This window comes from Populus trichocarpa, chromosome 5 (genome assembly GCF_000002775.5).
Source record: "Populus trichocarpa isolate Nisqually-1 chromosome 5, P.trichocarpa_v4.1, whole genome shotgun sequence".
NCBI lineage: Eukaryota > Viridiplantae > Streptophyta > Magnoliopsida > Malpighiales > Salicaceae > Populus > Populus trichocarpa.
The window spans coordinates 23,340,184-23,479,581 of NC_037289.2; the positions used below are offsets into that span (position 1 = coordinate 23,340,184).

At 34.2% G+C, this 139,398-nt stretch overlaps 16 protein-coding genes, 3 non-coding genes and 2 pseudogenes across 32 annotated transcripts; 10 read left to right on the plus strand and 11 right to left on the minus strand.

Moving 5' to 3' along the window:
• Positions 1 to 346: 346 nt before the first annotated feature.
• On the minus strand, positions 347 to 3,844 carry LOC7477651 (1-acylglycerol-3-phosphate O-acyltransferase). Its single transcript, XM_002307662.4, has 9 exons — positions 3,578 to 3,844; positions 3,257 to 3,493; positions 2,917 to 2,963; positions 2,685 to 2,803; positions 2,434 to 2,594; positions 1,822 to 1,931; positions 1,650 to 1,749; positions 752 to 875; positions 347 to 662 (listed from the first exon to the last, which is right to left on the minus strand). The coding sequence occupies exons 1-9, from the start codon at positions 3,775 to 3,777 to the stop codon at positions 537 to 539; spliced, it is 1,224 nt and encodes a 407-aa protein (XP_002307698.3). The 5' UTR covers positions 3,778 to 3,844; the 3' UTR covers positions 347 to 536.
• A 2,417-nt stretch (positions 3,845 to 6,261) lies between these two features.
• LOC7493944 (V-type proton ATPase 16 kDa proteolipid subunit) lies at positions 6,262 to 8,342 on the minus strand. The gene is made up of 3 exons (XM_002307663.4): positions 8,128 to 8,342; positions 7,720 to 8,005; positions 6,262 to 6,531 (listed from the first exon to the last, which is right to left on the minus strand). Exons 1-3 carry the CDS (start codon positions 8,204 to 8,206, stop codon positions 6,399 to 6,401), a joined length of 498 nt encoding a protein of 165 aa, XP_002307699.1. The 5' UTR covers positions 8,207 to 8,342; the 3' UTR covers positions 6,262 to 6,398.
• An 816-nt stretch (positions 8,343 to 9,158) lies between these two features.
• On the minus strand, positions 9,159 to 19,464 carry LOC7493945 (lysine-specific histone demethylase 1 homolog 3). Of its 3 annotated transcripts, XR_002981944.2 has the most exons (11): positions 19,324 to 19,464; positions 17,030 to 19,105; positions 16,104 to 16,245; positions 13,659 to 15,956; positions 13,405 to 13,498; positions 12,789 to 13,237; positions 11,614 to 12,330; positions 11,389 to 11,463; positions 10,861 to 10,957; positions 9,843 to 9,879; positions 9,159 to 9,765 (listed from the first exon to the last, which is right to left on the minus strand). XR_002981944.2 is itself a non-coding variant. In XM_024601674.2 (10 exons), the coding sequence occupies exons 2-9, from the start codon at positions 18,991 to 18,993 to the stop codon at positions 10,892 to 10,894; spliced, it is 5,805 nt and encodes a 1,934-aa protein (XP_024457442.2). In that variant the 5' UTR covers positions 18,994 to 19,105; positions 19,324 to 19,464; the 3' UTR covers positions 10,227 to 10,698; positions 10,861 to 10,891. The 3 variants fall into 3 exon arrangements, 2 of the variants coding, with proteins under 2 accessions (XP_024457442.2, XP_002307701.4); XM_024601674.2 differs by lacking the exons at positions 9,159 to 9,765; positions 9,843 to 9,879 and adding an exon at positions 10,227 to 10,698; XM_002307665.4 differs by lacking the exons at positions 9,159 to 9,765; positions 9,843 to 9,879 and having other exon boundaries at positions 10,227 to 10,957.
• Positions 19,465 to 30,679: 11,215 nt separating this feature from the next.
• On the plus strand, positions 30,680 to 32,569 carry LOC18099683 (aldehyde oxidase GLOX). The gene has a single exon (XM_024601222.2). The coding sequence runs from the start codon at positions 30,752 to 30,754 to the stop codon at positions 32,399 to 32,401; it is 1,650 nt and encodes a 549-aa protein (XP_024456990.2). The 5' UTR covers positions 30,680 to 30,751; the 3' UTR covers positions 32,402 to 32,569.
• Positions 32,570 to 35,569: 3,000 nt separating this feature from the next.
• On the plus strand, positions 35,570 to 37,500 carry LOC18099684 (aldehyde oxidase GLOX). Its single transcript, XM_006383671.3, has one exon. It carries the CDS (start codon positions 35,701 to 35,703, stop codon positions 37,372 to 37,374), a length of 1,674 nt encoding a protein of 557 aa, XP_006383733.3. The 5' UTR covers positions 35,570 to 35,700; the 3' UTR covers positions 37,375 to 37,500.
• Positions 37,501 to 44,290: 6,790 nt separating this feature from the next.
• LOC7477652 (histone H3.3) lies at positions 44,291 to 45,309 on the minus strand. The gene is made up of 4 exons (XM_002307666.3): positions 45,142 to 45,309; positions 44,920 to 44,996; positions 44,738 to 44,828; positions 44,291 to 44,651 (listed from the first exon to the last, which is right to left on the minus strand). Exons 1-4 carry the CDS (start codon positions 45,211 to 45,213, stop codon positions 44,481 to 44,483), a joined length of 411 nt encoding a protein of 136 aa, XP_002307702.1. The 5' UTR covers positions 45,214 to 45,309; the 3' UTR covers positions 44,291 to 44,480.
• A 219-nt stretch (positions 45,310 to 45,528) lies between these two features.
• On the plus strand, positions 45,529 to 46,967 carry LOC7493948 (uncharacterized). Of its 2 annotated transcripts, XM_002306871.4 has the most exons (3): positions 45,561 to 45,765; positions 45,953 to 46,123; positions 46,646 to 46,967. In XM_002306871.4, exons 1-3 carry the CDS (start codon positions 45,670 to 45,672, stop codon positions 46,739 to 46,741), a joined length of 363 nt encoding a protein of 120 aa, XP_002306907.1. In that variant the 5' UTR covers positions 45,561 to 45,669; the 3' UTR covers positions 46,742 to 46,967. The 2 variants fall into 2 exon arrangements, with proteins under 2 accessions (XP_006383734.1, XP_002306907.1); XM_006383672.3 differs by lacking the exon at positions 46,646 to 46,967 and having other exon boundaries at positions 45,529 to 45,765; positions 45,953 to 46,292.
• Positions 46,968 to 49,617: 2,650 nt separating this feature from the next.
• LOC7477653 (protein BASIC PENTACYSTEINE6) lies at positions 49,618 to 52,925 on the plus strand. The gene is made up of 4 exons (XM_002306872.4): positions 49,618 to 49,753; positions 51,186 to 51,235; positions 51,359 to 51,531; positions 51,678 to 52,925. Exons 3-4 carry the CDS (start codon positions 51,463 to 51,465, stop codon positions 52,614 to 52,616), a joined length of 1,008 nt encoding a protein of 335 aa, XP_002306908.1. The 5' UTR covers positions 49,618 to 49,753; positions 51,186 to 51,235; positions 51,359 to 51,462; the 3' UTR covers positions 52,617 to 52,925.
• Positions 52,926 to 54,247: 1,322 nt separating this feature from the next.
• LOC112327671 (small nucleolar RNA R38) lies at positions 54,248 to 54,333 on the minus strand. The gene has a single exon (XR_002982095.1). It is a non-coding gene; the product is annotated as a small nucleolar RNA R38 (small nucleolar RNA).
• Positions 54,334 to 54,413: 80 nt separating this feature from the next.
• On the minus strand, positions 54,414 to 54,501 carry LOC112327685 (small nucleolar RNA snoR20a). Its single transcript, XR_002982109.1, has one exon. It is a non-coding gene; the product is annotated as a small nucleolar RNA snoR20a (small nucleolar RNA).
• A 62-nt stretch (positions 54,502 to 54,563) lies between these two features.
• On the minus strand, positions 54,564 to 54,641 carry LOC112327684 (small nucleolar RNA snoR64a). The gene has a single exon (XR_002982108.1). It is a non-coding gene; the product is annotated as a small nucleolar RNA snoR64a (small nucleolar RNA).
• Positions 54,642 to 57,842: 3,201 nt separating this feature from the next.
• LOC7477654 (uncharacterized) lies at positions 57,843 to 64,842 on the plus strand. Of its 3 annotated transcripts, XM_002306873.4 has the most exons (16): positions 57,844 to 58,367; positions 58,465 to 58,526; positions 58,620 to 58,687; positions 59,837 to 59,958; positions 60,265 to 60,370; positions 60,496 to 60,547; positions 61,129 to 61,246; positions 61,348 to 61,378; positions 61,479 to 61,502; positions 61,672 to 61,796; positions 62,335 to 62,416; positions 62,769 to 62,891; positions 63,023 to 63,076; positions 63,201 to 63,270; positions 63,865 to 63,898; positions 64,228 to 64,842. In XM_002306873.4, exons 1-16 carry the CDS (start codon positions 58,169 to 58,171, stop codon positions 64,575 to 64,577), a joined length of 1,620 nt encoding a protein of 539 aa, XP_002306909.3. In that variant the 5' UTR covers positions 57,844 to 58,168; the 3' UTR covers positions 64,578 to 64,842. The 3 variants fall into 3 exon arrangements, with proteins under 3 accessions (XP_024458175.2, XP_024458176.2, XP_002306909.3); XM_024602407.2 differs by lacking the exon at positions 63,865 to 63,898 and having other exon boundaries at positions 57,843 to 58,367; XM_024602408.2 differs by lacking the exon at positions 62,769 to 62,891 and having other exon boundaries at positions 57,843 to 58,367.
• Positions 64,843 to 65,865: 1,023 nt separating this feature from the next.
• Positions 65,866 to 66,432, minus strand: LOC112327623 (cytochrome P450 83B1-like; annotated as a pseudogene).
• Positions 66,433 to 67,845: 1,413 nt separating this feature from the next.
• LOC7477655 (cytochrome P450 83B1-like) lies at positions 67,846 to 70,018 on the minus strand (annotated as a pseudogene).
• A 12,171-nt stretch (positions 70,019 to 82,189) lies between these two features.
• Positions 82,190 to 87,323, plus strand: LOC7493949 (protein IQ-DOMAIN 32). Of its 2 annotated transcripts, none has more exons than XM_024601121.2 (6): positions 82,190 to 82,492; positions 83,251 to 83,622; positions 83,713 to 83,916; positions 84,463 to 84,543; positions 84,635 to 86,297; positions 86,885 to 87,323. In XM_024601121.2, exons 1-6 carry the CDS (start codon positions 82,412 to 82,414, stop codon positions 86,902 to 86,904), a joined length of 2,421 nt encoding a protein of 806 aa, XP_024456889.1. In that variant the 5' UTR covers positions 82,190 to 82,411; the 3' UTR covers positions 86,905 to 87,323. The 2 variants fall into 2 exon arrangements, with proteins under 2 accessions (XP_024456889.1, XP_024456890.1); XM_024601122.2 differs by having other exon boundaries at positions 84,466 to 84,543.
• A 2,138-nt stretch (positions 87,324 to 89,461) lies between these two features.
• Positions 89,462 to 94,517, plus strand: LOC7477656 (zinc finger CCCH domain-containing protein 6). Its single transcript, XM_024602003.2, has 4 exons — positions 89,462 to 89,806; positions 92,853 to 93,056; positions 93,143 to 93,267; positions 93,346 to 94,517. The coding sequence occupies exons 1-4, from the start codon at positions 89,747 to 89,749 to the stop codon at positions 94,277 to 94,279; spliced, it is 1,323 nt and encodes a 440-aa protein (XP_024457771.2). The 5' UTR covers positions 89,462 to 89,746; the 3' UTR covers positions 94,280 to 94,517.
• A 1,137-nt stretch (positions 94,518 to 95,654) lies between these two features.
• On the minus strand, positions 95,655 to 99,177 carry LOC7477657 (uncharacterized). The gene is made up of 7 exons (XM_002307668.4): positions 98,852 to 99,177; positions 97,977 to 98,591; positions 97,563 to 97,753; positions 97,094 to 97,332; positions 96,730 to 96,929; positions 96,065 to 96,190; positions 95,655 to 95,968 (listed from the first exon to the last, which is right to left on the minus strand). Exons 1-7 carry the CDS (start codon positions 99,005 to 99,007, stop codon positions 95,870 to 95,872), a joined length of 1,626 nt encoding a protein of 541 aa, XP_002307704.4. The 5' UTR covers positions 99,008 to 99,177; the 3' UTR covers positions 95,655 to 95,869.
• Positions 99,178 to 99,260: 83 nt separating this feature from the next.
• Positions 99,261 to 101,477, plus strand: LOC18099685 (uncharacterized). Of its 2 annotated transcripts, none has more exons than XM_024600599.2 (3): positions 99,261 to 99,545; positions 99,638 to 99,703; positions 100,081 to 100,417. In XM_024600599.2, exons 1-3 carry the CDS (start codon positions 99,498 to 99,500, stop codon positions 100,126 to 100,128), a joined length of 162 nt encoding a protein of 53 aa, XP_024456367.1. In that variant the 5' UTR covers positions 99,261 to 99,497; the 3' UTR covers positions 100,129 to 100,417. The 2 variants fall into 2 exon arrangements, with proteins under 2 accessions (XP_024456367.1, XP_006383738.1); XM_006383676.3 differs by lacking the exon at positions 100,081 to 100,417 and adding an exon at positions 101,219 to 101,477 and having other exon boundaries at positions 99,276 to 99,545.
• Positions 101,478 to 102,466: 989 nt separating this feature from the next.
• LOC7477658 (probable methyltransferase At1g29790) lies at positions 102,467 to 104,164 on the plus strand. The gene has a single exon (XM_002306877.4). The coding sequence runs from the start codon at positions 102,557 to 102,559 to the stop codon at positions 103,817 to 103,819; it is 1,263 nt and encodes a 420-aa protein (XP_002306913.1). The 5' UTR covers positions 102,467 to 102,556; the 3' UTR covers positions 103,820 to 104,164.
• A 2,095-nt stretch (positions 104,165 to 106,259) lies between these two features.
• On the minus strand, positions 106,260 to 112,656 carry LOC7477660 (auxin response factor 5). The gene is made up of 14 exons (XM_024601345.2): positions 111,711 to 112,656; positions 111,392 to 111,504; positions 110,818 to 110,916; positions 110,639 to 110,695; positions 110,395 to 110,547; positions 110,220 to 110,304; positions 110,045 to 110,135; positions 109,600 to 109,764; positions 109,382 to 109,504; positions 109,050 to 109,125; positions 108,781 to 108,916; positions 107,397 to 108,691; positions 106,978 to 107,168; positions 106,260 to 106,853 (listed from the first exon to the last, which is right to left on the minus strand). Exons 1-14 carry the CDS (start codon positions 111,814 to 111,816, stop codon positions 106,709 to 106,711), a joined length of 2,835 nt encoding a protein of 944 aa, XP_024457113.2. The 5' UTR covers positions 111,817 to 112,656; the 3' UTR covers positions 106,260 to 106,708.
• A 6,077-nt stretch (positions 112,657 to 118,733) lies between these two features.
• On the plus strand, positions 118,734 to 121,760 carry LOC7493952 (uncharacterized). 7 transcript variants are annotated; one of them, XR_002981734.2, is made up of 8 exons: positions 118,734 to 118,971; positions 119,053 to 119,204; positions 119,410 to 119,519; positions 119,619 to 119,704; positions 120,839 to 120,940; positions 121,057 to 121,157; positions 121,274 to 121,375; positions 121,462 to 121,493. XR_002981734.2 is itself a non-coding variant. In XM_052452712.1 (6 exons), exons 1-6 carry the CDS (start codon positions 118,862 to 118,864, stop codon positions 121,151 to 121,153), a joined length of 657 nt encoding a protein of 218 aa, XP_052308672.1. In that variant the 5' UTR covers positions 118,734 to 118,861; the 3' UTR covers positions 121,154 to 121,267. The 7 variants fall into 7 exon arrangements, 5 of the variants coding, with proteins under 5 accessions (XP_052308672.1, XP_052308673.1, XP_024456455.1 ...); XR_002981736.2 differs by lacking the exon at positions 120,839 to 120,940 and having other exon boundaries at positions 118,735 to 118,971; positions 121,462 to 121,487; XM_052452712.1 differs by lacking the exons at positions 121,274 to 121,375; positions 121,462 to 121,493 and having other exon boundaries at positions 121,057 to 121,267.
• The last annotated feature ends 17,638 nt before the right edge of the window (positions 121,761 to 139,398 follow it).

The window sequence follows — 139,398 nt, forward strand, 5'->3', positions numbered from 1 at the left end:
ATTTATTCTATTTTTGCCATTCCAAATGTATATCAATCATGGTTTAAAAATTAGAATTTAAAATCTGATTCTAGTTTAAATTAAACAAAATATTTACTTCACAAATTAGTTAAATCTAGTTCAAATCCAGCTGCGTAAAAAACAAATCTCAAATAAGATTTTATAAAATATGATATCAACCAAGCCCTTTATCCGCACGTAATTAATTATCACACTATGAAATTGCCAAAATGAAATGCACCCTATAGTGCATCCCTTTCATAAACAAACATTTTCCTATTTTCAGTATGATTAATGTAGAAACTTTCTCCACGGGTCGAGGAAACCACGAACTGTTTGATGACCATTTTTGAAAGTTTCAACTTCCGGAGCTCATATTCAATAAATACAGCTGTATCCAGCACAACTCAAGTACATTAGATGTACATGTACATGAAAAATGAATGTTTTATTAATACATCCTAGTATAAATTTGTGACGGGGCTATAAAATAAATGAATCATACACAAATAATTAAAGATTTATGGTAACATTTCCTACGCAAGCGTGAGACCTTCAGGGAGATGTTCAGTTTCAAGATTAGGTGAAATGTACATCCGACAAGCATAAAACACAGCTGAATGGAACGCAGTTGGGTTGTCTATGAATACAAAGTGCCCGCCCTGTCATTTGGCAAAAGAAAATAAAATTCAATAAGCTGATTCCAATTTTGATTACCGAATATTTCAAACTGATTGAGAAAAAGCGAGACCTGTGGAACCCGAATGATCTCGCATGGAACCTTCATATGCTGGCGAGCTTGTTGGGCACCTTCGTAGCTCATCCAATCTTCGAAGCCATATATGAAAGTGGTTGGCACTTTCCATTCTGATGCACTGCATACAAAATGTTAGAGGATTTAGTAACTTCTTCAAAGGGACTTCATCCGGTACTTTATACATGTTAAAAGAACAAATACAAGCATTATATTTCATGATGCAGATATCATTTATGGTAATTGTGTTTAGTTCATTTAAGATGATCATTCTAAATCAAAGGGTGTTTAGAGCTGGAAAATAGATGTCAGCCATAATAGGGTTTTCACAAGGACTGCTAGCTAACATTCACAGCTAGGTTTTAGATTTATTCGGGATGGCATTGATTTTTCATTTGCAAAAAGGAAGAGAAGGCATTTCTGAATCAAACCCATTGCCACCCTCTAACTCATTGGGACTTCCTTCTCCGTGTGCGTGTGTTCCAACATTCTTTTGGTCAACCAAAAGCAGATGCATGCCATTCTAAAATAACTTTTTAGTCTCAGCATAACAGGCTTTTCTAAGAAGCTCCTTCAATCCACTCTACACAAGCAAGCAATCTGATATTCCACGCAGAACTTTCTAGGCCATTATATAGACCCCCAACAATCAAACAACCTAATTAACATAACAAATTCTAGCAACAGCATAAAACCCATCTATGCATCTAAGACGACCGTAACTCACAAGATCAACTTTTCAACCACAGACATAGATACAGCAATAGGTTCTAGTTTTAACACATTCAGGCAGCAAACATTTGGGCAAAGAGATGCTGTCAACTTTGATTCACACAAGGTATTTTGACACACTAGAGGAAAGACAAAAGATCAAAATAAGTTGGGTTAATCAGACCTCTGTAAAAGGGGCTTCCGTGCATATGCTCCAAAAGAAAATATAAATTTCAAGCATAGCTCTCCACTAGCTTTGGCTGCTAAAGTATGATACACATAATCTGCAATTAAAAGAGCAAGCGTCAGATACCTCCTGATGAATGCACACAAGCCTAGATGATATCCCACACTACCTGTTAGCAATTTGGACTCCTCCTCAGCCAATACTACTCCGGTTGAATATGCACCAAATCTAGCAGTTGTGTAGCGACGTACCAGACCAGGACCCCAAGGACCCAACCCTCTGGATGAAAGGTTTAATCAGGACTGTCAGAAACAGAAAGGTAAAGGAAGCTTGACAGCATCAACTATACTGGTACTATGTATAAAGTGCTCCAGTGGGTGAATGGAGGAATCCAGATGCCACTTATGGAAAATATAATAAAAGGAGCTAGAGAAGGACACTAAGCCTTCTCTATAGAAGGTACACTTCATAATAAAATCCTGTTTTAAGTCATTTATTGAGAATCTTCTTGGTTCTACGTGCTTAAAGACCTCAAACCAAAACTATTTGATTGAAAACAAAACAAAATGTTGATCCCAGTTCCAGTTTTTGGAACATGGGCTTTGTTGATGCTGCCACAGACCAACTATGTGAAGAAGAATAATTTAATGACGTAGGCTATGCATTGGCAAAGGCATGTGAATGATTATGACATGGCAATCTAAAATGATTGAAAGGAGACCTAAATTTTTAAGTTTTGAAGAGATGTTGAAGCACACCCAGACAAGGGAAAGGGACATACCTGACAACCTTCTGAGGAGTAAAATTAGACTCCCACAAATGATTCAAAATGGCTCCTTTCCAAGTTGCCCTAAATTGGGCGAGCCACTCAGACTTGGAATCTGATTCTGATGAAAATCCAGCAGATCCCACTAAAATCAACTGCTTAACATGCTCGGGATGCTATAACACAAATGTGCAACAACCATCAGAAATGAAGAAAGTGCCATCATATAGTCCTCAAAATACTAACAATCATGGCAAAACAATCACCTTGAGTGCATATTTAGCCGCAACATACCCTCCAAATGAATGCCCAAGCAATATGAAGTTACTGAGGTTCTTTGCTTTTCGCCATTCCTCAAAGGAGTCAATAAACCACGCCTCAGTTTCTACATTACCAAACTTAACATACATAATTTGTTTCAAGGCAAAAAAAACACACAAAGCATTTTCCAAAGTACTTGACGAATAAATCCTCTGAAGAAATGTAAAGCTAACCTACCTTCAGTGCTTTTGCAGGTAAAGTCAGGTCTACTTGATCCACCCCAACTATAAACAAAATTAACCCCAAAAAAAGAAAAAAATAAGTTTAGCAGAAGACAATTAAGATTTATTCAATGGTGACGCATTAATGATTTATATGACTATATATTGCTTAGCAGAGAGCCGGAGAATTCACTGACCGTAGAAATGTAATTATTACTCACAATTAAGTAACCAAATTTGAGCCCTTTACAATATATGCCATTCAAATTAGGATTGAAAAAACCGTGTGTGACTGAAATTTTAAAAGCTAAAGGATTAATACTGTATTAATTAAAAGATAATACAAGCATAATTACCCAAGCTGATCAATAGCAATGATCTTGAAACGACTAGCAAGAGCATCAAAATTCCTGAAGAAGAAACCTTGAGAAGCACCATATCCATGGACCATTACAAGCGTAGGAGAGTCCTCTTTGCTTTGAAAAGTCACCGTATTGATAAACCTAGGCTCATCACTCTTAGATCGAAACCACCGAGTCTTTGACCCTGGTGGACCCGAACCAATATTCACTTGCTCTACCACGTACGGAGTCCTAAAATTCCCAAAATACACAACAAATTAGGGCTTCGCTTTGCTCAATCACGATGAAAGAGAGAAGAATTAAGGAATCACTCACTTCACTAGAGAGAAAAGGCGTTTTTCGGCGCCGATGACGTGATCGGTGGAAGTGGGGATCCAGCGAAGAATAGAGGGCCATGTAGATCTTGTTTTTGCCCGTGATGATGATGTTGCGGTGGAAGCGGAAGCAGAGGATCCTTGCTCTTCGCCCATGGTAGATACTATTGAGCTTGAGACGCGTGAACGAAACAGGTTCATAAAATCATATAGAAATAACCATACAAATTAGAGAACGGAAAATGTTTCAAATTTGATAAGACAAACCTGGCTGGAGTTATTTATAGATAACGGTGACTGCCTTCTAGATTGTGCTCCACGCGATATAAACGGTCGTTAAAAGACGGCGGTGGCTTGGTGGGTGGTCAAAAAGTACATGCGTAAATAGAGATTTCTAGAAGGGAGGTTTCGCTGCTACTTCCACTGTTAGTTAGTTTGGTAGTATGGTTTTTTAATGTGTTTATTTGTTTAAAAATATTTTAAAATAATATTTTTTAATTTTTAAAAATTTAATTTTAATATCACACATCAAATCAAAACAAACAAAAATCTGAATTTTTTAAGAAGAAGCTTAGCTACTTGCAAAAATAAATATACCTTTGGTAAAAAAAAATGATTAATAAGGTTTATAAAGGCCGGTTTGAGAATATTTAAAAAAAAAATTAATTTTTTTATTTAAAATTATTTTCTTATATTCTTATAAGAACATGAAAGCTGAATCGGTTTTGTAACAATGGTTGACCAGTTGGTTAAAGCAACCAATAAAGCTCGTAAATGAAACAGCCAATCATATGTTTCCGCGACACTAGATGGATATTTGGAGAGCTGTGAATGGAGATTAAGACTTATACTTGGTGGTCTTGATTGCATCTGATCACGCTCCTTTGTTATACAGTGATCAATGGTGACGGCGGTTAACGGGGGGATTTTATATTAGCTGCGTTAGCAGTGACGTAATGTAATATACCGTGTTCAAATTCCGAAATACTTCCCCCCCTCGTTTCAATACCAGGGGCACTCCCTATATCATGGAACCACGTGTATTTGAAAGATTATTTATGTTATACTAGTTTTTTTTACTTGTCTTTCTCTCTCATTTTGATTTTCATTTTTATGCTTTTTATTTAAGAACACATGTTACATTGGAGTTGCAACATGTATTTGTATCATATTTTTAAAAATATTTTTTATTTAAAAATATATAAAAATAATATTTTTTATTTTTAACATCAATACATCAAAACAATTTAAATATATATAAAAAATTAATTTTAAACATTAGAAAATTATAATTAAATTTGTGTGAATCATCATTTGGGTCATGTTTCCAAATATTATTTTAATGTGTGTTTGAGATTGTAGTGCAATGTGTGTTTTAAAATAATTTTTTATTTGAAAATATATCAAAATATTTTTTTAATTTTTTAATTTTTGACACCGGTACGTTAAAACCATTAAAATACATTAAAAAATTAATATAATGTTTTTTCAAGCTAGAATTACAAAATTTTTATCAAACACACCCTTAAAAATACATCAAATGATTTTTTTTTGGATTTTTTTTTTAATTCTTGACTCAAAACCACGAAAAGCACTACACTGCAAGGGACCAGTACTTTTTTAAACATGAAAATATAAGAATTTTTTTGGCATTATTATTAAATTTAAGAAAGCAGTCATCATGATTTTTTTACATCAGGATAATTTTTTCATTAACATTTTTTATCATGCATCTTAGCAAATATAAAGTTTTTAACTGAAATAATTATTTATGTTTTTAAAAAATATTTTATAATTATTACATTAAGTTTGTAAAAATATATCAAAATAATATGTTCATATTTTATATGTAATTAGAATCTAAAAAATCATAAATACGATGAAATATGTTTTCAAAAGTTTTAAGAATAAATAATAAAATAAATTTTCATGAATAATTTATTATTAGTATTATTATTTTAATATCACATGCATAATAATTGAAAGAAATATTATTAAAATTTAAATAAAAATTTATTAAAATATTTAAAAATCATGTTAAAACTAAAAAGTAAGGTAAAAAAATATTCTTCAAGGTGCCAAAAAAACAAAAAAAACATATGAAAGTAAGAAAAGGAAGAAAAGGATCGTGCCTAGTGTAAAGCCCACGGGAGCAAGCCACACATGCCTGGCCTTGCTCTATTTATTTATTTTCATTAAATGGACAAACGACATGTCATACATCTTTCTTTTTTTTTGGAAAAAAAAATCAACACAACTCAGAAAATACATGCACCCACCCCACCAGCGCTCAAACTTGCGACCCCAGCAGCTCTACACACGCAAACCATCTCAAACAGCGCTCAAGCATGTTGGTTTGGTTGTATTAATACAAAGGCGAAATCGAACTAAGCTCTCATTAATTTCTGGAAAGCAATTTCTAACTTCAAACGGTGACGGATCCAGACTTGATGAAATGGAGGGGGCCAAAATACCAGCGTATAGACTAGACTATTAATCCCGGCAGAAAAACATATTTCAAGGCAGTTACAGATGGATGGCAAGGTCAATCTGGATCCTTCACCACAGCGGGAGAGTGCAGGATCAGCAAACCAGGCAATATGGCATCCTTTCAACAAGAATTTGAAGTGACCATAACATACATCGATTAATTAAACAATGAGAATTTATCAAGGGAAGAGCCAATAACCAATTCTACATTTTTATCATATAAGCAATGGCACTGAAGTCAGACATGAATTTTTTTAGTACAAAACACTTTTTAAGTTAAACTAACAAAGATGAATCACAACAGCCATACAGACACCAAGCAGAGGGACTCTTTACTCAGCTCTCGATTGACCAGCTCGGGAGGAGAGAATGATGCCAACAATGAGACCGTAAAGGGCCAGTGCTTCAGCAAAGATGAGAATGAGGATCATACCAACAAAAAGCTTTGGTTGCTGGGCATTAGCTCTGCAAAGTACAGCCCGACATTAAAGTGAAACTTTCAATGAAAAACTGAAATCCAATAACTCATTGGGCAAAACCATAAAAGAGAACACTACCATCTGTATAGCATGTATCAACCTCAGAAATGGAAGGCTAATCAAGGCACCCAGCATCAAACAGACAGCGCAAAACAAACACAAGAAACAAGTACAGGTAAACAGCATACAGTATATCACAAACTTCATTGTTTAACCCAACAAAGCAGAGCAGACACTAGTAGTTATCTACACCAAAGAGGTGATGAAATTATTATAACCAAATACCTGTTTCTCACCGAACCTCCAAAAATCAAGACCCAACAGAAAACCTCAAACATTTAACCTTATATTTCCAAATATCTTCACAAATGCAAACAGGAAGGAATAGTAACAATAATAAACTAATTGCAAAACTCAACCTTGAACATTCTAGCAGAATAGAATTCTAAGCAATGTCTATTAAACTTTAGCTTTGGTTTATTTTAGTGACTGCAGTTACCATCTAATTTTCTATTGGAAGGCTTTTCATATATGATAACATTCAGGGTCCCTCCATTCATTAATTTTCATGGTCTCTATTTGTTATGTTTACACAAATTAGTTGATACGTCTGTTTATGGAAACTTAAAGCTGACAACCATTTCCTTTAAATTCTCTTGAAAACATTTGATTACTTCAAATTGAAACTAAATTAAAAACTTATTGAGTGCAAACTAGGTTCAAATTCCGGTCGAGTCCAAGTCAAAGCTCCCCCAGCTCAATCAACTCCAATGAGCATCATGAGGCAGTTGAGCCAATCTCAAACACTTGACGGAGGAGCTTATGAACTAAAATCAAACAAGCTTCTAGAGCTCAATTCCAAAACAACCCATGCTTGAGCAACTATTTCAATCCACGAAATTGAGCTCAAACAATCTATTGGCAGCTTTCTAGCAACCATATTACAAAACAAGTACAAAACAAAATATTGAAGACAAAACCATATCGCAACTAAAACAGGCATTGCATATCATATAGCAGCTTCAAATACCGCTCCTAAGCGAATGAAACACGAAACCTTTTATCCCGGTAGAATTAATCATAAGATACCTTTTTATAATTAAAAAAACATAACAAATCCAAAAGAAAAAATTGAGCAATTGGAATCAGTTATTAAGTCACTCAAGAGATTTACCTAACACCAGCATCACCAACGATGCCAATAGCCATACCAGCAGAGAGACCAGCGAGGCCACAGGCGAGACCAGAAGAAAGATGAGCATATCCATCGAACAGATAATAGGATTTTGCCTTCGGGTTAATACCAGTACTGATAATCACGGCAATAATCAGACCGTATATACCCAAAACTCCAGCCATAACGACCGGGACTATGGATTTCATCACGAGCTCTGGTCGCATCACACCCATTGATGCAACGCCAACTCCACTCTTCGCGGTACCGTAAGCAGCTCCCATGCCTGAACAACCACCCAATCAAAACACCAGATCCACGTAAGCATCATTGAAAATAACTAGAATCTTAATATTCATAGATCCAGATCAGAATTTGGTTCCAAAAAAAAACAGAGATCAAAATTACAGGAGAAAACGAGGGCGGCAGCAGCGCCAAGGAATCCGAAGAACGGCGCAGTTTCATCTCCACTGAATGTTGAAGACATTTTGTTTTTGGATTTTGACGAGTTTTGGAGAGGACAATTGAATCTAGAGCTCTTGTGTTAATTAATTAACTTATTTATTTATTTTCTAATAATAAGAGAAACTGGAGAGAGCTTCGTGGCGAAGGAAGTTATTGGGCTCAAAAGCCAGCCTGTATCAAGATACAGTAACTGTTTTGTATTTTATAAAATTTTGTATTTTTTATTTAAAATTAATTTTTTTTTAATTTTTTAAGATATTTTTAATATACTAATATAAAAAAATAAAAAATAAAAAAATATTATTTCATTCATTTTCAAATAAACAAAAATATAAATACTACATTGTAAAAACTAAAACACTGTCATGTCAGGCCAGACTTAGGTAGGCGTAAATTCAAATTAATAAGAAAAATATTTTTTTTTTTCTATTCAAATAAAAATTATTTATAATAAAAAAATAAAAACATATTCTCAAACTTGTTCTTGAAAAATAAAGATAATGAGTTAGAATTAGTAAGTAAATGTATTTTTTTTATTTTGATTCAAATTTAGAAATAATTTTTTGATTCAAGGCAAAGTATTTCTAACCAAATTTACTTGCAAAAAATCAAACCAAACATATCCCTAATTGACAGGTTGTTCCTTTGATTTTATTTTGAATGGAAGGGGCTTGGCGTATCGGCTTGCTTTCTTGGAGGTCACCAGGTGAAATTTGAATCAAAGTCGACAACGCCCATGTCCTTGCTGCAAGACAAGAAACGAAAACAACATCCAGCCACTGAGAATAGAATCATGTAACCCATAACCCATAATCCAACCATCCCAGGACATTATATAAACAAGCAGACCGCGTTTGAAACTCCTATGTCAAATGTCATTCTCATAATTCATGGTTGTTTGACAAACAAATCGAAACCGTGTCGAGGACAGAATACAGATAACATAACAAAGGCATTTGACACAGATGAGAGTATGTAAGAATTTTTTATCATATCAAAACGACTTGTCAATGTATTATGAAAGTGTAATACAATACATCTACAGAAGGATAACACCCGTTGACGTAAAGGCAATTAAGATAAATCATAATTCAGTCAGAAGTGTGCAAAAAAATGACAACACAAGCAGTGGCCAGGCACCACTTAAGAGTATTTTATTTAAGCTGAAACTTGCCAGGTCGTTTCAGGTCCAAAAAGGAACCACAAGACGGTCACCGTCAAGTTATTATGCATTAGTAAAGCAGTGCTCCGGAGGAGAAAAATCCTGGAGAATTGTCATGCAAAAAAGGCCCTCTCTTTCCATAAAGAGATCAAAATGAAACAAAACAAATGTCAGCGCATTGCAGAATGTATTTACTCAATGAGCACTCCAATGTCATCAAAGAACTTTTCTTCTCTCCCTAATTCTAAAAGAGATCGGTGACATGATGGGAGACAATCAAAGCTAAAAAGCAATGTTATGTTCCATCGACTAACCAGGGGCAGAGTTTTCTTCATTACTGCCAGAGCAAACACAACTCGCTTTCTGGACATTAACCACATCTTCAGTAGTTCCATGCCACTGATATTTAGCACACAAGGCTGCCATGTTGCAGTGCATCCGGTTACTAAAAGTTCATTAAGAGAAATTAAATGACTTGTATATGAAATGGGCATACCTCGCATTGGCAAGACAACGACAATATGTTTCCCATCCTGGCAGCAACAGAAAATGTGAGCAGTAAGATAATAGCCAAAAGACAAGCAAGGATTAACTAGAGTAACTACTTTGAGATACATACAATGCGACAAAGTCTACACATTGGTGCAATTGTTGCCATTAAAAAAAAAGATGAACTCCACAGACGCTAAGTCAGCCAATTATTACAAAGACCTCTCACCATTTTGATTTTCAAATGCCATGCGTACACATCGCCGAGCTGGGATTTAAGGTAATGAAAGTAAACTCCATGCACATTGATGCTACGTCAATGCACATCAACAAATGCAAACACACCCACAGAGAGCAAATAGACAAAGCATAGCCTAGAAAGGCTGCCATAAACGCAGAACGTGTTCCTTGTATTAAAATTTCAGAGAGCAGAAAAATTAGTAACATTTTACTTGAAAAATCAGAGAAGCACTTTAGCACTTCTTGGAGTAAGAGAGAAATATTCTGTATGTTTGACAATTGTCAAGACTGAAACAATCCTAGACTGTACACATAGCAAACAACAAAATGTCAGGACTAAGTAGTGCCTCCTCTATGCCAATCCCTGAATTAAAAAGAAGTCAGGCATCAATTCTCAATGCCTCGGAATCATTGTTGACGTGACGAACCAATTGCAAGGAGCAATATGATTCAAAATATGCTGATGCTCGTGATCCTGGTAATCAGAGCTACAGCAATTGCCAAGCTCCTTTGGCCCTCTGAGCTGCACTCCAGTAGAATCTGAAGACATTTGCGAGAATACTTGGATATCGAACAATCTTCACTGGGGCCCTCCTGATTTCAACAGGAAAACTGTCCCCTTTCTGCTATGGCACTTTCTACATCATTAACAGCATATTGGCACTCCAAAATTAAGCATCTACACAGGTGCCGAGGCACAAACTCCATGGCTAACATCTTATACTGTGAACTCGTGAAGGAACAGAAATGAATGGACTTTCTGTAAATGTCACACAGAAGCATACTTGAAAACAGGCAAGTCAATTCTGGGGACCGTCAAGGTTCAACAGCTGGCTTCATTGCCATGTGGTTCTCAATCAATTTATCCACAAAGGCACGAATCTGCATATTAAAAGCATCCAAAGATTATTAAGTTTCAGAGAGGATGAAAATGGAAAATAACATCGAGATCATAGAATGAAAAAACATACTCATGGAAAGATGTTACCCACAAGAAAAGTTTTTTCTAAGAGGTAATAACATAAAAGAAGAATCAAAAGAAGTTATCTGCTTCATGCTAATGAAAAGATGGGTGATGAAGGACGGATAGATAACTGATGCAAATTTTCAAGTAAATTGGGCAGTATATGATGTATAAATGATAATTAGGAACTATACTATTGCTGCCAAACCAAAAAACAAGTCCCGATGTATTAAAAGTTTGGCAAAGGAATGTTTCTTGAGCAAGCAAGGAATCTTCTCAGAAGGAACGGAAATGTCTACATTGAAGGAGGGAAGGCTTGATGTCAATACTATGCTATTGGGGTACACACCTTATTCTTGCGCTTGGAATCAAGAAACTCAGAAACTGCCATGGCTTTTTCTATATCTGTAGCCTTCTCCATGACCTGATGACAAATAGTATATATGTAAGACAGTGACAGAACAGATAGTTGCAACATCCTGGATAACCAAATTGTACATATTTATAGCCCAAGAACAATTAATTAGAAACAAAATATAGAATAAAGGAGGAGCTGGAGGAAAAATGTACAAACCTTAGTTGATATTTTCTTCATTATTGATTTGTACCCCTCCTTGTCAATTTTCCTAGCCTTATAAACAGGCATGAGCAATGATGAAACAAAATCAACAACAGCCTGTTTAATACGATCAGCACCTCGAGAATGATGTTTTGATGGCTCGTTGTTTACAGTGACCTGTGAGATGGAGCTCTCATTTGCTCGTCCATCATGCTTCCAGGTAGGTGGTCTAGAACTTGTGTTTGAATCCTCTTCATCTTTTATATGCATGGCCCGATGGAAAAAATCTGAATCAGCTGCCGCTGCCTGACATTGCCATCTCTCAATGGCATGATAGCCCTTTATCCCTGCACTACCAGCAGTATCCACCCATGCTTTTGTAAAAAGGCTACTGTCCACCGCTGTACTTTCTCCAGACTGCTCTCTAAAACTCATATGTGAAGCAATCTCATTTGAATGGCTCCGCTGAGATAGGTTATCACCCGACATTCTTGAACTATCAAAGTTAGCATAGGCAGCAGAGAAATCAACAGACCAGTCCCTAACCCTGCAATTTCTTGAGTCAGTTTCTGATATACAGTCTTGTTTTCCCAGAACACCACCAGACCACTTTCTTCTGAGATCATATTCATCCATCTGTGCATATTGTTCCCGTCTAGCAAATTTGTGAAATGAGGGTATCTTAGGCAGCTGCACCAATGTGCTAAACTTGGCTTCTGATGATGCATATGCCTGCAATGTGCTAACGCTATTTAATTTCTTCATAAAGGTAATCACAACTGGATGAGAAAAGAAAGCAGCCTTAAAGTAAAAGGAAAGAGCTAGTCCATGTACAATCAAGATGAAAAACTAGTGGTATCCTTGCACACATGTTCGTCATTTTTTACAGTGGATTTCACACTATTAACATGCACCAAATTACCATCCATATATCAGAGGAAGGGGTAAAAGAAAAGAAAAAAAACAAAATGCAGTAGCATTTTTCTTCCACCAACCCACAAAATCATGTAAAAAGATTTTCAAAACTTCAAGCTAAAATCCACACAAGGTTTGTTTTGTTAAAAACAGTAACCAGGCAGCGGATGTTCGTATATATTTCCAAGTAGACAGAATTGATTTACAAAATTTCATGGGAATGAGGAAACTTCAGAAGAGAATCGCACTTCATGCGATGAATATGGGAAACAAACCTGGGCAGCTACATGGGCAGCAGCACGAGCTGCCTCCTCTGCAGCTAAGGCAGCCTGTTCTTCTTCAGAGATGGCAATTGTGTTACCCTCCTCTACCTCAATACCCAGTCTGCTTGAGCATTTCAGAGTTTCTGGCTTGCTCTTTGCTTTTTCCATGTTAGAGTTTGATGGCAAGGGGCCTCTAGTCGATGTAGAAACCTGCAGATTGCCACTATTCTCCAAAGCACCATGATGAGCGTGCAAAGGTGGCTTTCGTGAGGTTGAATTGTTGAAAGATTTCCTCTTTGAAGACTCCAATGCAGTTGCATGCCTTGATAACTTTACCCCACCATTTGAAGCTTTTTCCCTGCGGAAGACTTCAAGCCACACACTAACCAGCTGACTTGCTATGGCACGTATATCACGGCTTGTGTGCACACACACTTTTTCTTTCACTGTTTTCCCTATGCCTGTTCAAACAAATTAAATTTCAACAATTAAAAATGGTTTAATACTTTGAATACACGACTTCTGATGTCTGATCACTTCTATAAGCCCCATCAAACATCTCTATAAGTAAACACTTTGTATTCAATGAGCAGACATGCTCAAGTTGCATGTAGATCAGAAAATATACCTGACAAACGCACAGCAAGTAAATCAGTTGAAACAAGCACAAGAAGACGAACACAGTGACGCAAGAGTTGAGTCCCATCCTTCCCCATTGAGTCCTGCAATAAATCGAATAGATCCATATGGTTAGAATTTTTTGGTCTGCATATGATCATCATTAAATGACACTAGCAGCTTGAGAATTTTGAAATAATTTGTAAAACCCCAGTGGTCTAGATTCCTAACAGGGTGGGATGCTGTGAAATAAAAAAAACATACCAGAATCCATGAGTTGAGCATAGCAAGCCCTTTCCTGGTCCCAGCAAAGGACTTCAAAGTTCCAACAGGAAGATTCAACAATTTTTTGGCCAGATGCAAACGTCCTGCGATGGTTTTTGCACTGAAGAACATGTCTCGTAGTAAAGCTTCCCTGGTTAAAAGCCTGGCCCGATCTAGAGAATTCTTATACAATACATTGGACAGCTCAACTGCCTCAAGTCTCTTTGTTATGTCTCTAACTTCATCGCGTTCAACCTCTGAGTGTCTCTGTGCCCCCTCCATTGCCTCTACTTCTGTCGTAAAATCAGTTCCCATACTCAATATGTCAATTATACGCACTGCCTCCCGGAGTCCACTCATCATAGCACCACCAACCGTGTCTGGATGCTCCTTGCAGGTGGCTTCACCCGCAAAAAATACACAGTTCTCAACAGGCCTGCCTAATATATCATAGTCTTCTCCAGATGATCCAATGGCAACATAGGAGTAAGCACCATAGCTGAAAGGATCCCTGCCCCAATCAGTCACCACTGATGCAACTGGATCAGGTACCAAAGCCTCCCCAAAAAGTTTACGAAGAACCATTAGTGCATGACTTACATGATCAGACGAGCTCATTCTTTGGCCATCAATAGCTGCCTTACCAGCCACTAGGGCTATAAGAACAGGAGCCCCAACAGTTTTCTTGACATTCCAGAACATAAAACAATGACCCCTCCGATCAGTTTCCTCAGCAGTCGCACCAAAGTAATCCATTGAATCATCCCAGAAAACATCTGGAAATTCAAGGACTACTTTATTAAGAACTCCAAAACCAAGTCGCTGAATGGAAGAACGTTTCCATTGCGGTAATGGAGGGGAAAACTTGATGGCTTCTGCTTTCAGGCACCCAAGAGGCACGGTAATCAGCACAGCATCTCCCAAAAACTCGCTACCATTCGAGGTGCAGACTTTGACTTTGCTACGATGACTCACGCTTGCTCTAGCATCTTTGATGCCATATGAAATATCTGTGACTACATGGTTCAAGTGAATGGGGAGTCGTTCCCCAAGAGACTCGACAACATTACTGTAACCCCCTTTAATCATACAATGAGCTCCTCCAAATCCTCCATAAACATCATCTTGATTCCAGTAGGGAAGAGAAACTTCCTTGAGAGAAGCAGCACAACCATACTCCAAATGAGCAAAATGCCAATCCATAACCCTCCTCTCAAGAGGACTCAGAATCTCCTCTTTGGAATTCTCAGGAGCTCCACCATCAACACTACAAGTTTTGGAATCATATAAAGCATCCACTGCATTTCCTGATTCAGTTTCATCGAAAAAGGCTCCAGGGTGTACCATGCGACGTGTCTTGAGGGCATAGTTTAAACCATCCTCCAGAGACATTTTCATAGCATGTTGCCCTTTCTGAGCAATAACCAAGACCATGTCATCAAGAAGGCTGTTGTACTCTGCTTCCAATTCTTCATCCAGATCTGTAGGAACCTTTTCTCCAGTCACAATATCATAAAGAGGACAGTCACTATTTAGCACAGTCAGCTCAAGGCCCAACTGAGCACAAATCAATGAGGAAGGGTCTGGTCTTCTTTCAGTAGTCACATCAGCCTCAACTCCAGTTATAATACTAGCCCCAAGATCTACAGGGACTGAAAGAGATGAGTGATCTGTATAAACACGACCACCAATTCTACTCCGAGCCTCGAGTATAGTGACAGAAAAACCCTGACGTTGCAAGTGACGTGCAGCAGTTAAGCCAGCAGGACCAGCTCCAATGACAATTATTTTCTTTCTGTCTTGGGAATCACACAGCAATTTATGACTTCCTCCCATTTCAGCACAAGAGTTAGATTTAACACTCTGCAAGCCATTCCTTAACTCTGGATTTATTACAGGGGCCGTCCTGCTATCCAGCATTGTGCAAGATGGATCAGTACTCAAAGCATCCAAACTGGCCAGCCCATTAGATAACTTTGTATTGCTAACACTATTTTGCTTAATATCTTCAGCTGGCCATTCTTCACATTCCTTGACATTGGGTAAATCAACAAGCTTCCCACTTTTCAAAGCTTTCAATGCCAGGTCTTGGTTATCCATTGGAACTCTGTCCTTTGGCTCCAAGGAATTTTGAGAACTTTTAACCTGACCAAGGATAAAGGAGACCCCATCTTCTAAATCGGCTACTGAAGCTCCAGGATTTCCCTCAAAAGTTTTTTCTTCGACAAGTTTATAATTGTGATTGGCACTAGGTTCTGCACTCTCTTTCTCAGAAGCAATTCCAGCATTTATATAGCCCTGTCAGCATATTATGAGCATTTAGATGCCAGACATGATGTAACTGGAACCAAAATATTGGACTGTTTATTTATTTATATTTTTTGATGAGGAGGCATCAGCTGTGAACGTGCATGAAAGAACAAAATCAAAAGTAACACAACTTACACTCTGATCAAGAAATTCATAGATTTGCCTTATTAAAGAAGCACGGGGAGATTCATTCTGGGAAGGAGTCTCAGTGATGCCACAGTCTGCAAGAGGCAATATACGGCTAACGTCTTTGCTCCAAAGACCCAATATCCGATTCCTGCAATGCACAAAGGCAATCAAGTAAGCAATGGGAAAGGGGGCGCAGTCCATGGTCTATTATGGTAACCATAAACCATCCCAAGAACATATTCTTTGGGGAGAACAAGAAACTAGGAGGATGACTAATTCTAGTCTCTGCACGGGAAGACTATAAAGAGACAAAATAGTAAGATACAATAACAACAGCATTGCTGCTCTTACAAGCTATCCTATAAAAAATGCAAACTGAAACGAGATCAACATAATATCTATTTCGTGGAAATAGGAGGCTAGCAATTAGACAGCCTATAATCACAATATGCTTTCTTAACAGAAGTCACCTTCCATTGGATATATTCACTATCCATAAAATAATATATGGTCCTTCAAACATACTATTGTATAGAGCAAGAAATAGCAACAAGTGAAAGATGGACAGATAGTTAGCTACTTGGATATCCATGCGATTCCAACACATAAAAAGGCACAACAGACCAAGATTCCAAGATCTTTTGCTCTGGCTGGAATGATACTTGCCAGTTGATTCAGAAGAGGTGGCGGGTAGCTATTAGATGTGGATACAAAAACAACAGTATAAAGCATACATAGCAATATCCAATGCCGCTAAACATAAAGAACCGTTGGTGTTCTGTCAACTTGATAACACCGACAAATAACAAAAGAAAACAGCTCTTCTGAACTGCAACAAGAAAAAAAAGAAGGAAAAAAGGTAAAAAGAAATTACCGGAACTGTACTGCGTGCCATGCACAGCCAGATGTAAGGAAAAAAAAAAAAAACTAACCTGCACTCCAAATATTCTTGAAGCCCACCTTTGCGCTTTAAGACCTCCTTAAACTTGATCTTTTCAACTGGACCTGCTGCACGTGCTTTCAATCCAGCTGAAACTGCTGCGATCCCGCCATTTTCAGCCTCAGCACTATTTGAAGAAGAATCAGACTTCTCTCTGGTTCTAAAAGATCGGTCACTTTCAACAACCTGGTAATTTTCCAGAAATTGTTGCTCATTTATCAAAGTCTCCCAATCAGCATCCCCTTCATAAGCCATGTCTCCAAGTCTACGCTTTTTGGGCTTCCGCATAGCACGATGTACAGCTGCTAAGTGACCATCTTTGATGTCAGAATCTGGCACTGATACAGCATCTTCTGGATAACTTTCATTTTCTTCTGGAGTTAAAGATCGAGGAGATGGTCCATTGGCCTCTTCATTGATGGAAAGATAATCCAAGGAGTTCCCATTGTGGTTCATGCACAAAGAAAATGTACATTTGTGGACTTCTCTGGATGTTACAGTAAAAGGTGATAACCTAACATCAGATATTTCGACATTTTCCTTTTTTGGAACTGAAGCAAGATCCTGCAGATCATTTTGACTATGAGGGCTAGAGGAGGCTGAGACTTCTCTTCCGCCTGAAGATATTGAAATTTGAGGTTCTGCATTTGAAATGCATGCGGCTGAAACACCCTTAGATTGTTGTTCTAATGTGTTCCTCGTGCTTACTTTACCCACAGAACAAAGCTTTAACCCATTCTTTAAAGTTTGAGCTTCCAAGCCATCATTATTGCCTGGAGCGGAATGACTTTCATTCCAAATTCTATATGGACTACAAGGTTTCCCCATAGGTTCCCCTTTAAAATCTGAGATGCATGGGTCCTGCGTTTCTTCATCTTCAATCACCCCATGTTGAGATCCCAATGCTGGAGATGCGGGTGCAGCAACCTCAGCAGTAACTTCTGAAGATTTACCATGTCTCTTGTCATTGGATTTCATACTTTCATCCTTGCTCACAGAGAGCCCTTTGATTCTATCAGAGTTTTCTTCTATGCAATAGGAAGTTTCACCAAACCCATTATCAAGCCTCTGGTTTTTTGTATTCAAAATTTGTCTAGAGGTAGAATCTAACAAACTCGAATTGGCAACTATATGGGAACTGTCTCCACCTTCCAGATCTTTGCAGACCACACTTGAGACAGGACTGGATCTGAATGTACTTAAATCCACATCCTTGGAACCCCCAGAACCAAATCCAGTTTCAGGGCTTAATCTGGCCTCCAAACACTGAACCCTATTAATTTGCTTTGAACTCGAATTTGCACAAGACTTCCTCACCGAACCCGATTGCTTCTTCTGATAAAAAGCTGATATTGAATCTTCCAGCTTATCCAAAGACTGACTTGAACTCTCACCAGGCAACAAACTTTCCTCTTCTTGGTTCTCTAACAGAGCACCCTGAGATCCCAAACCCTCTGAATCATCATCAACCGCAGCATCACCCCCAGTTCTCACTCTCTTCCAACCACTCCCCACTTTACTCGCTCTCTCCTTACGCTTGTTTTGTACTTTTTTCTCCACATTTCCATCCAATAACTCATCACCTTCATTTTGAATGGCACTTACAGATCCCAAACCCTTCTTAGGAGCTTTCAACTTCTTCTTAAAACTCGCAAGTGTATCATCCATTCCTCCCAAGTCCTCATCCTCGGTCACCAATTTATCTTCCCTAACTTCAATCTTCTCCAAAACCACCTTAACCTTTTTAGGGTTTCTAGGTCTCTTCAACCTGAACAAAGACCCAATAGGCTCATTATCATCTGAATCGATACCAAACTCAATTTGCTTCCCCAACAATTCCTTCTGCTCCTCCATTCCTTTGTTAACCCTAGGTTTCAACAAATTCTTTGACAAACCCTTCTGTGACCCTAACTTAGCTTCCAAATCCTTACAATTCGACAAATCATCACTTTCCATTTCTCTATTATCAAAAAATCAAAGCTCATTTTTCCCTCAATTAACAAACTAATGCCATCATTAACCAACCAAAACAACACAAAATAACAATCCAGGCACAACCTATCAAAACCTAAATATATAAAAAACAAAAAATTAGAAACAGAATCATCTCTTTCTAATGCAAGTAATTATCCATAGCTTTGCTTTAGTTTAAGCAAAGAATCTAACGATATTAACAGGAAAAAAAAAGTGAAGGATTCTGAAGCGAGTGAATAGACAGTGCTGCGTGTGGAGAGTGGGAAAAAAAATAAAGAGAGGTGCGGGAGAGACGGGAGAAGGGAATCAGACCTGAGAGAGTACTGGAGCTTTGACAAGGAAATGGAGGTAGCGGTCATGGATTTGTCGAGGGAGAGCGAGAGCAGCCCGTTAGCGTTTGATTTTTTTTATTTTAATTTGATTTTTGTTTTCTGGAATCAGAAGGCTTGAAGCGTAGGAGACTTTTTTTTTTTTTAGTTTTAAAAGTATTTTAAAAAAAACTGAAACTTTTTTTTTATTTTTTTAAATTAATTTTTTTTAATTATTTTAATATAAAAAAAATATTTAAAAATAAATGTACCACCAAATCAAACAGCTCTAAATACTTATTATATTGTGCTTAACGGGTGTGTTTGTTTTAGCTTTTGTAGTTAAGGTTGTTGTAGAATATAACCCATTTATGCACAAAACTTAACCACAAAAGCTAATTTTTTTTATTTTTTGTGGTTTTTTTAGTGGATCTCACACCCAACCTCAACCTCCACCTCAAATACAAACACACACTAAAGTTAAGGAAAATAAATATAATGAATGTCTTGGGTTTTTTGTTTTATTTATTTATTTATTTATTTATTTATTTTAGAACCAAGACTATTGTCTTTTTTTACTACTAATAGTGTTGTCTATTTTTTAAAAAACAATTCCTAGCATTTTTTTTAATTTCCCTAGTGTTCGAAGCTTTTTTATCCTTTTCTTTTACTCGTAAATAAATATTATTACTCTTTCACTTTAACACTATAAAAAATGAAGGGGTTGGGCTATCGGGTTGAAAATTGTTGAGATTAGAAAGTGTTTTAGCTTTATCTCTGAAATTATGATTATTTTTTAAATGATTTTTAAATGAAAATATATTAATTTAATATTTTCATTTTTAAAAAAATTATTTTTAATATTAAAAAATAAATGAAAAAATCTTTAAAAAATAATTTAAAATAAAAAAATATTTTAAAAAAATATGACTGCACCACATAAACAAACACGTTGCATACTTCTAATTACTACAACATCTTGGGACACTATTGCAATTCTAGCATTTTTGTTTTTTTCTTTTTAAATTCATCAACTTAAATATATTGCTTCCAAAATTTGTTCTCTGATTTGAAACAATGTTTATGTGTATATTACAGTTAGCAAGTGCATACGAGGATTTACATAACAAAAAAAAAAAACAAAAAACAAAATAGAGATAAACAAGGAATCAATGTTGTGCTTCGACATAAATTTATAACAATTCAGGCATAATATTTTATTTGATGATGAAAAATATTTTTTAATTAATTTATAAATTAATTAGAATTAATATATTTATAAATGATTTTATTCAAAAACTCACTCCAAATACAATTAAAATATAATTTCAAGCAAGTAATAAATAGATGCATGGCGGAATATTCATGCCTAAAAAATTACAATTCAGTTAATTTAATTATAAAAAAGTTTAAAACATACATGCATGCATGCATGGGGTACTTGTTATAACGTGTTCCAAACTTTATGACTTATGAACCACGTATCATCAACTAATTATAATTTTTATGATAAAAAAACATTATAACTTATCAATTATTATATTTATTCTTCCACGTAACAAATGAACGTTGTGTTTATGATATAAGTTATGAGTTTTTTTATTTATTTAAAACATGCTAATAATATTTTAATATTCATATTTTATGTTAAAATAAAGAAATTACCTCGGCTCGCAACGCCAATCTATTAACTTACCAATTACCACGTGTCCATATTTATTTTTCTACGTAATAAATAAGACAATGACATCTTGACCCTATTTGTTTGCTAGAAAGTAGTTTTTTTTTGGAATGTGAATTCCAGGAAAGTATTTTTTGATGTTTGGTAGTGTAATGGAAAATAAGTTGGAAAATATCCTGCAGTGTTTGGTTATGTTATGAAAAATGAGCTGGAAAATAACTTATTAATGTTTTATTTTTTTCAAATTTATTAAAATAATGAGGAACAAATCTTACAAATTAAAAAGTTGAATGTGAATGAAATTGAAAAAAAATATAATTTCATAAATTATCTCAGATAAAATAAATAATAATCAAAATAATAGAGATCAAATAAAAAATAAAAAAATTGAAAGATAAAGAAATTAAAATAATAATAATTAACATTTCATAAATTATTTCAAATAAAATAAGTAACAATTAAAAGAATGAAAACCAAATTTGATAGATAAAAAATTTCAATAAAAAAATGACAAGGAAAAAGCAAATAGCAATTATAAAAATAAAGACCAAGGTTAATATAAAAATTAAATTTTAAGAGATGAAATTAAAAAATAAATATTCAAAACAAAATATATATAGCAATCAAAAGTTTGAGGATCAAATTTGATATAATCAGCAAATAATGACATTTCTAAATTTTTCACAACTTCGAGAAAAGTGTTTTCCGCCCAAATTTTCCAGGAAAACACTTTCCTGAAAACCAAGTCAAATTTTTCTTTGACTGGAAAGTGTTTTTCGTTGACCAACTTTTCTAATGGCAAACAAACACATAAAAGTTTGGAAAGTGATTTTCTGGAAACCACTTTCCAGAAAACAAACACAGCCAAAAGGAAAAACACTTTCTTGGAAACCAAGTCAAATTTTTCTTTGGCTGGAAAATATTTTTCATTGACCACATTTTCTAATGACAAATAAACACAGAAAAGTTTGGAAAGTGGTTTCCCGGAAACTACTTTCCGAGAAACAAACATGGCCTTATTGAGAGCGTTGATTCCATGAGCCACTGGCCCAAATATAAAGGATAGTTCTTGGATCTGGATTCGATATACCATCCGATTCAGGTAGTGCTTAACTCATACCCACCTCAGCCCATTCATCGTCAAAATGGCCACGATGTGGACCACCCGGTCCAACACGTCCAAGCGCATGACCGACCCTCTGTCCAGGCGACGTGCCTTTTCTTACACAGACGGCATGTTGTTTGTATCGAGTTCCTCGTCGGTGGTTAATAATCTGAAAATTAGTTCAAGATGAACGACACCACGCTTCGGTGTCTCGGTCAATATGTCTTACCTCACCTGGATACCTGTCTCGAGCAACAGACAACCTGATTGGGACAATTGCTTTTGGTGGTATCTGGCAAAGAATTCCTTGGAGGAGTGACGTAGGCATACGATCTCTCTCAGAGCTTGGACTTCGGATCAAGGCATCAAACTTCAAAGATTAATCTTTTGTCGGCAGCTCAAATGAATTGGCATGGCAATTCAGTGGAACACATGCGGAACAAGAAAAAAAAAGGAATATGCGTGAGAATGTGTAGCATATTAATTATATATACATATTTTAAGATTGTTTTGTTTTTCATTTTATTTACATTTTTGAATTATTTCAATCAATAAACAACAAATAAATATTAATTGATCAAGTGTTTTGAACTAATAAGAAGATAATTCAAATGGTTAGTACATTTATGTACATATTTTTAAAATTAAATACTAGATCAAATAAGGTTTGAATCAAATGTCTTGATTTCATGAACGTTGGATATTATTCATGTTTACATACAACAAGAATGATATAAATATAAATAATTATATCAATTAACACAATGTTTTGACTATATTATCGTTACAAAACATCATTACAAGAAACAATATTTTTATTTTTATTTTTAAATAAACAAACTATTAAAATTAGATCATCATATGCATTGCTAAATTACAGTACAGCAAACTATGAAATCTAGAAGAAAAAAAGGGTACAATTATGCAGTTGTATAGTTCAAATTGAATTGAGGTAGAATTTGATTATGATATTAACACTAGACGAGAATTTGAATATTTAGAAATATTATATGAGTTTTTTTTTGCGTTATAACCTGTTTTTTAAAATATTTTTTATTTGAAAAGATATCAAATTAAATTTTATATATTTTTAAATAATTTTAATATGTTAATATAAAAAATAATAATAAAATTTTAAAATATATATTTTTAATTAAAAAATAATTTTAAAAAACATATTGTATCACACTCAATATTCCACCCACCCAATAAACAATCATCATGCTAGCATAGCATATTAAAAAGAATAACTTTGGAGAAAAAACAAATAGAAAGTGATGCATCAACATTTATTATTTTTGTTTAGATACATGATTCAAAAAATAATCAAATAAAAAAGTAATAATTCATCATTTATGAGTTCAGAGGAGTGCTAACCTGATTTATATGTGGGTTTAGTTTGGGTTCAACAGATCGTTGAGCCCACACTCGTTTCATGCTATACATATTTTATTATAATAAATAAAAAATATTTTAGTATGAGAAATTAAATTTTTTTTATTGATGCTTTAACCTTTTTTTTTTATAAAAATATAGCGTGACTATAAAAATAAAAGGGATATCCTTCAAAAGATGGTTAAGTTTTTCTTCATAAAAAATAACATATTTATTTTAGGTTTTTTTTATTTTAAATAATAACCGTTTTTTCTCTCAAATGATACCTATTTAATTATTAAAAAAAATTCTAAATACATAAAATAAAATATTTTATAGATATCAAATTGAACAAAACTGAAAATAGTCAAAGACAACCAATCTGGCTGTTCTTGCATGGGCGAGGTCTTATCTCAGAGCTCGTCTAGGCCCATTTGGTAGTGACCAGCCATGCACCAGCTAGTTTAAAATTCGGGCCAGAAAATGAAATCCCCTTTTTTTATATATCTTTTATTCCAATGTTCACAATGTTTTCTGCTGTGGAAAAAGTCAATACCATAGAGCAGGAATGCCAATCTATTTCTAATTCAATGGATACCTGTACATGGATAAATTTTCTTAGACAATTATCTTACTTACTTGATAAATAATAATGAATAAGGTGTATATATTATTTAACCCACTTAAATCTAAATCAATATATATATATATATATATATAGTAGAAAAATAGATATTTATATGCATACTGAAATCTAACAAAGATTACCCCCCCCCGTGCTTTCCTATTGAAATAATTTTATTTTATGACAATTATAATGTAAAGAGGGAAACGATTTGCACATTTTTCATAAGAAAAATAACAATTTATACATTATTTTTATTTTTAATAACCCATGCCAGACTTAGATGATTGCTTGGATATGTCGAGACTGAACTTCAAGAAATACTATCCTGTTTTCCTTTCAGTTGGCTAAAAGATTTGGAAAAAGAAAAAAAAACACAAAAAAAACTTTACTATTAACAATGTTGAGGCAATGTATTAGATGTAGCCCTGCCTGTTGTTTTAGTCAAGATGCAAGATTTCGGAATTTATCTTTGCCGTGCATGGGAATCTAATTACGAGGATTGGAAGGGTTTAAAAGTACTGCCTGCTGCATTCTATTTTCCGATGGCTTTCTAATTTTTACATGGCCTTGATGGACCGTTGTTAATCGAGAACCATTTGTTTCTTTTTACGTCTTAGTGTTTGAGAGCTACAGCACACCATACAATTAACTTCAAGTGGTTTGGTTACTGCTTTGGGTTAAGGAGGTTTCACCCTTTCTTGATTTTTTAATTCAAATATTATTTTTTTCTAAGAACAGAAAAAATAAATATATATTCAATCACAGTCCTCATAATTAATACTTGATTTAGTTTTGACTTTGATTTCTCATGGCCATTCGCAACACGATACTCAAATTCAAAGAAGAAACCCCACGGCAAAAGATTATGAAGAACCGATATCAATTAGGTATTTGTCTTAGATCAACAATTAAAGCATTGTTGATCCTTGGATGGAAATGTTTTCAACAACGTATAGTCGTTTTCTAGCAAGAAGTTGAAAGTTATTGGCCTCTCCAAATTAAGAAGCTAGCTAAATCTTTAGACACCGATCTTGAAAGGAAAGGCGAAGGATGTGTTTATTTTGGTTTGTTAATTAATCTTAGGATAAACGATTTAATATAATATCATTATATATAAATCAACAAGTCTTCAATATATTATTATATTTTTAGTTGCGTCTATTTTTTCTTTACATAGTATTCAATTCTATAATATGTTCTTCAATTAAGTTTTTCTATTCAAATTGATAAAATTTTATTTTTCGTTTCCAAATTTCCCTTGAGTTACATAAACATATATATAACAAAATTACTTAAATTTTTTGAAGAAATAAAAAGTTTCAAAATTACTCATCAAATATTAAGATCTTAAAAGATTCATGTTTTCACTTTTTTTTTTAAAAAAAGATTACATTCTTGTACAACTCAAATGCATTTTCATAATGAGAATATAATTAGATGAAAAAACTTGGTAAAATAATATATTGGAGATCGAATTTGATACCATACAAAAACAGAATAAACACAATTAAAAATATAAAAACACATTAAAAACCTTAATTTTCAATTATATAAGATCGAATAAATTGATTTATTTATCCTTAATCTTATATTAAAAAAAAAATCTATCATTTGCCTAATGTACGTATTTGTCAACTCATGCTTAGACTGTTTTAAGAGGATCAAGTGTCCTGCACGTTTTCAAAGAATTAGGGTATTTGTCAATGCATGCTTTGGCTGCTTTAATTAAGAGGATCAAACGTCCACACCTTCAAAGAATTAGGTGATTAAGGGGGGCAAACTGAGTTGGTGAAGAGATAATTCATTGGTTTAGAGCTTAAATATAAAAGATGGTTGCTCAAGTAATCCTGCAACCCCATCGATCCAAGCTAAGGTCGGCATTGAATTTGATTCCAAGGCCTACTTGATAAACTGAGAGCGATGTGAGAAGAAAAATAATCTGAGACTGACGTCGTGCAAAGAACAAGTAATGGATTTTTTTTGTTAATTAGACTAGAAATGATTGAGCTGGAAATGAAGCCATGCCAGTACATATAGTCGTTAAGGAGTTCGTCAGAATACAGAAGTTAGCGAAGTATTTCTGGAATTTGCATTGATAAATAATATTCAGAGATATTGGACCACACAGAGTCAGTTGCGTTTGCAGGAAGGGAAGCTGGTGGACATCGAAGAGGAAATCAAACGTGGAGAAAAATATATTAATGCATGGGGCCCTAATTAAAACCAAATCATGATTCCATGCACGCCACAAACTTTTTTTTCTTTTTAATCTCTTGATAAAGTCAAGATCATGTAAACCTGCGGGTTAAGGCTCGATCTTGTGTTGGGAGAGCTCGAGGAATTTCCGAGCAGTCGTGTTAAAAAAAACAAAGTTTGGATCTGCAACTGCAAGATACATGGATCAGAAAAGGAGATGCCATACTTAAAAGCATCAGGTAAATATAAGTGGAGGCGCTTGTGTTCTTTACAGTTTGTCAACACACTCAAAAGCAGAAACTACGCCCTTTTAAAACATAGCTTTTTTTCCATTTTTTTCACTTGAAAAGGTCCTTATTTGGTCAATTTTTTTTTTCTTATTTCCTTATCTTTCATTATTTTCAAAATAAATAAAAAGAGATCTTTTGCTTTCTATTTCAGAAAAGAATTAGTTAACATATTTTATTGAAGAAATAATTATAAAAACGAAAGTTGAAAAGTAGGAATTGTTGTCGAGAAAATGTTTCTGAAAATAAATAGTGGAATATGACACATTAATCAAGTCAAAAGGGGCTAAAAAAAAACAATAAAGTCCATTCCTTAACGTATACCATGACTTGATAGACAAGTGCATGCCTTCTAAAATCAAAATTTACTCCATGCTTGATGTTGATCGTCGATCGAGCTCCAAAAGGTTAATAGATGCCCATGCATGCTCGTGTTTCGCCTAGCTTAGCTCACTTGCATTGCATAAATGGGTCGAGAAACTAACCAGAGACAACCCATCACTCGAAAGGATAAAAAAAACAATGTACTTGTGGCCTGTGGGGTAATTTCCGTGCACGCAAATAAAAAGGCTTCTTTCTTTTTGATATATTCGTTCCAAATTTGGAAAAAAACATTGAGCCTTTTAACAGCTGTACAAATTTGGAGAGATATCGTACTAGGTGTATGTATGATAAATATTGTTTTTTAAATTATTTTTTTTATAAATATATTAAAATAATATTTTTTTATTTTTAAAATTATTTTTTTAATATTAATCAAAATAATATAAAAATACTAAAACAACAATAATTTAAAACTAAAAAATTAAAAAACCTTAAAAAATTCATTTGAATCACACTAACAAACAATCTCTAAAACAAAAGTGAATGATTCCTGTCCTTATCACTTTGAAAGGTCACGGGGAAAAGATTCCTAGCAAATATTATTAGAATCATAAAAAAAAAAGACTATTTTATCTTGTCCTTTGAAGGAAAGATATATAGGGATTGACTCACCGAGTGCTAAATGTTATCCGATTTGATTGAGTCTGAGTTCTTATCCAACTTGATTAATTTAATTGAGTAGCAGTTTTATCTAACTTGATCAAGGTAAAAATATTTTTATTTTTTTAAAATTTATATAGCTATTATAATCCCTGTAAAACAAACCTAATCATATCATCTTTAAGATTTAGTTTATAAAAAACAAAAAAATAAATTTCTTTGATTTTCTTATTATGAATAATTACAAATCCTATAAAAATCAACCTTAAGTTTCTAATTTTACATTATAATTGAAGTTTAATTTATAATTATAAATACATGATAATGATAATTAATTAATTATTATTAATTAAGAATATGTAAATTTCTTTTTGATAAAAAGTCTGAAAGAATATATATATAAAATTAAAATGTTAATGTCCCTTAGCCTCGTATAATATCTATTCAAGTACGTACCATGTATTGGTTAATGTATTCTTTTCAAATTACATAATATAAATAAATTTAACAAGTATTAGATATAAAATTTAACATCATTTACATGATTTTTAAACATAAAAGAAAACTCGAATGCTTTATATATATGTACTAACCACTAACAATTTACTAATTAGTATATATCACTAATGATATCTAATGATTTAATTCTATGTTCTTAAATCACGTCTACTATTAATATTTTAAATATGATTTAGAAAAATAAGATAATTAGTTTTTGCACAAATTTTTTAGAATAAGATTTTGTGAGTTATTACAAAAAAAATTATATATATATATATATATATATATATATATATATATATATATATATATATATATATATATATAAAGATCCAAAGCTGAGTTGATTACATGATGGGCACCTAATTATAGATGGAAAAGACCGATAATCCAGCATTACCCAGTTAAGTACGTTCAGGACTCAGGTGTGTTGGCGGAAAATCCTCCCCGACGTGATCGATCCGACGTTTGCTATGTTTAAGCGAAGGCAAAAGTAACACGTTACCCCTTGTTCTTCCTTAACCAACCTTTTCTGTTCCTTTCACCTTTCAGCGGAAGAAAATTATGCCCGGAAGCCCGATTACCTATCTAGAAAACATAGTTAGAGACCTTCGAAGCCCAGACTTCTGCCATTTGCCAACTGCTATGTATTGTTCCCTTTGCTTTTCGCGCTATTGTTCCAGGTGATCGATCAAGGATAAGACATTGAAATGGAATGGCCAATCGTCATCCAACTGAAAAGGGCTAGCTGGTTGTTCAGATATTACCGCAGATTGCAGAGCCCGAGTTTCTACCATTAATTTACCAGCAGATTTTATTCCGGGCGATGAAGAACAAGGCATTGAAATGAAATGACCAACAAATAACGTTGTATTTATTTTCCAAATGCAAAGGGCAAGCCCAGCTAGCAATCAGACTGTTAAAGAGACCGCGACGTCATTAGTTTAGTAGCTATACATTAAGTAATTAACACGTTTGGAATCAATTCTACAAGTTAATTCAATTCAATTATAACTATAGTTATAGTGTTTGATTTAAATTTAATTAATAAATAAATTGAATTTAAGTATTTAGAAGATATAAAATTTAATTTAATTCATTTTATTTTATTTCTTCAAAGATTTTTTTATAAAAAAAGGTTTGATGGATATTTTAAGAAAAAATAAATAGTTTTAACATTAAATTTTTTTAATTTAAAATTGTAAATAAAAAAGGTTTAAAACAATTTTAAAAATTAAATTATATTTAAAATTCAATTCTTAACCCCAAAAATTATTCTAAACATAAAAATTCATTAGAGGTACTCTCACGAATCCCTCTCAAATCTCAATCCGAACAACTAAGCACAGCTCATCGTTTTGTGCTCTTTAAAAATTTTAGAAATGCCAAACCTGTCTCCGATATTGAGAATGAAAAGACATGTGTACGTTTACGCTGAATCTTAACGCATTCTTTTTCATTTTGCTTGTCATTTTCAACAAAACCCCAAGTCCAGCTACAATTAGTGCCCATTTTTGCTGCAACTATGACTTTTCGGCATCCCCCCCTAGTTTTCTAGCCCTTTTCTTTAAAAAATATTGAAAAAGGTGACTCCTAAAGTTCTAAAAACTGCTTTGAAAGACATTTAAAAGCCAAAAATCAGAAGTATTTATAAATTTAAGTTTTAAAACTTTTGAATCTTGTATAGCGTAAAATAATTTTAACATCCATGTTTTATATATATATATATATATATATATAACCTTCATAACTAACCACAATTTTTCTAAACATCCAAAATCTTAGGGGGGATGGGAATGGAATGAATATAGCGTTTGGCCATTAATTCCAGCCATCGTTAGTGTGGATTGACTTGTCTTATCAAAATTTGTTTTTGATAATATTAAAAGATTGTTTTCAATCGTGGTTTGTTTTTTTTTTTTTTATTAAAAATTAATTTTTTTTATGTTTTGAATTGTTTTAATGGGCTGATCTAAAAAATAATTTTTAAAAAATAAAAAAATATTATTTTCATACATTTCAACACAAAAAACACTTTAAAAAACAATTACAACTACACTCTCTAGTTATTATTTTTTTAAAAAAATCATCATTAAAGTTTCAATAGGCAGTCAGATTCCTTCTTTCTTTTATTTTTCTCTCTCTTATTAAAACATGACACTCGAGAACTACGGTTTTTACCGAATTGTTTTGTTTCCTAATATCTTTTTTCACCTATGCTAGTTTTTCAAAAAAAACTTAATGTGTTGATTAAAAAAAATAAATAGAAAGACGAAACGTTTATTTTGAGATAAACAAAAATAAATAGCTAGACTATGAATTTAACATACATCTTATATTTTATTGTTAGCATTTAATATTATTGAAATTATCTAATTTTCCCCTTGGAATTCATTGTTTACTTTTCGATTTTGCATCGATAGTACAGCCAATAAGGAACTAAGGATTACACAATCCTTAATTTCACCTCCCAAACATCAAACTCATCACTTTCACTGGCCCGGATTTCCACAATCTTATCTCACGCGGTACAAAAGCTTGCGGTAACAACCAGTTCTCCTAGCAGCCAACTTATAATTTGTAGTATAAAAACACCCACAGCCCCGACCAAAAATCATAGCAAATCATCATCATAAAATAATAACAAAACAAAAACAAAACAAAAAAAACATAAAAATGCCTAGTTCGATACTTTTCTTTCTCTTCTTGCAACTGTTCTTTGCTATCCAACCATGTCACCGGGTAGTGACCTCTGCTGGTGGTGGTGGTAGGTGGCAACTCTTGCAGAAAAACATTGGCATAGTAGCTATGCATATGCAACTCCTCAACAATGACCGTGTAGTGATCTATGATAGAACTGATTTTGGCAGGTCGAATCTTTCATTACCAGGTGGAAAATGTCGGGATGATTCAAGTGAAATAGTTATCAAGCATGACTGCACTGCTCATTCTGTTGAGTATGATGTTTTGGCTAATAAATTCAGGCCACTTATGGTGCAAACCGATGTTTGGTGTTCTTCAGGAGCTGTTGTTCCTGATGGGAGTCTGATTCAAACCGGTGGTTTCAGTGATGGTGAACGTAAGGTCAGGACTTTCTATCCATGCAATGGTGATTGTGATTGGGTAGAAACTGGTGATGGTCTTAAGGCAAAAAGATGGTATGCCACTAATCATATACTGCCAGATGGGAAGCAAATCATTATTGGTGGTAGAAGGCAATTCAATTATGAATTTTATCCCAAAACTTCTTCCCCGGATGTCTACAGTTTGCCATTTCTATTGCAAACTAATGATCGTGGCAGTGAAAACAACTTATATCCATTTGTTTTTCTCAATAGTGATGGGAATTTATTCATTTTCGCCAATAATCGAGCCATATTGTTCGATTACAAGACTGGCAAGGTGGTGAAGACTTATCCAGCAATACCTGGAGGTGATCCAAGAAGCTATCCAAGTACAGGTTCTGCAGTGTTGCTTCCATTGAAGAACTTAGATGCTGCAACTATTGAAGCTGAGGTTTTGGTATGTGGAGGTGCACCAAAAGGGTCTTTTGAAAAGGTGGCAAAACGTAATTTTGTCAAAGCTTTGGACACTTGTGGCCGGATCAAGATAAACGACCCAAATCCACAATGGGTAATGGAAACTATGCCTTATGCTAGAGTAATGGGTGATATGACATTGCTTCCGAACGGCGTTGTTTTGATCATTAACGGGGCCGGAGCAGGTACTGCCGGGTGGGAAAATGGTCGAAATCCAGTCTTGAACCCGATCCTCTATTGGCCCAACGGTGCAGCAGGATCAAGGTTTGAGTCTCTAAATCCAAGTACAATCCCAAGAATGTACCATTCCACAGCAATTTTGCTTCGTGATGGCAGGGTTCTCGTTGGTGGTAGCAATCCCCATATTGGATATGAATTCAATGGGGTCTTATTTCCAACTGAATTGAGTTTAGAAGCATTCTCTCCACCATATTTGGATGCACAGAATAATTACTTGAGACCAACAATTGTCTCATCAACTGCTTCCAAAGGTAAATATATTGGTTACGGACAAAAACTGCTGGTAAGGTTCAAGGTCACGGGCAAATTAATGGCAGATAGGATTTCAGTGACGATGGTTGCTCCAGCATTCAACACACATTCCTATTCTATGAATCATAGGCTGCTGGTACTTGGGAACACGAAAGTGACTTCTGTGGGCACATCAACTTATGACATTCAGGTTACGACGCCCCATTCTGGATATCTTGCGCCCTCGGGTCATTACATCTTATACGTGGTTCATCAATATATTCCTAGTACAGGCATTTGGGTCAAAATTCTGTGATTGTTTATGTAAAGATATAGATTCATAAGTTTGTTTGGCATAACGGGCACGTGATTTGGTCTAGCATTTTTTTGTGCTTAAATTCGTAGGCAATTACGATAAGAATTGCAGCTGCTTCTATACATATGTGATTGATTTGCTGCAAGTATGTTACTATTTTGGCGCCTATCCCATTTTCTTATCTTGTGATTAACTATTTTTTAATTAATGGATTACACTTCAAATTATCATCCTCGGAGGAATGATTGAAGCGTGAGAGGAAAATATTCTCTATGGTACTGACATGGTAAGATGGTAACAGGCACCGATCATGGAAGTTAGTGGAAAAAGGATTTCCCGACCCGTGAAGGAATAGGAGTTTTTTTAAATATAACAAAAGGCCAAAATCTTGCTAAAAAAATAAATGGAAAAACATAACAGCTGATGGGTTGCGTTGCACGCAGAATACGATGTTTAAAATAATATAATTCAATATATTTATATATTTTTAGTTTAATTTATATTTTTAAATAATTCTTCTTCTTTATTGATGTCATTTTATTCTTAATAATTATGATATTAATCATTAATGAAGCTGATTAGTTATATCCAATTTAAATTTTAACAGGATCCCTTAACTTATTAGATTAATTAATAATTATGATAATTATCAAGATGATTAGTTTTAGTCAATTTAAAATTCAATAAGACTTCTTAGTAAGTTAGTTGTAGTGGATTTAAGTTTCATTAAGATTGCTTAACATGATAAGTTAAATAATAATTATGAAAAAAAGAGAGAATAAAATGATGTAAATCAGTTGTTTTGATAACTGAATCTTGAGAGACAATTTCTTCTAAAAAAAAAAGGTGATTAAAAAAACAGATAAATATTAAGAATAATAAATAAATAAAATAATTTTTATGTTTCAATATGTTATGTTTCCCTGTTAAATGGCGTTCCTAAGAGCAAAGCAATCCACGTGGGTTTTCCCATCAGCGGAACCCACCAATATCAAGTTCAATTCCGAGTTATTTTAATATCCTGTTTGTTTGTTTGTTGAAGAATAAATTTTTTTTAGAAAGTACATTTTAAAAAAATAAATTTTAAAAAAATAAATTATTTTTTTATTTTTTAATATTTAATAATATAATAAAAAATAAACAAAACTCAAGCAGAAAGCCTTTGAATTCTGAGTGGTGGGGGCGTCAAGCTATACTCGAAATTAGACTCGTGAAAGATACATGCATAAAGTTATGATGGGGGCGTCAAGCTAACATGCACATTCAGTGTACAGGAGTGGTTGAGCTTTTTTTTAAAAATAATATATTATAATAATATTTTTTAATTTTTAAAATTTATTTTTGATATCAGTTCATTAAATCCATTTAAAAACATACAAAATTAAAATTAAAAAAAACTTTTAATTTTTTAAAATATACATTTGAATGTCATACAATACTCTACTTAAACAAGGATTATCAATTTGAACTTATCAAAATTATATTATCCCAACGGTCCAAAGTACACACCATCATATTGGACCAGGAATATCCATAGAACCCAACAAAGCAATATGGAGTTCATTAAAATCTCATGAAGATTGAACCGTGAATGGATTGATACAACGAGAGCAGATTGTCCAACACCATACAAGAAATATAATGTTCGGTATTATGATGCGTTAATGTTGTTCTTGATTTGTTATGTTTTATGTTTATAGTTTTAATACTCAACTTTGTTATATATATATTAAGGGTTTTATTATACATGTATCAATTCATTGTTTATGGGCTTTATCCTAAAAAAATTAACCAAAAAGATAATGAAATTACTTTATGCATGCATGAGTACTTTGTTGAGTGCAAAATATTTTCAATCTGTTTTTTTTTAATAAACAAACTCTATAATTATTATTTTTCTTGAAATTTTAGTTATGTGGTGAGGGTTTTATGATATTAGATCAACCTATAATAATGAATTTTTAATGGATGTTTTTCTTGAAAGTTGATGAAAAGGTAATGAAACTTCTCAACTTATTATAATTTTATTACGTGTAAATATTTTTTAAAAAAAATTTACTATAAATTAATCATTTTTATTATCTAAAAATTAATTTAAAATAAATAAATAATCAATAGACATTACAATTAATTCTATTAAAGAGATAAAAACATGTCATATTAAAATTATATTTTTTTAATAATTATTTTTTTAACCGTGTTATTTCGTTAATATTTTTAATATATTGTGATAATAATATTTTTTTTTTTTTAAATCTAAATGGTGGCACTTATTCGTTCACCAAAATTTAGATGCAACGGACCAAATGGTGGCCTAATAATTGAAGAATTCAAACGCTAATTCCAACAAGGTACACCACAATAAATTTTAGGCGATGAACTGGTAAATTTGGGGGGGAATGCTTTTTACCAGACTAGTTATTAGAACGCGTTCGCTTTTCCAAACTTCTTATCATAAACACTGTGGACTGCACTCGCTCTTCTGACAGCCAAAAAAAAAAAAAAACACCATTAGAGCATCTCCAACCAAGATTGTCAAAATCATTTTACCATGTATAAATATGATAAAAAGATAATAAAACTCTTGAATATTTATTAAATAACAAATTGATCAAAAAAACTATATCATTTTACACCTACAAATGGAACATTATAATAGTTTTTTTAAGAAAATAAATTGTAATTTTATTATTATAATTCACAATAAACAAATATATATTTATATTGAAAATGTTATGTGTTGTAGCTTTATTTTTTAATAACAACTGTCCAAGAATACATGAATTGAAGCAAACTCATAAAAATAAATATCAAGTAATTTTTTATATTAGATTGTATTTGAAAACACGGTTAAAATTTTATTATTATTATTATTATTATTATTGGCTTAAATTATGGTAGAAGAATATATGACTTTATTTATTTTCATTAGATATTTATTTTAAGAAAAAAGATAACAAAAATAGAAGTCCTTATTGTAAGATTAAAAAAAAAATTTGAAGAAAGACAAACTAGTGAATTAAACATCTTGCGTATGAAATTATATTTTCCCTTGGAATTCATAGAGCCTATAAGGAATTAAACATATACTGTCCGTTCATCACCCGTGTTTGACAGCAAACTCATCGCTTTCACTGTCCAGATTGACTGAATCTTATCTCTCGAGGTTCAAAAGCTAGCGTGTTGAAACAACGCAGTTCTACTGGCAGACAACTTATAATTTATAGTATAGAGACACCCACAGCCCCACCAAATCCTCATCATAAAATAATAGGTAAAAAAAACATCAGAATCTATCAATGCATCGTTATACTTGGATACTCTTCTTTCTCTTCTTGCAACTGTTCTTTGCTGTCCAACCATGTCACCGGGTAGTGACCTCCGCAGCTGGTCGTGGCAGGTGGCAACTCTTGCAGAAAAACATTGGCATAGTAGCTATGCATATGCAACTCCTCAATAATGACCGTGTAGTAATCTATGATAGAACTGACTATGGCAAGTCGAATATTTCATTACCACATGGAAAATGTCGAAATGATTCATGGGAGTTGGTTATCAAATATGACTGCACCGCTCATTCTGTTGAGTATGATGTCTTGGCTAATAAATTCAGGCCACTTATGGTCCAAACTAATGTATGGTGTTCTTCAGGTGCTGTAGTCCCTGATGGGAGTCTGATTCAGACCGGTGGTTTCAATGATGGTCAACGTAAGGTCAGGACTTTCTATCCATGCAATGGTGATTGTGATTGGGTGGAAACTGGTGATGGTCTTAAGGCAAGAAGATGGTATGCCACTAATCATATACTGCCAGATGGGAAGCAAATCATTATTGGTGGTAGAAGGCAATTCAATTATGAATTTTATCCCAAAACTTCTTCCCCGGATGTCTACAGTTTGCCATTTCTATTGCAAACTAATGATCGTGGCAGTGAAAACAACTTATATCCATTTGTTTTTCTCAACAGTGATGGGAATTTATTCATTTTCGCCAATAATCGAGCCATATTGTTCGATTACAAGACGGGCAAGGTGGTGAAGACTTATCCAGCAATACCTGGAGGTGATCCAAGAAGCTATCCAAGTACAGGTTCTGCAGTGTTGCTTCCATTGAAGAACTTAGATGCTGCAACTATTGAAGCTGAGGTTTTGGTATGTGGAGGTGCACCAAAAGGGTCTTTTGAAATGGCGACAAAACGTAAATCGGCAGAACGTAAATTTCTCAAAGCTTTGGATACTTGTGGCCGGATCAAGATAAACGAACCAAGTCCTCAATGGGTAATGGAAACTATGCCCTGTGCTAGAGTAATGGGCGATATGACATTGCTTCCGAACGGCGTTGTCTTGATCATTAACGGAGCTGGAGATGGTACTGCCGGGTGGGAAAATGGGCGAAGTCCAGCCTTGAACCCCGTCCTCTATTGGCCCGACGGTGCAGCAGGTTCAAGGTTTGAGCCGCTAAATCCAAGTACCATCCCAAGAATGTACCATTCCGCAGCAATTTTGCTTCGTGATGGCAGGGTTCTTGTTGGTGGAAGCAATCCCCATAGTGGATATGAATTCACTAGGGTCTTATTTCCAACTGAATTGAGTTTAGAAGCATTCTCTCCACCATATTTGGATTCAAAAAATAAGTACTTGAGACCAAAAATTGTCTCATCAACCGCTTCCAAAGGTAAATATATTGGTTACGGACAAAAATTGTGGGTAAGGTTCAAGGTCATAGGAAAATTAAAAGCAGATATGGTGTCGGTGACAATGGTTGCACCAGCGTTCAACACACATTCCTTTTCTATGAATCATAGGCTGCTGGCACTTAGGAACGAGAAGGTGACCTATGTGCGCACATCAATTTATGACATTCAAGTCACGACGCCCAGTTCCGGATACCTTGCACCCTCAGGTTATTACATCTTATACGTGGTTCATCAATATATTCCTAGCATAGGCATTTGGGTCAAATTATATATCTAAACGTGTAGATTCATATGTTGCTTTGGCATAATTGTGCCAATACACAGGTTGGTTTATCATTTTTATTTATTTATTTTGTAGGCATTTACGAAAAGAATCGTAATAGCTTCTTCCCCTGTGATTAATTTGATGCGAGTATTTTTACTATTTTTGCACCTATCCCATTTTCTATCTTGTGATCTACTATTTTTTATTAATTAATGGATTACACATCGAATCGCCATCCTTCGAGGAAAGATTGAAGCGTGAAAGAAAAATATTCTTGATGGTATTGAGATGATAAGGTGATAACAGGCACCGATCATGGAAATTAAGTGGAAAAGGATTTTCTGACACGGGAAGGAATAGAGAGCCATTGAATTATGAGCGGTGGTCTGGGGAAGATTATATTACAAAGTTACGATGGACCGTGAATCTCACATGAGTATTCCACATTTAAATAGAGTTGACAATGGACCTGTGTAGAGTTTATGCACCCGAAGTAAGTTTGTCACCCTTGAATATATCGTATACTCATCACCAATCACGGTGACAAAATCTAAATACATGCATTAAAGGAGGGCATGCACCTTCACTGTGAATTAATTAGGTCATCGTCATCGACAATAAAAGTTGTTTCAACTTGTTCCCACAGAGATAAAATGTATTTCTTTCTATTAATGAGATAATGATCAACTCAAAAGGTTTGATCGATGTGCGCATAATTAAACGACCCCTTATTAGCCTTTTTGAGAGTTAAGAGCATCCATGCATGTTCATACTAGCCAAACCAACTCCTTAGCTATAATAGCTAATGGAATGAAAAAGAGGTGGAGGAGGGGGCTGCAGGTACGTCATACGTGGTTGCGGGAAAAGAAAGTGCTTGCAGCTGGTCAGTGGGGAAAGGAAAGGTGGAGGAGGGGGTTGATAGGTGGCTGGAATTGGGTCATGGTCCTTTCTCGCATTGGAGTGGTTTAAAGCATTTGTATACTTCAATTTCTCTAAAATTCTTTGATAAAGGTGGGGTTTGGTTTCTTTAGATTCCAGATGAATTAATAATTTGGTTTTGCTTTTTTTATTATTATTAAAGTGGGTGTTCAGGCTAGCTTGTGTATACCTCGACTAATCCCACGGGCTCTGAAATTAACGACCATATAAGTCTCTAATGATACTGAGATTTGTGGGACTCGAACTGGTGATTTTTAAGGAACAAATTTAGAATACGACTAGTTCATCTATACCCCTCAATGTTATAAAAAGAAAATCGACTAATTTGTTTTTTCTTGTTTTTTGTTGTTTTTTTTTAATTATTATTCCTAATGAAATATGGTGGTGATACACAGAGGAAATCAAAGTGTAAAGGTAAACTAATTCATGCATCTTTGTTTGATTTTGAAGCTCCTGAGGCTCTGGTTAATCCTTGCATTTTTTCTACCATCTTGAGCCACAAAAAAAGAAAAAAAAAACCAGTTTTATTCTTTTTCTCCAAGCTTTCTTTTTTTTCTTGTAGAGACCAAAACGGGTTCTTGCAAATGGTTGCCTGGTTCGTGGGGTTTCAAGAAACAATGCATTGGCTTTGACCTATGGCAACCTACGAAGAACTTAGGAAAGGACCAAATTGGTAACTACACTAGAACATATAGGTGTTTAACTATCCTTGAAACTGCAGCTGGCATTGAAACTCCTTGATGTGTAGTCATTCATCTTGGTGATGTCTTGAAATTCTTGCAGTCAAAATGTTAGATCCTTGGGACTGTTTTTATTATTATTATTATTATTGAGATGAAGATTCTTGCATTATTAAGCTAAAATTGAAGACAAAAATTATTGAGATTGACTCCATGTTACAATTCCACTGAACTGAACAGCAAATCTAGCTAAACAATAACAATTAGCCACATAATTGGCAGTTCTCTTTACACGGGCAGCTCTATATATAGTTGTTAGCACTTTGCATCAACAGTTGGCAATCTCTGATAACAAGCCCATACTCTGCAAGATTAGCTTATGCAGTAGTTGAATCAGCTACTACAGATTGTACATCCAGCTCAATAATTATATCGTGGTAACTTTGAGCGATTGAATATTCCAGCACTCGCTTGAACGCCATGGCTTCAGCCATCTTAGAATTACAAAACCTGTGTCCATTGCCATTTCCTCCCCAAAAATCTCAGCATCCAGAATTACACTTTACATGGCTAACATGTGGCTTCTCTCATCTTTGTTACCTCTGTTGTCGTGGACTGTTATTGGAGAAGGACATTTGAGCTGATTTCCAAGAATTCAAAAACTCAATAGCCCTCTTGACTACTTGATGAGCAGGCATTAACACATTATTCCAAACCCTCTCATTCCTCTGATTCCATATAGCCCAAAGAGTAGCTGCTACTTTTGAAATCAAGTCGTCATCCAGCAGATAGAACATAAGGTTGAAGAACCAGTCTTGGATCTCAAAGTCTGATGTTATGAAGATCCTTGGGATTGTTAAAGTTATCTAATTGTGCTTAAATTAACTTCGGTTCTTACTCATTCACGCTTTCTGCCATTACTCAAGCTATAAAATTAAGTTCAATTCAATGGGTTGCCAGAGTCATTGCATTTTCAAAGCTATGATTAAATCTAATGGACAAGGAAAGTAGTGAATAATTCACAACATTACAATAGTTTTAAACATGTCGGTTCATGAATTATGGAAAATCATGCCTAACATCAAAAGCTCGCTTTACATTCTTCCTTACATACTCTTGAGTTGCAACAAAAAAACTTTTAAATATTAGAAATATACCATTAGCAAGATAATATCTCATTGTATAGTTATGACAATTTAATAAATAGTTAACACATGTATCATGCTTTGCTGCTAGTTCAGAAAAGATGTAGGTAAACCCCCTTTTACTAGTTTTTTTTTTTAAAATGAGATCGTTTTAGAATATTGATTTTATTTAAAACCTTGGTAATCCAGAAAAACATTACATATGATCCAAAGATCATTCGAGGCCACGAAATCTACAATAATTGTTGGTTTGTGAACATGAACTAAATACATATCATGTCATGCATGCATTTAGACATTTTTATCATTTTCAATGCTTGCAATCAATGCTTCTCAACATTCTATGAAAACCACATTGATCACAAACGTTCAATATTCTAAGTAGTACTCATCCTTAAATACTATAACAATTGCCTTCACAAAATGTTTAAGATTTTTTATTGAGGTGCTTTAGATAATTTGCAAATATTCATCTATAAAATTAGTTGATAAAAATTAAATAAAAAGTAGAGAGCATTGGTACAGGTATTCTAGATTACACCATCCTCCTACCTATACCCTGGTCTCTTTCTATAACCGCCTCCTTCGAATGAGCTAGTTTTTCTAGACGGATCGGCTACTAGTTTCTATTCTCGACCATCCCTCTGTACGTCTCTTTGTTTTCGAAATCGGGAAATCAAGCCATCATAGAAGGAACCTACGCGCGGAAGGGAGCTATACAAGAAATGAAGTCGCCGCCGCGTGAATCCTTTAGCTTTTCAAGTTACAGCCCCATGCATTAAATTTCTGTTTGCAGTGATAAGGAAGGAGATGAATTGTCTTTATTAACAACGTTGATGTTGTTTCAAGATGCAACTTTCACAGCGTTGGCTTTGTTTGCACTGGCAGAAGAAGAATAGACAGACTTAACTGATCATACAGATGAGATTTGTTAAGGAATCGTGGAAAGGAAGAGACAAACCAGCCATTTTCTAATTTATTAGCCTTTAGTCATGGTTATAAGGCTTACATCAAAGTTAAAAGGGTCAACAAGAAATGAACAAATTTCTTTTTAAAAAATAATCAAAACATTATTGTTTTAATTTTTTTAAAAAAAAATCTTTGTGTTTTAATTAGGTTTTATCTTATATCTATCCGGGTTTTTTATTAAATCAAATTATATTTTATTTATTTTTATTTTCAATATAGATTAGTCTAAATTCCAGATAGAAAAGATCTTAGATCAATCAGATTCTACAACTTGGTCTTGGATCCCTTTACGTAATATTCTATACAAGAAATTAAAGAATAAAAAATTCTTTTCCGATTTATACTTAACACGCTTGAAGAAAATATGATGTTTTACCGTTACATGTTGGATTTTTTTATTTAGATGGTCTTTTCTTGGTTGAATTTAACTCGTTTCTCTTTTCTTCTCTTTCCACCTCCAAGAGCTGCAATGCAAACTTAGACTGGGATTGGTTATATTGGAAGGCTATAAATATGCCATTCAAGTGAGACTCTAAGGATAAACATTAATAATAAAAACAAATAAATGGCGTGTAGTCGATTTAACTGGTAAAATAAATCGATGTATTTTTTAATAGCTTAATTAACAACTTCGTATTGTAGCTCAAGTGATAAATGTACGGTCAACGTCAAGGGAACCAGTTCTATTCATGCTATCAGCAATATTTTCTTTAGGAAGACAGATGTCTTCCTTTGCTTACACAGCCCCTCTCAGGCTCTCACTCTTTTTTGGGACGAACTCCTCTGATTTCCCCCGAGAAATGACTGGCTAAGCTAACATAAGAATTCGGGGGCACAAGTCAGTTTGTTTTTTTTTTTTTTTTTCTTAAAAAGAAAAATTAATGGTCTAGGCTGTCAGGTCTGCTTTAAGCCCACATGCCTTGGGTTTTATTGTAATGGGCCCTTTAGGTTTATTGGACTTTTTTTAATTTAATTATTTAATGTTAAGTTTTTATTTAATTTTAACTTTTAGTATTTTTATTTTTATTTTTATTTTTGTCTCTTTTTATCATTTTTTTTTATTAATTTTATCCTTGAAATTTTTATTTAATTATATATTTCAGTATTGAGTTGATGGTAAATCGATTTTTATATTTTTTATCATATAAAAAAATAAAACAATTAATTGAACCAGTAAAATTCATAACTCAGATCACAAATTAATTAGGATAAACCCAACCTGTTTCTTTTTTTTTCTTTGGACGTGCTCAAAACTCAAGGACATGTCACGATTATTAATTTAAAACTCAAGCTAAACAAAAATTATGGCCGAAGTTTTCAAATTTGAGTAATACTAAATTTAATGACAATATCAAAAATATTTATATATTTGAAATACATTCTAGATAACGCGGGAAATAAATTAATTACCAAGAAAACTAGAACTCCTCTTGGTTTACTGTTCATCATTTTACTATTCACCTAGACATAAATCACTGTGAATTGGAGTAGTGTAATGATGGAATTGTCCTAACCAAAAAAACTTGTTAAGTATGCAGTTGAGGGTTTCTTCGTCTTTTCATTTTCTTTGAAACATTTCAAATACGTGCTGAAGCAGTTGGAGCAGTGTAATGGCTGAAACGTGTTGGGCACGCACAAGCGGGTGGGTGCCGCCCGCGCTATTTAGATGGCGTGTGCGGCCCCAGAACAAAATCGAGAGCCGCTTTAAGGGGCATCTTTCAATGTGCCTTGCCACCCAAGCATAGTAGCAAGGCGCGTGTGCTGAGAAGGCCCACAAAAAAGGTCTAGAAGGGGAGGTTTTCCCTCCCTCTTTGCCCTCTCTCCTCCTAAAAAATCTTGGTGCCCATTACAGGAAAAAAAACATGGGTCAAGCATGATTCAATAGCCAAAAAAAGTGGGTCAGGTATTGGGTTTAACATGCCCGCCAGACCCAAGTCTATCGAGTCTAGCACAGCCACCAAAATCCAAGATTTTTAGATCTTGTATTGTCGTCAGACACATGTCGCTTGAAACATTTTATATACTTCTATTTTTTTACATTTAAAAAAATATTAATACCAACCCAGTGCTTTTGCAAAGCACGGGTAATTATACTAGTTTTTAATCTAAAGAAGACTACAAAGGGACTGAATGGGGTTATTATTTGTCCAAAAGAGAGTTCAAAGGCGGCTACGCTGGAGGGTGAAGATAAGCATGCGTAGGTTGGCCGCTAGTGTTGCACGGGATATCATTTGGACCTCATTCTAAAAGTTTACGGGTGCGTCTGATTATAAAGGGTTTGCAGTGCAGTACAGACGATGTATTACTTTTGGCTGTGGTTTAATTTTTTTATTTAAAATTATTTTTTTATATTTTAAAAAACGAGTGTGGAAAGTTAAAACACCGCCTTCATCATCGAAATCATCCCCCTGTTTGGCTACTGGGCAAATAGATCGTCCTTCGAAAATCCAAATATAAAGAAAAGAAAGTTGGATCATAGTGGCCTAAACCACTAAAACGCCATCTAATGGACCTCCTAGGCCTTATACATCAAACATCTTAGATAAAAGTTCTCAATAGTTCACTAGGCCGTAGATTTAATTGACCTGGTTGAGCCTGCTGACGTTTATGGTCCTTCGGTCATAATATTCGCCTCCTAGGACTAAATTCAATAGGAAATTGCAAGATATGGTTAGGCTAGCTTGAACTGTATTCTTAGGTTACGTAAAGCAAAGCACTTCCATAAGTTGGAAAAGGTCACTTCTTTAAATCTATCTTTTGCGTTTTACCAGAAGCTTGCACTGGTTTAAGCTTTTTATTCTACAGGCTCGGCAATTGCCTGGATTGGGACACGATCCGCCTCTTAGAAAAAGGCCGCATCCCATTTCAGACTCCAGGAATAATAATCCTAATCGATACCTGGTGTTGAATATAATTTCCCAGCCCAATCTAATTCTGACACGCATTATCGTCTGATAAACGATCCTATCATGGAAGATGACATGATTCGTCACACCACGCTCCACAAGCAAATTGAATGATTTGGAAAAGGGGATTTTGCCTACTACCGACTCTTGGAATTTAGATGCTTTACAGGTTAAGGATGACGGAACATTAAGTCCTGTTCGGCATTGAGAGGCTGAGTAACCTCTAGCCATTCCTCATTCTTATCATCAAGAATTTTAATAGAATCAATGACACAGTAGCGCGGCCAACTATAATGAACAGCACCCCACAAAAATATATAATCAGAATTGAGAGCGAAACCACATAAAAATCCATCAACTATACCTCAATTAGGTTCACAGTAGTTCGACATCAAAAGCAAACAGTGAATTGAAACTATAAAACCTAAACTAATTGTATCAAATCCAATGAACTAAAATTAGTATACTAAGAACAGGGCTTAAGCACGTTCACCACGGATACGCCTAGCAAGCTGGATGTCCTTAGGCATGATGGTGACTCTCTTGGCATGAATAGCACACAAGTTGGTGTCCTCAAACAGACCCACGAGATAAGCCTCAGCAGCCTCCTGGAGTGCAAGGACAGCATGGCTCTGGAACCTCAAATCAGTCTGCCAAAAACAACAGACCCATAGGTATCAAACGCCAGATACAGAAATTCATACAATAAAAACAATCATAGAAGAAATTATTATACCTTGAAGTCTTGAGCAATTTCACGAACAAGTCGCTGGAAAGGTAACTTGCGGATCAAAAGCTCAGTGCTCTTTTGGTACTTCCGGATTTCACTATTGATTCAAAGAAAAAAAAAATTGCAATTAGGGTTTGAAAAAACACGATCAATTAAAAATAAATAACTGGAATTAGGGAAATCGTTACCGGAGAGCAACAGTTCCAGGGCGATAACGGTGAGGCTTCTTGACCCCACCGGTAGTAGGAGCAGATTTTCTTGCAGCCTACATCACACCAAATAATTACCATTAATTGAATAAAATAGTGTGACAAGAATTAGAATTAAATCTTGAAACCCTAAGTTTATACAGAAAATTAGTACATAAATTAATTAAGAACACGATAAGCCGAAACCCTAGAGATACGCACCTTGGTGGCGAGCTGCTTCCTTGGCGCCTTACCACCGGTTGATTTACGGGCAGTTTGCTTGGTACGAGCCATCTCCTTTCTTAAAATTAACCAAGAGATATTTTGATTTTTTTAACTTATGAAACAAAGACGTAGAGAGGACAGGCCTTATATAGTGGCAAAATGGGGATTATGTCGGTTTCTTGGAACTAACGTGAGATAAGAAGATTAAAAATCTAACAACGGCTGAGATTGCTTGATCTTTAAGCGTCAGGATCGCCAACGTCCAAGCACTAATTTTGATTGGATAGATTTTACAAACGAGGGTTCCCAGCGTGGACGAGTTGTGTTTCTTTTGTGAGGTAAAACCCTCCGAGTCGTAACTGCATCAACTCACTCGAGTCATCATCATAACGACGTGCTATATGGAAGAAATTCAAACGACTTGTTGCTTACCCTTTCTTCAAACGACATCGTTGCTTGCTTAGCCCGGCACCCTTTGCTAAATATGGCAGCCTCTCTGCTGTGTTGAATTCTTGCAGTTTGGCAATGGATGGCACCAAAAGAACAGGCTACGTGTGGGCAATATCTGCTGGATTAAATGCTGCTTTTGCTGCCATTGCTGCAAAATTCTTTTCATATCAGGTAATAAATCTTATAATTACTCTAATCTCTGATTAATCCCAGATGGATTTTAGATTTTATTCTCTCCCCTAAATCATAATCTGTCTATAACCCAATTCAGCAAAGAGTAGATAGTCTCTAAAAAATTTTCAATTGTTGTTCTTGTCTATAAATTGATTGGTGATTTTTTTTTTCCTGATCTTCACAGGTGATTAAATATGGTTTGGTTGTGTTATTTAATGTGACAATGTGGGGATGTTACGTTAACAGCCTTAAAGCTCTTTCATCCCTGCAAGCCACGGTGACAAACTTTGCTGCGAATTTCCTGTCTTCTGGTCTTGCTGGTTTCTTTTTGTTCAAGGAGACGCTATCAGTTCAGGTAAATCACTGGATGCTGTTCGTGCCAACGTTGGAAATTTTATTTTTTGTCTACTTTGCATCCATAAGTTCTGCTGTTGACATGACTCATTGTGAGTTAACCATGTTAGAAATATTGTCAACTGAAGAACAATGTAAGCATTCTCAAATATAGGAAGCAGTTTTTTCAAGTCCTGACCGTGTATTCTGTTGGATGCTATAAGCTATGCGTGGTTGTAGTTTATTCTGGTTGGCATCACTGCTTAAAATTGATGAACCCTTTAAAAAGACACCAGCTAACATATTGAAGGAAAATGATTTAGGCTTGAGTTCTCCACGGTTGTGACTGCAAGCTGATCCACACTAAAATTTGCTCATGTTTTCCTTCTACCTTTAGTGACTGATTCACCCCTGAGAATGATGTCAATATGATCGCAGAGATGTATGGTGGAACTTGAGATGTTTGTGGACAAAACAAAGCACCCTAGATTGGTTATTTTACTCGTTAACTTATCTGTCTCTGATAATCAAACCCGTCATGCAGTGGTTCGCAGGTGCCTTGCTCATTGTAATTGGTGTGGTCATACTCAGCAAGTCAAGTATAGAACGCAAGGAAAGCATTGATCAGAAGCTTGACTAGGGGTTATGCATGTCTGGATTCTTTTGATTCACTTTGGCTAAATGTTTCGATCGGTATTTAGATGGTTTTGTAGAATGGTTTTGTTCTCATTTATGAAAATTATCAGTGTAATCTCTGCGAATTTGAAGGACATTGTGGTTGTTGTGTGTAAATCAAATGGAGTCTGCTAGATCACGGACTGCATAAACTATAACAAGATTCAATGGCACATTCTTTTTCTTTTTTTTTGGATTAACGCGAGTGTCCGGACTTGTATGCACACAGCTCGATTAATCTTATGGGTTCTGAAATTAACGACCATGTAAGTCTCCAGTGGCTATTATATTAGCAATCAAGGGCTCGAACTTGAGATCACGGGGAGAACAAATTTCTTAATCCTAAACTCTTACCACTAGACTACTTACTAGATGGTTATGACACAATCTTTCATAAGCTGAGTTCTCTACCACACATACATTTATCATGGAAGTAGTTTTCAGTTAATTAGCACTTTGTTTTGCATGTTTTACTCTTAGTTTTCATGGAAGGTGTTTGAAAATGTCATTGTTGTTTTTCAAACTAGTTTTCAGTTAATTAGCATTTTGTTTTGCACGTTTTACTCGTTTTCATGAAAGGTGTTTGAAAATGTTATTGTTGTTTTTTAAAGTATTTTTTATTTTTAAATTGATTAAAATAATATTTTTAAAATAATTATTTTTAATATCGACATATTAAAACAATTTTAAAAAAAATTAATAAAAAACATTATTTTTTTTTAAATATGATTTTAATCGAGTTTCCAAACATTACTTTAACAGTGTTTAATGTTGTTGATAAAAAAGGGTGTTATACCAATTGCTTTGACAGATATTATAATAATATTTTATTAATTTTTAGAAGTATATTTGAATAATATTTTTATTTTTAAAAATTTATTTTTAACGTTATTCTACTAAAACTATTCAAATAATAATAATGATTTTAAATAAAAAATAAAATTTAAAAAAACTCCGAATAAAACATCTCGTAAGGCCCAAGCAGAGTCGAATGGACAGTTACTACTTGCTTGCATTATTCCCCTTAGCTTTTTTCACTTTATATTAACTTCTGGTTACAAATTAAGTAGCTGATTTCTTAGCAATTTCAGTGAAGGGTAGGGGGGTAATTATAGCTGGTTTGTTGCCCCACGGCCACCTCTCTTTTCCCTGCTTCAGGCAGGTGCTGTATACGTTTCTTGAGTTTAACGACAATAACTTGAGCAGCAAAGTTAGGATTTGTTAAGAGGCGTGGCTGTTTTATTTAATGTAATCATGAAGGGTGAACCAAAGAAACTTCATTCCCGTGTATAATAAAAAAAACTATCCAGCATACGTCCCTTGTAGACAGCCACCGAGTGAGAGAGAGAAATTACTAGCAACAGTTTTGAAATATATTAAAAATTTATATAATTATTAATTTTAGTATTTATAAAATTAATTAAAATATATATAAACTAACCCGAAATCACAAATCAGTGGGCAGGCCCGTCAACTTCCAGCTCATTACCATGCTCGGAAGATACTTGTTTATCAATAGTAAAGGAATTAAATTCTAACCATAATTTTCTAAGGGAAAAAAAATATCTAGCATAAAAAAATTAGAAATTTATCCTTAAGTGGCACTTCGGTTCTAACTAGTGATACTCAAGCTGTTATAAAACACGACTCTGTAATTTTATTAATATTAAACTCAACCTGAGTTAAGAATTTTTTTAAAAATTAATGTATAATTGATTCAATTCACTTCATCAACTTGGTGAAAACTAAATTTGAATTTTTTTAAAAGAAAAATTCAAGATAATGTTATTTTTTAAATAAATAAATAAATAAAATAATATTATTTTAATAAATAAGTTAATTTATAACCATGGCCTCGAGCTTTGGATCTAGAGGGTGTTTGGCAGTGTGGTAGTGGTTGCTTTTCAAATAGCTTTTTGTGCCGAAATACATGTCAATGATGTTTTTTCATTTTTTAAAAATTATTTTTGACATCAGCACATCAAAACGATCCAAAAAGTACAAACCGCACTCAATTTTAGCAAAAAAAAAAAATTAAAAATTTGGTGAAAAACAGGTTGAACCGCAAAGCCAAACAGTATCCTAGTATGTCTTGGATTAAGTTTAACAACTTCGATTCTTCACACCATGTGCATACAATCATGATCAATTCGATTCTCTACCATCAGCTTTTATATGTATATAACATTTATGCTTAGGTTGCATTGAAGATCTATTTATCCAGGTGCTTGTAAATAAATTTGAAAATAAATTTTCATCATTCAGTTGTATATGAAACTGGGGAAAAAATAAAATAAAAAAAACCGCAAACAAATTTCGAGCCCATTTGTTTTTGCCTTTTAAAAATGATTTTGAAAAAATTTAAATATATTTTTATTTGCTTCAAATTATTTTTTATTTGTTTTTGTTTTGATGTGTTGATTTTAAAATTAAATTTTAAAAAATAAAATAATATCATTTCAATACATTTCTAAACAAAAAAATATTTTTAACAATACAAAACGAGCTCTTCAAATGTCTCAAAACAGGGCATTGGGCCTCATCAAACATGAATCAGCGATCGTTCCACTTTGATAATAAAAAGTTATTTGAAAGTATGGTAACGGTTGCTTTTTTAAAAAAAATTTGTTCAGAAATATATTAAAATAATTTAAAAAATAATTTTTGACATCAACACATTAAAATAATTTAAAAAATAAAATAAAATATTTTTAAATTTTTTTAAAAACATTTTGCAACACAGGAAATCTGTAATTTTTTTTCCAAGAAAAATACCACTAGAATGTATAGAATAGAAAAAAGTACAAAAAAAATAAAAAAAATAAACGTATTAAGACAAGACAGACAGGTAAAAACTACGCACTCATTAAAAAAAATAGCAAAAAAATCTTCTCTTCTCCTACTGTTCCTTCCACGGATTTGACTTCTTCTTGCCCACTTAGGGTTTTCAGTCTCTCTTCCTGTATTGACTCTTCAAGTAAGCATAGATTCCCTTACATGTTTAGTTCCTCTCTCTGTTGTTTGCTTTCTTTACTATCCGATCAGTCTTTGTCGCTTTTGCCTGCCTTTTTTTTGTCACTGACATTTGTGGTTCTCGGTGCTTCAAGTGGATTATTGTTGCGTTTTTGTTGCTATTGCAGCTTGTTTCTGTGTTCATTTTGTTTGATTTTGGGTTTTGATCGAGTTTAAGTGTAAAGCTGTGCGTTTTTAAAAGGGCTTGGTGGGTTTTAATTTCTTGGATTTTTTTTGTGTTTAGTGTAGGAGTGATGGTTAGTGGAGATGGATTTAGTGGCATTTGATTTTAGATTTTTTGCTAAGGATTGATTCAATGTTTTGACCTGTTAGCTGCATATTAGCATTATGTAATTAGAATTATGTTTAGTGTTTGACCAGAGGCAAGATTGAATCTTTGGTTAGTTTCTGGAGATAATCAGGAGTCCAATTGCTAATTTGTGTTTGGAAACCCGGTCTTTAGTAATGAGCTTTAGTTTCAATGTTCTCTGTGAGTAGGTGCTTGTGATGATTTAGAATCATCTGGTAGGGTATTGGACATTTCTTCTGAATGCTTGTCACTTGGTCCTGTCTGTTTTCCATGATAAGCATTTGAATATGAGATAGCACCACATCCCCAGTCCTTGCTATTCAGAAGTAGGAAGAAACTATATTTTGGAATGCAAAGACCAGTGCCTGTGCTGGGTGGGGTTTGGATTTTAGCTTTGCCAATCATGGTCTGAATTGGGAATTATAACTTTTTGTTTGCTGTCTTTAGCTTGTGAATCCTTGCTTGTAGACATTTTATCACTTACTGGAGCACATTATGAAAGAACTTGGACCTATTAAGCATTATGCAACAATTCACATTGTGCATATAAAACATGGTGGCAAGCTTTTTTCCTTCAACAATTTTCAACAATACATGCACTGCACAAGAACTTGTTTGCTTCTTTCTGTTTTAATTCTCAGTATTGTTGTATATGTGTGCAATTATGCTTATAAGTATGCTTAAGTTGTTCTTGAATGTCACTGTTATGAACCACTATTTTACCCCTACTTGCATCCATGCTGTTGATAAGAACCACTTAAAAAAACGCTCTGGCCTCTCTCATTCCCTAACACGCCAACAACAGCATTTAATCAAACAAGTTTAAAATTAATATGTGTGTGTGTGTGTGTCATTGTGTAAGGCTGTAACCGTGAATGTATGACTTTCCAATTCTGCATTTGTAGCTGTTTTATAAGCACGCATATGTATCTGAATAAACTCTGCTGGTCTTGCCTATTCTTTTTATCTTTGGTATGCAATCAAGATTGAAGAATGCTGTTCTTATACTATTGTTAGAATTGTACCTTTATTGAAAGGTTGAATTTCTGTTCTGTTGATCTGGATCTATAATTTGTTTCTTATGCAGGAAACTTTTGTAAGGGAACGAGTTTTTACTTGTGATTTGAATTTCAGATGGTAATTGTGGCACTTTCCTTCTTATTCTCGATATTAGCATAAGAACTGTCTTGCCCCATTCTTTTTTCATGCAATATGCCCTATAAACAGTCTCTGAATTATTTTTCCTCCTTTGAGATACAGGATTTGTAGCCTGGATAAGTGTTCAATGCTCAATTGACTGAGCACTGCATGTACACTTGGGTTTTTATTTGTTATCTGCAATTATTGCCACCTGTGGAGCTGACATGGATGATGGTGTTCATCGTGAAAATGGCAGGCACAAAGCAGATCAATATAAAACAGCTCAGGGCCAGGTATCTTAAAGCACCTTTCTGCTGACAATGACAATTAAAAACTATATGATAACATTGGTTGAATTCAATCGTAGAGTATGTAGTTTCTGATATTTCCATACAATTGCCAGTTCTTACTATTGTTATTCTTTCTGCTGTCATTGCAGTGGCTGATGCAACCACAGCCATCCATGAAACAGATCATGGCCATCATGGCTGAAAGAGATGCTGCCATTCATGAGAGAAATATGGCCCTTTCAGAAAAGAAGGCGGCTGTTGCAGAGAGAGACATGGCATTCCTGCAGCGAGACTCAGCGATTGCTGAGCGAAATAATGCCCTACTGGAGCGAGACAATGCTATTGCAACTCTGCAATATCGAGAGAACTCCTTTGCAAGTGCTAACACATCCTCTAGTCCACCAGGATACCATAACTCGCGTGGGGTGAAGCACATGCATCACCAGCAGCAGCATATTCATCTGCCACACATGAATGAAGGTGCATATGGTACTAGGGAAATGCAGACAAGTGATGCTGTGCCAATATCACCGGTTGCTTCTGAGGCTGCAAAGCCACGTCGGGGTAAACGACCAAAGGATACTCAGTCAACCCCATCTAATAAAAAGACCTCAAAATCACCAATGAAGGTTAAGAGGGAGAGCGAGGACTTGAACAACATGTTTGGAAAGTCAAATGAGTGGAAGAATGGGGAGGATATGAATGGTGGAGGTGATGGTCTAAACAAACAGCTGGCAGCATCTAAGTCTGATTGGAAGGGTCAAGACCTGGGGTTGAACCAGGTTGCTTTTGATGAAACAACCATGCCAGCACCAGTGTGCTCCTGCACTGGATTCTTTAGGCAGTGCTATAAATGGGGAAATGGTGGATGGCAGTCTTCATGCTGCACAACTGCCTTGTCAATGTATCCTCTACCTGCAGTGCCCAACAAGCGGCATGCTCGTGTTGGTGGGCGAAAAATGAGTGGGAGTGCTTTTAGCAAACTGCTTAGCCGACTTGCAGCTGAAGGCCAGGATCTGTCAAATCCAGTTGATCTCAAGGATCATTGGGCCAAGCATGGAACTAATCGCTACATAACAATTAAATAGATGAAGAAATCTGCGAATCAATGGATAAACATGGAAACGTCATGTAGTGTTCCTTAGCTGTATGTATCCTCAATTTTTTTTTTATCTGCTGTGGGAAAATAATGATTAGATAACAGCCATAAAGTAGGTTATCATGCAAGTGAGACACACCGCATTTCTCTTTCCTACAGAGTCTTGTCGTGAAGTGGGGATGTATTTATGGCAGTTATCCTCGTAACTCTAGTTAAATGTCAAGGGTGTTTTGCAAAGTGGTGTTGTACTCTTATGAATACAAGTATTAAGTTATAATAGAATCTGTTATTTTAGGCATTCCAAATTTTTTGATATGGTATACGGTTGATTAACTGATCTTCTGAGATGTTTTTTTCATGATTCAATAGAACAGTGAGTTCTAGTAGTCATGGAATTCATTTTCTGCTCGGTTATCAGCTGGTGTAGTGTTATCTGCTACTACTGTTTTTGTCTGGGACATGTCACATCTATCTTTTTTTTCTTTTCTTTTTTGATAATGACGGTTGTTCCTTATGTATATCTTAATTAATTTTAAAATTAATAATCAAATAAATCTATCTTTAATAATCCTGAAATTTATTACACCCAAACTAGTGATTAAGTTACACTCTTGCATGTCACATTTTATTCCTGCGCGATGAGGTTGTTGCTTTACAGTAAGCAACTGGGATTCTTTGCAAGGAAAAGGCGTCGATTGTCAAATTATTTGTGGAGGTTTAGCATGGAGGATAGAAGGTTTATCATCATGGACAATTTAGACTACAGGCATCCATCCAAAAGGTCGAGACTTGAAACTCAAGATGCCTCGACTTCGGCAGACATCGTTATTGCAAACTTTTCAAAGGAAATTTTCAGATGTTGTTGCCATGTTCCATGAGCCAAATTAAGGGTTGGGATTTTTAAGCCTTAGGCTACATTTGTTTTTCATTGGTTTTTATGTTTATAATGAAACAAATACAATAAGATGTTGGGTAATAAACCAAACTATATTTTGTACTACAAAATTTATTAAAAATTTGAGTTTGAAACACAATTTTTACATGTTTTTTAACTGAATTTCATATCCTGTTTGTTTTTGTGTTTCGAAACACTTTTGAAAAAATTTAAATTTTTTTTATTTTTTTATTTACTTCAAATTGATATATTTTTAATATTTTCGTATCATTTTGATATACTAATATTAAAATTAATTTTTTAAAAAAAAATTATTTTAATACATTTTAAAATAAAAAAATATTTTAAAAAACAACAACAACCACAATTTATAAAACTATATTTTTTTAAAACTTAATTTTTTAAACTACAACAATAAAAAATACCTCAATCACAAAATCACAAATAGACTCTAAAAGATTTGGGCCCTCTTGATTTCAAACAGATTCCCCGCATAATACAAATTAAATTCATTAACCGTGTTCTTTGCAAGGCCAGCATTGGAAGGCAGGATTTATGGAAAAAGAAAGAAACACGATAACTAGCTCTTATTATTCTGCTAATTAATGTAAAACTAAAGCAATCATAAAATTAATCTTGCCCCGGCTAAGACTTGATTATTGTTAATCAAGTACAACTGGATCAAAACAACTTTATATGTATAAAGGCTTGAAATTAACTCTACAGTTTGTGTCAGAGTCAACGATAATCAGCACAGATGCATCAGCCAGGGATAACTGTAATTTTTTTATGTTTCTCATCATACACGAGACCTGTAGTGTCCAGAGTCCAATTTTTAGTTTTCAAACAAAATCGTGAAAATAGAGGGGGGAAAACTGTGAAAATATCCAAGCCTCAGACCGTCCTAGTTCATGAATTTCAACAATTATGCAAATTCATTGACTTGCTTTCAGTGAAACTCAAGTTTGTCATCATAGGCTGACAGCACAGTGAACCCACAAAAAATAAAAAATGAGATTTGCAGATAAAAGCAGAAAGAGAGCTTCAGATCTTCCTACTCGTGAATCTAAATCGTAAAAAAAACAAATAAGAGACTGAGCATTCAACAATTCAAATTGATTCGCTGTTTGCCTCTTCAGATTGGAGAAACGAAGAGATCTGTTGGAAACAAAACGTATAGGAAAATAGGAGGATGACGGCGTTTTTGTGCTAGGCTTTTAGGGTGTCATCGGTGTCCTTTTATAGAGGGTTTTGACGAGGGTTTTCCTCGACAAGGAATCAGGGGCATTATTTAAATAGAGCTGTAAATTTTATGTCGTTGCTTCTGATTGGATCCGAAGTTTTGTTCGGTAACTGGAAGCCCGTGGCTTTAATTTCATGGCCTTCTTTGGTGCCTGGATTGGGTCAAGCAAATGGGCTATTTATATGGTTACACACTTACACTGACGCTGTGTTTGGTTTGGGTGATGGAAATTTTTATTCGGTGGAATAGACACAAGGAGAAAGTGAAAATCATATTGGTTTTTAAAAAAAATATAAGAATTCTTTCTTATTAAAAATATATTTTTTTATTTTTTTCCTCCTATTTTACTTTTTTTTGTCTATTTTTTCTATATTGTAATTATCTAATTATTATAGAGGGGAGAGGAAAAATAACAACTAGACATGAAGCATTTCCTTCTAATATACTTTAAACTTGTCTTGTTTTTTTCTAGTTCTATAGGTTTAAAAGTAACTCGGATGATCTGTAAAAATATAATTTGACTGATTTTTTTTTAAGATGATATCTTTTTTTAGTATTAAGACAACAACATGTTTAATTGATTTGGATCAAATTTATGATTCGAGTTACAGACCTATAGTAACCTTATACAAAGCATATCAAAACAAATTATGAATTTTGTTCTCGGTCATCCGAATGTTAAAGGATAAAATTAAAAAAAATAATTAAAAAATAACCTAAAAAGACAATCCGGGTTAACTTGTCAAACTCACAATCCGGATCATAAGAACGAGATAACCCTGCAGAAAGCAAGTTGAGACAAATTACGAATTTTATTTCGTAGTCAACTTAATATTGAAGGACGATTATAAAAAAAATAGATCAATTAAAAAAAACATAAAAAACATCCCGGATCAATCCGCCAAACCTATGACTCGGGTCATGAGATCGAGATAACCTATTTGAAAGAAAATTTAAAATTGACTTAATTTAACCCGGGTTAACATGCAAAATCCATGAATCTTATCATAAGACTCATGTGATTTTATTGAGAATTAATCAAAATAAATTATGAAACTCGATTCTTAATCGACCTTGTCGGATTCAATACTAAACGATGAAATTTATAGAAATTTTAATAAAACAATGACATAAAAAGAAGTCAAGTAAGCTCAGGATAATCTGTTAAGCACTATTCTCATATAATGAGACCATATAATCTGATAAAAAAAATAAAAATAAATGATAAAGCCTAATTCCAAAATAAAACACAATATTAGATGATAAAATCAGGGAAAATAGTCAGTTAAAAAAACCAAGTCAACTAGGTTAACTCGCAAAACTCGTAACCTAGATTACCAGACCAGAGCAACCCAGTAAAAAGCAAATTTAACGTTGAAGGACCTGTGATCTAGGTTGTGAGACCAAGATAACCTATTAGAAAAAAAATGACTCGGTTTAACCGGGTTAAAAATACAAAAATCTACGACCTTGATTATAAGATCAAGATATCGCTATAGAAAGCATACTAAAAGAGATTACGAATCTCAATTCTCAACTGACCGAGGGATAAATTGAAAAAAAAAGTTAATTAAAAAAAGACAAAAAATAATATGAGTCAATTCAAGTTAACCCGTTAAACACTATTCTCAAGCCATGAGAAAATGACCTGATACAAAGCAAACAAAACAAATCAATCATGAAAACTTAATTATCAATCAACCAAATATTAAAAAATAATATCAATAAAAAAAGTTTTAAAAAAACTAGATCAATCGGGTTAACTTGTCAAATCCATGACTCATGTCATGAGATTGAGACAACTCAATAAAAATATAATATTAAATGATAAAATAAATAAAAACATTGATTTAAAAAAAACAAAGAAGAAACCAAAAAAAACCATAGTGCTTTAAAAAAACTCAGGTCAATCTGTCAAACTCACAATCTATTTCACGAGAATAAGATAACCCAATAAAAAATAAATTTAATATTAAATAATAATATATATTTTTTAAAACATTAATTAAAAAAATCAAAGAAGAAAAGAAAACAGAACACTATTTATTACAGGAATAAGGAGAGGTACCGTAAAACTCCATTCTCTTTAATTTTTTCTTATTAATTGTCAATGTCAATGTTAATTAATTGTTAATAGTTATCTAGATAAATGTCGAGAATGAAGGAAGGAAGGCGGGGAGAGAGAAAAATAAACAACTACAAGTGGACGAGAAAAAATTGCAGCAAGGAAATAAAATTACGAGTTCCCCTGCTTTATAAAACACAAGATAGTCATTTTTGACAAGCTGTTCACCAAATTCTTCTCCACGTGGGACAGCACACTTGATTTTCCATGTACAAGAAGAGGTCTTATCTCTGGAAAACAGGAAAAAAAAGTCTTCTATACTGAGCCTGTTGCGTGGCAAACGAAGATAAACATCATATACCTTTCGCGTGCAAAAATAAATATCTGCATGAAGATAAAATTTCATCGTTCTAAAGCTATAATTATTAAGATTTACTTTACAGAATACATAGATAGAGAAAGATTAAATTTGTGACCCATAAAAAATAAATAGAATATTTTCTTGTAATGTTTATCTTTCTATTTATTTATTCTTATAAAATAAATCTTAATAAAATATTATTAATTACAGCTTAATTACAATAAAATTTATAGCACAAAGAGGGCAGATTTAATATTATGATGTAGAATATGTTTTAAAAATATTTTTAATTAAAAACACATTGAAATTATAATTTTTTTTATATTAACATAACAAAATAATCAAATTAACTCATTATACTTTCAACCTTTAAATCATGGATTTACGGTTCAACTTATAAAATTAAATTGATTTTTTTTTATTAATATTAGTGTTCGGACCAGTTTATGTGTACTTTAACTAATCTTATAAATTTTAAAATTTATATAAATTTTTAGTTTCATTATATTAACAATCATACTACTTAAACTTGAGAATAAAGTATTATCCTCTTATTTTTATAATAAAAAGATAAAGGAAATTTTAAAATAGCGGGAATGAGAGGGAGAGGGAGAGAGAAGATACAAATTGTATAAAACAAAGAGAAACAAAATCCAACCGTCTCCTCCATACCATACTTTACTTCCTTTAATAATAAATAAAAAGTAGCTCTTCCTGGAAGAGCCAAACAATCCCTTTTTTATTCCTTTATTCTCTAATTTCTCACGCTTCCATTTTGAAAATTAGGGTTCTCTTACCTTGCTCTCCTTTCACAGTCAAATCTCTAAACCCTGACGCCCCCGATCTCTCCTACTAGCCGTTACTCCCTCTTTCCCGCCAATTTTACTTCATCTCAGCCGTTCACCACTCTCCATCTAAAACACTAACCGTTAGATCTGCGCCTTTTTTCTACCAGCTTCTTTTCAATCTCGCCGGAAATGTCGGCTGTTGAAGCGGAGAAGAAGGCTGCAGAGGAGACGAAGGTAGAAGAGAAAGGAGGGGAGCTGTTGTTCTGTGGCGCCACCTGTTGGAATGTTGTTGGTCGCAAGAAAGGTGCACAGGAAGGCAACTTGGTCTCCCCTAGTCGGCTACGTCCTCTTGTTGGTGTCGATATCCGCGTCGTTGCCTCAGGTTCCGGTGAGTTCCATTTCCCCAATTGCCTAGTTACACGTTTATAGCACATATAAATTGGCACTTCTGATTGGTTATTTTATTACGTCACCTTTTGGTGTAGCGTCGTGTCACTGTGTGGCATTGGATGTTGAGGGGCGTTGCTACACATGGGGACGCAATGAGGCACGGACTCAACTCATCTCTAAAGCTGTTTGGTAAATTTAGCTAGTCTATGTTAATATCAGTCAATTAATGGAGCTTAGCTTGTGTTTACAGAGGGGGCAACTAGGTCACGGAGACACGATTCAGCGCGATAGACCAACAGTCGTTTCTGAACTTTCCAAGTAAGTTGTTGGAGCCATTGCTATTATATTTGATTGGCTTATTGTAATACACATGTAGATAGGAGTGTTGTTTTGGATCTTTAGGTGGACTTCTAACCGGTATTGCATTTGAAGTAACTGGGGAAAGGATGAGCTTTGAAATTGATAAAGTTTGTATGGATTTCTTAGGTTTCCGTGTGATTAGGTGTTTGATCAGCATCAATAAAAGTATATTTAGGAGTTTTATGGTCACTGGCAGAGTTACCAGGCACTACAGAAGCAGATATGAGTTTTTGTTGGGAGTGAGATTGGAAAATTTCTGAGTTCTAACGAAAAGTTTAGGCTGAGTCCTCATTTCTTTGGTGTTGGGTGCGGTGTGTTCTGAAAATGTGACATCACCGAGCAGGAAGTGCTTCCAGACCTTGATCTGTAGCATTTCTTTGTCAAAATGATGACATGTAATATTCAAGGGAGCATGCAAATTGTTATGAGTGTATAGACTGGTCATATGCTTGTTTGTCATTTCTATGATGTGTTTGTACCTGGTTCACAATAAGAAATCTCTTAAGAATGTTTGTCAATGCAAAATACTTTTTACCATACTTAGGGAAATACCAGGATACACCTCTTTATGTAAAATTTACAGTTTAGAAGAAAGGCTTGAAGATTTGTGTGAACCTGTTATAGCATGAGGGAATGGTTAGTGCTATTTTGGAAGAGTTTTCTCAACTTTTATTTTTAACTCTATAGCAAGTTATCAAGATATTGACCAGCGGAAGATTTCACTGGAAAATTATCTCTGTCCCACTCATTTTCAAAATTCATTTTTGTGACTTCTGAATGAGGTTGTGTAATTGGGAATAGGTGATTATTGTGAGAAGAGTTGTTCTTTAAAGAAATTTGTCATTCTACCTTGCACCAATTCAGAACTTGTCTGAATGGAGTACCTTGCTCTAGTGACCTGGTTGGCAGTTTTGTGTCTTCCTGGATTTCCTTCTTTCTAATATATTTTTTTTCTCCTTTATAAAAAATGAATCAGGTCTGATGATTTGAAACTTGGTGATTATTGTGAGAGGAGTTTATCTAGAAAGAATCGTAGAAATTTCTGTTTTGCTAACTAAAGAAATGTTGATAAATATTTCTACTAACCCTTGTTGGTTTTCTCTGAAGGTATAAACTTATTAGAGCTGGAGCTGGTAGGAGCCATTCAGTAGTGGTTACTGAAGATGGTTTATCTCTTGCATTTGGCTGGAATAAACATGGGCAGCTGGGCTCTGGCTCAGCAAGAAATGGTAAATCCATCTTCTAGATCATGTTGAATGGAATTTCAAGGGTTTGATACTTTGGATAGGATGTTTGCATTTAAAAATCATTCTGATATTCTCATTGAAGGGTGTGAAATATTTTTTTCTTTTCTTGACTAGCTTTGGATTGTTGCATTTTCAAAAGGAGCTTAAAAAAGGAATGCTGTTAATATAAGTTGCATGTTTTTATTAAAAGATGTTAATTGGATGTAGAGTGTTTGTTGTATGTCTCCTGACGTGTCCAATTTCAGATATCAACCTTCTAGTTCATTCTTTTGCTCTACTTCTTTGTAGAAATTGAGTCATCTCCTGTTCGCTGTCTTGTGTCTGATGTCAAAACTACTGCTTGTGGCGCTGACTTCACAGTGTGGCTATCCTCTGTTGAAGGAGCTTCTATATTGTATGGTTTGTGGATGTGTTTGAGTTCTGTTTTTCTTGGTTGTACAGCTGAACAACTTCATGGCTAATTGTTATCATTTTACTCAGATTACTTACTGATTTGCACAATGTTCTTTTGGTATCTAGATCTGCAGGCCTTCCACAGTATGGTCAACTTGGACATGGAACGGACAAAGAGGTATGTTTGAAGCAGATCTTTCTTTTATTTTCTGAGCATTTCATTAATGTTGAATCATCCTAGATACACTGTCGCAGCTACATTCTGTGGCTTTGTGTGCTAAGCTCAACAGCAACAATAAAGTATAGAACAGATTTATATGGCCCCTTTTGTGTATGTTATTTGTACTGGCATCAGGCTTGGGTACCCAGGGAAGTAATAAAGGTGCATGGTACCATCTGATAGTGAATTTAGATGTCAAATCATCTGACTTGTTTGCATTGCCAATCACTTTCTACCATTGAATATCCTAAGCCTTTTCAAATCACTTTGCTGTGTCCAGTTTCTCGTATTCTGAGATGGCACCACAGCAGTCCAAGCATTGCAAATATATTTATTCTTGTCCTTTTACATTAAGAGGCACATCTGATTGATGTAGGTCGTTTTTGAGGCTTTTAAATGTTTTAGGAGTGTACAAAATATCTGGAATCTAGTTCATCTCTTTGTAAATTAAGTAACTTGTGCTTGTCAGGTAGCTACACTTTGTCATGTCATTACTTGTTTCCAGTTACAGATTTTAATGTGACTTTGGGTGCTTGCAGTACAATACAAAAGACAGCTCAGTCAGGCTGGCATATGAAGCCCAACCTCGCCCTAGAGCGATAGCTTCTCTTGCTGGGGAAACCATTGTGAAAGTTGCATGTGGAACAAATCATACAGGTTATTGTCTAACACATTCTCTCTCCTGCCTCTCAATTTTCATCACACCCTCGTTGACATGCTTTAGTTTGTTGATTGACCAATTCATTATGGGAATTCAGTGGCTGTGGATTCAAATGGTTATGTTTACACGTAAGTACGTTCCTGCTTGATCCACTTTATACACTTTGTTTTGTTCCCATGTATCTAAAATTCACTTATATTTGCAAATTGTTTCTGTTGGTATGTTTAGGTGGGGCTTCGGAGGTTATGGAAGGTTTGTACTCTGTGCTTGACATTGGTCTCTGTGAGTCATACTGTTGTGGACAACTGAAGCATTTTGGACTTAGATAAATTAAAGATTTTGAAATCTTGTACATGGTAACATGGTATCTTGCTTCTTTTCTATTTCAAAATTCATGTAATTCCATGATTTTGCCTTGTAGGCTTGGACATAGAGAGCAGAAGGATGAGTGGGTCCCTCGGCGCGTGGACATCTTCACAAAGCACAATGTTTTGCCTCCTGGTGCAGTTATTTCAGCTGGTTCTGTGAGTTCTGCTTGTACTGCAGGTATTATATGTTAGTGACTGGCATGTTATACTGATTTTTTGTTTTGAGGGATGCTAGAAACCATAGGTTGGACCAACTAGAGGACCCAACAATTTTATTTGTGGAACATAACGTACCTCAGACAAGTAGAAACAAAATTGTCAAAAAAGCCCTAAATTTCTTCTTTTCTTGGATTGCATCGCTTCCTGGTTATGATTGTTATTCAGACTAAATGCCATCCCAAAATATGGTGCTCACAAAGTTTCTCAAAGTTAGAAGATGGATTCATGTTCTAGGAAATGACAATGAGCATCACTGTTGAATGTAGATGCTTTTAAGATGACTTGATGCATTGTTTACATCATTCATCAATTAGATGGGAAGTTTTAGAATGGCTTCCAGATGATATCCAGGTTTATATATTATTCAGAGGACATGATTTACAATATAATTTTATACCCTATCAAGCTTTTCGAACTAGCCATTGGCTGGCTCTGGTTCAGCCTTGTTGTATCAGTAAATTTTCTTTCCAAATATATGACCCTGTTCCAATTTCCAGGAGGTGGACAGTTGTATATGTGGGGCAAAATAAAAAATACTGGTGATGACTGGATGTATCCTAAACCTCTCATGGATTTAAGGTTCTTCCTGATGCCATTTTTATATTACTGTCATCTTTTTCACTTTTGATTTAGCAGCGTTTAATTGTTTTGTTTTGTCATTGAAGCCCTACTTTCTCTTATGAATCCTTTTCTGCTATTATGTAAAGACATTGATGTTCTGTGTTCTAATTATGTTTGATTTAGCAATGCCTGCACAATAATATAATTATTGATACTAATGTTGGTTAACTTGTGAATCGCCTCTGTGTATTGGAATATTTGATATTAATGGCTTATACAAAGTTTGAGATTCCTTCATTTCTTCAATAAAATGGTTTTGATGTGCAAGTAAAAAATAAATATCCAATTTTTGGGGTCTTTTTGCATACAGTGGTTGGAATTTACGTTGCATGGATTCAGGAAACATGCATCATTTTGTTGGTGCTGATAACTCCTGCATAAGTTGGGGGTATGCTCTGAATGGAGAACTGGGATATGGCCCTAATGGTCAAAAGTATGTATTTTTTAACACTAGGCATTTCTGTGGTCCTTTATTTTATCTCTACTTTTCACTTCTTGTTTATTTCTGCACTTCAGGTCTTCTTTATCCTTACTTTTTACTTTTTGTTTATTTCTGCACTTCAGGTCTTCGGCAGTGCCCAAGAAGGTAGATATTCTGGAGGGCATGCATGTTATTGGGTGAGCAGCTACTAGTACTAGTATTATTGTTATTATATTTATTTAATTAAAATTTATGTATCGATAACAATATATGCTTCAATTGTTCGTTTGGACTTAACAATGAGAGCTTTTCCCTTTCTAGTGTTGCATGTGGCACGGGCCATTCCATGGTCATAGTTGACAGGACGAATGTTGGTGATGGACTTGATCAGGTAATAAGTTTAGAATTGGTCTTCCTGGGATTGCAAGCCAAGTGCACTTTCTGTGCCATTACGTTCAGTTGCTGGTTTCTTATTTTTTGTTTGATGGTGTTGTTTTGCTCATACTCATGTCATCAATAAAATAAAGCAACTATATGGTTGCAACAAAAATCTACTTATTGTTAACTTTTGATGTTTTCTCAAAAAAAAAAAAAATTTATTTGGTGGAAAGTGGAAACAGGATATATGTTTTGGAATTACACCCTGCTCATGTTGGTCGGCAATTTTCCTTTTAAGAAGATAACTCAGTTCATGTGATTGACACTGCAGGCTTATGTTCAAAATACTGAGGATCCATATTAAATCTTTCAAAATATGGATCCTCAGAATTGTCCATGGAATTCCCAGTCATGAATCCTTGGCAGTGACAAATGACTCGTTTTAAAGTCCCTCTGTATTTTGTTGGATATTACGTGGTTCTTTAGATATGGCATTATCAAAGTTGGTTTGTGGGTGTATATCTGTGTATACATGCGCGCGCGCGTGTGCTGTTTGATTTATGCTAATTACATGAATACTCATGTGTAACACTTGTGGTCTTAACAGCTTGATGTCTATGATGGCAAAGCTTCTGATGAAGGTATGCTAAATGTTAAATGTACAATTCATTGATTTATTTTCTCATTGGCAAATTCCTCTACCCCTTTCTCAAAATAAATAAATAATACCTTTGCATCTGCTAGGAGCAAACATGCATAAGTAGTTTTGGCAACCAGATTTCTGCCTTGTTTACCATGGGCTAAACATAGTTATGGGCAATTTCTACGTTGCCTCAGTGATTGAGACATCTTTGATCTCTTTGTTCTGATAAGCAAAAGGCTTATACCAGAAGACACCAATGAGGGTATGACTCATCTCATCAGTGATGAGAAGTTGAATTTGACCTGTTTATTTATTATTATTCTGCAGGTAGTGGGGAGCCTGGGAGTAAAGACCATGTTAAGCAAAGTGGGAAAAAGGGAGCTGCTAAAGCTACTGATAAGTCCAGAAAGAGGAAGTCAAAGGATGCATCAGAATCTGAAGAAGAGAATAGCAATGATGAAAGTGACGCCAGTGATGATCAAGTCAATGGCCAGACAGAAAAGAAGAGCATACGTGGTGGAAAGGTTTCTGGTACGGGTCAAAGTAGAGGTGGAAAAAAATCTTCATCCGCTGGAAAGAGTACTGGACGCGGGCAGGGCCGCCCTCCATCGGCAAATAAAAGCACAAATTCTTCTCTAGAAAAAACTGGTAAGAGAGGAAGGCCACGCAAGTCATAACTAACAATTCCCAGGTTCCAATAAGAAATTTTGTTCTCTCAATGTAGAGAATTGTACCATCGCATACGTTAACTGCTGTAATTTGCGTTCATTTTTAATTGCTTTATATTTTCAATCTTCAATTGCCTCCACATTTTTTCTGTTTTCTTCACGGAAACAATTTTTATGGGCCGGCTCTTGATGGCTTGGAGGCCTAGGAGAATTGTATGATTTCAGTGGCAGCTTGTATCAAATTTTTTATATAGAATGAAATTCCTCTTCATCAGATTGCTAGAGTTATTGATGTACTATATGGGAACTTCTAGCACTGATTTCTTTCAATTGGTCTCCATTTACATTTCTGGAAAGGCTGTTCAATGCAGTAATACTACAACTGCTAACCTTTTGGGTTTGTGCATTACTCTTTGTTTATCGCTGATTCCTCGAGGGCAGCCAAAAGAAGTGCTGTTAGCTCGCGTTAGTAACTTCTTGTCTGAACTTCCGAAAGACAATGTCCTGTCACACGAAGTCAGTATCCTGGGCAGTTAAATTCTCAATTCAAACAGAGCTTTTGCACATCTTTCCAGTGGGCCAAACTGGTTCTTTAAAAAATAATATTTCTTTATCAACGTACAGTCCATGTAATATTTTTTGTTCAATGCAGTTGTAGTATTACTGCATTGAACAGCCTTTCCAGAAATGTAAATGGAGACCAATTGAAAGAAATCAGTGCTAGAAGTTCCCATATAGTAATTGAAGATTACTATATTTTTATTTTTGTTCAAAGAAATCAGTGCTAGAAATCAGTTGCAGTTTCTGGAAAGGCTGTTTTTATTTTTTTAAAAAATATTATTTTGATATATTTTTGAGTAAAAAATATTTTGAAAAACAACTGCAACCACACTCCTAAATAGACTGAGATGAAACTCAAACCGCAATGCTCTCAATTGTTTTACCAAGAATCATTATGCATTAAAATCTGGGTCGATCATCGTATTGTAGTCCCTTTTTTTGTATTCCAGTTACTATAGCTAAACTGAAATTGAGCGAAGAGAAGTAAATATTCATCTTCGGTATTTCAAATTTTATAGTAGACTTTGGTCTTGGGCCTCTTGGCTGGTGTTTCGTACCGACCTATATTGCCCTTTTCGGAATTCTCTCTTGGGACTAGTAATGGCACTTTTGGTTGTAATCTCTGGGTGTCATTAACAAAAGATTTTAGATAAAGCAATTTACTGGAAGGGTGGCCTCTAGGGCTGGCTCCACCATAGTTTAAAACCTGGATTATGCTGTGCGTTCTTTATAATCAACAAGCTGATATTGAACAAAAGGAAATATCTAGCTATGAGCTATGATTCCTTTATGTAACATTTCCCATCACACAAATGCCTTAAGGCACAAGGCAGAGAGCATCCCTCATGCGAGGAACAAGACCGGGGAGCACATCATCAATGTCCCAGATGGCATTTCCCAGTCAAATTTATGAAGAAGATTGGCAAGTGAGAGCTCCACAGTGGCAAGTCCTATAAATATTCCAGGACAAATTCTTCGACCAGCGCCAAATGGTATTAGCTCAAAATCATTTCCTTTCAAGTCAGTAGAACTCAACTCACATGGATTCTTCCAAGCTTTTGGGTCTCTTCTAATAGCCCAAGCATTTACATAGACTAAGGTTTCGGCTGGTATTTCGTATCCATTTAGTAATGGTGCTGGTGGTTGCGATCTCATGTTCTCCTTAACCACAGCTTTAAGATAAGGCAATTGCTGGACATCATCTTCATTCGCAAACCCTTTCTTTCCCAGAAAAAATTCTAACTTCTTCTTCTTGAGCTTTTTTCATTGCCTCAGGATTCTTCACAGAAAGGCCATGGCCCATTCACAGTAACAGCAGATGTTTCTGTCCTGTTCCGCCAAGAAATATGTCCTGTAAGGATGCAAAACAAAATCAAACAATAATATCATGGACACCTGTAAATTTCTTTCAGAACTAAGAAGTACCGCTCCTTGATTCTGTCCCTATTTTATTAGCCCTTTTAACTTCAAAGTTCAAAGGTCAATTTAACATTATTTTTTTGCTAATCTTTCTTTGATTTTGTATTAGATACAAATTTAACAAAAAAATCTATAAAAAATAGAAAATTTAATCTTTCTAAAACTTAATTTTTGAAATGTTTAATCATTAAAACCAAAAAAATGGTTAAAATTAATTTTTATTGATTTTAAGTTCAAAATCGATGAAAACTTAAATTGAGGAAGCAATTTATACCTTATGTGTTTGTTTTTGTAGTTAAACATACTTTTTAAATGTTTTATGTTCGAAAAAGTATTAAATTAATAATTTTTAGTCTTTACTGATCGAGGCCAGCATGCTTTATCTGATATGAAAATGTGTATATATTGCCATACATCGTAGACGTACCAAAGTTATATTTGGCCCTGCAAGGATAAAGTTAGATGACGGCAGTAATCCTTAATCATATGCCAATTCTGTTATGGCAAAACATTTATATACTTGAAACCGATGCTAGATGAGAGGCTTACTCATATTTGTTTTTGTATTTTAAAAAATTGTTTTTTTTTAAATTAATATTTTTTTAGTATTTTCAAATCATTTTGATGCATTGATGTCAAAAATAAGTTTTTAAAAATAAAAATATATTATTTTAATGTATTTCTAGGTGAAAATTACTTTAAAAAACAACCGCAATCGTAATCATACTTTCAAACACTCCCTTAAATTGGCTAGGGGTCAATAAAAACATGATGGCTTATGAAAAGAATTTAGTCCAAACCACATATTAAATTTAGTGCCATATTGCATGATTGCTAAACCGATATAATTTAACTGGTCAACTCTTAATGAGTTAATTTTCATTTTAAATTGTTTTAGATATTGATTCGGTGAAACTTGATTAATTTGATGGGTTAATCCAGTTAAATTTAAGTAAAACTTAGGTTAACTCCAAGAAATAAATAAATTTTTTTGAAATAATACAATCAATCCAGATTTACCCTGTGACTGACTTAATGACTCAACAACTCGAGTTCTAAATCATATTAAACTAGAATTGAGTTTAATATCTGTGATAAATTTCAACCAAGTACGTGCACGCCTATTTCCGAAATACTGCAATACCATGACAGGAAGAGAGATTTCAGTGCCTTGGGCAAATCTGTGACCTGTTCCATTGTTGAGTTAAAATAATTTTATGTGTGGCCACATTCTGCATTTCGGCCAGGTTTACTGACCCTAATAATCTCTTGATTGCATTCCATGAAACTTACAACCTTATCAACGTACAGTCCATGTATTATTTATAAATTATAACTAGCTATACGAAGATATAATGGTGAAACCTAGTAACGGTATAATAGATGAAAAAAAGAAGCAGCAAGATACGAAGATATGCTGATCATGATCACATACTTTCAGCTAGGAGAAATTGGTGAAACTTAGTCTTTCAACAGTTGGCCTAGGATTCAAGTTGTAGCTAGCTATAACGGCGAGGGAAACTACCCCTGTTTGTGTGGATAAAACGAGACAGATTGATATGGCTCCGTATAGTACATTACAACATCAAACACTTGATATATGAAAATAGTTCCTAGCCATAAGGCATAAAGCGTTTTTCTTGTGCGTGCTGAGACCCGGCAGAACGTCCATGTCTATGTCTTCAGCTTTCAATCCTTGCGGCATTTCCCAGTCAAAGTTGTAAAGAAGATTAGCAAGTGCAAGCTCCACAGTCACAGCTCCCATATGTATCCCTGGACAGCCTCTTCGACCGGTACCAAATGGTATCAGTTCATAATCTTGTCCTTTAAAGTCTACCGACTTGCCAAAGAATCTTTCAGGATAGAACTCTTCTGGGATTTCCCACGCTTCAGGATCCCTTCCAATTGCCCACGCATTCACAAAAACTAGAGTTCTAGCTGGTATATCATACCCATCTATGTTGCAATTTTGTATTGTTTCTCGTGGGAGTAGCAATGGAGCCGCTGGATGCAATCTCCATGTCTCTTTCACCACTGCCTTCAGACATGGTAATCTTAAGAGATCGTCTTCTTTCACGAGTTTTCTGTCACCAACTAAATTTCTAACTTCTTCTTGGACTTTGTTCATCACTCTAGGTTCCTTCATTAGAGCTGTCATGGCCCACTCCAAGGTGCCTGCACTTGTGTCTGTACCAGCAACAAATTAATATGTTCTGCCAACAAAAAGATAAAGGTCTACATATATAAGAAGCGATGCATATCTTTTCCACGGAAGAAAACTAAAGAATCTCTAGTGAAAGCTATACATGACAAAAACAAAATGAATTGAGAAACTTATTGATGACCATTAGCACTGCTTTGATGTGATCCCGATTGAGATCAAATGCAAATGAGCGTTCCTTTTTCAGGCGAAGTAACACGTCAATGATGTCCTCTTTCTCAGGTTTGGTTCTCTTTGGATCCAGGTGCTCGTCAATTATTTCTTGGTAGAAAACATCAAATTCGCTGAAATTCTTTTCCAGGCGAGCCATCAATCCAGTGAGTTTATCAATCCATCCCATGAAAGGAAGATAATCCGAAACAAAAAGACTAGCCGCCATGGCCTGTGCTTCATTAAGAAGGTTATGAAATTTACTTCTTTCACTACCTTGATCCTCATAACTCTTCCCAAAGGCAACTCTACAAATTATGGAGCTTGTAAGGGCAGTCACTGCTTCACTCAAGTTGGCAGTCCTGGAAGCATCGGCTGCTTTCCTTATTTTTTGAATCATACAAGAAACCTCATTTTCACGAATGGAATGAAAAGATTGCACTCGTTTCAAGTTAAAGAGTCGAAGAACACAAATCTTCCTCATCTCCCTCCAATAATCACCATATGGTGTAAAAGCCAAGTCTAGGCCGTTATAAGACAATTTTTGCTGGCCATGTAAGGAAGGCCTACCAGAGAACTCCAGATAATGCTTTCCCATAACCTCTTTGGCCATTTTAGCTGAAGAAACTACCAGAGTTGGCACAAAACCTCGTCTCAAGGACATGAGCGGCCCGTATTTGTGCGAGAGTTGCCACAGGTAATGGTGAGGGGGTGATTTGTACTGTACAAATTGATGCAAGTTACCGATTAAAGGAAGTCCATAGGGACCAGGCGGAAGAAGAATTTTTCTTTTGGTTCTGTAAGTTTGGAGAAGAAACAAGACGAAGATAAAGAAAGCTCCAAGGAAGAAAAACATTGCCATCGTGGTCTATAGCTTTGTGGATGTAGCAGTTTATGGCTTTCCTTTCATTTATACATCAAGTTTTAAGAGAGAATCCATTTTTCTTATCTCCTCTTCTGCTATCTACTACCCGCTATACTAATCTATTGTCTTATTTCTATTCACGATGAGCTTAATTGTGAGGAAAAAGGCTGTCTGGCCGCTTCCTTAATTAGGTGTGTGTTGCATCATGCATGCACAAGTCGATCTCTAGCTAGTTGTCCAAGGAGTGCCACGTTTTGTTGATCTCAGCTCTTGCGGACACATGCTACCGATCGATACTTTGATCATTCTAGGATAATGGCTTCCGATTTTATCCATTCGATTTGCATTGCAAAAGGGATAGAGAAGAAGACTACCAAGTCTAAATTGATAAGAAAGATGATGGCCTGTAAATTGGCATGTAGGATAGCGACGAGGAAGACTGCGGTTGTGGGCGTGATAGATAAGCTCAATTTCAAGGTTTCCACAACAAGCTTGGCCAACTTTCGTTGCTCATGTCTACGCAGGGGTGGATGTGTTATATCAAAATGCTCCCCATTTACGAGAGAGGGTTAGATTTATTTACAAAATTTGTTTGCTGACCAAAAAGATGAATATATTCAAATATCTTCAGCAAGGCAGGGGAGATATCATGTCAGGGTGAAATTGCTTGAATTAAATTATGATATTTGATTTTACCATCCTAACGAGTACTCTTGAAAATTAGCCCATTGTGCGAAAGGAACAGATTACATAGAACATCTTTACATCCTAATTTTAGGTTTTTGTTAAAAAAATTCAAAGAATTACAAGGATCAAGAGTAACATACACAAAGCTTGTTTTCTATGTTATTATTTTTAATATTTTTATATTTTCTCTTTTTTGTTTTAGATTTTTTATGTTTTGATCTTAAACTCTATTTTTTTTTAACGTTTTAGTCACTAGATATTCAGAAAAAAAAAAGAAATTCATTAAAGAAAAAAAGAAATGATTTGATCAATAACATTCTAGTCATCAAAATATCGATCTTAATGCTAATAGATTTTTTTTAAAGTGAGTTCAATGAAGAAGAGTGTTGCACTTTGAATATGTTGAAAAAAATAGATTGAGAACCACCAAGTTTTTATTAATTTGGTTGGGTTTTCCTATGATTTTTTTATAGGTGTTTCTGGGTGAAAAATAAGTTAAAATTAAGGTTTTATAATCCAAAACTTAAGATTCTAGCAATCATCAGATGTGAATAAAAAAGATAAATAACCACAGGCGATAAGTCGTTTTCCCAAGTAAATGACATGTTTTCTTATCACTGTTTTAAGAAAAGAAAGAACTATGCATGTGCTCTTGGACTTTTATCTTTTTAGCCAAGCATGCGGGCTTGGTCTTCCAAGCCTAGCAGCTTGATACTTTTTTAATTAGGTTTCTAATTAATATCCATTTTTTATTTTTTTAATTATTTAATTTAATTATTTTTTAAATAGTAATAAATCTTTTGGAAGGTTTCTATAATTTCATAATACTTCTAATATATTATTGTGATTTATGTTTGATTTTTACTCTTCTTAGATTTAAGATAGATCATTTATTTATTTTTTCGAATCTATGAGAGCAAAAATCGTATTTAATTAGCAACCATAAAGAAAATATATAATATGAAAAGGATATTCAAAGTAAAGTATTTGCATTTGTATATTTATTTTACTTTTTACTGGAAAATCAGCTTCTCATTTTAAACACGTATATTATATTTTTATTTTTTAATTAACAAATTACATAATATCCAAATATGTTTTTAAAATCAACTTGCGGGGATATTGACTAGTGTAATTCCTGATTGAGGCCCAGTTGGGCCTAGCATTCACTAGACAGCTAAAGCCGCACTTTCATTTTAGTTTTTCTTTCTATGAAAACAAGATTCAAGCCTCCTTTCGTGTCGAGTGGGCCTGGGTGTCCCTTCATGTTTTACACACTTTGATTATACATTTGGCCCCTCGTTCGTCTGCCACTGAGAGACTTCAACGGTAAAATATATATTTTTTTAATTTCTAAAAGATTTATCTTTAATATTAGTAAAAGCACGGTTAGACCGTAAAAACAAATATATCCTTCATAAGTGAGCCTTGAGCCTTGTATGAATAACGGCAGATTTTTCATATTAAAACAAGTAAAATTGGCGGAAGAACATATGGGAACAGGGTTCCTTCAATAAAACTATGAAGTGAAAGAACAATTATGGGGAGAGAAGGGAGAAAAAAAAGGGCATTATACCATTGAAAAAGTGATATATTTTAGCAATTTTTTGCTTTTCAATTGCTCCTCACTGACTGATGAGCTATATAATAAGCCAATTGGTAGGTCTATTTTATCAGAAGAAAATATTCTAGATTGGTGATGCTGTGAAGCATCTCCATGGAAAATTATGCAGGGGGGACCATGCTCAAGTATGTTTGCTTGTAAAGTCGAGCCATGTGGAAAGCTGCGAGGAAGCATCCGTTGCTCTCGATTCCAGCCACCCTACCCCCATGCTTGTTGCCATGGATTAAAAACTTTATGACTCAATTATTAGGGGTAGGTTAATTAATCATGTTTTGAGTTTGTTTTTTTATTGGTTATGAGTTTAAGTTTTTTTAGATTTAGAAGGTTTGCATAGTCGTTAATTTCAAAATTTATAGAATTAGTTAAGGTATGCATAAATTAGCCCGAAAATCACCATTAATTATATATATAAAAAATAAACTTGACGACCCTATGCAATAGCAATACACCCAAATTGGACCCATTTTTCGCACACAATTACAACAAAACTTGTGTCCAAATCAGAAACAGACATGCCATGGGAGCTGGGACTGTGAAGAGGGGTCGCGGAAATCTTCGAGTCGCTGCTATTTAGGCCTAGCCCAGATAAGGCTGTGGGCCAGAAAATGTTTGAGTTAAAGATCATTGTGGTTATTATACGGAGTCGTCAAATTAAGGAAGGACTGGATGATTGATTATCATTCAATTTTCTCTCCATGTTTTCAATTTATCATTCATGGCTCGATTTTATGAAAGGGTCTAGAAATAATTTTTTAAAATAAACTAATTTAAATGTGGATAGTTCACCTCAAACCAATACAAAATAGAACATGTTGAATATGAAAACCCAGAAAAAACTGAATCTCTCGTTGGTTATTGTCTTAAAAATATATAAAATAAATATGTATTTATAATAATTTTGGAATGAATTTCAATATTTTTAAAATAGAAACAACATGTAGACACGTTCTATTTATACTAATTGTCTCCTCTCACACGATATCCAAATACTACGCCAAGGACACTCATTATTTTTTTCTAGGTTTTTTTTTTTTTTTTTTTTTCCCCGTAAGACATCTAAACACACTAAATGATGATTCATGGCTCTACAACAATGATGGATTCATGGCTCTAAAAAATTGCTTGTCAACGATGGTCTGCGGTTTTATAATGAAATTACACTATGTTTAATTATTGCCTGCAACAAGCCAATGCTCATTGATCGAGCAAGGGAAAGAAACATTTTATCTCATTATCATCATCCCTGTCAGGGTCTTACCATGTGAGGGGCTCCACAAGACAATCCTTTAAAGAAAGAAAGTCTGAATGGTGGGCGGTCATGTGCTGTTGTACCTAAATTGCCAGTTTGATTGCTGAAATAATTTTTCATTTAGGTGTGCGAAGGCAATCCTTTGCTTTAAATGGGATTCAAATCTCAACAGAAATCTTGGATTGTAGATGAAAATGGTGTTGTGCTATTAAAATATGGCCATTAATTTAGTAGGTGTGATTGCTTTCTTTCTTTATTGATCGAATGATAGGAGACCACACAACTTCTAAAGTCTAAACAACGTACACACCAATAATGCTATTAAACTTGATTTAGCATGGTGATCTAACCCCGGTTAGAGTTATTCATATGATAAATTAATTCGAGTTAATTTAAAATGATGTTGTTTTAATATTTTTTTTAAAAAAATTATAACAATAATATTGTTTTGAAAAATAAATAAAAACCAAACTGAATGTTACTCGATTTTGATCGAGTTACATGTTGTTTCGTAGGGTCAATTAGATTTGACCATTTTAACTCACACTCGATATAATATAAAACCCAACTAATATTAAGTCATGAATCAACAAGTCATTAGATTAAATCAATCAATAAGATTGTCTTTAATATCACTAATATATACAAGGCTATAAAAAAACCTTTTAACACCTGAAAATATTGAGATTGGTAGGTTTGACTACCTTGTCATGTATATCAAATGTTTGAACCCAAAGTTTTTATATGATCATGTTGTGGGCTTGTTTATGTTGTAGCTTAAAATAACAATGGTTATAGTTAGGGCCCACGATGTTATACTAATTATAATAAGTCATTAATCTTGTCACTCTTAATAATATTATAGGGAAAATGTATAAGATTAAGCTAAAATACTTCTTAAATAGTTTGTTTTTAATTAATATGAGAATTTATTAAGCATAAAAAACAATGAAAGGACAAATAAAGTTAGCGGATTGTTGCCAAAAGACAAAACTCTCATAATTACATGAAATTATAGCTAGTTGATAAGCTACTTTATTTTACATTCTATAAACATGGCTAATACTAAAATTTTCAGCTTCATTGATAATGTTTTCGCAATCCTATAAAATAATTTTATATTGTGTCGTCTTTATGCCCACGAGCTAGATCATTAACAACGATCTTGGCAACCACTTTAATTATGATTGACATTGTATTAAAAGATATGAGTTGTTGAATAATTCCTTTTAAAGCTAGTAGTTTTGTCATTTTTGCCTGAAAGACCCCCTTTTGTTTCTAGCACTCACGCTACCCTATACAACCATTTTGATGTTTTATAATAAATCTACCCCCCATGGCTTGTTCATGTTCAAAGATGGCAACATCCTGATTACACTTGAGGTACCATGTAACAGGTTTTTTCCGTCATGCACTCAGTTAGATCCTGCCTATTAAGAGTGGTTATATGTCTTTCAAGTTTTTTTTGGACATCTCTTCATCTATTCAAATTACCTAATCTATAATTCAACATTGCACTACTGGTACACCATTTGTCCCTCCAAATAATGTTATTCTATTGATTCTACACGGCTCGTACTGTTACCACCACTTTAGCCATCAAGTCTCCATTAAAAACCTGCACCAAATTGAAAACTAATCCTACAGATTATCCAGGTGAGAAATAGATACGTACAAGCCTAGCTCCTACCAGTACTAGACTGTAAATTGGCATTTGACTAACACATGTTTTATAGATTTTCCTTCATGCCCTCAAAACAAACATGATTCACCCGTCTGAATTCCTCCCTAGAAAAGTCTCACCTTCATGAGGATACTATCATGACTAGCCCTCCATATAAAATATTTCATCTAATTCCTTTAACTTCAAATCCTCTCACATAATGAGTTTAACCTATTATAGCAATGATTTTTAACTTAAACTTATTCTCCAATCCTTTCCCTCATCTCATTAGTCGGTTAAAGAAGTGCATAAATCTTTCAAGGATGCCCTTGTCAATAGACTTCTTTTATGAATACCTGGTCATATAAATACGTCTAATTCCCTTAACCAAGCATTCTCAAAACAAAATCGGGGGGTTATAATGGGGTTGAGGTCCAATAATTTTATACACAACAAGCATGATAGGGTTGTGGTATAATACTATGGTTTTCAAATTCATTAGCTTGCCATGTAAAAACTTTCAAAACCAAACCCCACAACAAAGAACTTTGTCTATCTTTTCCTGAACCTTAGTTGAGGTCCTTATGCCTCTTTCCTAGGTGTAAGGATAACCCTTAAGAGAAAGATCAATAAGCTTGCACCCTTGCACTACTTAATAGAAACCATCAATCAAAACCTATAGATGATCATGAGTTTCATGTTTGTCCTCAGCACCAAGCATGTCATTAAAGTCCCTTGTGTATACCCATGGTAAAGTCAGAAATCTCCTTCTATTTCTAATGAGCTCCCAAGAATTCATTCATCTATTCCCATTTAAATATCCGTAAAAGCCTATAATCCTCCATCCGTCAGCCTCTTTGTCGTTTACCTCCATATCAATGTGATTTTAAGAGTATCCTTATATCACTATAATGGTCTCATTAAAATTCCATGTCATAGCTACTCCTCCCTTTCTTCCTTGTCTGTCAATCGAAAAGCAGCCTTTAAAATTTATTTATTTTATAATAGACTTAATTCTATTAATAGTAACCATGGTTTCTCATTAAAAAAAAAAAACAACTTCTGGTCTCTTAGTAAAAATGAGCTCACGCACATCTTAAACTGCTCGAAGGTTACTAAGGCTGCATTTGTTTTTCACCAGCTTTTGCGTTTGCGGTGAAACAAACGCAGCAAGGTGTTTGGCAACAAACCAAACTGCGTTTTGTACTGCAAAGCTCACTAAAAAATTGAGTTTGAAACGCGGTTTTTATGAAGTAGTTTTTACATACTTTTTTAACTGAGTTTCGTAGAACCATGTTTGTTTTTGCATTTTAAAAGTGCATTTGAAAAATTTTGAATTTTTTTTCTTTGCTTCAAATTGATATATTTTTAGTGTTTTCAGATAAATTTGATGCGCTGATATCAAAAATAATTTTTTTAAAATAAAAAAAATATTATTTTGATGCATTTCCAAGTAAAAAGCACTTTGAAAAGCAATTGCAACCACACTTCCATCAAACATTTTATACATGTTTTTTGCTACATATAAACTTCAACCATAATTTTTACCAAACACGTATCTAAATTCAACTAACCACAACTAACTATACTTTTTTAAAACTTTTTTTTTTAAAACTATAACCATAAAAACTATTTAAAAAATAAACACACTCTAAGTCATTTACAGAAAGAGATGCAAGTGGCCATGTCTAAACCTCGTCATAATTGTGCAATTAATTCTTGTCTTTATTATATGATGGTTATTTGATTATGGCTTAAGAAACTAATGATTGTTAACTAATTCTTAATTAAAAAATATTATTTATTTTGACATCACATCTTGATTTTTAAAGTGTTTTTTTAATTGTTTTTTACTTGAATTAATATTTTTTAGATTTTTTTTCCATTTGGATCTGATAATGTAAAAATAAAAAATAAAATAATATTATTTTAATATATTTCTCAATTAAAAAAACTTTTAAAAATACAGCGCTAGCCGGATCCATAGAATCTTATTTTATAAGGTCCCCACACTGATAATTTGTCCTATGGTATCCCACTTGCAGCTGCTAGACATCGCATGCCATTGCAGATCATCATGGTGAGTGGGTTACCATGTGGTCGTACATGCCATCCAGGTAGTCTTCCACGTGGCGGGTGAAGACTAATCAGTTGCCAATATAGTTTGGTTACTTACCCGTTTAGAACCTTGGATGGCTTTGTGGCTCAAAATTATTTGTCCTTTTAATTAACTGTTGGATATGGTAGGTACTGTGGGACCAAGGAAAAAAAAAGTTCTTTGTAATCTATCTTTTTTTAATTCAAATTCAAACTAAAATGAAAAAAAATAAAATAACTGATGCACATTATTATGTTTGCTTTAGATCTTACTAATAATTGAGAAAATAATTAAATCTCGAATAATTTAGATACTTAAATAATTGATAATTTTAATATTTTAAATTTGAAGTTAGATGAATGAATTAATAATTTAAATATTTTTAATTTAAGATTTTAAATATTTTATGGCAAACCATCATTGACCAATTTTTTTAATAGTGTAATTTTGTAAAAACCGTAATGTTGGATATGGTAAATGTTTTTTTTTCTAACATAGTTTATAAATATCTTTTGGAAAACCATCATCGGCCAATTTTTTTAATAGCGTAATTTTGTAAAAAATATAGGTGAAAATCATGACTTTAAAAAAAATTATAGTTGAAAAATACAATATTTTAAACAAATGGTCCAAATAAATGGCTTACTTGTTTTTTTGGCAACACATATGATTCATTCTAGATATTGTTAATTAACTTTCTTGATTTTATTGAATTAATCTTCTCGAAATCTTTTTAATAATAATAATAATAAAAGTATCATTATTGAAACTTCAATTTACTTTTAAGACCTTATCTTTCATATTTTTTTCTTTTGTGCAAGTCTATTTTAAAAATTGATTTAAAATACTGCATTTCTTAACTGTAATTTTTACTGTATTATTTTCTAAAATATCTTTTACTTGTGCTTCATTACTAATTTTTATTTTAAAATGTGCTAGTTTTTTTTAAAAAAATCTTTCTCGTCAGTTATATATACACATCCCATCTAAGCGCACTGAAAATGATGTCAGACTGTAATGAGACAACTCGCACACAGTGAGACAATCCCGTTTCCTTGTTTCAAGGCACCGTTTTTAGATTCTAAAAATCTTAAAACCTTGTGTTGTTCTTATAACACAGGTGTCAATTTCTCAACAACGTTATTCATCTCACGAGTCACGACAACTTGCATTATTGACTAAGGAGTGGGTGGCCCCACCCTATTCGTACATTCTCTTCTGTCCATGGTGGTAAAGCTTGGCCAGGGATTAACCTACAGTAAAACTCCGGTTATTTGTTGATTCTAATTTTTTTTTAAAATAAAAACATTGTTTTGATAATTTTTTTTAAATAAGTTGAGGATTGAATTTTAATTGGTTCAACCTAAATTTTCAACAAAATTAACCTGGTTTTTTAAATTCAATTCAAGTTAATACAAATTTTAAATTAATTAAATTTTTAAACCGAATTTTATAACTATATTTATAGGATAATTTTTGCATTTACTAATAAAATTTTTGGCAACTGCCCATGCTCGTAGGCCGTAGCGTCCGAGAGGTGATATGCGCACTCCTCATCCTGATAATCACACTCATTGACTCTCTTTTTTCCTTCCAAATATTAATGATAACTACACCCTCGCATAAAATTATCCTCTCCATGTTTTCTTCTTCTTTTGTTTTATCCGAAGCTGTATTTTTGCTGGATTTCATCGAAAGTATTGTACTACAAGGATCAAGTCTTGGGGGAGGGGCAGCATGGGAAAGGAATCTTGCATTCTTAGTTACCAATGCACTGTCAACACCTAAACTCAGCAGATAATTGGATCATGATGAGCGAGTGGTGATTGGTTGAGTGATTTATTCTGGGTTGAGAGCGTGCCTGTAGTATTAGTTTGTTATTATCGTAAATTCTGATTTTTAAAATACTTTTTATATGAAAATAGTTTAAATTAATGTTTTTTTAAATATTTTTTTTATAATTGATGTGTTGATATAAATAATAAAAAATTATTATTTTCATATATTTTCAATTACAAATTACTTTTAAAAAATATCATTTATCATATTATTAAACACGTGTGGTGCATATATGTACCTATGCACCGATATAAGAGATGTCTAAAGACATTTAATTGTGCTATGCTACGATATACTTTCAGGTTATATATATTTGTAATACAACTTATAGTGATCATTTTTTATCTGGAGAGAAATTTTATTTTTTTTCAATAAAACTCATAGTTTAAACTAATAAAACACACTATGATCGAACATACTTCTGTACCAAGAAATCCGATGAAGCTTAAATTTCAGGGCACTGAATCTGACCTTTCTTAAAAAATAATTGTTGTATGGACGACAACTATTATTTGTAAAAAAACTTTGATACCAAAATTAGTTTAACATTTTCATGCAGTGATAATGAAAAAAGATTAAGTATGTTTGTTTTTGAAGTAATTTTTATAGTTGTGGTTTGAAAAAAAAAAATTTAAAAAATATTTTTAATTAAAGTTAGTTGAATTTAGATACGTATCTGGTAAAAATTGTACTCGAAGTTTATATATAGAAAAAACATGTATAAAAAGAAAATTAATAAGAAATATTTAGAAAATTTAGTTAAAAAAACATGTAAAAACTACTATGCAAAACCTACATTTTAAATTCAATTTTTTAATGTTTTCCGCTGAGTTTTATGCTATATCAAAGATGCTGCTGCGTTTGTTTCACCAATAATAGAAAAGCTATCAGAAAGGGAGAGATTTTTTGAATGTGGAAGCAGAGGTACAGAAGTTTCCTCAAAGAAGGAGATCGAAAGTTTCTTCCATACACAGGCTTCAATTAGAAAAAGAAGAAGAAGAAAGAGGAAAAACCAGGACAAGAATGGAATGGTCTTTGGTATGATGACACTTGTCCTAGCTAGAATCCCCTCCATCATGCTAAAACCTGCATTTTATATCCGTAAAAAAATAAAAAAATCTAGAAAAATCTTTCAACCTGAGATGACAGCCCTATTTATCTGTTACCTCTCCGAGTACGAGTAGAGTTGTCATGTACTGGTAACTTGTGATTGAAAAAAGAAAGCACCCTAAGGTAACAGTCCTTCTTCTCTGCTATCTCCCAAAGTAGAGTTGCTATATATTCAAGATATGTTGTTGAAAGAAAAGAGAAAAGAAAAGGAACTTAACTGGGTCGCGGCTCAACCAGGAGTCGACCATCGGCCCAACCAACTATCTCATCATCATCATCAAAATCAAATCAACATGCATAGCTACAGCCTACACTGGAATCTCCATCTCCTTCAAGCTGTGATTTCATGAATCCATTAACACTGGCATAAATCCATACAAAGAAAGATACTAAACCAAGTGATAGACTTAGGCCATGTTTGTTTCCTGGAATTCACTTTCCGGGAAACCACTTTCCAAACTTTTCTGTGTTTGTTTGCCATTAGAAAAGTTGATCAACGGAAAACACTTTTCGGTCAACGGAAAATACTTTTCAGTCAACGGAAAATTTGGTTTAGTTTCCAGGAAAGTGTTTTTCCTTTTGACTGTGTTTGTTTTCCGGAAAGTGGTTTCCGAGAAACCACTTTCCAAACTTTCCTGTGTTTGTTTGTCATTATAAAAGTTGGTCAACGGAAAACACTTTCCAGTCAAAGGAAAATTTGGCTTGGTTTTCAGAAAAGTGTTTTCCTGGAAAATTTGGGCAGAAAACACTTTCCGGAAGTTGTGAAAAATTTAGAAATGTCATTATTTGCTGATTATTTCAAATTTGATCCTCAAACTTTTGATTGCTATATATAATTTGTTTTGTATATTTATTTTTCAATTTCATCTCTTAAAATTTAATTTTTATATTAATTTTGGTCCTTATTCTTTTGATTGTTACTTATTTTATTTGAAATAATTTATGAAATGTTAATTATTATTATTTTAATTTATTCACCTTTTATTTGTTTTTAATTTTTTAGATTTGATCTCTATTATTTTGATTATTATTTATTTTATTTGAGATAATTTATGAAATTATTTTTTTTCAATTTCATTCTCATTCAACTTTTTAATTTGTAAGATTTGTTTCTCATTATTTTAATAAACTTGAGAAAAATAAAACATTAATAAGTTATTTTCCAGCTCATTTTTCATGACATAACCAAACACTAGAAAGTGTTTTCCAACTTATTTTTCATTACATTACCAAATATCGAAAAATACTTTTCTAAAATTTACTTTCTTCAAAATTCACTTTAAAAAAAAAAATTACTTTTCAACAAATACAACTTCCAAGTGCCTCCATTGTCACGAATCTGAAAATAATTAATGTAGATGTGACTGCGAGACAAAAGTCAAGGACAGCTAAGATTTCCCAGATCGGACTAAAACATGAAGTCTTATAAACCAAATACGACAAATGATTGTCGCTAAATACCCCGATGAAGTAAATAAAACGGCAACCTTCAAATTAACTACGGTCCAACTAACAAGAAAATTCTCTTGTAAATTTAAGTAACTTCTCGCGAGTCTCGTGATCGAACGGCTAGATAAATTGACTAGCATTTAAAAATTAGAAAAATGGATTAAGAAAAAAAATACTACTAAACAACATACTTCTAAAACCCAATTGGGTTGACCCGAGATAATACCTGTATTATTGACAAAAAGAGGTAGCCTAAATTAACTCTATTTATTTTTTAAAAATTAAAATAATATTATTTTAATCAAATTTTTTTTAAAGTAAATAGGTCAAGTGTTGAGTTTTGACTGGTTTATAAAGTAGTTGTTTACCGAGTTAATAAGATTTCTCTACTTCTTCAATCTTGGACTAATTTAGATATTAAATCAGTCGGTTTCAAGTTAATCCTCTGATCGAAGTTTTATAATTATATTAAGATAATGTTTGAGATTGTGATAAAAATTGCTTTTTAAAATATATATATTTTTTAATATTAGTGTATTAAAATAATTTAAAATTATAAAAAATTTAATTTAAAAAAAAAGCTTAAAAAGTAATTTTTAAACATAAAAATAAGAAATCTCTATATAAAAAAGAAAGCGTTAGTACCTGACAGCCTTTTTAACGCCTTTTCTCTCTCGAACGCACAGGGCAAAGAGAGCAAACGGACTCGACGATAAATTGGCGGATTTCAAAATAAGAACGAGTTAAATTTAAGGAAGATGTTGATGTCCGTGTTTCTCTCTGCTACAATTCCCAACAAGACACCTCGAATATAGGTGGGTTACAGGATAGTCTTAAAATAGAGAGAGAGAAAGAGTGGGCGAGCGAGTAAGTTTTTTTAGAGAGAGAAAACAAGAAAAAACATAAAAATGGGAAGATCCACTTCCTGTTTCAAAATAATCACCTGCGGCAGCGATTCTGCTGGGAGAGATGATCTTCAACTCCCTGAGGTATCTGACTGGTCAACCATGATCACTTTCTTTGTCCTTCTACTGTTTTGTTTCTATGTTCGGCTACTTCTTTTTTATACTTGCCACATGTTGTGAGTTTGAGTGGTGATTTTTGAGCTAAATTCGTGGATTTGTAGCTATGAGATGGTGGTTGTTGCTAATTTCGTTCTGTTTTTGTTTGGTGCTGAGAAATTGTTGGAAATAGTAAGTAGTGTGTGAACGTGTCAAAGATCCTAGAAACTTTGAATTTTCGTTCCATGAAGTTTGATGTGTAACGGTCATGAAATCTTAATTACCGTGTCTATTAAAATCATAGAATGTTGCAGAAATTTGTAGCCACTGTTTGTTCTTAATCACGATTATTAAATCTTTTATATTTGATTCAGTTAAGGTTTATTCAAGCTAATTTAATTTGTAACTAGTAAATGTAGTATGACATGGTGATTTTTGACTGATTCAAGTTTGAACTAGGATGGACACACGTAAGATCCATGGATATGGATGACTGAAATCATGGATGACTCAAGGAAATTCTGTGGATCATGGGTTGCAATTTGCAATTGCCGGTGTCGATCAGGCATTATAAGATTTTCCTTGGTTGAAAAATGCCTATTTTATATGAATTCTATTGGTTTCTAAGCCTACAAGGCTTTTTGAGAAGTGATTCACCATCAGGAGTTACAGATACAGGTTGGAGTAAAAGGAAGTCTGTCTTAATGTAGTATCAGTTAGATGATGTTATTTAAATTTCATTTCAGAGCAAGGGTTCAAGTGACAAGCGTGGATGGAGTTTCCGGAAGAAATCTGCCCGTCATCGAGTTCTCAGCAACACTATCATTTCAGAAACCACCCCTTCTTCGGTGGATAAGGAGAGTCCAGAATCCACAAATCTAAACTTCCAACAACCAGGTATTCCTCCTGCTCCAGAGAAAATTGCTGTGATACAATGCACTGATGAGAAACCACAGCTGTCTGAGAAACCACAGCTGTCAGAGAAGTCACAGTTATCTACTTCAACAGAACAGGAATTACCAGAGACCATTGTTGTAACCAAGGATGAAAATGAAGTTGATGACCATGTGGATGAGTCTGTTGTTATTGTCATACAGGCTGCTGTCAGGGGTTTTTTGGTAATTTTATTGTGGTTAAGGAAATGTTTGATAATGGAGCATGCTTGTTGGTAATTTTCTTATTCACACTTCTTCACAACTGTCTTCCAGGCTCAAAAAGAACTCCTCAAGCTTAAATATATTGTTAAGTTGCAAGCGGCTGTACGCGGTCACCTTGTCAGGCAGCATGCCATTGGAACCCTACGTTGTGTTCAGGCCATTGTTAAAATGCAAGCTCTTGTCCGTGCTCGTTGTGCTCGTTTGTGGGAAGAGCAGGTTGGTGGGAAGCATGGCAATCCTATATCCAAGACCTTGGTAATGCTACTCAACTCAAATAAGTTTGTTTTAAGAAAATGTCTCTGCTTTCACTAAGGTTTCTGCTTAAGGGTTCTCGTTCACAATAATCTGGCACAACCCCCTGGCCAAATGAAATAGCTAGGTCTTCAAAACTTTCTGCCTGATCCTAAATTTTGCATGCCAAATCAATGTTCTCACTCGGATAGTATTGCTTTGGTTCTAAAGACATCTTTGGAATATAATAGAAATCGTGAATTCTTCAAAGGCAAGTATGAAATGACATCCTAAACCAATGTTTCAAAGTGTTTACTTGGAGGTTAATGAGTTACCTTAGGATGTCCAGCAACTTTTCTTTTAAATTCTAGTTATTGTATTATTCCCACTATAAGTGATAGCTATCATAAAATCTACATGTAGGAGAAATTTCTGCCCTCCTGTCGTTAAGGAAGATCGACATATATTCTAATGCTTTTGGTAAAAAAATCTGTTTATACAATTCATGGACTGCAATTCTCTTCCTGAATCATCAGTCTCATACAATTATTCTTTCCCTTTTGCTTTCAGCAGAAGGAAAGCTCGGTAATCAAACCAACCACAACATACATTTCCATTGAGAAGCTGCTTAGAAATAGTTTCGCTCATCAGGTATGGAAAAATGGATTCCTTTTGCTGTGTATTTTGCAACTGTGTTTATGTCGCTTATCCAAAAATACTGACCTTTTGCTTTGAATTAAAGCTGATGGAGTCAACACCAAAGAGGAAGCCTATCCACATCAAGTGTGATTCTTCTAAACCTAACTCTGGTTGGGAATGGTTGGAGAGGTGGATGTCTGTTTCATCAGCAGAACCAACACCCAGACCAGATTTAATAACTGAACAACTAGAAATAGAGAAGAGTGAGAATGTTACCTCTCCAATGCAAACTAGAGCCCCACCTGAAGGATTCTGCGAGTTGGGAGATTCAAAATCTAATATGGAGGAAATTGTTTTGCCATCTGAAAGTGAAGAGAACATGATAAAATCTGATGTGTCTGACTTCAAGTTTCAGGTGTGCCATCCAAACTCCCCTTTAGCAGGAGATATTTTGGAGCAGCCTCAACCTGAGATGATCGGTAAATCTGACGCAGAAGAAACCTCAATAACTATAAATTCGCTTCCGAATCAAACTGTTGAATCTGAAGTGAATTATAAAACAGTGACTGATTCTCTTCCTTGTAAGCAAGAATTAGAAGGTGAACAACCTGATCAACCCAAACGATCTATGAAAAGGGAAGCGGCTGAACAATTGGATACTGAAGAAAAGGAGTTTGTGTATGGATCAATGAAGGCAAGCAATCCTGCTTTCATTGCTTCCCAGACAAAATTTGAGGGGCTGGGTTCAACAGCCAGTTTGAATAGATCATCTAGTTCTTCGCATGAAGATAGTGGAATTGAATCAAACACAGACATATCTGGGATAGATACTGAATCAAGGACAAAGGAGCTTGACATGACAGAAAACTCAGTCTCCCACATTTCAAGGGTGCAATATGGTGGCTCTGAATGTGGTACTGAACTTTCTGTTACTTCCACTCTTGATTCACCTGATGCATTTGAAGTTGGAGCTGCAGAACTCGAGCATGAAGCCAAAGTTTCAGAGGAAGAAACTTGTAATCCTAACAGAGCAAAAGACCAGGACATCAAAGACAAGGATTCATCCAAGGATCCAGTTTCTAATTTGTCTCACATGAATCAGCCTGAGAAACTTGAGGTCGTCAAAGGTGAATCAGCAAATACAATTGTTGTTGCTGATTCCACACAGGAGGAGATGAATCCAGAGAGAAGTGTATCCGATGTCCAGAGAGAGCTGAACTCTGAGACTGGTGGTCTAGCATATAGATCATCCCCAGAAGCTTCTCCCAGAAGTCTTTTAACTGTTCCAGACTCCCAAGGAACACCTTCAAGTCAGTTATCTGTGAAAGCTAAAAAGAGCAGAGCTGACAGAAGCAGTTCTAGCCAAAAACATAAGTCTTCATCAGCAAGTAAGAGATCTCCATCGAACCCAAATCATGATTCTGCTGCGAGAAGTAGTGTGGAACAATTGTCCAAAGATCAAAAGAATGGGAAGAGGCACAACTCATTTGGTTCTCCAAAACCTGACAGCACTGATCAAGAGCCAAGAGATAGCAGCAGCAGCAGTCCTTCTCTCCCTCGTTTCATGAAAGCCACAGAATCAGCAAGAGCCAAAGTGAATGCAATTAGCTCACCAAGATCCAGCCCAGATGTGCAGGACAGAGATTTCATCAAGAAGAGGCAGTCCTTACCTGGTGCAAATGGAAGGCATGGTTCTCCACGCATCCAGCGGTCAACGTCTCAAGCACAGCACGGTGCAAAGGGAAATGGTAGCCACGTTGTTCATGGTATGCTCTGACCTTTTTCTCACTCATTTATATTCTGTGTTGCACTGTGTTTGAAAAGGTTTTCATTTTCATTTAACAGATATTGCTCTTATTGGGGATTTTATTTAGTTTACTTTGATGCTGTCTTCTTTATCTGATGAGATCACTAGATATAGGATTTTGGAATCTCCAACTGCATTTTTTTTAAAAGACTTAAAAGGATATTGTTCAATTGTGTACTATTATTATTATTGGAGGATCTTCGCTGTTATTACCATAAATTGCTTGAGTCCATTCTGTATGGTGTAACACTGGTGGCCATCATGCATCATGAAACATAACAGTTTGTTGTTGGATGGTTCATTTTGGTACGCAATTCTTTCACCTCAAATACAGGTCTAGTATATTTTTGCCAATGAGGCTGTAGTGCCTAATTATTAAGTGAAATTAGTCAATGCCACTTGAGTTAACCATCATGGCATTTGCTGATGCGATGCTAATATGGTGGGGAATTTGGTAATCTGGGCATGCATTTGTCCTCGCCCCGGGACAATCATCTTGAAAATGATCATCACTGTGCTTAACTGCTCAAATTCTGCTTGTTACAGAGAAAAAGTGGCAGAGGTGAAAAAATGCAAATAATATTGTGCACGACACAGTACTTTACCTGCCATGGGAAACCTAGAGTTGATTGTTGGTCCACAAGACGGCTTGATATCATGTTTTATACTTCAATTTTTCTGCACTTGGATGTCGCCTTAGTTTTATGCAACACTTGGAGTTTGGTAGGAGAGGGGGTATATATATAGAACTGAGTAAGGATTTCTTGTATATTACTGGAACCCAAAAAAATTTATATATTATTTTCTCAAACTCTCCACTGTGGAGGTATGGTCGTGTGTTTTGTTCAACATTATTTTGTGTGATATTGTTGAGGCTTGTTAAGCATGTTGTGGATATGTATCTGGAGTTTGAGACATTAACAGTGAAGTCTGGGCTTTCCAAAGGCCCCCACTGGTTTTTTCAATAAATTCTTTATTTCTTTCAGTTTGAGACCTAGGTTAGAATATTTGTTAGTTCTCTCCATCATTACAAAAGGAGTCCTGCAGGTCTGCAAACCCCCTGACGGGAGGGACGCAGAGTCCTGACGGGAGGCATCAATTCACTTTCAAGACGTGCTTCTGAGTTCTGTCATTTTTGAGAGTTTTTTGTTTTTGCGGCAAGTGCTCTTTAAAATTTTTAAATTATTTATTTTTAATATTTTTTTTATGGTTTTGATGTTTTAATGCTAAAAATAAATTTAAAAAATATTTTAAAAAATAAATATTACTAACACAGAAGAGACAGAAAAGAGAATCGTCTGGCTCTCATGCGCAGATTGCATCGATAAGAATGTACATGCTTGCTCGATAACACTTTGCTGGGTGCCTGGGCAGATTTAACTTTATCAGAACACAAGCGTTTGAATTTATTTGTTTTTTGAAAATTAGCACTATTAATTAAAAAATTAAAAAAATTAGCAGAATAACACAGTTTATATTTATTGCAATTTTTAAAACATGATATTTAATGAATTTCATGATTATGAATGGATTCGGAATTTATTAAATATTGTGTTTTTTAATCATGATTGTCTAATTGGGAATTGTGTTATTTTATCAATATTTTTTACATGTTTTATTTAACCTAATCTTTTTTTTTTAATTTTCTGTGCTAACAAGTAAACGTATCCTTTGAATTCCCATCTTTCCTTTTTTGGTATCTGAGCTGAAATCCTTGAAAGCTAGGTGACATGAAACATGAGATTATTGGAGAAGTATGTTGATTTCTTAAATTTCTAGATTTAAGTTTTGGTACCAACACTGAGAAGAATTTACTACGTCTTTGATATTGGAATGTAAAATATTTTTTTGCTTGAAATTTTTTTTTAATTTTTTATATTAGTATATTAAAACCATTAAAAAATATTATTTTAATATTTTTTCGAGTCAAATGCTATTAAACACATGTAAAGACAAATAATGTCTTAAATTTCTTTGAATAATTATATATTTAAAACTACTTCTAAAAAAATCATTCTTAATTTATTAAATAATGAATATGTAAAAAATACCATGTTTATCCATAATAATAATAAAAAAATAACAGCCATCTTAGTAATTGGTCTCACATGAGACCTTTTTTGAGACCTATCATCAGCTGGTCCACGCGATCGGCTGAAGAGTTTTTGGTGAATTTAACATTATTATATATAAAAAAAAGAATAATAGTAGATTTTTTTTAAAATAATCATTAATTAGATGACTCTGTACAAATAGAAGGCCCAGATATTTCAAGTACGTCTGACCCAGCCCATGAATTAATAATGCCCTAAAAACAACAAAACCGAACCGTAGTACGTGGCCAAGTGTCTGAGAGACTCTCTCAACTATGCATGAGCTGACGCGACCACAGCTTAACCTTTCCTCAGCCAACTGTCCTTTCATCGTCCAACTCAAAAAGAAAAAAGAAAAGAAAAAAAGACTGGTCGGAAAATCTTAACACTTAAAACAAAATTAGTCAAAACAAACTCCAATCACGTTTAACTAACGTGCTCCTCACCTCCACTGGCCAGGTCCGTGTAAGTAAATTTCTCAAGCATTTCTGAGAGATTCAACAGCATCTCATGGTTTCGTCCTTTACTATTAAATAAGTAAAAAAAACTTACAAATTTAAATTAGATTAGACTAAATTTTCCTATCTACTTCTTTATTCTTTTTATATTTCTAAAAAATAAAAAAATAAATGAAATTAAAAATTAAAAATAAAATTAACTAGAAATTAAGTTATCAATTGATTTAAAATGACAATATTACATGAACCAAAGTTAATGAGTTTTATTCGAATAGATTCAATGACGAGAATTCTAATATTATATATTTTATTTTATTTTTTATTTATATAAAACTCATTTGTTTGTTTTTATACAATTAAAAAATATAAAAATTAAATAATAGTTTTTAAAATCATAATAAGTGATTTTGTTAGAGTACAATGATTAACCTATAATTTTCCAGGGCTAAAAAAGAAAAAAGAAGCTTGCTCAACTATATATATATATATAAAAAAAAAAACATCTCGATTCACGCGCTAAAACCAAAACACGCGTCACTCCTGCAAGCAACTTTACAAACTATAGATACAACAAGAGATAAAAAAAAAAATAGAAAACGGCGTAGAAACGGCAAAGCAAAAGAAAGAAAGAAAAAAAAACAGAGGATCTAGGGTTCCCTGGGATCTCTCTGCGCTCTCTTCTTCGATCGCTGATTATCGTGGAATGGGTAAGTAATTGACAAGGAGAGATATCGATGCAGCTGTAAATCTAGTTTTCTAGGTCTTTGAACTCGGAAGTGGAGTTTATACTCTAATCGAAAATTAATTTTATGGCGAGGGAAATTGGAAATTGAAAGAATCGAAGAATTTTTGTAAAAATGCGAGGGTTGAGGAAATCAAAAAGAGTTTGTTGGGCATCAGATGTTAATCTTTGTCAGGTAAAATTGCAGATTTTCGAAGAAGTTTATAAATTTTAACATAAAGATTTAATTTGTTGAATTCATTGACTAAACAAGAAAGCAAATTAGAATCATGATGAATTTGAATGCATGCAGTTGGAGAATAATCTTTTCTATTTTACTGGAAATAAATGTGTTTGTGTTTGCTCATTTAGCTTTGCTTCTGGTGTTGTCTGTGCTTGTCTCGCTTATTCTGATAGTGAAGAATCCGATTTTATGATGGATTTTCTGATTGCTTCATTGCATTTCCATGTTTTAGGAGGCAAATACTATTAACTGCATTACATGTAATTTGAAATCAGAAAATCAGAAGCTTCTTGTGTTAGGAAAAACACCAGTTGTTTTTATTTTTTGAATTTCCTTTTGAACTGAAAGTGAAAATCTGTGTGTTTTCTTATGTTCTTTTGCATAAAAATGATATCTTTAGTTTGAAAGGCATTAATGAATTTAGAAGAATGCAGTACTGAAAGTGCTTTTGTTTGTCTTTGAGGTTTCTTATAGTTTGTATGATAGATATGGGATATGATGAATTTAAGAATAAATAGAAGCTCTCTTGGAGAAAAATTAATTTTTTCCAATTTGATTTTTTTTTAATTACATTCGAGAAAGCAGTTTTATGAAAGCTACTTAAATGCGAGACTGAGATTTATGAAATTTCAGCTTTGAAGTATTTTTGAAAATTGGTGTTTCTTCATTGCATGTTCACATCCAAAGAATCTTGATAGAGATAACAACCATTTATAAATACATAAAAACTAAAGCAGTAGTAGAATGTAATTGCCTGAATATTTTAGCAAATTCAAAGATGCCATGAGTCATTTTGACAACTATAAACAAGAAAATAAGAATTGCATGTGTTTGCGGAGCTTGGACAGCACCAACTAAGTCTGGTAGAATAGCAAGAACATACAAGGGGGGGCATATGGTGTGGAAACACACATGGTCTCAAATATGCTTTCTTATAAGATCAAACCATCAAGTTTTAGCAAATTCCAGGAATAGCCATGTCTTTTTATGTTTTGATTTTTGATAATTTGAATGATGAATTTGAATGCCCATAGGCAAGGTACAGTCGTTAATCCAGCATGTAGCTTGAATTTGAAAAGCGACTATGTTGAATGATATTGTCATCTTCTAATTCTCATGACTTTGCACAAAGTGATTGCTAACCACAGTATGGTGGAAAATGTGTCATGTTTTGATTTAACTTCTAAAAATTATTGTTATCTCTGCTGGGTAAAGAATTTTTATGTTTTGAGTAATAAAAATGTTTTATCACCAGTTTTGTTTCCCCTTTAGTTCTTTACGCTTTAATTTTGGAAATACAGTTGCCTACAAACTCTTTGCTGCATATGTGGATGTATGATTTGTTGACCTACTTGTTGTTTTGGTAAAATCTACTTACACATTAAGTGCTCCTGGCTGCATCATTTAAAAGTGCTTCTAATTGATGCTGTTATTATGCTTTGGTGGTAACAATTTTGTGATGAGATTTCTGATAAAAGAGATCCTGTCACGAGGCAGAATATATGCACATGCATGTGTTCCTAGGATGATTGAGATAAGAGGGTTTTGCGTTTAGCTGGAACTTATGCCGAAAGTCTGCTTGTGTCTATGCCATAGTAGTTTAGTAAAGGTGCAACTTAGCAGTGTTTTCTTAACTGGTTTCCTTCTAAATTTGTTTTCATTTTCTCTTTCATCTGGAAGGGGGACTAACTCCAAGATTAGAGCTGCCTTTTAAGAAGGGAGTCAATTATGGTATCCTGATTGGTAAGTTCCACAGAACCACTGGAGAGGCATGCTAGAGGATTGGACTGGATCAGGGAACTGTGTTCTTGGCTGACAGCCAATAACCATGAACATTGTGCTCTTATAGATTGTGGCACATTATGCATCTCTAATCTCTGACTTGATTTAAGTTATCAACAGATTTTAATACACAGCATCCTTAGAGATTAGATCTATTTCCATAATTTGAGTGATCCCTGATCACTGATCCAGGAAGCAGTCTTCTCCATTATCACAAAGACAAAAGTTCAAACACAAATGTTGACAATGTAGGTTTTACCGGGTCTTTCAATGATGCTCCTTGGGGCTCATCGTTCTCTCCTCTGCTTTGATTCTGCCCTTTGTCCCTTTTTCTTTTTCCAAACCATTACTTTTCCAGAAAAGAATCAATCTGCTGAGCATTGTATCCTCTAATTTGACATAAAAATCTGAACCGATGGTTGCCTGGATTTGGATTCTCTGTATACCTAGTTCTGAAGGAATCAAAATGGGTTCAGGAACATAGACTCCTCTCCAAAATTGCCAAGAGATTCAGCAAATATTAAACCAATAGGTTTTTATCTCTACCTGCCAGAGGTAGAGACTTGAGCTGATTTCAGAAACGTTCATGTAAAGAGCAAGTTTGAAGTATATGCACCCTCTTAAACATAGCCACCGTGGTTGCAGCTCCCATTTGAAGCTTTTTAATCCATCTACCTAAAAATTGTCTATTCTTCTTGTCTCTTGCTGCTGAGTCATTGGCTGCTTATATGATTCACCCATATTTATAGTCTTCATATAGACTGACCATTTGCTGGTTGTTTAAAATGGTCCAGCATCATGCTTTCACCTCTAATGGTTGTTTAAAATGGTCTTCTAAATAATCAGTTTACCAATTATGGCCAGTTCAGGATGTGCGTAAAGGAATTGCATGAATGCGTGTTGTTCAACACGGAATTATTTTTCACCTGAAAAGATCTGATTTTTCTGTATAAACTAACACTTGCGTTGTCATTTCTGTGTATGAGCTCCCTTTGTTTCAATTGCTCCATGGAGTTTCTGAAGTATAAAAAGGATGCTGGTTTTCACTTAAGAAGATCTGAGTTCTGTATAAACTAATATTTCTTTTGTCATTTCTGTGTGTGAGTTCCCTTTTTCTCAATTGCTAGATGGACTTTCTGTTGTGTAACTGTAACAAAGGATTCAGACAGTAGCTATAAGGGCCCAGAAATTTGACTTCTGCTTCTCCCTTTACCAGGTAAGGTTGTTCCTGTCAGAGGAATCTCCTTCACTAGTTGGGTCGGGTGCTCAAGATCACCTCCAAGCAAAGTCGTCATGGCCATCTCATTCAGCTGGAACCGATGACTTTCAGCCCCCTGGCTTTGAAGGAGGCCATCCTGCTAGTCAATTGCAGATTAAGGTGTCAGAAATCCCTGTGATAAAATGGAGATGTCCGCCCAGGGTAAGTCACAGTTTTATAGTCTTTAATTGCCCATCCCTTTGGTTTTTAACATCAGTCATGGCATTGAAAGTTTTGAACAATCACAGCTTGTCTTGAACTTGACTTGGCAAGTGGTTTCTGGGGAGGAAAGTAAAGATATGGAGTTTCAAAATCAGAGAGAGATTAGGGTGCTTGAAGCAGTTTATCCTCGACCATCTGCCATTCCTCCAAAGTTTGCTACTTTTCTTTTTGCCTCTCTCACTCTCTTTCTGAGTTCTGCTTCTTGAACTGAAAAGTTGTCTATATGCAGCCCTGCTTTTTCTGTGGACCTGGAAAGCTCTCAGCATAATGATCATCAAATTCCTTTGATTCCTATTACCCCCATTGAAGATGAAGATGCAGCAGAGGAACCATCTGATGTAATGGGACCATCAATGGGTCCAATGAGTTCACAAGCCCAACTATTAGCTTCCGGAGTTCCATCTTCTCAAAGCAGCATTCCCAGCATTCCAAATGAGAAACCGACTGCTGGATTGCTCCCTGGTGTTGAACCTGGTGCAGTGGCTGCTGCATCTGCTGCCTTTGCTGCTGTCAAAAGCAACGAACAGGGAAGTTTGATAGACCATGACCTGCTCATTAAAATTCTCAGCAACCCGAAATTGGTTGAGAAGTTGGTTACTGATTATGGAGCTGTGGCCAACGCACAGAATATTCCCAAGCCCCCTTTGTCAGATCCTCAACCTCCTCATCTAACTTTGCCCAATCCTGCTCATATTCAAATGAAGAGAGCAGAATCCATTACACAAGCATCATTAACTGCGACTCCAAGTGGATCATTCTACACGCAGCCAAATGGAACAGGAATGGGGGTTCTTCCTAGTGCACGGGTTCTTCCACCAGGAGTTCCATCCTCACCTTCTATTGGAGCGACACAAACAAAGGACATGAGCTATTATAAGAACTTGATTCAGCAGCATGGAGGTGATAGACAAGAAACACCTCAGCAGTTTGGTGGCCGTTACAATCACCAAATAGGTACAAGCCAAGATTTAGTTAATTCCAAGTCGAGGGAATCAAAACACAAGATCATGAAGCCTTGTATTTACTTCAATACTCCAAGAGGATGCCGGAATGGAGCCAATTGTGCATACCAACATGATTCATCGTCCCAGAAAAAAGGCAGTAGCATAGCAGAGGTGCAGAGCGCAAAGAGAATGAAAATGGATAGGGAGATCAGTAGCTAGTGTAATGTTTTATTTAGCTTTCATTTGAAAAGGGAAGAAAAAGCTTAAGCTTATTACCGCTCTACTTTTTATACTTTTTTTTATTTCATTTTTGGGTTTATCTTGCAGCAAAGAGTTCCTCTCTAGCGTGGAACATTAAGATTAAATCTATGGGCTGAAACCATTGAGAAGTTGATGCGGGTTCTCTTGTATCTATCATGAGTATACATTGAAGTTGGTGGGGAGTTGATATGTTTGAGCATTGTGTGCTAGCCTTTTGAATGGCACGTGTAAATGAGTGTAGAACCTTGCCACTAGCACCTCATGTCAATGTAACTGCAAGAGGTTGCTTAGTAGTAAAAAACCAGTATCTTAGGTTTAATATTTTTTAATTTTTGTGGCTACCACAAGATCGAGGCTATGCATCTCTGAGGATCTACTTTGAGACGTCCCCATAAAAAATGGTAGGGATTTGAATTAAGAATTTAAGATTTTAAAGGGAGAAAATATTTTGCAGCACCAATCTTTGTCGTCAAAATCTAGTTCTCTGTGATCAAGGTCACACGTAGCAGAGTTCACCAGTTTTTTTTTTTTAAAAAAAATCTGGACACTAGTTGACAGTAAGAGTATTCTGATTGCTTTGGCATGTTGTAACGACCAAATTGTGTTATTTTTTTATATTAAAATATTTTTTAAGAATAATACTTGTATAAAAAAAATTTGAACGCCACATTTTGTCAATTGAATATATTCTGTAGTGACCAATTTAAATTATAAAATAATTCTTTTGATAATAAGAAATTTGTTTAAAATCCGTACTTGTACAGTTAATTTTATTTTTAATCAAATACTAATACTAATTTATCTAATCTTGATATTATTAATTAAAAAATGAAAAATAAAAACTCACATCCTATGTGACAACATCAACTTTTAGAAAACAGACACCATGTATGATGCCAAGGACTTTGTGATGGAGATATGACCTAATGGTAATTGTTTAGCAGCGATACTATTAAGAAATTTGGTAGTGACGGGTTAGTGTAGATTTTTTGTCTCGTTTCTTTTATTTTCTTAATTAGTTTGATTTTTAATTCAAAGCTAAATTTCCTTTTCTTTATATTCTTATAATAAGTTACATAGTTAATACATGATGAAATGAAATAAATAACCTTCTTCGATTCTATAAGTATTTAATTGAAGGCGAAACCAAACTTTTAGAAAAACATTTAGCTTTTCTAATATTTATTTGTAATGCTTGAGTTTAGTTTGACAATGGAGGTGCCGAGTGAATGTTTGGATCAGCGCATTAATAATAAAAATAATTTTATTAAGAACTTTTTCATGTCAAAAACGCATTGTTCCCTACTTTATTTTAATAATAATTTGACCTTGATTTATTGTGATAAAATTTCTATATAAATTAAATAAATCAACTTATGCACTTACACCAAATTTTTGTTTTTTAATACAAGCTTTTAAGATTGAATAGCACTATTTATTGACTGAAATAGAAATCAACAGCGTATCGCCGGCCATTAAGTTAGTTTAATTTCTATATGACTGCAACTATTTCAACTCCCATCGAAACATGCATGCTGTACAATTTATTCAGCGGTCTTCCCTTCGAACTCTGTTGGGGTCAGCCATCATATCCGTCATCATCTTCTCAGGTGAATCCTCCCAGCTTGCGAAAGTTTTCATGTCAACCTGCCAAAAGTACAGCGTTTTTTTTCGTATTTAGATTCAAGCATTGCACGTGAATATCAACACATGCCTCACTATGAACTTTGCATGGCAGGTTACCTTGCGTCTTTGTGCAGTGAAAAGATCCTCTCTCTTCTTATATGAAAATTGAATTTCCCTTGCTTTCCTCCCACCTAAACCCCAAACCTCCACCTCTAAAATCAAAGCTTCAGCTGGGAGAAACCCCTGCAATACAGATTTATAAAATAGAAAACAAAGTCATTCAAGCTTTCACAGTGAACATACACTAGCATGGATCTTCTAGTGTTCATATAACGTGAAGTGGCAAAATATATGCTATTGCCACAGAAAATTCAATCCATATATTGTCTAACAGGCAATCTCATATTGACAGCAACATTTCCACAAAGGTGACCAAGGAACAAGATCATAGGTTGCCTCCGGTGAGAAACAAATCTCAGAAAGTCAATGGTGAAAAAAACAAGTCAGAAGTTTAACAAAATTATTAATAAGTAATACTTACTGATGCATGCAACAAGATAAAGGCCAAGACAAATTATTAAAACAGAAATTAAGAAGGAACAAATGATTAGAAACCGCTAAGCGTGCACAGACTACGACCAGACAAAAATCAAGGAAGGTTTTCACTCATAATAATAGCTAACGTCATTACCCTCTACCAAATTAGATTCTTCAAAAACTAAGATTTGAGAACCAAAAGCTCACTATTAGCAGTAATGCGGTTAGCCATTACACATTAGTACCTGATTCGGGAAAAGTGAACCTTGCTGGTAAGTTTTGTCAACTGCATGATGGCGAACTGTAACTCTGGAAAAGTCTCCATCCATATAAACCCTCTCATTCCCAATGGTTCCTCCAAATGCAATGCCCACAGGCTTTGGACGTGCCTCATAAACTCTACCAGTAGGATGCAAGTGGCTGTAAACAAAGTTTTTCTCCTTCCCTGCCAATGGTTTCACAATTTGTCATAGAGGCCCCATAAAGGAAGCATTTCTCACGGATTTCAATTTGGCTCATCAACTTTCATAAAAGAAACGAGCAGCAAAAAACAAGCAAGAAACAATTTGTGACTCTCTCTCTCTCTGCTCACTCATTTGAATCACATACCAGAAGGTGAGTACATGTGGAAGACTGGACTTATAGCATATAGGGTTCCAGAGGTTCCATAGAACATATCCCTATTTTCGAAACCCTGGTGGGTGAGTGCACCTACAATCCATTTCCTACAATTGGTGCTATCCTCACTTGCATCTCCAGAAGTAGCAGAAATCAAAATCAGCATTGGACCAAGATAACCTTCGATGTTAGACCAGAATCTGTTCAAGCCCTTCCCATGGAGAGATGACCTGATAACAAGTGTTTGGTAAAATTAGATGCAGTAGCAAGCAAATAACTTAAACTTACACAATAAACCCTGAAAGAAAGAGAGAGGGAGGGAGGGAGGGGTTAGGAGTAGCAACTGAAGCATTATGAGCAACTTTATAGGTCACTAAATTTATTTAGGGCACCATCAGGGTCAAGCAGCATAACGTATAAGTAAATAGGTCTAGAAAAATCAAAAGGGAAGATGACACACCGATAAATAAGATTCTCATCTGTTGCATCACTGTTACTAGGAAAGTATGGGTTCAGAATTTCTTGACTTATTGCACTCCTGATTGTAAGGGAAATTGCCCATGCTTTTCCACAGGTTAGAAGACAAGAGTTGCATGCCTTTTCTGAAGAGATTTCTCTTAATGATGAGCTTGAAGATTCCAGTGTATCTTGCTGTTGATTGAGAAGAAAAATCATGTGAGATACAAACTCGTATAACTGGTCATACATTTTTCATAGTCGAGTGGGATAGAGGTAGTGAAGACCGAAAGCAAGATCATGGTTTCCTGTTTTATTTTATAACCAAGAACAGGAAAAATTCTAAGCGGATGGCTAACCCTTAATCTTTAACTGACATCAAAGCACCAATTTTTGTGGTTTTGTTAGAATTGGATACCTCCGAACTAGTGCAGTTTTGCAGTCTTGCATTGACAAATTGTGTAAAACACTCTGTGAGGTTTGTCACTGTTGTCAGCATCCATGTAAGAAACTTTCCAGCAGGAAGTTGAACATCTAAAACCGAGACATCACAATCCCACAATTCCAATCCACTACCACCTTCAGCACAAGAAACAACCGCGGATAACACCAAAGGACTAATATCTGGAAGATACAGACACTCTTTCTCTTTTAAAAAGTTCCAAGTTCTTGAATTCCACAACATAGCCCAACACATCCAAAGAAACATAAGCACATCAATAGGCAGAAGCGACCCGCTTATCTTATATTCACCATCATCAATAGCTTCAACCTCCAGTTTCAAAGGAATTCCTGCTTTCACTCCCGTTGCAGAAAATAGTCTCAACAATGTATTAAGCAATACTGAAACAGGCATCCTCCCACAGCATTTCAAATAACCTCTAACAAACTCAATCCAATTAACCCCTCCTTTATCAGTAATGAAAAACAGGTCTACCATTGATGGACCCAGATGATCCAATAATCCCAAAAGGGAATCAGGCATTTTCAATGCTTCGCATTCTGTGCTTTTATAATTCAAAGAGAAGCATGGCTGCAACAATTAAAATTACAAGTCAATTTCAAAAAACAAAATTCAACATCTAAATATAACATGAAAAAAATTCTTAAAAGTTGCAAAAAAAATTTAATTTCTATTCCTCTCATACGGTTATACCTCAAGTAACTTCGAGATTGAAATATTGAGCAAGTAATGGAAATACAGGGAAAAAAAAGGCTTTTAGAGTGAAAAGCTGGATTCTTTTACAAGATGATTAAGAAACCATGATTTACTTTTGGTGGTTTTGCAAGTACCTGAAGAGACTGAAGAGGGATTGCATTTGTTTGAGGATCGGCAAGCTTAGAGAAAGCATTTTGAAGCAAGGAGGTTGATCCAGTGGAAGCTGCTAGACTTTCCACCTCCCTCTGTTCACTTGATACGTTCTGCTCCTTAGAAGACGATGCTCCCATTCTGGCGGCAAGCAAACAACAATTGAGATTTCTTTTTTCCTTAAAAATTAAGTGAATTTTGTCACTTTCCGTTTGATTCCCTAGAAAATTCAGTGAAACTCTCTCTCCCTCTCGGTTTATGATTTAACGGATAAGGGGAAAAAAAAAGTATATTCGTTCTAGTCCTACACATTTTAATATGGTAAATAAATAAATCTAAATAAGTAATATATATAGAAGGAGTCAAAATACTTCAAATATCTTTATTAATAATAAATAATAGCACCCAAAAAAATGAATCGGAACGCAGCGTTTAATGCTCGTGAGGGGTTTGACAACCCGACCCGAAAATAAAGCGATTCGGGACGGAGATTTGGATACTGGCATTGCGCACGAAGAAAAACCACGAGAATTCCAATTCTTATTTCGAAATACTCCTCACTTAGCTTACTCGGAACTCTGATCTAGGGTTTCGTTGGAGGGCTTTTTTATCAGATCTCTAGGCAATCAAATGACGCTACCTCCAGGTCCTTACTCCGGTGCCAGCGCTCTCGCTCTGGTAAGCAACTCTCTCTACACTTTCCACTATCAAAGAGTATTCATTCTCGTCCTTTCCTCCAAAAATGGAGTTTTTATTTTTTGTGTGTGTAGGTGGCGCGTGCATCAGCATTCAGTTTTGGCTTGGTTTATGGAAGTGTGAAGCTCAAGATTCTCAAGGTAGCTAATTCAATTCTTACTTGTTTAACCTTTCTTGATTACCCAGATTTATTTCTGTTATGGGTTTATTTTATATTTTTCAATTTGATTTTTTAATGGAATTATAAATAAATAGATTTTATCACCAACAAACCAATAAGTTAATCATGCTTAAGAATTTGATTAAGGTGACCTTATTATTAGTCTGGCAACTTTTGTTGCATGTTCTTCATGTTTCAGTTCAAATTCGACTCACAATTAAAAATGGTGTTGTTATCTTTAGAATGCATGACACATGGATGCTAAATTTGTTGTTACATTTTATCGATTTCGTTGATAGAATTTATATCATCTTCTCTTATGTACTGAAAACATACTCAATTTCTTTTGCCTGCTAGATGAAAGCAAATTCACATAAGAAGGCGGAAGCTAAGGCACATCACTGAGGAGCTAGTCTTAGGATGATGAAATAAATGGCCATCGATCATTCAAATGGTTACCATATGATTACTCTTATGCAAAAGATGACTCTTGGTTTAGAGAATTATGAGTTATTTGAATTTTTGTTTATGAATGTGAATTTCCACATTTATGAAAAAGTGAGACAGTTTTCTATAAATTGAACACTTGGAAGAACAATTATTTTGTGGATTCCTGGGTATTCATACATATACTATACCATTAGGATTTCACGATCTTCTTTATGAATGCTAAGCGATTGTGCATTGCGATTCATACGTGCAGATAATTACTTTTGAGTAGCTTGTCTTTAGTTGTATGGTTATGCTGTTTCAAGGTTTTGTTCTACCAGTTGATGCCCTAGTAAATTGCAGAAATAATTTTTTGTGTGGGGTTTCCTCTTTTCTTTCTCTGTTTTTCTGTTTTTTGAATGTTTACGGGAGGGCATATAGCAAGATTAAAGATTATGTGTATACTGCTCATCCCTGTATGTTTAGCGTTGATCCTTTGATCACCTATTTGTTCATAACCCATGCAATGCTTGATCAAGTGGGCGTCGATGTTCGTGAATCAGGATTTTCATCTCAGGAGTCGAGGAAAAATTTGCTCGAAATCTATTCAAAATGTAAATGATGTTTGTGCGGTATGGCTCTGATGCCTGGTGGTATTGATCCTTTGATTATTTTGTTGTCTATCAATAATCTAGGTGATTCTAGTTAATGGACCTTTCTCATTCATGATTCAGCACTCTCACATTTGCCAAAAATATCCCTTCAGAAATGTGAATCTAGTCCTGTATGTTAGCTTACCATGGTTGTGATGCTCGGTGGAGTTGACGATGTCAAATTGTGATGGTTATTTTCTTTTCATTTGGCTTAGTGCTCACTGCCTGCTATTGAAAGTCCATAGCTTGAATCAAGTAGGGGAATGGGTTTTGTTCACTATATATATTTATACTGATTATTCTCTAATCACATTATATCATTCATGGTTAAACATGTTTGTAAGCTTTGCTACATGCAAACCAGTTCTCTAACCTCTTATTTTGTTTTCCCATGTTTTCTGTGTTGTATGTAGTTGGCATTGCTGGGCTTGTTTTGTCTTCTGTTACTTTACATGCACCTCAGAAACTCGAACATCCTCCGTCATGGTTCTTTTTGTTCTTGACTTTATTTTCTTGTATCCTCTTTACCCGGGGACAGATTGCAGCCTGCTCTCTCTCCCGTGACTCTTTTTTTTTATTATTGTTTTAAATTCTTTGGTTGTTCCAGATTAATTTGTCATGATACAACATCAATCACTATCCATGCCCGTGACTAAGGAATTTAATTTTTCATTTTGTTCGTGCTCTTCATTCTTGACTTAAAATCAGGGTAGAGAAACTTGATCAGACCTCCCCATCTTTAGCAGCCCTGGAAATTCCAATGTCGATTGCAGTCTCTTTTCCCTTCCATAATTTGGGTTCGGCAATTCGAGTGAAATCTCTCCGGTGGTCAAGACCAGAAGATAAATCATATCTGCAGTTAATATGTATGATATCGTGGTAGTACGGTTGCAGTTTGAAAAGGTAGGTTTTAGAAAAGCTAGAAATTATAACCTTTTCTTTACTAAGGTTTCAAAAGAGTTTTTAATAGGTTCATTGTTCAACCATGGAAAAAAAATTAACTGGGGTGACATGTCGTTCTATGATAAGAAGTACACTAATACTTGGCCCTCTTGCTCGGTAAAGAAATAGAGAGTGGGTGCGATGACCTTGACCATGGCCATGGCCATGGGATTATCAAGTTCCTTTACCGAGGCTGTTTTGTGGACCGTGACGAGCCCCTTGGTGAGAGCATTCCATCCTTTGATTTTCACACGTGGAGGGCCCAGATTACCCAGTGGACAAGGAATCTCTTTACAGATCAGCCCCCCTCCTTCCCTTGATGCAGATCCACATCACATTTCATCACAAACATGGTTTTACCCCTCTCCCTGCAGCATTCATTTAACAATAATGTATTTTAACATTTACCAACCACAAAAAAGCATCCAATGATGTATAAGATGATTGCTTTTTGTTGAAAAACATTGCCGGATTCAAATTAGATTAAATCTTAAAATAAAAAAGTTTTTTAAATCTTAAAATAAAAGGTTTTTTTATTTATTAACTCAACTTGTTATTAAATCTCGCCATGAAGCAAGATGCAATTAATAACTTCAGAATAAAGACCGCGTTGATAATAATAGTAAAAAAAAAAAAAAAACTAACAGCTTGACATAACTGCAACCGACAAGTTGCTTTCCAAAGCTACTTTTATCTTTAACTAATCAAGCTTAAGAAATTTCACAACTTGCTTCATCACAAATCTCACTCCCCTAGCACATACACACACACCCGCTCCCACACTCTCTCTGTAAAAAGAAGAGACCGAGATGGGATCAGTGTCCCTGAAAATTGGAGATGGAACAGCCAGATTCAAGAGAGCAAGTTTCTGTTCATCAGCAGTGAACATTCTCATGCTCTTCTCTGTTATAACCACAAATCTTTTTGCATTATATGCCTTCACATCTTCTCCAAAAGATCATCAAGCTCACCTCATTCACAATCCCCATAAAAACATTTCTTTGATCTCCGAGCATGTCTCTTTAATACTAAGAGAGATCGCTTCTTCTCAGAAAAAGCTTGCCAGGATGGAAAAGGAGCTTTTGGGCTATGAAACTATGGATATTTCAAGGCCCAATATTGCAAGTGAGCTCAAATTGTTCTTGCAACACCATCAACTCCCTCTTGGTAAAGATTCAAGAACTGGGATCACTGAGATGGTGGCTTCTGTGGGTCATTCTTGTGAGAAATCTCCAGACTTGTTGTCCCAGTATATGGTTTATAAGATTTCCGGGCCTTGTCCTGATGATTGGAGCCTTGGCCAGAAGCTGATTTTGCGTGGATGTGAGCCTTTGCCCAGAAGGAGATGCTTTGCCAAGTCTGTTCCTAAGGTGGGTCTTTATCGTTTTCCTGTTTCACTTTGGAAACCTGTTAGTGAAAAGATTTTAACTTGGAGTGGTCTTGGTTGCAAGAATTTTGAGTGCTTGAATAAAAAGAAATTGAGTAGGGATTGTGATGGTTGCTTTAATATTACTAGTGGCTATGAGATTCAAAAGTTTGTTAAAGCTAGAGGCAGGAATGATTTTCTTATTGATGATGTGTTAGCTCTAGCAAGTGGAGGAATTAGAATTGGATTTGATATTAGTGGTGGGTCTGGAACTTTTGCTGCTAGAATGGCAGAGAGAAATGTGACTGTGATTACTAATACTTTGAATGTGGATGCTCCATTTAGTGAATTTATTGCAGCAAGAGGGCTTTTCCCTTTGTATTTGAGTTTAGATCACAGGTTCCCTTTCTATGATAATGTGTTTGATTTAATTCATGCTTCTAGTGGATTGGATGGAGGGGACAAACCTGAAGAATTAGAGTTCTTAATGTTTGATATCGATCGAATTCTGAGGGCTGGTGGATTGTTCTGGTTAGATAACTTCTATTGTGCAAATGATGTGAAGAAGACAGCTTTGACTCGATTGATTGAGCGGTTTGGGTATAAGAAGCTGAAATGGGTTGTGGGTGAGAAGGTAGACACAGCTGGGTCAGGGAAATCGGAAGTTTATTTGTCTGCCGTTCTTCAAAAGCCAGCAAGAGTGTGATGATTACTAGAGTTTCCACATGAAACTGAAGGAGGTGAGAATATTGCTTCCATTTCTAGCTTTGTTCACACAGAATTTCGTGTGAGTTCAGTGCCTCAAACACCCTCATGAATTCATTCCAACATGCAATAAGTACATCAATTATTACTTCTCTCAACTGTAAACCAGCATTAGAAGATGTGATATTTGTGCTTTGTAATCCATCAACTGCTTTATCTTTTACTGTATTTTAGGGGATTTAATTATCCAAGCTAAAAGAAATGTTAGGAAATGGAAAATTCATAGTGTATTTTTGAATCTTTGAAGTGCTTGTTCGTGCCCATGGTGCTTGTTCTAGATCTTAAACCTGCCTTCTTTCCTTCCACATTCATTCTTCGGTTCCAAATTTGAGTTTGATACATGTCCATCTCAAGTAATGCTAGATGTGATGAACTTTCCCCCCTTCCCTCGATGTCCTTGTATAATAAATCTGTTTCCACATAGCATTCAACGAGCCGTGTGCTTCAAGGCTGTGTATTGGTTAACTTATCAGCTAAGAGAAATGATGTCTTTGAACGTGGCATGTACAATTGCCTTTCTTTTTTTCAAAAGAGAATCAAATTTAACAGCCAGGTTGCTGTTAATTTTCTGGTGTTTTCTTGTCCAAATCAGTGATTTATCTTAAATCAAATACAAAACCTCTGTGACGAATCATTTGTTTGGTTGATGTGTTTCTGAAGGATGCCTGATAGTTGTTATTTTGTACACTTGCTATATATTATCATCAACATTCAAGGGATCTAAATTGGAAACTTAGGTAATGATATAGCAGGGGACCGGTGGGTGGTCATCACATATTCTCTGGTCTGTCCTCTACATGCTACTACTTTTCTCTGCTTCAGGCCCTTGATATTTGAGTGCCTCTAGTTCGTTGGGGAAATCAAGAGCATACGAACGTAATGATGGTAGGAACAAGTACTAGTTATAGATTTTAGCTATGGACTAGATTGGGAGCCAGCATTATGCGTGGGCCATACCAATTTTTTTCAACTTGAAAGAAAAAATTTAGAAAAGGGTTGTGTTTTAAAAAAAAGTAAAAACATTCGATAGTTGGATTAAACCTTCAATAATATGATAAAAAATAACAACAAATAATTTTCAGATGGGAGCCTTCATACAAGTCCATGTGAACGTTACATGAAACCTATTTTTTAGAATTAATTAAGATTTTATATATATCTAAATATTAAATTGTCCCTTATCAAACTTAATAATAACAAAAAAAAACAAAAACAAAAATGATATAAAAAAATATCTTGACCCAAAGCAAAGACAAATTTAATTCAAGAGAATTGTGGTAATTTTATTGTGTATTTAAAATGAAAAAGCCAAAAATATTTATTGTTGCCTGTTTAGGAGTGTGTTTGCGGTTGTTTTTCAAAGTGTTTTTCATGCTGAAATGCATCAAAATGATGTCTTTTTATTTTTAAAAAATTATTTTTAAGATCAGCGCATCAAAATGATCCAAAACACACAAAAAAAAATTAATTTTTAGCTAAAACAAAATTAAATTTTGCCTGAAAAGACCCCTTCACCCTGCTTTTAAGGCCATTTATATTTTGTTATCAGTAATAAAATTGTAATTTTATTGTTCCAATCCACCTTCATCTTGAGTTTGACAATAAAAACTCTACAATAATATCACTTCTCTTTTTAGTTCCTTTAATAAACCTGATCATAAGATCATTTAATATGATCTTGATTCAAGGTAAGATTTTGGTGTCGTTTTATAAAGGGGTTTTGCCATCCATCTTGTGTTAGTGGCAATGAATTTGTGCACAAGTTGTTCTGCGTTTTTTTTTTTCCAAGACAAATATAAAAATATATTTAATTGATGAAGATAAAAAATAAAAATAAAAAACAAACCAGAAAATACATGGAGATATATTTTTTCTGTCTCGTCTATAGTAACCAAACATTAATTTTTCAGATTGTGCTTGACTTTAAGTTAAAAGATGAACTCTTTATACTTAATCCTTTAAATATTAATGTTTCTGTCTTCTAGATTGAACACTAAGGTTCTGGGCTTCTGCCCGAATCCCGTACATAACTACTCATGGGACAAGACTTCGATTCGATTTCCAACTGGTTCGGAAATTATCTCAACAGCACTAAGCCCACGTCATAGCTTATGATTACCTCAAATGTTTGCTTGTAGGATGAAGCTGAGACCCGGCCCGAATACACTTCTTGAATAACTATAAAAGCATAGTTATAAAACCACCCGGGAGCTGATACAATTTGAATTTGACTCGGTTGATTCAAAAGACCACCCTGTAATTCAAATAAAATCTTGTTTGTTTTTTTTTTAAATAGTTTTGTTTTTTTTTTTTAAATAATAAAATAAACCAATTTAAATTAACTCATGAGTTCATTATGACTCAAGTTTTAAACCAAATCATGGAACAACCAAACTTCGCTTAGCCCCCAAGGCACTATAAATGACATGTCGCATCATACCATCATCCCATTACAAGAAACTTTGTCCAAGCAAATAGCAAGCTTGTCTGGTCAAGTAGTACAAACAAATCTATTAACTAGCATGTTACTATATTATAAGCTAAGAAGTTATGTCTTGAGCTTCTTTAGAAGGATAATATATAATCCATCATCCCCTTAATTATAACATCAACTAATATAACATATCTATTCATATATCAGAATACATCGTGAGGCTAAATCGGAAGAGCCAACATTACTCGCCCTCTCTGCCGTGGGTGATTCGGATAAAGTTCTCCGGGAATGCTTTTAGGTTTGAAATGGCAGAGAACCATTCCGGGAACATTCATTGCCACCACGTGGGAAAACGTCCTGTTAATTGCGAGGGGACGTCACTTAGTTGAAGTGGTTTTATCGAGCATGGCTACCCTCGGTGATGGGTGCATTGGTCCCTTGGATGTTAGCGCTGTTAAGAAGCTTCATTCCCTCTTCACTCATCTGCTGAACTTCTGAAGGTGACAGAATCCTTATGCAACGGACACAGCCGACAAATTCCCTACACAAGCACATCAAACTTAGGCCTAGAATAGGACAGCTTGGAGATGAAAATATATAGAACGATTAGCATCTACACACGGGTAAAAAATAACCGGAAGCATGCCAGCAAAAATAGAACTTACTCCCAAGGATCATCACCAATGAGTAGAACGTCATTCTCGTAGTCCACGTATACTAATTTCCACCCAGAACGTTTAGGATTATTTAGAAGCCCGTCAAGTCCAAACATGCATTCAATAGCGGAGCATAGTTCTTCATAATTTTTAAAACTCGAGACATCAATTGACCTGCCAACAGACCCTGTCTTCTGAACCTGTAATAAACCCAAACACTGTTAGCACCTAAAATTGAAACATTCAAAAGCCCTCGACCATGCTCACAAACACGCAGGGGGCTTAATACCTAGACAAAGGTTAACATTTAAGGAACAACTTCACTAGACTAAAGTCTTCCATATTCAAAAAGTTATGTGAATAATGCGATGTATGGTCCAAGCAGACAGTCAACAAATATCTTTTATTTACAAGAAAATCATTCATACCTTGGTATATGTGCGCACACGTGGGGCAACTTGCTGCCATGAGCTATTCTGGAGCATATTGCTATTATCAAAATCAACGTTGCTGGAAGATGTACCACCTGAGTTGTCAGGAAAGTCTTGCCGTGAGAAAGCTTGGGAATCTGCTAGGCTTGCTGAGGTAATCTGAGACTGAACATCCTGGCTTGAGCTGAGGTTGCCAACTAGACAATCCGAAGCATTCTGCAAATCAGCATCCTTTAATGTGCAGAACTCATCTAGTATAGCACTTGAGACAGAAGGATCGACCACAGAACCACCCCCATTGCTGGCGTCAAAGTTGAGAGAACCATAAATCCCACTTTGATCATTGCTCTCATCAGATAAATCCTTCACTGCACCTGAGTTTAAGGTACAAGGCTCTTGCTGAGTCGAAGAAATCAATTGGTTTGCTTGGGATAGAAATCTTGAATTGCTCATCTGATGATCCCACACATCTTGATTCATAAAAGGTAAAGAGGGATTAATTGCTTCCGGGAACACAACTGATGTGTCCTGTGATCCAAACATAGACAGTGGCCCCGATCTATACATCCCAGCAAGAGACATGGGATGTGATATCCATTCATCTGCATCTAGAAACGGTAGTGAGCAGTTAGGTGCAGTAGCATCAGCAAGAGGTGAAAGGATCTGTTGGGAATTAAGTAGCGATGATTCTGGAAATGCCTGTGCAGGCCAGAGGTTGGTTTGTAATTGTGAGTGGCCCTGATTCTGGTTTTGGAACGCTAGATGATTTGTGGCATTCTGCTGGGTCATAGGACACGATGATGGTTTCTGCACAATGCATTCTCCTGTTGAGGTTAGCTGGCTTAACTGATCTGGCAAATGCTCAGTTTCTGCCTTTAATTTTCTTTCACCAACTCCAACTGATGCTTGATTTTCAACTTCGCTTGAAGAAAATGACTTCCCAGCTACATTTATTTTCAATGAAGATGAGATTATGGCATCAGATTGGTCTAGACAGATCTGTGAATAATTCTGGTTTTCTACAGACGTAACTCCTGACTGGTTTAGCTGAGGCATCTGATTAATTGTTGCCTGCATGTTCTTAACATCTAATGAAGCCACCTTCGCGGCAGAAACTTCTGGTAGTGCAGCTCCACAGATTCCAGGATAGTTAATAGGATGAGGTTTCATTAGCATGTTAATCAGTTGTTCAGAACATATGTTTGACATTGAAGCATATGGGAGATTTGCATTTCCACTGCCAGGAAGCCATGAAAGGGGCTTTTTTACCAAACTCCCCCACTCAGAATCTCCTGGCAGGACAAACAACATAGAATGAATTTCCAACGAATTTTCCCAGAAAAAAAAAGAGTCAAAAACCGAGCACCAAGATAAACCTTACCTAAAAATCCAGACTGCAAGGGTCGTTTGAGACCTGAAGTCAGAGAAGGAAAAATAAAGAGACTTTCGGGAGTCTCAATTTCCCATGAACTAACCCTGTTCTGCTTATCAGAACACCCTGGCTCATCCCACTCCACCTGTTTGTAAAACGAAAAAATGAAAATCAATTACTAATTAGCAAATCAAAGAGACAACACCAATGACAACATAAGAACAAACATCACTGTGAAAGAAAAGGATTTGGTCAGATCCACAAGTAGCCTAATCTACCTGAAGATTCCGCCACTTAGAACCAGGCCACCTCAGTGGATCCAAGTCACTGATACCAACTATTGTGCCCATATATCTGTGAAAAAGATTACAAGCAATTAATCAAGCACTGTATATTCAGACTTGCAAAAATTCAGAACCTTAAAGCATGCAATAAGAATATAAATGCGTTCAAATCACACTTTTATCCTTATCACAGTGCGCTTAAGATGAAGAATTAATCAGTTGATTACTGTACAGTGCTAATTCATGATTCCTATCTATGCAGAGGTTTTACCCATAGCCACTGCCTGATTAAAGTGTAAAAGGATTCAAAGAACTCAGAATATTACCTGCGTTTTCCTGACTCTTCTGTCTCAAACATCATTCCAAACCTCATACCGACTGAGACTTGAGTTCCAAATACAGCTTTCCGGAATTTAATCAAAGGAATGACAAAGTCTGAAGGGCATGCCCTATGAATTGTACAAAGCAGCAATCACTAATAAGAGTCGGATACCAAATAAAAAGGGCAAAGGACAACTAGGATTTGATTGTAAATTTAACAAACCTTGGATTGTAAAAAATGGTGAATGGGCTTCGATTGGCAGTAGCATGAGCTGCAGCAGCAAGGACACCAATGTGCATGCTATCAGCAGATAGAACTGATGAAGGTAATGTTGTTTGTTGACGGTTTGCACGCCTCACACCCACCATTAACTGTGACTTTTCATCCCTGGTGATTACAGAGAATGGGTAGCTTTAAGATTACTATAGTGAGTTACAAAATCCATGAAGGTTTACCCATTGTTAACACATGTTCTTGACAATTAAATATTGTCAAACTGCACAACAAAGCATCTCACAATTTTGCAGAAAAACTGAATTTACCTTTTCAATTGAGAATTTCTTAGATAGAGGTTTATGTATCATTAATTTTTGGTATTGTTAAGCGAACTTGAGAAGGCAGGTTTATGTAGCATCCAGAAAAAAAAAATGCAAAGTACATAGCTTACCTGATGAACAAAACAGAATCACCTGCTTTAAGCCTTTTTGAACCCACAAATAAACTCCACCCAGTTGTAAGAAGGTGTCGTTTTGGCTGCCCTGCATAAGAGGAAAGAAGCGGGATGAAATCCACACTCGAGATGGTTCCTCGCCATATAAATTACAACTGAGATAGTTCCTCACCGCGGTATATATGGCGAAAAGTCCAGGTATTATCATGCAAGTCCCTTACAACAAGCTCCTGAGTTGGCGGTTGCATTGTGTAATCCTGGGACAGACAAGCAAATTTAATACAACAGCTCGTTGTTTCCTCAGGGCTTGCAATGCAAGGATTTTCAAGTTAGCAAGATTAGCTCACCAGTGGAGGGAAGAGCTTTTCTGCTGCCCTGCGTGGCACTGAGAAGCCACCGTGTGTACTTGTATCGCTAGCAGTCAAAGTTTTGCAGAAAAATTCACTTGGATGCTTGCTGGGCCTTAGCCCAAAATCTGGTATAGGGAAGACATCTTTTTCCTACATGAAGCGTAGATTCATTTTTTTAGTCTGGATGAAGGGATAAGCAAATGGGATGAAGTTAAGATAATCTGACATTATTTAAGCTTACAGTGTTCACTGGTTGAAGACTCATTTGAGCATAGATTTCATCTGTATCTTTGTCTGCCTATGAAATAAAGGTAAATCAGAGGTAAAAAAAAAAAAAACTGCCCTTCTAACAAGAGATGTATACAACAGTGGTGCACTCTATGAAGAAACGCAAAGTGGAATCGGAAAAAAATGGCATACATGTAGGGTGACATTGTGAACTTGGCACAATAACTGAGAAGGCAGATTTGGGTAGTTGGGGATCTGTGAAGTAGCTGATCTTCTCGTGGAAACTGCCACCTACACATGCAAATCAACTGGTCGTCAGTTCAATAAATCAAGCCGGAACAATCAGCAGCATATCAAAAGAGAAGCTGTCAAAATTTTATCTTGGCAGGCTTCCAAAATCTTAGAATCATGTGTGCCTAATTTGGAAATGAACCTTCAAAAGCACAGATATATGTAAGTACATTTTTGAACTGCAGTTTCTGTTAAAACCAACGCGAACTAAATTCAATTACAGTACACCATGAGATGCATCTACTCTTTCCAGAATGAATTCCTAATTCTTACTATCAGATTTAATGTTTTAGAATTGTAAGTTTACTACACTACTGATGAAAAACCATCCCACTTAACAAGAAAATGCAAGTGATGAGAGATCAAGCTCCAAAATGCAATTTGGTACAGTAGAGATCGCCTAAGAATGTGCTCTGAGTGGATATAAAAATCAGAAGGGGAGAAAGGGTCAAGATTAAACGATATAAATTCAAACCTGCTCACTGTGTCCTTGAGGAAAATAATACACCAGACTTCCAACCTGAGGCAAGGAAACTAGTGGGCCTGCACAAGCGTACCACAGCTCCGAGTTGATTGCCTTCCGTATTCCTGAGATAATGCACAGCAAGCTCAAAAACATAAGACACATACTCTTGGACAAAAGAGTACCGTTTGGACTTGTAATTTTTAAGAAAGTTAAAGCCTTCATGTAAGAGATTCAACCTTTTACCGGATCATTTCAGCCCATAGGCGAAAACGATTAGAAAAGGTCAAACTTTTATAAGAAATGAAGATTTTAGTGACATGAAACAAACCAGACTGATCTTGAAATTCTTTCAACAACTTCATTTCCTCGAGAAGATTTGTTTGAGCTCCATTAGCAAGCCCTCCTGTCTTGATTTTCTCTTCCACAGACCCCATATTATGCTTCTACTTGTGTTGGTATATCCTCTCTACCCCACAACCAGAGCAACTCAATAGAAAAATGTCATCTTTACTTCTTCAACACCAAACCCCTCGATTACAAAAAACCCCCGTCAAACAGAATAGAAACTAGAGCATTAAAATCACAACCCTATATTCCTCCAAAAGAAGATAATTTTTTAGGACAGACCCATGTCAAGGAATCTTAAGCTCACCCAAAAGACCAATCCAATTGGTCACAACAGAGAAACCACCCCCTCCCCTTTGAGGAGTCCTTGATGATCCAAAATCAAGGAACAAAACCTGCAAAAAGGTATTCACTAGACTAGACACAGATCCTTTTATGGTGTGGGGCAGGAAAGAGAGCTTTTTTATTGACACAACAAAAACCAAAAGTTTTTTTCATCAAAGCACGCGGACCGAAGCATGAGTGTGGTGTTCTTGTAGCTACTATTCGTCCGACTTTTCAATCAATGAAACCACTGATCTCCCTCTATCATCATCATCAATAAATCCAAAAAACAAAAAGAAATCTTCCCTCTATCTATCTCATCGATTTATGTCTCTGTAAATAATGTGAAGCAGTGACACGCTGGTTCTTGCTTGAAACTAGAAAGGGTAGGCATACTGCTAACCTGCACTCACACTTTCCGGAAATGGCTATTTCTTTGCAGCTTTAAACTGTTTTAAGGCAGTCCAAAATCCCAATTAAAACAAAAGTAAAGGATGCAATAAATAAGATAAAATTAATAAAGCAAAGTAAAACAAGGAGAACACGAAATCAGGCACAGAGGATAGTGATTTCAACAAGTAATAATAGAAATAGTGTGCGTGTGTTTTTAAAAAGGGAGGGAGAGAAAAAGAAAGAATGCGAGAGTGGCGCATTTTAGCACGTGGATTACGAGGATTTATGAGGGGGTGCTCTTTTTTAGGGAAACCTTGAACTTAATCTCTCAACTATTTATCGATTCTTGATATAGTCCTCGAACTAAACCTTCTCTCAATTGAATCCTCCACTAATTGATCGTCGCATGTTCTTAACGTGGAGCCTTAACTTTTTTTCGAAAGGGGTTAGTTTTATGTGTTTAAAATAGAATATATAAACAAATTTTATAATTTAGTAGCTCGATTATATGAAATGATAAGATCATGCCTAGCAATTCATCAGTTTTATTTAATTATTTATGAAACGATCAAGACGAACTTACTTTGTTTGGGAGACGTTTGTATGCGAGATCGGTATGATTTCCATACAAGTTTCTATCCGAGATATAAGCATAAAAATTAAAAATTAAGGAATCAAAAAAATTAAAAAGCATAATCGAAAAAAAAACAATTAAAAAACCAAGAAAAAACTAGTCTGTTTGGGTTTAAGGCTTTTGAAATCGATTTAACCCCGCTAAACCAAATTCTTAAGAATGAATATAAAAAAGATGTTACTTATAATATGTTTCCATGAGAATAATAAGAATAAATATAAAAGATATCCCAAATTTTTAAAAGTTTGTTATTCATGATGATAATGCACTTTTTCTTCCCTTAAGATTTGCATAGTTCTATTAAAACATGAAGTTAATATTGTTTTTAGTGTATAAAAGAGAACATGTTCAATATTTAGATAGGTTTTACTTGCAACAAAAATTTGTAATTACACATATATATGTTTTTTTATGACAACTTTTTTCTTTTTTTTTATTTTTATTCATTTGATGATATTATTTTAGTTATCCCTGTATTCTATAAAAAACAACTGGACTTAGTCATGAAAAAAAAACCCATAAAACTTCTAGAAAAAACCCATGAAAAAACAAGTTTTTGATGGTTTTTCTTTTTAAAAGACCAAACAGGATATGGTCGGCCTGAACTGATTTCGGTGAGATCCGATTCTAAAAGCTTTAGCTTTAGCTTTTGGCTTTTGCGACATGGATCTTGGTGTGCTTTACATTTCACCTGCTCTCTCACAGCAAATTCTGGTTTGTTTATGTGTTTTTGGTATCTTTGATTGTTTGGAAATTAAAAAGAAGGAGAGAGGAAAGGCTTTTATACATCCCCATGCGCTTTTGTGGTCTGATTTATTTGACCGTTCCTCAAGCGTGCGGTTCACGACAAAACAATAGGGGGAGGCACAGGATAACATGAAGCGATTACGTGTCATGCCCCCGTGCTTGTCTGTGCACGGCGCCGTTTCTGGCTTTCACATTTGGTCTCAGCATGGTTGGAGACTTCAAAGTTTATATCTAGCCTCCGTTTTGTCTTCTATGTTTGTTCCGGTGTGTATATCCTCCTTGTATTTTGCATGTCAGTCCTTTCTTGGATGTGATCACGGAATTCCTCAGGGATGTATATATATTTAGCTATCAAATATCAATGCCTCTGTAAATCACGGTTGTTTTCCAGGCCAAATCGAGAGAATTATATTTATTTATAAAGTTTTTAGCATTGTTTTTTATAACCTTAAAATGCAGAGAGGATTCAAGTTCAAATGGTAGATAAAACAACCCCATAAATCTCCAATGGCTAAAAGGAAGTAGAAGGAGCTCCTTATATAAACTCCCTGTATGAAAGAACGAAAGGGAACACTCGATTGCATACGTAGTTGGCATTACAATATATTTTTGGCCAGAAAGAGTGAGATTTGGTTGGTTGAGATTTGAAGCACCAAAGTGAATCCACCAAGGAAGAAGAAGAAAAAAAGAGAGGGGAGACCTTTCCAAAATAACTGGTTCATGCCATGTTCGTGAATTTCCAGTAGTATGAAAAGGGAATGGGATGTCCATGCCGCTACTGTTGCATGGGCAAGAGGGTCACGCACGGATCTCCATTTATTATGAATATTTTTTTTTGCCATGACCAACCTACCACCACAATTGGTGGCCCTATCCCGAGAGAATAAAGAGCACAGCCTTTCCGAAGGTGGGGACAGCAGGAGTCACCCTAAGCAAAGAAATAAAAAACTCGAGGACGACTTTGTTGAATTTGTCTTCTAGCTAGACAGTAGACACCATGCCGAGAGGATCTTGCAGCCATCGATCCAAGTTGAGGGAGGGGACAGTTCCTTGGCGTGGCACCGAGGCCAAATCCAAGCAAAGACAAACCTCATCCTCCGAATAACGTTTTATTACATCTTCGTTGATCCCAACAAATGCGGAGTATATAAATGCTAAGTAACTACTTTTAAAACAGTGGCAACCATACTAGTTCAATTTACAGCTAATAATTACAGCTATTTCTCTCTGACCTTATCACCGCTGGTCTAATATCGCCCATCCTAGCAATTTGGCATCTTGAAGAGGGATTGACGTGCTAATTTCACATTGTTTGCAGCACTGAAAAATATATTTTTTCTTAATTATAAAGAAAAATATATTTGTTTAGTTAAATAATTTTTTTTATTAGACTTCATACGTATTTGTGTTTCAAATTTTACTTTTGTAGAGGCTAAAACAACCTATGACAATGAAATTACCAATTTTTTTAAAATCAAATATTTTTTTAAAATCACAATTAAAAATATTTTTTAAAACCACTATGATATAAAAGACATACTTAATGAATGAAGTAAAGGTAACTCCAACCTTCAATATTATTATTATTATTATTAAATTTAGGATTTGTTTGAGAGTGGTTGAAAATATATTTTGCTCAAATAATAATTTTAAAAATATTTAATTAATCAATATACAATATAATTTTACACCTGTCCTATTAAAAACTTTATATTTTTAATACAAAAAATACAATTTATAACTCTTCTTAATTGTTATTTTTTAAGTCATAATCCAAATGCCCAAAGCACTTAGCTACCGTGTGCAAGCCAAAATCTTGTTTCGAAAAAAAGAAGAAGAAGAAGAAGATTTTGCGAGTATTCTGAATTTGATTTTATTTGTAAAAAAAAAAAAAAAAAAATGTCCCCAGCATATTGCTGTTTAGGTCCTACCACAGGGCCATGCTCCCCAGTAGAATTTCAGGGCACCTCTAGTATAGATTTGACAGTCCAAGTATCGCCACGTGATGCGAGCACGCATTATGTGGATGAGGAATATGATCGGACGGTCTAGACGTGACGCTAAAATCGAGTGGCACGCGGACTAGATAATTCGTGGACTCTCTCCTCTCTCTAGTCTTTCTCTAGCAGCACATTATTCTATGGCTTTGGAACTTAAACTCGCCGTATTCTCAGCTTGATATGTCCAAGCACCGTTGATCTTGTTCCACGTGTCCATCATGGAAATGGTTTCGTATGATTTGAGGAGTGTGGGCCCACCAAGCTGATCATGTGTTTAATGCTATTTTATTGATTCTTGACTTTCTATTGAGTTTAATTAATCATCAATTGTTTTTGTGATAGTGTAACGCACAGTGTTTTTTAAGAGTGTTGTTTGTTTATAAATATATAAAAATAATATTTTTATATTTATTTTTTAAATTAACATATTAAAACCATTAAAAAAACAAAAAAAATTAATTTAATTTTTTTTATAGCAAATATATTCTTAAAAAATAAGCTCAGGTTACCCGCACTGAAAGAAGATGCAAGTCCATGTTGACATTTACAGTTTAAAAAAACCATAAATTATAATTTTTTTAACATGCATCCAGGCAACAATTTTCAATGAAATCAATATAAATCCAGATATATATTGATTGATGAAAGAAAATAAAATATATGATTGAAGTGAAACACAGCCTAAAAAACAAACCTACCCTAAATCTCATGTATTACCATGAACATCTACCCAATCCAGTCCCCTAGACTGTTATAACAGCGGGTCCTACCCACTTGTTTAAGCAAGGGACATCACCTGTAAGGGATAGAGCCTTATCATTGTCAAAGGGTGGGGACCACGGAGTGGTGTTCAATAGAAACAAGCAAGTTCCAGTGTTCCACAGAGTAATTTTCGTGGCCCCACAAAATATATTTTAGGATCCACGTCTCGAGAGTTCAAGTCATAGAAGAAATTCCATAATTTGACATCCATTTTTCATGGCGTAAGTACATGGACTTTAGGTGTGTACAGATGGCTCGGACCGACCCAGTACAATAATAGGTAGAGCATTGTAAAAAGGAGAAGATAGTGTGCCTGTGGGCTGGGACCCTTGCACATTATGCCTCGAGGCACTAGTGTGGTTTCCTCATTTTCTACTCATGATTGTATCTGGGTCAATGCCTAATGATGTAATCTCCCTCAAATTAAGAAAAAGGAAGACACGGCATGCAATGTTTATCCTATAAAATCCCCTAATGTTGTTTGTGTTGGGCTTATTATTCTGTCCGAGGGAAAGTAATTTGTGTTTTTTTTCAAAAAAGAAGAAGAAGATAGCAGATATACCCTCTGAGTTAATCTAGTACATGTACGTTTAAATTTAAATTCTTTTAAAGATACAAGTAGAATTCAAATAGTATTTAGTTATTACATTGGGATATGAGAAATGAAGATAACAAAGACAAGGTGGGTCCATCCATCAAATTGATGGCAAGATCACAGCCATACAATAGACGGGCATGTTGATCACTGGATAAGCTTCACAGAACAAGCAAATGATTAAGATTATGATGGAGGATCTCAGCTTTTCATTGGGGTAAAAACAAAAGCATTTAATGGAGATTAAAGAACAAAATCATAACAAGTGCAATTCTCCTTGGATTTTGTTAGACGATACATGAAGGGAATGAGCAACGGGAATCGAGGGCTCCACGAGTGATAATTGATAATGAAAGAAGCTATAGACGAGCGTGGTGCAAGGGGAACATGGAGGCAGGGTGGCCTGTTGGGATGTAAGGGGACATTTGCTTCTGAATCTTCTGATGAGAAGGAACTCCATTTTGTCTTTATAGCCTCTCCCACCGTCTCTATTTTATTGTCACTTTACTCATCTAGATATATTCTCTTTGGTCTCTGTGAATGTGGGCCGATATTCATTATTCAAGGTTACTTTACGGGCTATTTTCATCAATAAAGGAGGAGAAAAGGAGCCTTCTCTTTCCCACGTTTCCTCTTCTCCAGTGATTCACCTCCAACTTTAATCCAGATGGGCACTTGCATGGTATGTTCTGATGATAAAAGATGTTTGTTGGTAAATCAATCCCCTTAGCCTCATTGCCTGATGGAAATCATTTGTTTCTTCAAGCCTGCAAGGCATTGCTCCGGTAGGCTGGGACTTAGGGTTAAACTGCCTAGATTTAGAACCACTCAATGCTGCTTCTTGCTGAATATCTGTTTAGTAGTGTAGTAGTGTGGTGGAAATTTATTTAAATTTTATTTTTGTTTAAAATTATGCTAAGATAATATTTTTATTTTTATTTTTATTTTTAAAATTTATTTTTGATATTAATATGTCAAAACGATTAAAAAACATAAAAATAAATAATTTGAAGCTAGAAAAAAAAAATTCAAAAACACAATTAGACTGCAATTCCAAACCAGCACAATTAAGACAACCTTGATGGTGTACCGGTAAACTCATCATCTAGCATGAAATTCAAGCAATACATCATTAATCTCTACCTCACTCAAGAATAAAGAGTTAAACATTCAGCAATAAAGAGTTGCTAATGCAATCCCTTAAAACTTAACTTCTTGCGGCAATATTAATGTTGCAATTGTTGTCGTGGCAATAGTGCTGGCGCTGCAAGTTAATTTTTTTTTCTAGTGGCTCAATTAATAAACTCAAATGTAGTATTTTTATTTTAAATAAGTTTTATTTTATAAATAATTTTGGGCACCATGCTAATTTTGTTTTTAAATCCCCTTTTTGTGCAAGAAAAACACGGACAGCGTGGCATTTATCGGGCTGAAATCTAGCCCATTAATGTCAAAAGACATTTACTTTGAGCCATGCCTATTGTTAACAGATCAAAAACCTCAAGGCCCAATTATTGTGGCCCAAGCTCTCCTCATTAATAGCTTCAACAAGCAGTGATAAAACAATTCAAGAATCCATGCTTTGCTTTCGCAGGGTTTATCTAGGGTTTTGCCGCTTCCAGTAAAATCCCCAAATCCTTTGCAGCTGAATTCCAATTCCAAAAATTTAGCCTTCACCAATGGAGGGATTGAGTAAATCAGATGCTAATTTGATAGTTTACGTGCATCCATCGCAGAGCAAGAATGTTGATAAAGCAATCCTCCGTGAACTCAGCTCTTTGCTCTTCAAGTTCGTTCCTTTGCCGTTTCACTTTCTCTTGAATTCTAGACTGTTGTGTTATTTTTCTCATAGTGGGTTTTTTTATTGCAGGTATTCTCAAGCATTTGATGGAGTTGTCTTGGCTTATAGTGTTGACCCTCAAGATAAATGTGCGAGAATTCTCTCTGGGGTTCACCCTTATTTCGGTGTCAGACTTCGAGCAAACCTGCTAATCTTCTCTCCGAAGCCGAACATGCTTTTAGGTTGTTTTTTCTTCTGCTTCTTCATGTTATTTTTTCAGTAATTGTAAGTTGTTTTTTCTATACAATAATAATAATTGGATTAGTATTTTAATGTATGTATTTATTGTGGTTCAGTAACATAAGTTGTTTGTGAAGTTTATTTAGAATTGATGTTGAAGTGTGAGGTTATTGTTTTGCTTTAATAATTTTTTTATTCAACTTTCAGAGGGAAAGGTGGTGAAAATTACTCGGGAATCTATTCATTGCATTGTTCTTGGTTTTTCATCTGCAATTATAACAGATGAAAATATCCGCAACGAGTTAAAGTATAAAGCTGTATGTCCATCTATACTCTTGTGCTTTGAAGTTCATATCGTTTTCCTTTCTGCAGCTAGAGAGTTGATATTGTTGGTTGTCACTTAATATTTGCTGTAGAAACATGGGGAGGGGGTATATGTTAGCAGATATCACAAGCGGCATGTGATAAAGGTTGGAGCTGTGATACGTTTTGAAGTCAAGAGGTGACATATTATTGTTTTTATTGTTATATTTTAGAATAGCTTGATCTCTGTGAAACACATGGTCCTTTTCCTTCCTGGTATAATCTGCTCATCCCAATCACTTCATGCACAAGTATGACACAGATAAACACGGACTTTAAACTGATTTCATTAAGGTTTCTAAATTCATTTTGGATGGTCTTGCTCCTAAAAAGATACATAACCCTTTAACTAACTCTCATTTTAACATTAATATCTAAATAGAAAAGATATCAATATGGAACAGAGATCAACCAATCAACTTTCAGTAACATAATTGTCCATGGGCATCTGTAGTGCATCTGCTTAATCATTGGAATGTTTATTGTGGAGAGTTTGACACCCAATTGTTTAGATTTTATTTACTTGGAAGATTGTGTGTGGATAGGAAGATAGATAGGACTAATGGTTGCTCAGTCAGGCCCTAGTTTAGTGCTAGCAATTTTTTTTTAAAAAAAAAAACAGAGAGAAGAAGAGAACGACTATAATGTGCAAAGCATTCTTTATCAACAATCAAATACTTCTGTTTCAGGCATTAACATATTACATATGTGATTTTTGCTAACTCTAGTTACTTGGTCATATTTTGTCTTTGCAAGAATTGCAAGAGGTTCACGATGGTGAACAGGATTACCATGTAACTTTTCCTTTTGGTTTTGATTTTAAAAGCTTTATGACAAGACATGCATGGTTTACTTCTGTCCTTAGTCTAATAGACAGACTGAAAATTGTGGAGGCAACATTTGACACTTTGGTGCTGGTGGATATTTTAAATCCCATCAAGCTTGGATTTTTTTTGTTTTATAATTTTGAAAATTTGGTTTCACTCTTCCATGCCTTTAGTTATACTGGCTTTATGATACAAGTAATTCTTCCTCTGACTTCGATAAATTGTTTGGGGTCTCAACATATCCAATCGAATCATGCTTCTCTTTCCTGCAGGGGGGGCATGCCAAACTCACTGCTGCATGATCCCCTGTCGTGAAATTGGATTAATTGAGTAATTTTACTGAGATGTATACAGCATAAAGTAGAATTTAGTTTATTCGTATACTATCCATTGTACATGACTCGATAAAGATCCTGTAAGTGTTTGGATTTGGTTAATTTTTGCAGTTTGGATGAGGAAATACTGCACATTTCAGGATCCTTGATTCCAGCTAAATACTGGAAGTGTCCATTGGTTATGCTCCCCTGTCATGAAATTGGATTAATTGAGTAATTTTACTGAGATCTACACAGTATAAAGTAGATTTTAGTTTATTCGTATACTATCCATTGTACATGACTCGATAAAGATCCTGTAAGCGTTTGGATTTGGTTAATTTTTGCAGTTTGGATGAGGAAATACTGCACATTTCAGGATCCTTGATTCCAGCTAATACTGGAAGTGTCCATTGGTTATGCTCCCCTGTCATGAAATTGGGTTAATTGAGTAATTTTACTGAGACCTACACAGCATAAAGTAGATTTTAGTTTATTCGTATACTATCCAGTGTACATGACTCAATAAAGATCTTGTAAGTGTTTGGATTTGGTTAATTTTTGCAGTTTGGATGAGGAAATACTGCACATTTCAGGATCCTTGATTCCAGCTAATACTGGAAGTGTCCATTGGTTAGATAAATATTTTGTTGATGCTGCAATTGACAGGTTTTCAACCGAACTTACTTCTCCAAACCTTGGATGAATTTGTTTTCAAATTTGTGAATTTTAACTTTTAGTTGACTTCCTGTCAGTAATAAGGAGACAAAGACTGAGGAAGAAATGGAAATGCAAGAGCAGATTACTGTAGGCGGAGAGACGTTGTCTTTTGTTAATGACCACGAAATTAAGAAGTCCAAGAAACGTAGAAGAGCAGAAGATCAATGAAGGCTGTTGTTGCTTCTTGTTGTTTGCCATACTCTTTGTTTCTTTGCTTTTTTTAGTCCCAACTCTGTTGTATAACACCGCATTTTTTCTATCTATTTGTATCCGGGGGATTGAATTGTTACGTGCATACCTTATCCATTCTTAATCCCAAGCATTAATTGACATAGATCTGTCACCGAGGACATCACTTGGGATGCAATTTTGATGTAAATACATGTATTATGTTTGAAGTAATTTAAATTTCTGTTGAGGTTGCACTCGATTTATTCAAGATTCACGCATAAGTGCCTTGTAGAACTGGAATTTATGTAACAGGACTTTCATCATGTTACATTGGCTGCTAAGGTTACATTGCAGAAACCAAAAGGTAAATGAATGGGATGGATGTGTCATGCGTGAAAGATATAGTCTAGGCTCATTGAGTCGTGTGATCACGTATTGTCCAAGAATGCAATTGATGTAGGTTTGGATTGTGGTGACCGACCTTGCTGCTGGATGGTCTTCATCAACCAGTCTGGAGGACGCTCAAAAAGTGCGCCTTTGGTGATTCTCCAGTATGTTGGATTACAAACACTCTGTACACTACAGCTAGATGGCCATGAGTCGAAAACTTAGGCCTCAGCACTTGAGATTTCGTCAATCTATTTTCTTAATTAATCACATAAAAGTTGGAGGACATCTAGTGTTAGTTTGTCAATCATTTTTATGAGGATTTGGGTGTGCAATAGTACATTCCATTTGCACCATGCACTTATGATTGGCATGGCAGCTGCATCTGCATTTCGGCTCCACATAAAACAACTACAGAAATTAGAAACAGATCTGTCTTGGTGGAAGCATGATCAATTTTAGAATCATCATAAGATACGGGGTTTCTTTCCTTCAACACCCCATATTCGATTATGGGCCCATTTGAATAAAAGAACCAAATATCTCATATTTCAAGCATATATTAGATCTGAACATTGATATATATATATATATATATATATATATATATAAGGTATAAGGTTAGAAAGATGAGTGAGAGGAGATGGGTTTTTTCAGGTTGGTGAATGATTCTCACTTCCGTCTAACTCCCATGTGAGCGTCTGCTTATTTAAATTAGAAGAAGAATACAGAGAAGATCATGACAAACTTTTCCGTTATAACCCGTTCTTGTAACGTGCTCTCTTAGCTTACCAAAAGTATAAAGTCTACGTCTTTCTTCTTGATGAGAATGTTACCATCTCTTCTTGTGTGACCTTTAGCAGCCGAGTGCATGTGTCTTAGAAAAGGACGTAGTCGTTAACTTCGAATCTTTGTTTGGTTCACATCACCTTATTTCACCCACCTTCGACATGCATTTCCTCTCTTTGAAATTTTGTGTAGTTAGTATGGTTTCCAAAGATTTTTTATGGATAAGAAGATGATCTTGGTCATTAACTACAAGGGAATAGCCGTCCAGTTTTAAAAACTTTCTCCCTTGATATTAAACTTGAATCAGCTCGGAATTTATTAATTTGAACTTGAGCCTGGATCGGTCTAAGTTTTACAAAAAAATAAAAGAAGGAATTGACATATTGTGATCCTATCAATAACCCATTATTATATGATTTTTGAGGATGAATTGATACTAGATTATTCATCCGTGCTCTGTTGTGAGTCATATTATTTTTGTAAAATGTAAAAAAAGAATGTTCAAATATTGTTAATATATTTTTTAGTAGAAAACAATTTAAACCATGTAAAAATTAATCTGATGTGACCCGATCGACTTGATAGGTCTAAAAGCTACATGAACAATTAGAAAAAATATTGTTTGACTTAATAAAATTTCAAGACGACAACATATTAAATCGACTCAAGTCAACCCAGATTAACATGCTAAATCCTTGACCTGGATCATAAGACCGTGATAACCTTAAAGAAAGCAAATAAAAAAAACATTGTGAAGCTCAATTATCAATTAATCCAATATTGAAAGATAAAATTGAAAATAAATCAATTAAAAGAAAAAACATGATCAAAGGGAACTCATGTTAACTTGACAAACCCAAGTCATTCGGATAACCCTATAGAAAATAAATCAAAACAAAAAAAAATAACCTGAGTAACCAGTCAAACTCGTGACCTGAGTCATGAGACTAGAATAACTTCATAGAAAGCAAACTGAAATAAATTATGAAGTTTTGTTACCAATCAACCCAATGTTGAAGGAAGTCAATTTAAAAAGGATAAAAAACCTGAGTCCATCGGTTAACCCGTAAAATCTGTAACCCCATGAGACTGTGGTAACCCCATTGAAAACAAATTGAAATAAACTATTAAACTCAACTCTCAATAAACTAAATGTTAAAATATAAAATTAAAAAAAAATCTAAATTAAAATTTTTAAAAAAGTATTGTTCCACATAACAACACCTTGCGAGGAGGGGAATTGACATAAAAAGACTTGATTCAACCTAGGAGACAAAAAAACTTAAGCCAACTAGGTTAATATGCGAAAGTCGTGACTCGAGTTATGAGATTTGAATAAACCTATTGAAAGTAAATCAAAACAAATTATAAAACTCAATTCCCAATAAACTTAATGTTAAATGATGAAATTAAAAAAAATACTAAATTAATTTTTTATTTAAAAAAAGAACTGTTCCAATAAACAATACTTAAGTAAATGACAAATGCAAATAATTATAAGAAATTACCCATACATACTTATTTGTTTGTTCTTTTAAAGGAGACTTGCGACATCACCTGGCATCAGAAGTTTAAACTAGAATAAACAGATGTGGATGGCTGGCTTGACTAACATTCGATTGCTTAATTTGGAACCGTCTTGCCATATTAGCTTGAGAATTGAAATCGATACCATGCCTTTCCACTGTATGATTGAGCTTATTATATGCTATAGTCTGATTATATTTAGTTTCATACTACAAAATTATATATATACCTGTTAGGCCAATTACTATCAACATCTTATTGCGACCTTAATTCTTGACAATATCAAGAAAGAATATAAATCATTTGAAGTAATTAAAAACTAAAATTGTTAAGAAATTATTAATTAGCACTTAAGAGTACTTTGACTTCATCAACATCCAACCCCACTATCCTCCACCCATTATAACCCATGGTCTTTCACGTCTATCATTGTGTTCCCTAATCAATTCCTTTTCGATCGATGACTAAATTTGCTATTAGTAGTGGTTGCTCCTCAAATTCATTACGTTCATCATAATTGAGATGGGGTATTAATTAATGCAGGGAGGAACTACAAAATTATGTTCTAGGGGAGTGGGAGTTAATACAATGTGAATTATATGGATGGAAATTCAAATATAATGGTGGAGCCAGCCATTGTACGTAAATGTATAGCGATTAATTAAGGTTGAAAATACAGATGATAAATAAAATATGTGGCGGCAGAAATATAAAAGGATGATGGTTTTGAGGGTCTGTTAGGGTTTTGAGATAGCTATATATAAATTGATATTTTTTATATATATTAAAAATAAAAAAATATTATCTTAATATATTTTTATCCCAGCAACATACTCCGAGTTACTAGCAGCTTTTTCATGTTGATTGTTGTTCTTAAAACAAATTCTGAGGTAGAAAGTTTGGTTTCCTTTCAACTACAAATTTATGAATCTCTTCTCTTCATGACTGCTTTATTTTATCAAGTAAACGAAGAGAAGATGCATGGATGTGAATGTGATGATGATAGAACATAAAGGTACGGCTGTTTGCTGGATTTTAGAAGGCACTCTGAATGTCGGTACGGATTTCTTGGGAATGATCAACCAGAAATGGGCAAAAACACAAGGAAAGATTATCGTTCATAAACTATGCTGGAGCTAGCTGGTTGTTTGCATAGATTAACACCCCCATGTCGGGATCTTTATGTTCGAAAGTGAAACCCCCCCTATAGTTTTTAAAATTAAACTGGAATGAAGTTGTTTATTGTGATCCAATTGATGAGGTCGATCAGCACTGTTAAAATCTGATTTAATTTAAAAGCATTCAAAACAATGTTATTTTGTTTTTTAAAAAAATTCTTGAAACATTAATAAATTTAAAGTTTGCTTTGTGCGTATACCCAAGAATCAATAGGTTGGGTGTCAACCATTTTAGAAGCTTAAGATTCTCTATTCACCGTCCAATATATGGCACGAAAAGGCTGGAACAAGAAATACTTTTGCTTTTATCGTGTGCGTGGACATAATAATAAAGGCAAAAATCTAAGGAAGGAATATTAATCTAAACCCATACAAGTGTTGAGTTTGGTTACGTAAGATTAGGTTTCTTTTGTTGAAATTCTGTAAGGTATGGAGCATTGGTTCTACAATAATATTAAATGCACGTGCTAGTGCACTTCTATCTGTACTGTCTTCTCCTTTGGTTGCATAGGAGTACTGGCATTATCGCGTTAATATTGTGGTGGGTTACAGGTTGTGCATATGATGTTGCTCGGCGGAGGTGGTGCAGCTGAAGTCAGAAAGAGTATTGGCAACCATTGATGCTTCTTGGGATGCTTACCATATGACAGCTAGCTAGCTAGCAAATTAAGTTGGAATTGCACCAAGCAATTCTCGAGACTACTTGTGTATGCATGGTGCGCATGCAGTCAATTAATTCTTCAATCACGAATCCGTGGATAGGAACGGAAGATTTTGTGTATATACACACCTCGTAATATTGCGAGATTATGATAAATATCATACCGAAAGCTAAATGTAATGTAAAAATTATGTGGATTAAGAGATTTTTTATTGTGAATTGTAATAGTAATTATATTTTTAATTTCTTGTTTTTTCACAAGCAGAAAATCATTTTTTTAGCTTTTTTCTTTTTCTCATTCATTGATTTTTCTCTTTTATTTTCTTTTAACTTTGTACAACTCAGATCACGAAGAAAATGAAAGTGAATCGAACGAGAGAAAACTGTAGAGAGAGGATGAAGATGGTGCTTCCTGTGTTTAATCCTCCTTTTTCTCAGCCAAATCAACAAAAAAAAAGGAAGAGAAAAGGGCACCAAAGTAACAAAAAAGAGGATAGAGTCGCAACGGAGAGAAGAAAACAACAAAGAGAGTGGGATTTTATGGTATGATTAATGGTGAGAAAATTGTGTGGTTTGCTTTTGTCTGTTCTTAAGAGTTTACTGTGATTAATCATTCTTCCATTAACAAAATGGATGTATCTATTGAGAAAATTCTTGATCTCACCATCAAACCCATAATTTTTTAAGAAAAAGTAATGGACTTTATGGGTTCTAAAATCAAAGGTGGGATCTTTTCAAAGATCTAACATGTTTTTGTTGTGTTTTTTTTTTTAATAATGTTAAGAGGATAAGAAATGGGTAACAAAAAGTTTGGACAACAAATTAATTGGCAGAACAAGAAAATTTTAAGTATGTTGAATCAATATTTTATTGGATGACAATAAGTATATCCTTGCGTTGTTAACAAGAGAAGCTTGCAAGAGTAATTTTTCTTTATTCTTGATCATTTTTTTTAAAAGTTGTAAGAGCGCGGGCATGTATCTAACAATTGGTATCAATATGGCTAAGTTTAACTTAAATTCTGCATTTATTTATTGAAATTCAGCAATGTTTGACAAAGGTATTTTTTGTTTTTTTCTTAACAATACATCAAAAGTTCACAAGGAATTATTAGTTAGATATCCTGAGACCATTTAACATATTTGCATGAGTATTTTAGTCTTCAACAAAACCATTATCTTTGCCTAACTCACAAAAATTATGCAAATCCGAGGTGCCAGATCCAAGTTACTTGAGTCCAGCATCTTGAACCTGACAAACATGCTAGACCAATGTTATGTGGACCTTTCATTTGGATTCCACTCTCGTTGTCTTGGTTGTGTTTTAACTCCTCTACATCTTAAAACTTTTATATCTATATTACTGTTTATGGTTTGTGTTGAATTATTATTTTTATATTATTAGCTATTAAAGTTTATATTATCTTATATATTTTGCACAAACATGAACCAAGTTCAGCACAATGACAGGAAAAAAAATGTTGCGACGAAGCGCGAACATATATCTAGCATGTATGTATAATGTAATCAATGTCCTCAAGCACATGCCCCAAAGGAATGGAAATGGAAAATCTTATATATAGATATAGCCTTTAAGGTATGTTGTTTTATAGTTTTGATGTCTATATTTAAAGCATAAAACAAAATCAATGTAAAAACTCTAAAAACAAGTATGTACCTTTTAAAGCACCTAAAAGATAATAACAAAAGGAGCTCTAGTTAGTATGTTAGTATTAATATAAAGCTTAAACTTTAAGGTTTAGTTTAAGGACATATTGTTTGATTCAAACTGAAAAACTAGAGCGAACCAGCACAATTTGTTCTATTCATATCTTAATTTTTTTCTTGTATTTTCTTTTAGTTTTTTTTTCAAATAATAAAAATCTTAATTTGAAAAAACTTATTTGAAAAAAAAAATAATTAAAACCAAATAAACTAAAAATAAAACTGTTCGCGCATCCTTGATGTAGTAACGTGAATACTCTGGCTTTGTAGTTTTAAAAGAAGGTGAACTTCTAGTTTTTTCTGTGAGTATTTTGTTGAGAGAAAGGGGTGTAAGTACAATATGCTTTACATGAGAGGGATTAGTTTGGTTGTTGAACAAGTTTTTTTTTTTTTTTTACCTTTTGTATTCAAATCTTGAGATCGGTATCAAAGAAAATTTATTATTTTTTTCTGGATATATTGAAATATGTGGTTGGTAATGCAGTGCATAATGCTTTTTAAAAGTGCTTTTCAATTGAAAATGATTTTTTAAAATTTTTTTACATCAATATATTAAAATTATAAATAAAAAAACACCTAAAAAAAATCAGTTTAATACATTTTTTAAATAAAAAGCAGTTTGAAAAGTAGATTAGACCGCAAAAACAAATACTCACTAAATCAATGTAAAAATACATCTTTAAAATAATTTTAAAATGAACTTAATGTTAGTTTAATCTGTTTTATAGTCAATCAGTTGGTTACAAGTGGTATTATTATATTAATATAAGTACATTTATTCTTAATAAATGCTTAATTTATCTTTAATATTCATATAATATTAGATTTTAAATCTAATATTTGATTTATGAATCTAGAAAAATATTTTGCAAAAAAAATTATAAAGTTGTTATAATTATAAGATTCATATTGCATCAAAACATTATTTCTAAAATATTGTTAGTCGATGCTCTCTTAGATACTAGACATTCATTAGAGCCGTAAAGACTTATACATATTATGTTAGAAAACAGTTGTTCTTATAAGGTGAGGTATCCTAAAATTAATATGTAGGTGCTTGTCATAAGACATGTACATTGAACTGACTCGCATGAGAATTTAATATGGAAATATCACTTGTGTCCATGGAAATGCTCACTTGATGGTTGTGTAAATGAAACCGTTGTTCTTATAAGCTGAGGTATCCTAAAATTAATATGTAGTTGCTTGTCATAAGACATGTATATTGAACTGACTCGCATGAGAATTCCATATGGAGATATCACTTATATTTATGGAAAGGCTCACATGACGGTTGTGTAAGTGATTCTTAAATTTAATATCAATAAGTTATCTTATATATAGAGTGTTATGTTTTGATCCCGATACATGTTATCTTGATAAAGGTAACAAATGGACAGACATTGGATGTAACATAAACTATATGAAGGTATTTGAGTGATCAATAGAGGATTCATCACCCTTTATGAACTAGGAAAAATATTTCACATGTTCTCAAATAGTATTAATTGTTAAATCCTTGCGCAAGGTGGAATGAGATTTGAAAAGAGTTTCAAATCTTATTTAAAGAATCAATGACTATAATATTACGAACAAATATGATTTGACATAGTAGACTCACTTCATGCTAAAATATTTAAATAAAAACTTTATTAATGAAGAGATAATAATTACACTAAGAAACGTAATCTTTAAATATAAATTAATCAATTATTGAATTGATAATAAATTAAATTGTTTGATTTATTTAATTATATGTATTTAGAATTATAATTTATATTTGGGTCACTATATTAGGAACCTAATGGGTCACATACATTAAGAATCATTAAACAGAAATTAAACTGAGATAATTAAATAAGTGTGACTTAATTAATTGAAAAAATAATTTTAAAAATTAAGCGCAATTTAATTCATGGATTATAATTTTAGTTCTAGAATAATCAAGTAGAGACTTGATTGATTAAATTTTTAAAATTATACTTAATATATATATATATATATATTATTTAAAGGGAAAATATATATTTTTTCATTTATAGGGTTTTTAGAATTTCTTATAAATATAAAGTTATGCATCTTATTTTTTAAGAGGTTGTCTATTAAACAGAAAAACTACACAAGTCACGAAATAAAGAACTAGCACTCTTGGCCTAACAATTCATCTCTCCTAAATAGAGATTTAGAAGATTTTTCACTGGTAATTCGTGTGGATTATCGTTGAAAGCCGAACAATTGAACGACTTATGGTTTGCAACATCCTATCATTTAAAGAATTATTCAAAGTCAGAGATGATTAGATCTTTAAGTAATAAATTTCTAAACAACTCTAAATTTATCTAATAAAATTTTAAAAACTTTCAAATATTATTTTAAATTTATTATTTATAATGCATATATATATTCAACAACCCAACACTTAGTTCTAATATGAATGTTAAAAAGTATAACACGATTTGGCAACACCCTTATAATAAGTAAAAAAAAAAAACTCTCGTAGTCTTGAAAGGGAAAGTAGCGTGAAACCGACACTAGCGAGTAAATCGTGTCTTGAATTGGGGGCTTACCTTGCCTGTAAATCATGATTTTATCATGTAGCCACAGAAGATGCAATAAATGAACCAAAATAATGAACCCTCCAAGTCTACTCCCCGCATGCCAAACGTTTTTTTTTTTTTTAGTGTTTAAAATTATTATAATAATTGTTTTCTAAAATATTTTTAAATAATATTTATTTTTTTATTTTTTAATATTTATTTTTTACATTTACATATTAAATTGATTAAAAAACAAAAAAAATAATTTTAAAAAAAATAAAAATTCTCAAAAGCATTTTATAATCGCAAAAACAAACACATTAAGAGACACTTCCATTGATAATAAGCATCAGCAAAGGAGGTTTCTAATATATAGTAGAAAAGTTCATGAATCTTCATTTAAAACGAACAAGGGAAATTAGAATTATTGTGCCATTTCATTTATCATGAAAGATAAGAAAAAATAATAATTGATGAAGGAATTTATTAATAAATATGTCTTAATCATGACGATCCATATCAATATACTTAGTGCTGATGAGGTAAAACCAGATGGAATTAAGCATACAAGTGCAAGCTGATTCTGCAACTATAGTGTTAATTCTGACCTATACTTAAATGTGATTCGAGTAGTACTTCAATATATATCGATGATCCACATCATAAACACCTCCTCCACTTGCTGGACACATACAAGGAAGGCCAATCTTAGATTTCATTTTGGTTCACAATTCATGGTTGCCGTACTTTTTTAAATATTGCTGACTTACTCCTCTTGCAATCTATGCATCATCATCAGTAGCGTCAATTAATGACAATCTTCAAAGGTTGCTTTGTTGGTGAAGAAAGATTGCTTTTTAAAATAAATAAATAAATATTATTATTTTTTAAAATATATTAAATTGATATGAGCGTGCATCTTTAAAACCGTTGAAAGAAAAACTCGATCTCAATTAACGTGCAAACCAGCCCAAAAAGTACGTTTACCTTGGAAAAAAAATAGCGTCAATAGCTAATATGATGATGAGTTAGTTTATTAATTGATTTGCGATTGATTTATATATATAAAAAATATGGATAATAAATTTACTAATACATGCTTAATTATCAACATATATTTTATTGTGAAATACTCTATTACAATTACAGAATAAACTAAAAAGAAAAAGGAAAAACAATGATATGTTTATTTATTATAGTTTTCTTTGCTGCTTTATTGTAGATAGCTACAGAATGTCGATATACAACAAATGCATGGTGTTTTTCGTTATTCAAGAGATGCAGAAAATAATACATGTTATATATAAATCAAACATAATATACCATCTTTTAATGTGTCCCCATGAAAATTTATTAAGAGTAATATATGGGTATGTTGATAATTATAGAAATAATGGGTATGTTTTTTGATTTAGAAATAATTTAGGGATTCAATTGAGAAATTGTTTTTTTTTTTTTTTAATTAAGAACTGGTCACTTGAAGATGTAATGGGTATTTTGAAAAGAGTAATTCGCCGTACGACTACTAGAAAAATTAACGTTTCTCATTTATCTATATTATTTTCATTCTAACTGAGAACGACTACTAAAACAGTCCTAAACTAGGATTAGACAATGAAGGGTCGTTTTCATTCGTATTGTGATTGATTGCCAATGTATATCGATCTGCTTGGTCGATGAGATTAATTCCCACCCTTTAAAAACAAGCTTATCTTGAGGGTCAACTGCATGCCTGTTGTCTTTAACAAGATACAGCTAGCTCTTTGAAAGCAGCTGCAGGAGGAGAGTATTTACCATATAATTATTTGCTAAACTAATATGAAAATAAATTTCTGTATAAATGATTATATATGGGTTTTGACTGTTTGTTTCCAAGGGTGTGTTCATTTATGTACGATATTTTTTTAATATTTTTATATCATTTTAATGTGTTAATATCTAAAATAAATTTTTAAAAATAAATACAAAATATTATTTTGATATATTTCCAAACTAAAATAACTTTAAAAATTAATTACTACTAAAATATCAAACACTACCAAAATAAACATAGAACTTCGAAGCACATCCATCATCCATCCATAAAATACCAAAATGTTTCTTATATATATTACAACATCTATATAAAAAAAAAAGTTAAAAACATATTAATTTGATTAAATTGATAAAGGAAAGCATAAAATAAATTTGTTTTTAAAACCGTTTTAAGACAAATTTCTGTCATTTATTGCTTATTATTTCAACTCGCAGAACCAAGGACTCCCATGATCAAGGTTGTTAAAATCGCGATTTTAACACGGCACGGAAAGCTGCACACAAACTCGGATCGTAAAAACGGATCGTAAAATCGTAAAATCGTAAAGAATTTTAAAATACATTAAAAAAAAATTCATACTTCAAATAAAAATTCATACATTTATCAATCACCTTAAAAAAAAAAAAAGGAAACACGCCATTAATGATTAATCCACAAGCAAATTACTATTTAAATATCTTCCTAATTGTAGAATAATAACAAAGTCTGTATTTTTTTCTCAAAATACACACCACTCCATCACCACCAGAAATCACAGTCTTCCTGTCACTAACCCACAAAACTCTCAATACATATACTAAGCAAAAAGCCAAACTAAACCAAACCATCTTTAGAACTCCCAAAAGAAACCCTCTCCCATCCTGCCGTTTCCCTTCCTTCCCACAATCCCTCCTCCCAGTTACCAAAGTAGGCATGGCCTCGGGCTCACTTGCTTTCCTGCAGATCGCCAAGAACAATGTCATCAAAGAAATCCCATCTCCCAACGCCTGATGAACCCTTAAAATAGCACACTTTTGCTCCAACAAGACATGGATTTCCCATGAAGGCTTGTTTATGTTCAGTGGAATACTAACTGATAAATCGGCTAAATAGGCAGTCAGTGAGAGACCCATTCACAGAGACACAGACCCATCAAAAAATAAGAATTCAAGCAGTCGATGAGAGACCCATGAGAGACCCATTCACAGACTTGTTTTCGGTGAGCAACCCATTCACATACCCATCAATTCTTAAAAATTCAAACAGTTGTGTAAATACTGGGATTCGGTGAGAGACCCATGACACAGGGGACATGGACATGTCTGCAATTTGACAAATAAATTACTCTAGACTCTAAATCATGATGCTATTTGCAGAAGGTGCAAAAAGATAAAGAGAATAACTTACTATGGCTGGTGGAGACTGGTCACTGGAGAGCCGGTTGTTGCCTGTTGGTGGTGGACCGATGGTTGATTGCTGGAACTTGGACGGCTGAGAGAAGGAGAACAAGGATTTAGTGACTTAGGAATTTTGATTTTTTCCGGTTCTGTGTTGTTAACATGTGTGAAAGACCGAAAAAAGATGAAGAAAGATGAAGAATTGAAGATTGTGGTTTTGTTCTGCGTGTGGGTCACACGGTGTGACTCACAGTGTACCGTGTATTGACTCAATAGGCCAATACTTGCTTGGCACGTGGAGCTGGGGAACAGTGGCGCAACATTTTCTGTTTTGGCACAGACGCGTAAAATCGTGGGTAAAATCGCGTTTTTGCGCGATTTTACCCGATTTTAACGATTTTACTCGATTTTGACCCGATTTTATCTATTTCCGAGTTTTGTGAACGATTTAGCACGTTTAGCCTATATTGACTCGTAAAATCGTACGATTTTACGATTTTACGAGTTGAATCGCGATTTTAACAACCTTGCCCATGATGCTTGATCAGTAAATTACTTAACGAACATGAGGTCTGGTAAATTCAAAACCAGATCGATCATAGACTAATTTTGAACAATAATTTTAACCATAGACTAGCAGTAAAATTTAATAATGCGCATGGATACGTACAATCTTCTTTCTGACATGATAATTCGATTGTGAGAATTAATAAACCTGGGAGCGGAGCACTTTCAGTTTATCTAGGACTAGGAGCGATATCTACTGTCGGTCGTATCTACTCTTAGCTTGTCACATTAGCCTGTGATTTGTCTCGAGTTTGAACTGAAAGACAACCTCACGTTTGCATTATCTCAATGGTCTGCACTTAACCATAACAAGATGATACGTGTCACCCTCCCAGCGACATCTTATATATGCCAAAAGCTGGTGAATTATATATAATCCAAAGCATTCAATATGATGAACTTGCTACTCTCAATTAATTAAAGTAATACGCAGGCTCTTAAAGTGCTCCTAAACTGGCTTAGCATGTCCCAGCTAGATAGATGCCATGAAATTAACTAACAACCTAGCTAGGTCGGCCTAAACACATCTTATTAGCAGAAGTTTAAAACTATATTAAGGGATAAAAAGGGTGATTAAAAGATCTAGATTCCCAAAACAAACGACAAACACTTGTACAAACTCATACCTAGTAACGATAATACAAGACAAACACACGTCCTCTTTCCACCTTCCAAAAATAATTAAAAATGTATCGTGTTTGTATTTGTAATCAATCCTTTACTTGTTAGCATTTAATTACTGTTACGGGTAGAGTAGAAAAAGACAATGAAAACAAAGAAAATATTTATTTATTTATTTTTATTTTGAAAGTGTAAAAAATAAATTTAAAAGTATTATAAAGATATATTCATTTTATGTTTTTGTTTTTGTTTTTGTTTTTTCAATTAAATATATTTTTGTTTTTTATTAATATCATTTATTTTAAAACATTAATCAAACATAACTTTCATTGATGTATGTTAAACTATCTCCTAATATTACATCAAGAGAGCGTGCACGTCTTATTTTATGAAGAGATATTTATTTTAAAAAAAATTATCCAAATTCATGCTAGAAATATCTCAAAAGCTTAAGATAACATAAATTTCACGCATGAGGGAAAAAAAGTTGTCCACAGTGTTTGACACTTGCTATATAAATGCATTTTTATAGATATTCCCATTCAAGTATAAACAAAGTTACCAAGCCTAACTTGAATGATATGTTAATTTGATTAAAATTATATTAAAATAATTTTATTTTAATTTAAAAAATTAATATTATTTTAATTAACTCAAGTTATCATATTAAATTCATAATCGGACTCTTAAATACTGCAAGTTTTAATTACCATAACATAAAATCTTAATATAACTTTGCCGTGTGGAAAATAATCTAAAAATATGAGAAAGAAAATCCCAAGGTTGATGTGAAAGGGTATGGCACAAAAAATAAAATGACTCCTATTCGCTCTTGATTTTTGAAGACAAAAAAACAGCCCGTACAAGGAGGAGACAGCTAGTATAGGGTCCGTGAAGCCCGTGACACAGTCGAGTACAACTAAGCGGCTACAAACCTGGACGCCCTCCTTAAAAAGTACTGTCCGCTCTCCACAATTATCTCTCTCACTTCCGATTTCTTCGTGTCTTTTTTAAGTCCAGTGGAATCTAAATTATGGTTTTATTGGCCCATTGGATTATCTTGTGGGTCCTATAATTAACCCCTCTCCCATTGGTTGCTGCTAAGGCTGGAAAGACGGTGCCACATCAGCCCCTGACAATGACGGGGGGTAACGGTTTTCCTTGAATGCTGTTCACAAATGAACCTCCATTAAGGACTGTTCAACGGGACCCATAATTTTCCTTTCCCTTAGAAGTCGAGCTTGAATTTTAGATAATATTTACTCATGGAAAGAAGAGTTGGATTGAGTGAAAAAAAGCGACATATTTTTCTTTTCTAACATATTTTTTATAAAAATTTCAGAAAAATAAGTCATGTTATAAAAATATTTAAAAAATAATATAGTTTGATAATATTTTAATATATAATTAGAATCATCTCATCAAAATCTTTTTAACGATACCCAAAATATAAAAAATTAAGCCTTCATGTGTTCTTGATGACTTTTTTTTTTCTTATACCGTATCACCTTATCTTTTTTTTTTTACTGTCATTAGTGGTTTAGTCTATTTTTTTTATCATTTGATCTTTAAGAAATTCTAGATTAACTTTTTGTTTAAGTTAATTAATTTGTAAAATATATACATCTTGAAACATGATTAAACAACCGCTATTGAAATATCATTTGTGTACAAAAATGATATTAAAAAAAACAGTTGTGTTCAAACTGTGCTATTTTCTAAATGCTTTTTCAACCAATGTCATTCTTCTAAAAAATTTACCAAACTATTTAATATATATATATATATATATATATGATGTTTTTATTTCTTTATTCAACATGTTTGAGGCTCAAAGCACATGTGATAAAATGCCAGAAAATAATTTATTTTTCACATGAAAATTTGACCTCGTAGCTAGTTGTTTAATGTCTAGAATACACTTCCCTAAATCATGCATATGTTCCCCAAATCTTCCCACATTTGTGTCTGAAATAAGAAACAAAATGGGAAAATTTTAAATAAGAAGAAAACAAGCCAAGAAAAATAATAGAGTCATGCAAAATCTATTTGGGTTGGGAAATCAAAGTGGTTTTATTTTTATTTTTTTGTCTTCTGATTTTGTTTGTAGATGTGTTAATAGAGTTAAGACACTGAACAACGGAATTATAAATTGTGTGATCCTTAAATTCTAACAAGTGGGGTATTTAAGCTGCTAATGTATCGTTTGGGGGGATGCATCAAACCTCACGTAACATGGCTCGTGGACCCATAGAGTCTTGATTGGCCCTTCTTGACCACTCATAGAACTGAATTGTTTTTTCTTATTTCCTTTACGGGTGACAATAACGAAAATTATTGATATTGGTGTGGTGACATAAAAGTGGTGCCACAACTAGAAAATTGATCATCATTGACGTAATATTTTATTTATGTTTAAGCTATAGTTTTGTTGGCATATGAATATTTGATGGAAATTAATAAAGAAATATTTTTCTCAAAAATTTTATTGGAAAATGATAACGTGGCGTGTTAATTACACTAATAAACTACTTATCAACAAAATATTTATTGATTTTTTAATTATTTTTATCATATCAACAATTTCATCGTTAATGATGTTGGTAATGTCCATCAAATATTTTTCCATCATTATTATTATTATATATTATTGACAGAGTATTATTCGCCGATAATTTTATTGTTATTTGATAATTTTTTGATATTGTATATAGATCATGATTATGGATTACAAACAAAGTGAATTTAATTTTGTTATTGTGTAAACGGTAGGTTGCTAAAATATGGGCAATATAGCGATTAGGAAGAGGAGTTTTGGCATTTTGTTATGGGATTGCAAAAAAAAAGGGGGGAAGATGGGGTATCCTTGCACATGGAGAAGGGTAAGATATGAAGAATACAAAATAACTTGAAGGAGAGCTACGTATTATTTTAAAGAAGTATTTTTTAGGGGGCAAAACAAAGGCATCTTCAATGGATACAAAGCTCAACTACCAGCTATAGAGAGAGAACCCTTTTCGCTCCAGCTTTGCATGTGGTGGGTTTCCAGTTTCATGTTTCTACTTCGTGCGCCAAAAGCATCCCGCACGGACAAGGCATCAACTCTCTCGCTCTCTCTTTTATTTATTTATTTTCCTCTCACCCCTCTTTTTGCCTTAAACTCGGCGGCTTCTCTTACCAGCTACAACTGTTGCTGATCGAATATTACATTGGTTAATTTATCTTCTGGTCTGTAGTAAGTGAACCTGGGAGGGTAATAAATGCATATAAATTGCATGTTTAAGATCAAGTTTTTTTTTTTAATTATAGATGTTCGAATCAGCTTACGCGCACCTCGACTAATTCCCGAGACCCTGAAGTTAACGACTAGGTAAATCTCAAGTAATCCTAAGATTTGTGATGCTCAAATTGATAACCTTTAAAAATCAAATCTAAAATCTAATCAATTAAACTATACCTTTCAGAATTAAAATTACATGCAAGATCAAGCTGAAAGCACAAGGTGTATAGATGATTCATGATGGTCCTTTTAAGGAAAAAAGACTATTTCAGACCCCAATGTTCTACCCGCTTGCAGCAATATGGTGCGAGTCTCGTTCGAAACTGTGGTGCGACGTGGCCGAAATGTCTAACTACAATTTTAAAAATATTTAGACAGTTATTACACAATATAATTATTATTTTTTTATAAATCTTATTGAAAATTCCCTTTTGAAACATTGATTTTTATAAAATTTATTTTTTTGATCCGCAACAACAAAACTTTATACAGTATCAAATATATACTGCGTTTGGGTTATGGTTGGTGTCGAGGTTTTAAAAAAGTCTTGACGAAAGATTCAAAATTACCAACGACTCATGGCACCCAGAGCACTGAACGCGTTTGCTGTGGCCAGCAGCTAGGCTGCACATGAACTGACACAAAATTAGTAGATTCGTTTAACTTTCCCACCTTCTGTCAGCGGCCATATTGATGATACCGTGTACATAAGGGAAATTAAATCAGGCGCGAAGTTTGGCCATTCAATGATAATTGCTACGTATATAATTTTAATTTTTAGGTGTTTTTTATGATCATGACAGATGATTTCCTCGTGTCTCAATTTGAACCAATAATATTTTTCTATATATAAAAAATAAACACATAAATGTTTCTTTTTTTCCCAAATATAATAGTATAAGATTTTAGTCATGCATGTGTTATATATTTGAATATTTTTTACTTTTTAATTAATTCCTTTTCCTAATAAAATTACAAGATATATTTCTTTCAAGAATCGATTCTAGCTAAGAACTCAAATTCGATATGGATACAAAAATAACTATATAACATATTTTTTGAAATTTGTATTGCTTTCTATTTTATTTTTAGGATAAAAAATTTTCTGTGATAAAATTCGAAAAAGAAAAAATAAATTTAAACACCAATACTAACATGGAAAAAATAAAATACTATAAAAAATTTAAAAATTCTGGGTTAGGCATTTCTAATGAATACTGAATCTATTAATATTATTGGTTTGATACAATAGAAACGATACAAATAAACATAATTACAATAACCACGTACATTATCTCTTAAATAAAATTACAATAATATAGTTAAATTATAAAATAA

Excerpts from the sequence above, each read along its gene's own strand:
- LOC18099685 (XM_006383676.3), top strand. The coding sequence starts at position 99,498 with ATGACGCTACCTCCAGGTCCTTACTCCGGTGCCAGCGCTCTCGCTCTG. Across the intron at positions 99,546-99,637 it reads GTGCCAGCGCTCTCGCTCTG|GTGGCGCGTGCATCAGCATT; the intron begins GTAAGCAACTCT and ends TTGTGTGTGTAG. Across the intron at positions 99,704-101,218 it reads TGAAGCTCAAGATTCTCAAG|TTGGCATTGCTGGGCTTGTT; the intron begins GTAGCTAATTCA and ends TGTTGTATGTAG.
- LOC7477656 (XM_024602003.2), top strand. The coding sequence starts at position 89,747 with ATGCGAGGGTTGAGGAAATCAAAAAGAGTTTGTTGGGCATCAGATGTT. Across the intron at positions 89,807-92,852 it reads CAGATGTTAATCTTTGTCAG|GTAAGGTTGTTCCTGTCAGA; the intron begins GTAAAATTGCAG and ends TCCCTTTACCAG. Across the intron at positions 93,268-93,345 it reads CCATCTGCCATTCCTCCAAA|CCCTGCTTTTTCTGTGGACC; the intron begins GTTTGCTACTTT and ends GTCTATATGCAG.
- LOC7493948 (XM_006383672.3), top strand. The coding sequence starts at position 45,670 with ATGGATGGCACCAAAAGAACAGGCTACGTGTGGGCAATATCTGCTGGA. Across the intron at positions 45,766-45,952 it reads CAAAATTCTTTTCATATCAG|GTGATTAAATATGGTTTGGT; the intron begins GTAATAAATCTT and ends TGATCTTCACAG.
- LOC7477651 (XM_002307662.4), bottom strand. The coding sequence starts at position 3,777 with ATGAACCTGTTTCGTTCACGCGTCTCAAGCTCAATAGTATCTACCATG. Across the intron at positions 2,595-2,684 it reads CGGCTAAATATGCACTCAAG|CATCCCGAGCATGTTAAGCA; the intron begins GTGATTGTTTTG and ends TTTGTGTTATAG. Across the intron at positions 876-1,649 it reads CGGAAGCCCCTTTTACAGAG|TGCATCAGAATGGAAAGTGC; the intron begins GTCTGATTAACC and ends TTTTGTATGCAG.
- LOC7493952 (XM_002306879.4), top strand. The coding sequence starts at position 118,862 with ATGGAGGGATTGAGTAAATCAGATGCTAATTTGATAGTTTACGTGCAT. Across the intron at positions 119,205-119,409 it reads GAAGCCGAACATGCTTTTAG|AGGGAAAGGTGGTGAAAATT; the intron begins GTTGTTTTTTCT and ends TTCAACTTTCAG. Across the intron at positions 119,705-121,273 it reads ATACGTTTTGAAGTCAAGAG|TTTGGATGAGGAAATACTGC; the intron begins GTGACATATTAT and ends TAATTTTTGCAG.
- LOC7477658 (XM_002306877.4), top strand. The coding sequence starts at position 102,557 with ATGGGATCAGTGTCCCTGAAAATTGGAGATGGAACAGCCAGATTCAAG.
- LOC7493945 (XM_024601674.2), bottom strand. The coding sequence starts at position 18,993 with ATGGAAAGTGATGATTTGTCGAATTGTAAGGATTTGGAAGCTAAGTTA. Across the intron at positions 13,238-13,404 it reads ACTTGCTGTGCGTTTGTCAG|GCATAGGGAAAACAGTGAAA; the intron begins GTATATTTTCTG and ends TTGTTTGAACAG. Across the intron at positions 10,958-11,388 it reads ATTCCAAGCGCAAGAATAAG|ATTCGTGCCTTTGTGGATAA; the intron begins GTGTGTACCCCA and ends TTTAATATGCAG.
- LOC18099684 (XM_006383671.3), top strand. The coding sequence starts at position 35,701 with ATGCATCGTTATACTTGGATACTCTTCTTTCTCTTCTTGCAACTGTTC.
- LOC7477654 (XM_002306873.4), top strand. The coding sequence starts at position 58,169 with ATGTCGGCTGTTGAAGCGGAGAAGAAGGCTGCAGAGGAGACGAAGGTA. Across the intron at positions 61,379-61,478 it reads TCAAATGGTTATGTTTACAC|GTGGGGCTTCGGAGGTTATG; the intron begins GTAAGTACGTTC and ends TGGTATGTTTAG. Across the intron at positions 63,077-63,200 it reads GAGGGCATGCATGTTATTGG|TGTTGCATGTGGCACGGGCC; the intron begins GTGAGCAGCTAC and ends TTCCCTTTCTAG.
- LOC7477652 (XM_002307666.3), bottom strand. The coding sequence starts at position 45,213 with ATGGCTCGTACCAAGCAAACTGCCCGTAAATCAACCGGTGGTAAGGCG. Across the intron at positions 44,997-45,141 it reads GGAAGCAGCTCGCCACCAAG|GCTGCAAGAAAATCTGCTCC; the intron begins GTGCGTATCTCT and ends GGTGTGATGTAG. Across the intron at positions 44,652-44,737 it reads AAATTGCTCAAGACTTCAAG|ACTGATTTGAGGTTCCAGAG; the intron begins GTATAATAATTT and ends TGTTTTTGGCAG.
- LOC7493949 (XM_024601121.2), top strand. The coding sequence starts at position 82,412 with ATGGGAAGATCCACTTCCTGTTTCAAAATAATCACCTGCGGCAGCGAT. Across the intron at positions 83,623-83,712 it reads CTGCTGTCAGGGGTTTTTTG|GCTCAAAAAGAACTCCTCAA; the intron begins GTAATTTTATTG and ends ACTGTCTTCCAG. Across the intron at positions 86,298-86,884 it reads TGGTAGCCACGTTGTTCATG|AGAAAAAGTGGCAGAGGTGA; the intron begins GTATGCTCTGAC and ends TGCTTGTTACAG.
- LOC18099683 (XM_024601222.2), top strand. The coding sequence starts at position 30,752 with ATGCCTAGTTCGATACTTTTCTTTCTCTTCTTGCAACTGTTCTTTGCT.
- LOC7477657 (XM_002307668.4), bottom strand. The coding sequence starts at position 99,007 with ATGGGAGCATCGTCTTCTAAGGAGCAGAACGTATCAAGTGAACAGAGG. Across the intron at positions 98,592-98,851 it reads TCCCTCTTCAGTCTCTTCAG|CCATGCTTCTCTTTGAATTA; the intron begins GTACTTGCAAAA and ends TAATTGTTGCAG. Across the intron at positions 96,930-97,093 it reads CCACATGTACTCACCTTCTG|GGAAGGAGAAAAACTTTGTT; the intron begins GTATGTGATTCA and ends AACCATTGGCAG.
- LOC7493944 (XM_002307663.4), bottom strand. The coding sequence starts at position 8,206 with ATGTCTTCAACATTCAGTGGAGATGAAACTGCGCCGTTCTTCGGATTC. Across the intron at positions 8,006-8,127 it reads TGCCGCCCTCGTTTTCTCCT|GCATGGGAGCTGCTTACGGT; the intron begins GTAATTTTGATC and ends GTGGTTGTTCAG. Across the intron at positions 6,532-7,719 it reads GTTGGTGATGCTGGTGTTAG|AGCTAATGCCCAGCAACCAA; the intron begins GTAAATCTCTTG and ends TGTACTTTGCAG.
- LOC7477653 (XM_002306872.4), top strand. The coding sequence starts at position 51,463 with ATGGATGATGGTGTTCATCGTGAAAATGGCAGGCACAAAGCAGATCAA. Across the intron at positions 51,532-51,677 it reads ATAAAACAGCTCAGGGCCAG|TGGCTGATGCAACCACAGCC; the intron begins GTATCTTAAAGC and ends CTGTCATTGCAG.
- LOC7477660 (XM_024601345.2), bottom strand. The coding sequence starts at position 111,816 with ATGGGGTCTGTGGAAGAGAAAATCAAGACAGGAGGGCTTGCTAATGGA. Across the intron at positions 109,126-109,381 it reads GAAGAGTCAGGAAAACGCAG|ATATATGGGCACAATAGTTG; the intron begins GTAATATTCTGA and ends TCTTTTTCACAG. Across the intron at positions 106,854-106,977 it reads ATTGGTGATGATCCTTGGGA|GGAATTTGTCGGCTGTGTCC; the intron begins GTAAGTTCTATT and ends GTGCTTGTGTAG.